The following is a 144179-nucleotide window of genomic DNA, read 5'->3' on the forward strand; positions in this document are numbered from 1 at the left end:
TATTTCCATGTTTAAACAGATAGCGGTGTAGATATTTCCATGTTTATACAGATGGCGGTGTATGTATTTCCATGTTCATACAGATAGCGGTGTAGATATTTCCATGTTCATACAGATAGCGGTGTATGTATTTCCATGTTCATACAGATAGCGGTGTAGATATTTCCATGTTCATACAGATAGCGGTGTAGATATTTCCATGTTCATAGAGATAGTGGTGTAGATATTTCCATGTTCATACAGATAGCGGTGCTGATATTTCCAAGTTTATACAGATAGAGGTGAAGATAACTCCATATTAATACAGATGGCGGTGTAGATATTTATATGTTCATACAGATGGCGGTGCAGTTATTTCCATGTTCGTACAGATGGCGGTGTAGATATTTCCATGTTTATAGAGATAGCGGTGTATTTATTTCCACGTGTATAGAGATAGCTTTGTAGATATTACCATGTATATGCAGATAGCTGTGTAGATATTTCTATTTTCATGCAGATAGCGGTGTAGATATTTCCATGTTCAAACAGATAGCGGTGTAGATATTTCCATGTTCATACAGATAGCGGTGTAGATATTTCCATGTTTATACAGATAGCGGTGAAGATGTATGCATGTTTACACAGATAGCGGTGTAGATATTTCCATGTTCATACAGATCACGGTGTAGATATTTCCATGTTAATCCAGATGGCTGTGTAGACATATCCATGTTCATACAGATGGCGGTGAAGAGATTTCCATGTTCATACAGATATCGGTTTAGATATTTCCATGTTCATACAGATAGCAGTGTAGATATTTCCATGTTCATACAGATGGCTGTGTATATATATCCATGTTCATACAGATGACGTTGAAGATATTTCCATGTTCATAGAGATAGCGGTGTAGATATTTCCATGTTCATACAGATAGCGGTGTAGATATTTCCATGTTCATACTGATAGCGGTGCTGATATTTCCATGTTTATACAGGTAGCGGAGTAGATATTTCCATGTTTATACAGATAGCGGTGTAGCTATTTCCATGTTCATACAGATAGCGGTGTAGATATTTCCATGTACATCCAGATGGCTGTGTAGACATATCCATGTTCATACAGATGGCGGTGAAGATATTTCCATGTTCATACAGATAGCGGTGTAGATATTTCCATGTTCATACAGATAGCGGTGTAGATATTTCCATGTTCATACAGATAGAGGGGCTGATATTTCCATGTTCATACAGATAGCGGTGCTGATATTTCCATGTTTCTACAGGTAGCGGGGTAGATATTTCCATGTTTATACAGATAGCTGTGTAGATATTTCCATGTTTATACAGATAGCGGTGTAGATATTTCCATGTTTATACAGATAACGGTGTAGATATCTCCATCTTAATACAGATGGCCGTGTAGATATTTATATGTTCATACAGATGTCGTTGCAGATATTTCCATGTTCATACAGATGGCGGTGTAGATATTTCCATGTTCATACAGATAGCGGTGTAGATATTTCCATGCTCATCCAGATGGCTGTGTAGATATATGCATGTTCATACAGATGGCGGTGAAGATATTTCCATGTTCATACAGATAGCGGTGTAGTTATTTCCATGTGTAAAGAGATAGCTGTGTAGATATTTCCATGTATATGCAGATAGCTGTGTAGATATTTCCATTTTCATGCAGATAGCGGTTTAGATATTTCCATGTTCAAACAGATAGCGGTGTAGATATTTCCATGTTCATAGAGATAGCGGTGTATATATTTCCATGTTCATTCAGATAGCGGTGTAGATATTTCTATGTGCATACAGATGGCTGTGTAGATATATCCATGTTCATACTGATGGCGGTGAAGATATTTCCATGTTCATACAGATAGCGGTGCAGATATTTCCATGTTCATACTGATAGCGGTGCTGATATTTCCATGTTTATACAGATAGCGGTGTAGATATTTCCATGTTTATACAGATTGCGGTGTAGCTATTTCCATGTTCATACAGATGGCGGTGTATGTATTTCCATGTTCATACAGATAGCGGTGTATGTATTTCCATGTTCATACAGATAGCGGTGTAGATATTTCCATGTTTATACAAAAATCGGTGTAGATATTTCCATGTTTCTACACATGGCGCCATAGATATTTCCATGTTTATAGAGTTGGCGGTTTAGACATTTCCATGTTCATATAGATGGCCGTGTAAATATTTCCATGTTTATACAGATAACGGTGTAGATATTTCCATCTTTATACACATAACGGTGTAGATATTTCCATGTTTGTAGAGATAGCGTTGTAGATATTTCCATGTTTACACAGATAGCGGTGAAGATATTTCCATGTTTATACAGATAGCGGTGTAGATATTTTCATGTTCATACAGATGGCGGTGTAGATAATTCCATGTTTATACAGATAGCGGTGTAATTATTTCCATCTTTATACACATAACGTTGTTGATATTTCCATGTTTATACAGATGGCGGTGCAGATATTTCCATGTTCATACAGATGGCGGTGTAGATATTTCCATGTTTATAGAGATAGCGGTGTAGTTATTTTCGTGTGTAAAGACATAGCATTGTAGATATTTCCATGTATATGCAGATAGCTGTGTAGATATTTCTATTTTCATGCAGATAGCGGTTTAGATATTTCCATGTTCAAACAGATAGCGGTGTAGATATTTCCATGTTCATACAGATCGCGGTGTAGATATTTCCATGTTCATCCAGATGGCTGTGTAGACATATCCATGTTCATACAGATGGCGGTGAAGATATTTCCATGTTCATACAGATGTTCGTGCAGATATTTCCATGTTCATACAGATGGCGGTGTAGATATTTCCATGTTCATACAGATGGCGGTGTAGATATTTCCATGTTTATATAGATGGTGGTGTAGATATTTGCATGTTTATTTATATGGCTGTGTAGATATTTCCATCTCTATACAGACGGCGATGTAGATATTTCCATGTTTATACAGATGGCCTTGTAGATATTTCCATCTTTGTAAAGAAGGTGGTTTAGATATTGCCATGTTCATACAGATGGCGGTTTAGATATTTCCATGTTTATATAGATGGTGGTGTAGATATTTCCACGTTTATGCAGATAGCAGTGTAGATATTTCCATCTTCATACTGATGGGGGTGTAGATATTTCCATGTTTATTTAGATGGCGGTGTAGATATTTCCATGTTTATGAAGATAGCGGTGTAGATATTTACATCTTTATACAGATAGCGGTGTAGGTATTTCCATGTTTATACAGATAGCGGTGTAGATATTTACATGTTGAAACAGATAGCGGTATAGATAATTCCTTGTTTATACAGATAGTGGTGTAGATATTTCCATGTGTATAGAAATGGCAGTATAAATATTTCTGTGTTTATACAGATGGCAGTGTAGATATTTCCATGTTCATACAAATGCGGTGTATGTATTTCCATGTTTATAGAGATGGCGGTTTAGATATTTCCATGTTTATACAGATTGCGGTGTAGATATTTCCATGATTATAGAGATAGTCGTGTAGATATTTCCAAGTTTATAGAGATAGCGGTGTAGATATTTCGCTGTTTCACGGATAGCAGTGTAGATATTTCCATGTTTATACAGATAGCGGTGTAGATATATTCAAGTTTATAGAGATAGCTGTGTGGTTATTTCCATGTTTATACAGATAACGCTGTAGATATTTCCATGTTTATAGAGATGGCGGTGTAGATATTTCCATGTTTATACAGATGGCTTTGTACATATTTCCATGTTCATACAGATGGCGGTGTAGATATTTCCATGTTTATACAGATGGCGGTGTAGATATTTCCATGTTTATACAGATGGTGGTGTAGGTATTACCATGTTTATAGAGATGGCGGTCTACATATTTCCATGTCTATAGAGATAGCATTGTAGTTATTTCCAAGTTTATAGAGAGCATTGTAGATATTTCCATGTTTATAGAGATAGCGGTGTAGATATTGCCAAGTTTATAGAGATAGCAGTGTAGATATTTCCATGTTTATACAGATAGCGGTGTAGATATTTCCATGTTCAAGCAGATAGCATTGTGGATATTTCCATTTTTATAGAGGTGGCGGTGTAGATATTTCCATGTTCATACGTATGGCGGTTTAGATATTTCCATGTTTATAAAGATGGCGTTCTAGATATTTCCATGTTTATACACATTGCGCTGTAGTTATTTCCATGTTTAAAGAGGTTGCTGTGTAGATATTTCCAAGTTTATTCAGATAGCGTTGTAGATATTTCCATGTTTATACAGATAGCGTTGTAGATATTTCCATGTTCATACAGATAGTTTGAGTAGATATTTCCATCTTTATACAGATGGCTGTGTAGATATTTCCATTTTCATACAGATGGCGGAGTAGATATTTCCATGTTTATAGAGATGTCGGTGTAGATGTTTCCATGTTTATACAGACGGCGGTGTAGATAATTCCATCTTTATAGTGATGGCAGTGTATTTATTTCCATGTTCATACAGATGGCGGTGTAGATATTTCCATGTTCCTACAGAGTGCGGTGTAGATATTTCCATGTTCATACAGAGGGCGGTGTACATAGCGGTGTAGATATTTCCATGTTCCTACAGATGTCGGTGTAGATATTTCCATGTTCATACAGATGACGGTGTAGATATTTCCATGTTCATACACATTGCTGTCTAGATATTTCCATGTTTATAGAGGTAGTGTTGTAGATATTTCCATGATTGCAGAGATAGTGGTGTAGATATTTCCGTGTTTATAGAGATAGCGGTGTGGATATTTCCCAGTTTCACGGATAGCAGTGTAGATATTTCCATGTTTATACAGATAACGGTGTAGATATATTCATGTTTATAGAGATAGCGGTGTAGTTATTTCCATGCTTATACAGATAACGCTGCAGATATGTCCATGTTTATAGAGATAGCGGTGTAGATATTTCCAAGTTCATACAGATATCAGTGTAGATATTTCCATGTTCATACAGATGGCGTTGTTCATATTTCCATCTTCATACAGGTGGCAGGGAAGATATTTCAATGTTCATACAGATGGCGGTGTAGATATTTCCATGTTCATACAGATGGCTGTGTAGATATTTCCATGTTCATACAGATGGCGGTGTAGATATTTCCATGTTTATACAGATGGCGGTGTAGATATTTCCATCTTTATGAAGATGGCAGTGTAGATATTTCCACGTTTAAACAGATAGCAGTGTAGATATTTCCATGTGTATACAGATGGCGGTATAAATATTTCTGTGTTTATACAGATGGCGGGTAGATATTTCCATGTTCATACAGATGGCGGTGTAGATATTTCCATGTTTATACAGATAGCGGGGTAGATATTTCAATGTTCATACACATTGCTGTCTAGATATTTCCATGTTTATAGAGGTAGTGTTGTAGATATTTCCATGATTCTAGAGATAGTGGTGTAGATATTTCCGTGTTTATAGAGATAGCGGTGTGGATATTTCCCAGTTTCACGGATAGCGGTGTAGATATTTCCATGTTTATACAGATAACGGTTTAGATGTATTCATGTTTATAGAGATAGCGGTGAAGATATTTCCATGCTTATACAGATAACGCTGTAGATATGTCCATGTTTATAGAGATAGCGGTGTAGATATTTCCAAGTTCATACAGATATCAGTGTAGATATTTCCATGTTCATACAGATGGCGTTGTTGATATTTCCATCTTCATACAGGTGGCAGTGAAGATATTTGCATGTTCATACAGATGGCGGTGTAGATATTTCCATGTTCATACAGATGACTGTGTAGATATTTCCATGTTCATACAGATGGCGGTGTAGATATTTCCATGTTTACACTGATGGCGGTGTAGATATTTCCATCTTTATGAAGATGGCGGTGTAGATATTTCCACGTTTATAGAGATGGCAGTGAAGATATTTCCATGTTTATGGAGATAGCGGTGTAGATATTTCCACCTTTACACAGATAGCGGTGTAGATATTTCCATGTTTATACAGATGGCTGTGTAGATATTTCCATGTTTATAGAGATAGCGGTGTAGATATTTCCATGTTTACACAGATAGCGGTGCAGATATTTCCATGTTTACACAGATAGCGGTGTAGATATTTCCATGTTTATACACATAACGGTGTAGATATTTCCATGTTTATAGAGATATCGGTGTAGATATTTCCATGTTTATATAGTTGGCAGTGTAGATATTTTCATGTTCATACAGATAGCGGTGTAGGTATTTCCATGTTCATACTGATGGGGGTGTAGATATTTCCCTGTTTATTTAGATGGCGTTGTAGATATTTCCATGTTTATGAAGATAGCGGTGTAGATATTTACGTCTTTATACAGATAGCGGTGTAGGTATTTCCATGTTTATACAGATAGCGGTGTAGATATTTACATGTTCAAACAGATAGCGGTGTAGATATATCCATGTTTATACAGATAGTGGTGTAGATATTTCCATGTGTATAGAGATGGCAGTATAAAAATTTCTGTGTTTATACAGATGGCGGTGTAGATATTTCCATGTTCCTACAAATGCGGTGTATGTATTTCCATGTTTATAGAGATGGCGGTGTAGATATTTCCATGTTTATACAGATGGCGGTGTAGATATTTCCATGATTATAGAGATAGTGGTGTAGATATTTCCATGTTTATAGAGATAGCGGTGTAGATATTTCGCAGTTTCATGGATAGCAGTGTAGATATTTCCATGTTTATACAGATAGCGGTGTAGATATATTCACGTTTATAGAGATAGCTGTGTGGTTATTTCCATGTTTATACAGATAACGCTGTAGATATTTCCATGTTTATAGAGATGGCGGTGTAGATATTTCCATGTTCATACAGATGGCTTTGTACATATTTCCATGTTCATACGGATGGCGGTGTAGATATTTCCATGTTTATACAGATGGCGGTGTAGATATTACCATGTTTATAGAGATGGCGGTCTGCATATTTCCATGTGTATAGAGATAGTATTGTACTTATTTCCAAGTTTATAGAGAGCATTGTAGATATTTCCATGTTTATAGAGATAGCGGTGAAGATATTGCCAAGTTTATAGAGATAGCGGTGTAGATATTTCCATGTTTATACAGATAGCGGTGTAGATATTTCCATGTTCAAACAGATAGCAGTGTGGTTATTTGCATGTTTATAGAGGTGGCAGTGTAGATATTTCCATGTTCATACATATGGCGGTTTAGATATTTCCATGTTCATAAAGATGGCGTTCTAGATATTTCCATGTTTACACATTGCGCTGTAGTTATTTCCATGTTTAAAGAGATTGCGGTGTAGATATTTCCAAGTTTATTCAGATAGCGGTGTAGATATTTCCATGTTTATACAGATAGCGTGTAGATATTTCCATGTTCATACAGATAGTTGAGTAGATGTTTACGTCTTTATACAGATGGCTGTGTAGATATTTCCATTTTCATACAGATGGCGGAGTAGATATTTCCATGTTTATAGAGATGGCGGTGTAGATATTTCCATGTTTATACAGACGGCGGTGTAGATAATTCCATCTTTATAGAGATGGCAGTGTAGGTATTTCCATGTTCATACAGATGGCGGTGTAGATATTTCCATGTTCCTACATAGGGCGGTGTAGATAGCGGTGTAGATATTTCCATGTTCCTACAGATGTCGGTGTAAATATTTCCATGTTCATACAGATGACGCTGTAGATATTTCCATGTTCATACAGATGGCGGTGTACGTATTTCCATGTTTATAGAGATAGCGGTGTACATATTTCCATGTTTACACAGATAGCAGTGTAGATATTTCCATGTTTACACAGATAGCGGAGTAGATATTTCCATCTTTATACAGATAGCGGTGTAGATATTTCCATGTGTTTACGGATAACGGTGTAGATATTTACATGTTCCTGCAGAGGGCTGTGTAGATATCTCCATCTTTATACAGATAGCGGTGTAGATATTTCCATGTTTATAGAGATAGCTGTGTAGATATTTCCATGTTCCTATAGTTGGTGGTGTAGCTATTTCAATGTTTACACAGATAGTGGTGTAGATATTTCCAAGTTTATGCAGATAGCGGTGGAGATATTTCCACTTTTATGCAGATAGCGTTGTAGATATTTCCATGTTTATACAGCTGGCGGTTTAGACATTTCCATGTTCATACAGATGGCTGTGTAGATATTTCCATGTTCATAGACATTGCGGTGTAGATATTTCCATATTTAAACAGATAGGGGTGTAGATATTTCCATGTTTTTAGAGATAGCTGTGTAGATATTTCCATGTTTACACAGATAGCGGTGTAGATATTTCCACGTTTAGACAGATAGCAGTGTAGATATTTCGATGGTTACACAGAGAACGGTGTAGATATTTCCATGTTTATAGAGATGGAAGTGTAGATATTTCCATGTTCATACAGATTGCAGTGTAGATATTTCCATGTTTATTAAGATGGCGGTGTAGATATTCCCATGTTTATGAAGATAGCGGTGTAGATATTTACTTCGTTATACAGATAGCAGTGTAGATATTTCCATGTTTATACAGATAGCAGTGTAGATATTTCCGTGTTTATAGAGATAGCGGTGTGGATATTTCCCAGTTTCACGGATAGCAGTGTAGATATTTCAATGTTTATACAGATAACGGTGTAGATATATTCATATTTATAGAGATAGCGGTGTAGTTATTTCCATGCTTATTCAGATAACGCTGTAGATATGTCCATGTTTATAGAGATAGCGGTGTAGATATTTCCAAGTTCATACAGATATCAGTGTAGATATTACCATGTTCATACAGATGGCGTTGTTGATATTTCCATCTTCATACAGGTGGCAGTGAAGATATTTGCATGTTCATACAGATGGCAGTGTAGATATTTCCATGTTCACACAGATGGCTGTGTAGATATTTCCATGTTCATACAGATGGCGGTGTAGATATTTCCATGTTTATGAAGATAGCGGTGTAGATATTTACATCTTTATACAGATAGCGGTGTAGATATTTCCATGTTTATACAGATAGCGGTGTAGATATTTCCATGTTCATACAGATAGCGGTGTAGATATTTCCATGTTTAAACAGATAGCAGTGTAGATACTTCCATGTGTATAGAGATGGCGGTATAAATATTTCTGTGTTTATACAGATGGCGGGTAGATATTTCCATGTTCATACAGATGGCGGTGTAGATATTTCCATGTTTATAGAGATAGAGGTGTAGATATTTCCTTGTTTATACACATTGCTCTCTAGATATTTGCATGTTTATGGAGGTAGTGTTGTAGGTATTTCCATGATTGTAGAGATAGTGGTGTAGATATTTCCGTGTTTATAGAGATAGCGGTGTGGATATTTCCCAGTTTCACAGATAGCGGTGTAGATATTTCCATGTTTATACAGATAACGGTGTAGTTATATTCATGTATATAGAGATAGCGGTGTAGTTATTTCCATGCTTATACAGATAACGCTGTAGATATGTCCATGTTTATAGAGATAGAGGTGTAGATATTTCCAAGTTCATACAGATATCAGTGTAGATATTTCCATGTTCATACAGATGGCGTTGTTGATATTTCCATCTTCATACAGGTGGCAGTGAAGATATTTGCATGTTCATACAGATGGCGGTGTAGATATTTCCATGTTCATACAGATGGCTGTGTAGATATTTCCATGTTCATACAGATGGCAGTGTAGGTATTTCCATGTTTATGAAGATAGCGGTGTAGATATTTACATCTTTATACAGATAGCGGTGTAGATATTTCCATGTTTATACAGATAGCGGTGTAGATATTTCCATGTTCATACAGATAGCGGTGTAGATATTTCCATGTTTACACAGATAGCGGTGTAGATATTTCCATGTGTATAGAGATGGCGGTATAAATATTTCTGTGTTTATACAGATGGCGGGTAGATATTTCCATGTTCATACAGAAGGCGGTGTAGATATTTACATGTTTATAGAGATAGCGGTGTAGATATTTCCATTTCATACACATTGCTCTCTAGATATTTCCATGTTTATAGTGGTAGTGTTGTTGATATTTCCATGATTGTAGAGATAGTGGTGTAGATATTTCCGTGTTTATAGAGATAGCGGTGTGGATATTTCCCAGTTTCACGGATAGCGGTGTAGATATTTCCATGTTTATACAGATAACGGTGTAGATGTATTCATGTTTATAGAGATAGCGGTGAAGTTATTTCCATGCTTATACAGATAATGCTGTAGATATGTCCATGAATATAGAGATAGCGGTGTAGATATTTCCAAGTTCATACAGATATCAGTGTAGATATTTCCATGTTCATACAGACGGCGTTGTTATTTCCATCTTCATACAGGTGGCAGTGAAGATATTTGCATGTTCATACAGATGGCGTTGTAGATATTTCCATGTTCATACAGATGGCTGTGTAGATATTTCCATGTTCATACAGATGGCGGTGTAGATATTTCCATGTTTATACTGATGGCGTTGTAGATATTTCCATCTTTATGCAGATTGCGGTGTAGATATTTCCACGTTTATAGAGATGGCAGTGAAGATATTTCCATGTTTGTGGAGATAGCGGTGTAGATATTTCCATGTTTACACAGATAGCGGTGTAGATATTTCCATGTTTACACAGACAGCGGAGTAGATATTTCCATCTTTATACACATAGCGGTGTAGATATTTCCATGTTTATAGGGATATCGGTGTAGATATTTCCATGTTTATAGAGATAGCAGTGTAGATATTTCCATCTTTATACACATAGCGGTGTAGGTATTTCCATCTTTATAGGGATATCAGTGTAGATATTTCCATGTTTATACAGAGAGTGGTGTAGATATTGCCATGTATATAGAGATAGCGGAGTAGATATTTCCACGTTTTTACACATAGCTGTGTAGATATTTCTAAGTTCATACTGATGGCGGTGTACATATTTAAATCTTTATAGAGATGGCGGTGTACATATTTAAATGTTCATAGAGATGGCGGTTTAGATATTGCCATGTATATAGAGATGGCGGTGTAGATATTGCCATGTTTATAAAGATGGCGGGCTAGATATTTCCATGTTTATACACAGAGCACTGTAGTTATTTCCATGTTTATAGAGATAGCGGTGTAGATAGTTCCATGTTTATACACATAACGTTGCAGATATTTCCATGTTTATACAGATAGCGGTGAAGATATTTCCATGTTTATAGAGATATCGGTGTAGATATTTCCAGGTTTATACAGATCGCAGTGTAGATATTTCCATGTTTATATGGATGGCTGTGTAGATATTTCCATGTTTATAGAGAAAGCGGTGTAGATATTTCGTTGTATACGCGGATAGCGGTGTAGATATTTCCATGTTTACACAGATAGCGGTGTAGATATTTCCATGTTCATACAGATAGCGATGTAGATAATTCCATGTGTATATAGATAACGGTGTAGATATTTACATATTCCTACAGATGGCTGTGTAGATATATCCATCTTCATACAGATAGCAGTGTAGATAATTCCATGTTTACACAGATAGCGGTGTAGATATTTCCATGTTTACACAGATAGCGCAGTAGATATTTCATGTTTATACAGATAGCGGTGTACATATTTCCATGTGTATACAGATCACGGTGTAGATATTTACATGTTCCTACAGATGGCTGTGTAGATATTTCCATGTTTATACGGATAGCGTTGTAGATATTTCCATGTTTATGGAGATAGCGGTGTAGATATTTCCATGTGTGCACATATATCGGTGTAGATATTTCCATGTTCATACAGATAGCATTGTAGATAATTCCATGTGTATACAGATAAAGGTGTAGATATTTACATATTCCTACAGATGGCTGTGTAGATTTTTATATGTTTATACAAATAGCGGTGTAGATATCTCCATGTTTAGAGAGATAGCGGTGTAGATATTTCCATGTTCATACAGATGGCAGTGTAGATATTTCCATGTTCTTACCGATGGAGGTGAGGATATTTCCATGTTTATAGAGATAGCGGTGTAGATATTTCCATGTTCACACAGATAACGGTGTAGATATTTCCATGTTCACACAGATAGTGTTGTAGATATTTTCATGTTTATACAGAAATCGGTGTAGATATTTCCATGTTTACAGAGATATCGGTGTAGATATTTCCATGTTTACACAGATAGCGGTGTAGATATTTCCATGTTTATACAGATGGCTGTGTAGATATTTCCATGTTTATACAGAAAGCGGTGTAGATATTTCCATGTTTTTAGAGATATCGGTGTAGATATTTCAATTTTTATACAGATAGCGGTGTAGATATTTCCATGTTCATACACATGGCGATGTAAATGTTTCCATGTTCATACAAATGGCGGTGAAGATATTTCCATGTTTATAGAGATGGCAGTGTAGATATTTCCTTCTTTATACAGATAGCGGTGTAGATATTTCCATGTTCATAGAGATAGCGGTGCAGATATTTCCATGTTCATACAGTTAGCGGTGTAGATATTTCCAAATTCATGCAGATGGCGGTATAGATATTTCCATGTTCATACAGATGGCGGTGAAGATATTTGCATGTTCATTCAGATGGTGGTGTAGATATTTCCATGTTCCTACAGATGGCGGTGTAGAAATTTCCATGTTTATATAGATGGCAGTGTAGATAATTCCATGTTCATACAGATGGCGGTGAAGATATTTCCATGTTTACACACATAACGGTGCAGATATTTCCAAGTTTTAACAGACAGCGATGTAGATATTTCCATGTTTACACAGATAGCGGTGTAGATACTTCCACGTTTATACAGATAGTGGTGTAGATATTTCCATGTTCATACTGATAGCGGTGTAGATATTTCCATGTTTATACGGTTGGCGGTGTAGATATTTCCATTTTCATACAGATGGCGGTGTAGATATTTCCATGTTTATAGAGATGGCGGTGTAGATATTTCCATGTTTATACAGAGGCTGTGTAGATATTTCCATGTTTATTCAGAAAGCGGTGTAGATATGTCCATGTTCATACAGATAGCGGTGTAGATATTTCCATGTTTATACACATGGCAGTGCAGATATTTCCATGTTTATAGAGATGGCGGTGTAGATATTTCCATGTTTATATAGAAGGCGTTCTAGATATTTCCATGTTTATACACATAGCGGTGTAGGTATTTCCATGTTTATACAGATGGCTGTGTAGATATTTCCATGTTAATAAAGATGGTGGTGAAGATATTTCCATGCTTATTCAGATAGCGGTGTAGGTATTTCTCTGTTTCGCAGATAGCAGTGTAGATATTTCCATGTTTATACAGATAGCGGTGTAGATATATCCATGTTTATAGAGATAGCGTTGTAGTTATTTCCATGTTTATATAGATAACGCTGTAGATATTTCCATGTTTATACGGATAGCGGAGTAAATATTTCCATGTATGTACACATGGCTGTGTAGATATTTCCGTGTTTATACAGATGGAAGTGTAGATATTTCCATGTTTATAGAGATGGCAGTGTAGATATTTCCTTCTTTACACAGTTAGCGGTGTAGACATTTCCATGTTTATAGAGATAGAGTAGTAGATATTTCCATGTTCATACAGATAGCAGTGTGGATATTTCCATGTTCATACAGATGACAGTGTAGATATTTCCATGTTCATACAGATGGCGGTGAAGATATTTGCATGTTCATACAGATGGCGGTGTAGATATTTCCATGTTCATACAGATGGCGGTGAAGATATTTGCATGTTCATACAGATGGCGGTGTAGATATTTCCATGTTTATACAGATAGCGGTGTAGGTATTTCCATGTTTGTACACATTACGTTGTAGATATTTCCATGTTTTAAGAGATAGCGGTGTAGATATTTCCATGTTTACAGAGACAGCGGTGTAGATATTTCCATGTTTATACAGATAGCATTGTAGATATTTCCATGTTTATACTGATAGCGGTGTAGATATTTCCATGTTTACACAGATAGCGGAGTAGATATTTCCATGTTTATACAAATAGCTTTGTATGTATTTCCTTGTTTATACAGATATCGGTGTAGACATTTCCACGTTTATAGAGATTGTGGTGTAGATATTTCCATGTTTATACAGATAGCGGTGTAGGTATTTCCAAGTTTATAGAGATAGCGGTTTAGACATTTCCATGTTCCTACAGATGGTGCTGTAGATATTTCCATGTGCATACAAATTGCGGTGTAGATATTTCTGTGTTTATAAATATAGCGGTGTAGATATTTCCATGTTGATAGAGATAGCGGTGTAGATATTTCCATGTATATACAGATAGCAGTGTAGATATTTCCATGTTTATACAGATAGCGGTGTACATATTTCCATGTATATACAGATGGCGTTGTAGACATTTCCATGTTTATAGTGATAGCATTGTAGATATTTCCATGTTCCTACAGATGGCGGTGTAGATATTTCCATGTTTACAGAGTTGGCGGTGTAGATATTTCCACGTTCATACAGATGGCGGTGTAGATATTTCCATGTTAATACAGATAGCGGGGCAGGTATTTCCATGTTTATACACATTACGCTGTAGATATTTCCATGTTTTTACAGATAGCTGTGTAGATATTTCCATGTTTATACAGATGGCAGTGTAGATATTTCCATGTTCATAGGGATGGCGTTGTAGATATTTCCATCTTTATAGAGATGGCAGTGTAGATATTTCCATCTTAATACAGATAGAGGTGTAGATATTTCCATGTTTAAACAGATGGCGGTGTAGATATTTCCATCTTTATAGAGATTGCGCTGTAGATATTTCCATATTCATACAGATGGTGGTGTAGATATTTCCATGTTTATAAAGATGGCGGTGTAGATATTTCCATCTTAATACAGATAGCGGTGTAGATATTTCTATGTTTATGCAGATGGCGGTGTAGATATTTTCATGTCGATACAGATGGCGGTGTAGGTATTTCCATGTTTATAGAGAGAGCGGTGTAGATATTTCCAAGTTGATAGAGATAGCGGTGTAGATATTTCCATGTATATACAGATAGCGGTGTAGATATTTCCATGTTTATACAGATAGCGGTGTAGATATTTCAATGTTCATACAGATGGCGTTGTAGATATTTCCATGTTCATACAGTTGGCGGTGTAGATATTTCCACGTTTATAGAGATAGCGGTGTAGTTATTTCCATGTTTATAGAGATAGCGTTGTAGATATTTCCATGTTTATACAAATAGCAGTGTAGGTATTTCAATGTTTATAAAGATAGCAGTGTAGATGTTTCAATGTTTATAGAGATAGCGGTGTAGATATTTCCCTGTTTTACAGGTAGCGGTTTAGATATTTCCATGTTTATGCAGATAGCAGTGTAGATATTTCCATGTTTATAGAGATAGAGGTGTAGTTATTTCCATGTTTATATAGATAACGGTGTAGATATTTCCATGTTTATAGAGATAGCGGTGTATATATTTCCATGTATATACAGATAACGGTGTAGTTATTTCCATGTTTATACAGATGGCCCTGTAGGTATATCCATGTTTATAGAGATGGCGGTGTAGTTATTTCCTTGTTTATACAGATAGCGGTGTAGATATTTCCATGTTCATACGGATAGCGCTGTAGATATTTCCATGTTTAGAGATAGCGGTGTAGATATTTCCATGTTTATACAGATAGCGGTGTAGATATTTCCATGTTTATACAGGTAGCGCTGTAGATATTTCCATATTTGTACAGGTAGCAGTGAAGATATTTCCATATTTATACAGCTAGCGGTGCAGATATGTGAATTCATTAAACCTCTTTTTCTTTATAAATGACCCAGTCTTGGGTATGTCTTTATCAGCAGCATGAAAATTGACTAATACACTCACTGCCCATGAATGATACTCTGTTATCCCATTTGCATTGTTATAAAGAAATACCTGAGGTTGGGTAATTAATAAAGAAATGAGGTTTATTTGGCTCCTTGTTCTGAAGGCTGTACGTGAAGCATAGTACTGGCACCTGCTTCCAGGGAGGGCCTCAGGAACCTTCCAATCATGGTGGAAGGTGAAGGGAAACCAGCATATCACATGGTGAGAGAGGAAGCAAGAGAGACAGGGAGGAGGTGTCAGTCTCTTTTAAACAACCAGATATCGCATGAACTCACAGGGTAAGAACTCATTCATTACCAAGAGGACAGCACCAAGCCATTCAGGAGGCATCTATCTCCAACATTGGGGATCACATTTTAACGTGAGATTTGAAGGGGACAAACATCCAAACTATGTCAGATACCAAAGCTGACAATGCTTAGGATCTTTAGCTGTTCCAGGTTCTGGGAAAAGGGAGAGAGTTAGCTTCCCTCGTCTATGCTGTGCTACTCCATATTATATTAGTAATTATTGTTCTCTAAAGGTTCTTAAAAGCAAATAAACAAATGCAAGGCAAAACATATAAAAGGCAAGGCAAAACATACGAAATGCAAGGCAAATGCATTAAAAAACTTTTGAGTGTTAATACATAGATTTTATTTTATCTTTTTAATTTCTTTTGCTTAACCAAATAGATTATGTAGTTTTGATTAACTGGCCATGAAATAGCTCTGCCTACATAGAATTTCCCATGAATAATTGGTTGTGGAGACTTTTGTGTGTGACCCAAATCCTCCCTCAAAACTGAAGTTTGCCCAGCTATTGGGAGTGTTGGCAAATCATGCCTCTCAGCTGATTCTCTCTAGAATTTATTCTCAGGAGATCTAATTAATAACTTGTCAAGCTGATGTCCATCCTTGGGGACAACTCGTATCTGAAGAATGGCCAGTGAAAGGTATTAAAACTCCATACTCCTGCCTCAATTTAGGGCAACTCTGAAGGGTCACCCCTGCTTCTCAGCTCCCCCTTGAGATTAGCTGAGGTATTTGTTGTGACTGCCTCACATCTCAACTCCCTTTGTCCAATTCAGCTTTTTCGCCACAGTTGTTGGCTCCTAGGATTTTACCCAGTTAAATGTTCTCTACACAAATCTCTATCTCAAATCTGCTTTACAGGGAATGTGGCCTCAGACAGGTTTTCATTAGGTTCTGGACATAACTCTCATTAGTCATTGATATGATTCGGCTGTGTCTCCACCCGAATCTCACCTTGATTGTAATTATCCCCGCATGTCAAGGATGGAGTCAGGTGGAGATCATTGAATCATAGGGGCGGGTTCCCCCTACTGTTCTCCTGGTAGCGAATAAGTCTCACGAGATCTTATGCTTTTAAAATGGGAGTTTCCCTACACAAGCTTTCTTCTCTGCTACCATTTAAGATGTGCCTTTGCTTCTTTTTTGCCTTCTGCCGTGACTATGAGGCCTCCCCAGCCATGTGGAATTGTGAGTTCCTTAAACCTCTTTCCTTTCTAAATTACCCGGTCTTGGGTATGACTTTATTAGCAGCATGAGAACAAACTAGTGCATTCTGTTCTATAAGCCCAAGTCGGATCACAGAGTCCCGCTTTCTGTTTTTTTTTTTCTAGCCCATATTTCTACTAAAACTTGACTCATATAGACTTAAAACAAAATAATTAAGCATGGCTAGTATTTATTTAATATTTTATACGTGTCAGGTACTGTATTTTGTAACTTACCTTTTAATAATCTTTCCAAATCTCTAAAAGGAGAATTCTGCTCTTTTATAGAGAAAATAAGGATGGCTCAATCTTTTGATTTTTATTACAAGCTTTATTTTGTATAACATATAATAAACTAAAAATATTGAAAGTTTAGAAACCATCAGCACACAATCGAGGTGATGGAAATATACTTCACCTCCAGTTTCCTGATGCCTCTTTATAATACATTTCTCTGGCCCCTCATTCCTGGCCCTTAAAAACCACCAAACTGCTTTCTGTCACTGGACAGTAATTTATACAGTCAAAAAATGTATATAAATAAAATTTTACACTATGCACTTTTTTGTCTGACATTTTATGTTTTTTTCTCTGCATGTTTTACCTCTAGAGTCTGCCTTGTTTCACTTAGTATAGTTATTTTGAGATTCATTCATGTTATAGTATGTATCCATAATTAATTCGGATAAAGCAAGTTAATTCATTAATGTATTGATTGATATTTAGACTGTTTCTAGTTTGGGCTATTATGAATACATGTGCTATGAACATTTGTGTTGATATCATTATATGAACACCTACTTTTATCTCTCTTGGGTAAATACCCAGGAGTGCAATGGCTGAGTCTTACGGCAGAAGTATGTTTAACTTTTTAAGGGACTCTTAAACTGTTTTTCAAAGGTTACACTTTTTTGTATTCCCATCAGCAGTGTATGAGAGTTTCAGCTTCTCCACATCCAAGCCAGTGCTTGGCTGTTATCAGTCATGCTAATCTTAGCTATTTAAAAATAGATAGTGGCGTCTCATTTTGGTTTTAATTTGCATTGCCCTAAGCATGAATTATGTTGAGCATATGTGCTTATTTACCAAACAAATGTCTACTTTGAAATGTCTGTTCCAGTCTTTCACCCAAGTTTTAAATGGGGTTGTTTGTTTTTCATTATTAAATTTTGAGCTTTTAAAATATATTTTTGATGCAAGCCTTTCATCAGATATATGAATTGCAAATATTTTCTCCCAGCCTGCAGCTTGTCTTTTCAGTCTCTTAATAGATTCTTTTGAAGAGCAGATTCTTTTTTTTAAATTTGATGAGTTCTTCTTATCAATATATTATTATATAAATCATGCTGTGGGGTCATATCAAAGAAAGCTTTGCCTGACTCAAAGTCCCAAATGTTTTCACATCTTCCCTCTCCTCTCCTTTGGGAACTGAGATTACACGTAAATTCAGTTACTTGAAATGTACTGTCTACTATTGCTCTGTTCATGTTTTTTAAAAATTTATTTTCTCTCTCTATTTTATTTTGAGAGGTGTCTATCTTTTCTTCTTTAATGACTAACGTGCTATCAGCCTACCATGTAGCTGGGACTATAGCCGCATGCTACTATGCCCCGCTAATTTTTGTATTTTTAGTAGAGATGGGATTTCACCATATTGGTCAGGCTGGTCCTGAACTCCTGACTTCGTGATCCACCTGCCTCAGCCTCGCAAAATGCTGAGATTACAGGCGTGAGCCACTGCGCCCAGCCTCCTTTAGTGTATCTTGCATGTCTCTATTTTAGAACATATAGAATACTGTTTCAATAAGCATTTGAATGTTCTTAACTTATAACTCTGGCACCTTGATTTACTCTGGATCAGTTCTGACTCAGTGATTTTTCTCCTTATTATGAGCCACGTTCTTCTGTCTTTTGTTGTTACTGTTGTGTCTCTGCTAAACTGTGTCTGGATGTCAGATATGGTGACTTTTATCTTATTGAGTGCTGGAAGTATATATAAATATTCTTGATCTTTGTATTGGTATGTATTTAAGTTTAGTTGGAAAGAGTTTGACTCTTTTTGGTCTTGCTTTAAAAATTCATTAGGTGGGATCAGACCAGTTCTCATTTTAGAGCTAATCACTCCCAACTAGTGAGGCAAGATCCTTCTGGGTATCCCTGGGAATCTTGAGGTGTTTCTGGTTTGGCTGATAAAATAAGCACTATTACTGGACCTTGGTGAGCATGTGTACTGTTACTTTTCATCTTATCTGGGTGTTGTTTCCCCAACCGTAGGTACTTTTCTCTAGGCCTGTCCTAACAATTACTTAGCTATGTACTTTAGGGGGACCCTTTGCAGAGCTCTGGAGTTCTCTTTCTGTGCAGCCCCTTCTTCTCGGAAACCTTGTCCTGAGAGCTCATGTCAACATGGTTTCTGTGGACTCTGAGCTCTGTCCCCTCAGCTCAGGGAGAACAATGGGCTCCTCTTGGGCTTTTCTCCTGCAGTAGTGGGCTGGAAAACTTTCTCCAGGCATAAATTAGGGCAGTTGATAGGCTCACCTTGTTTGAGACTGACTTTACAGGGTCTTGCAAACTTTTGTGGCATACATTTTGGCCATTTTTTTGGTTGTTTCAGGAGGGAGAGAAAGTCTAGTTCTTGTTACTCCATCATGGTCATTGCAGAAGTCAACCTAACTGATATTTATCAATACAGTCTGTTGCTACACATTGAACTTGCTTAAGATAATTTTTAGATGGCACAGAACTTTCTGTCCATTGAATGAGACTCTCTGCTTATTTTGCAAGTGCTCATTTGTATGGAGACATTTGTATGGAGAAACTTCAAAAAGTTTGTGGAAAAATGAAGTTAAAAGATAAACATTGAAAATGTGATCTTCGGTTTTCATCCCTAAAGAACTGATGGTCCTGGGAACTTAACAATGTCAATGCAGTCTCTTATACATTATTAACTTAAGAAAAATGGGTGCCCTTTCCACATTTGTTGAGATTGGGAAACAAAAAGAAGTCAGAAGGAGCCAAATCAGAGCTGTAAGGTGGATGCCTGACAATTTCCCATTGAGACTCTCACAAAATTGCCTTTGCTTGATGACAGGAATGAGCAGAAACATTGTGGTGTTAGAGGACTGTCTGCTAAAGCTTTCCCAGGTATTTTGCCCTAAAACTTTGGCTAACTTATTCAAAACACTCTCATGATATGCAGATATTATTGTTCTTTGACCTTCCACAAAGTCAACAAGCAAAATGCCTGGAATGTCCCCAAAAAACTGTTGCCGTGACCTTTGCTCTTGAGTGATCCCCTTTAGCTTTGACTGGACCACTTCCACCTTTGGTAGCCATTGCTTTGATTGTCTTTTGCCCTCAGGATCATACTGGGAAAGCCATGTTTTATCTTCTGTTACAATTCTTCAAAGAAATCCTTCAGGATCTTGACCCTAGTTCTTTAAAATTTCCATTGAGAGCTCTCCTCTTGTCTGCAGCTGATCTGAGCACAACACTTTTGGCACCCATGCAGTGGAAAGTTGGTTCAACTTTAATTTTTTAGTCAGAACTGTGTAAGCTGAACCAATTAAGATGTCTATGATGTTGGCTATTGTTTGTGCTGTTGATTATCAGTCCTCTTCAATTAGGGCACAAACAAGATTAATTTTTTTCCTTGCAAATTGATATGGATGATCTGTCCCTGTGGACTTCATCTTCCACATCATCTCGTTTCTTCTTTAAAAAAGCTGTCCGCTTGTGAACTACTGATTTCTTTGGTGCATTGTCCCCTCAAGCTTCTTGTAAAGCATCAGTGATTTCACCATTCTTTCACTCAAGCTTCATCATAATCTAATGTTTGTTCTTGCTTCAATTTTAGCAGAATTTACATTGCTCTGCTAGGGGCTCTTTTCAAACTAATGTCTACTCCTTCTTACTGTCTCAAACTAGATCCTGTTCAAACATGCTATAATAAATTAGTATGAGTTTATTTTTCTGCCAAAATTGAAACCTTTGCATAGTTTTTTTTCATAATATACATTTTCCATGAACTTTTTAAGGCCTCTCATGTATCCACAGGTAGAGTGCCTTACCTATTCTGACTTCAGTCAATTATTCAAGACCTTTCCTTGTCAGTGATACATTAGAAAGGTAGAGTATTGAAAAATAAGAGTAGCTTCTGCTGATTAAGAAATACTATATCTTTTTCTACTTCTTTCTTTTTTTTTTTTCTTTTTTTTTTTTTTTGAGACAGCATCTTTCTCTGTCACCCAGGCTGGAGTGCAGTGGTGTGATCTCAGCTCACTGCAACCTCTGCCTCCCAGGGTCAAGTGATTCTCCTGCCTCAGCCTCCCGAGTAGCTGGGACTATAGGTGCCTGCCACCACACCCAGCTAATTTTTGTATTTTTAGTGGAGACAAGGTTTCACCATATTGGCCAGGCTGGTCTTGAACTCTTGACCTTGTGATCTGCCTGACTCGGCCTCCCAAAGCGCTGGGATTACAGTCATGAGCCACCGTACCTAGCTTTCTACTTCTTTCTTATTATTTTCCTCCTCTCTCATTCCTATATTCTCTCCTTTCTCCTACTTTCCTCCCCACTCCCTGTTTCCTTCCTTTCATCTTTCCTATTTTCAAGACTTAATATTTCTTGAACCTCCGATGTTATCATAGTATGTTATTTGTTTAATTTTCACATAACAATAATAGTTTAAATACAAATAATATTTATTTTCATCCCCATGTTATCAGTATAACAGTAAAGATGTGGAGAGGCCAGCTGGGCATGGTGGCTCAAGCCTGTAATCCCAGCACATTGGGAGGCCGAGGTGGGTGGATCACGAGGTCAGGAGATCAAGACCATCCTGGCTAACACGGTGAAACCCCATCTCTACTAAAAAATAGAAAAAATTAGCTGGGCGTGGTGGCGCGTGCCTGTAGTCCCAGCTACTCGGGAGGCTGAGGCAGGAGAATAGTGTGAACCCGGGAGGCAGAACTTGCAGTGAGCCAAGATCACGCCACTGCACTCCAGCCTGGGTGACAGAGCGAGACTCTGTCTCAAAAAATAAATAAATAAATAAATGAAAATAAAATTAGAAAAATGATGTGGAGAGGCCAAACCAATGGCTCTTATATCCACGTTCTTTCTTCTAAATGATTTCACCTTAGTTTTGGTCTGCATCTCTAACCATAGCTAGTTGCAGCAGGACTTCTATCTGGCCTTGCTGCTCTCATTTTTGGACCTCCTCACTGAAATCAAATTGATCTTTCTAAAATGCAAACCTGGTCTTAGTATTTTATTACTTAAAACCCATTGGTGGCTTTCCATGATTTATGGAATAAAGTCAAAATTCCTGTTTTTGCCCATGTTTCTGTGTGCCTCTCATCCCTACATTTACTGATTCCTGTGTGCCATAAATTGCCAGTTGTCCAGAGTTCATTCTCTTTTTGTACTTGGGAGGACTTCTGCATCCTGCAACTTTTCCCCTGAAACGTGCTTGGAAAATACCTACTCATTTTTTTCAGATTCAGGTTAGCTTTTTACTTCAGTTTCTTTTCCTGAAGCTTATACTGACTGCTCCATATGGCTTTGGGGATTAGCTACTCATTCCTTTGTGCCCTTTGTAGATACACATTTATCATGGAGTCTTTTTTTTTTTTTTTGAGACAGAGTCTCACTCTGTCACCAGGCTGGAGTGCAGTGGTGTGATCTCAGCTCACTGCAACCTTTGCCTTCCAGGTTCAACTGATTCTCTTGCCTCAGCCTCCCAAGTAACTACAGGCGTGCACCACCGTGCCCAGCTAATTTTTGTATTTTTAGTAGAGACGGGGTTTCACTATGTTGGCCAGGATGGTCTCGATCTCTTGACCTCGTGATCTGCCCACGATGGCCTCCCAAAGTGCTGGGATTACAGGCATGAACCACCGCTCCCAATCAGTCATGCAGTCTTTATACTTACTTGTTTACTTGCCTGTGAGCTCACTGAATGCAGGGACTATTTCCTTGTTGCTCTAGCACCTACACCAGTACCTGGTATCCAGAAGCTGTATGCTAAATGTTTGTTGAGTGGCTGTTTGACTGAATGATTGTACTCCTAATTAGTAGATAGAAAGCCATGAACTTCCCAGTTCATCATTCTCTGTGCTCAATTCTGGTTTCTTTATTGTGTTCAAAAGAGTTCCTTAGTGACATAAAACTATGGAGCCAGTATGTCAGCTCATTTAAGCAATGATTGGTTTATGTATATAAGAGGCTTCAATAATTATATATTTTTATTTCAGTTTCAATAAATGATCAATTTATTAATTTTCTCTGTTTTGGCTTATTGTTCACATTTAATATCAAATAAAAGTGTTTTACTTAAAATTATTCATGCCAATTATGACAGTTAGGTGAATATTACTTTGACTTACATTCCAGTAGTAGTTTTGGTTGAACCCTGAATATGCTAAGACGTCCCTTTTCTTTTTTCTTATGAACAGGCTACTGTGTTTACATATATTATTAAAATCTTCTTTGAAAATACGAAGAGTGTTACATTTCTTATATTTAGTTCTCTGTGCTTCAGAATTCCTGTGATACTTGCACTTAAGTCCTTCTGAGCAGTTGATGTTGATATTTATGTGGTTAATTTCATGAAACGTGGTGGTTTTCATTTCTATCATTAATTTATACAGGAGATAGACTGTTTTCCAGGTGTAAGCTCAGTCATATAATTAGAAAATTTATAAGCAGAAAGGAGTTATTTGGTCTAACCCATTTATTCTACAGATAGAGAAATTAGAGTCCAGAAACTCTGTCTTCTTTAAAGTCTTACAGGTATTTAAGAAAAAAGAATAGACTTGAGGTTTCTGTGCTCTGAACCCAGTGATCTTGACACTGTAATGATCTTCATCCATATTATTCACAGAAGTAAATATAATCACATATTAAATAAGAAACAAAAATACTAAGGAGATATTATACTGAAAAATGAAATAATATTATCTTAATTATTTTGATCAGATTCAATCTATAGCAGCTTGAAGGCTAATAATTCCAATGATTCTCTGAATAAACCATTTTTCTAATAAGATTACAGGTTTTAGTAATCTAATTATTTTGACTGATGCAAATGTTACCCCGCCAGTCTGAAAAATGTGTTTATTTATATGTCATAAAGAATAATTTATTCCAAAAAGGCTAATTTTCAAAATATATGTATCTTCTGAAACTGTATCTATTTTTTCCCCACGTTTTCTAAATATATTTTAGAGGGCATTTGTAGATTTTCATGGTGCTGAAAAATTAAGGTATAATGGTCTCATGAAGGAGAATAATGTCATTTAGACATTGTAATTTTGGAGGATCACAATACTTTTTGGAATGTGGTTGTTGCAGCACTGGTCACTTATACTAATTATATAATAACATACTATACTAATGCAATAATATACCATATGAAATTATTCAGTGGTAAATTTGTCTTAAATCCTCTAGAATACTGCAAAGAAATAGTTTATATAAGAAAGAGTACCATAGCATATGTGAACACAATATTTCCTATTTTTTTCTTCTTTTTTATTTTTTTGAAGACAAGTTCTCACTCTGTTGCCCAGACTGGAGTTCAGTGCCATGTTCATAGTTCACTGCAACCTCAAACTCCCAAGCTCAAGTGATCCTCTTGATTCAGCCTCTGAAGTAGCTGTGCCTATAGGTGTGCACCACCACACCGGCTAAGTTTTAAAATTTTTTATAGATATGTTGCCCAAGCTGCTCTCAAATTCTTGAGCTCAAGAGATCTTCTCACCTTGGCCTCCCAGAGTGTTGGGATTACAGGCATGAGCCACCATACTCAGCCAATATTTCTTTTGTAAAAGACATTTTCTAACATACTTCTCATTTTAACTAACATAATATTCAAAGTGTAGATCTGAGAAAGAGATAGTGCCTGCAGATCTGGGATCCTACATGCTAATATTATGGGATGCATTCAGATTTGATCAGCAGATATTCCATTTATTCTAGAACACCACCAGCAGAAGAATGTAATTACGTCTATCACTAAAACTTTGTGTCAATACAGACTACTGTATTTGTTATCATAGATGGTCCTTGGATGGCAGCCTTAAGCAATTTTAAACCTAGACAGGTGATGTACTTTTTCTTCTTGGATAATTTTCATGGTTTTATCTAATTTGGTTGTAACTAATGTGTTTAATATGGCTTGCTTGTTTTTTAAAAAGTTGTTCAGTATCCTTAGAACTCAGTGCTGATTTCTTTTTCTAGCAGGCCTTTTATATAGGACATCTCACTTTCTCCTGGCTCTCTACTACTAGCATGAGGTCTCTGAAAAATCAAGACAGCAAAATAATTTGTTATAGAACAGCCTATGTAGAGGGACAGGGGAGGAGTCATATTCCAAGAGGGAAAGACCTTTGAGCCAGGCTCAATTTGTAGAGGCTGTTGAATGAAAATGAGAGAGAGAGAATGCACACTTTACTGCACTATTAAAGCAAAATTCTGACAATAACTTCTAAAAATGATTCAACTCTTATACACTGAGAATATGACAGACCTTCCAAAAGTATAATTTCTTACATGAACGTCCAGGTATATAAGGAAAAATAACTATTTCATACCAATATCTCCAGCCGCCTTTATTGTTGGTTCACCACATAGGTTTTTATCAGAATCGCAGAACATTAATTTTTTAAAGTAGCTACCATTACAACTAGCTTGAGAAGAACTTTCTTTTTAATAATTCCACCCAGATGCATTCTAGATACTCCAGTGTTACGAATCGATGGCTTCATGAGGAGCCGCTGTTGACTCATGCTATCTCTGGACACACTGACAGGAAATGTTTTCTTACACCTGTTTTCCTCCTGCTTTTCCTTGGTAGGACTTAGTTCCTTGGCATAGTTCAGTATCAATGGCAGTCATAGAGAAGTGTTACAGAAACCCAGCTTATTCCAACTTGTGAATTATTTGGCACCCAGGAACCAGGTCTTACAATCTTCAACCCACTTTTTCTTAACATGGCCCCTTTTCTGAAATGTTTATTTATATATGATGTAGGCCTGGGGAAAGGACATGGACTTTCAAAGAAAATATTCTCCAATAGATCTGTCAACTCCAGAGAACCTTCTGACTAAATCTGAAAGAATTCCACTGTGCTCTGATAACATCCTTTAATAATGAAGGAAAAGATATTTTTCCCCCAGGAGGATTTTGTAGTGAAAAGATGGCATAATTTTTTTAAAAATGTTGTTTATAATCTCATTTGTTTTTTCATTTGTGAGGTGTGTCTTAAATCCTAAATGGTACATCCTTTTTAAAATACTTCTAGTAATAAAATGTTTCTGAAGTTATGTTGTAAATATCATTGGACTATGTTTAATAATGTTAAGTTGATCCCACTTCCCCTGAAATTATATACATAAATGCTGAAAGTATAAATTTACATATACAACTTCATGGAACATTTTTCTTCCAAGTGTGCATTTGCTAGAATTTGCATTGAAAGGTTTTGGAAGGAGCCTGTTGGTATGAATCCTGTGTGAGCAACACTCAGATTTGTTGCATACTGAACAGCATGCTAAATCTCACTTCACAATCTTAGATTTCTCATCTACCATCTTGAGCTGAATTTAAAATGTAACTGCAGTTTATTATGTCACCTGTTCGTCAAACACTGATGCAAAGCTTAGTTTTCAGTGTGAAGAACCCATGACTAGAGAAGGGAAGAAGAAAGGGTCAAGCAGACCTCATTAAAGAGTGTATGGGCAAGAAAACACATCAGATGTCTTGATAGGTTTTTTAAAGTCCTGTTAGACTTGTCATGATTTCCAAAACACTAAATGCCATCTAGTATTTTGGACCCTCCAAAATTACAGTAGAATATTATTATGGGTCATCTTAATTGGAAATATACAGGAAAATCCTGATGATTAATGTAGACTAGTGATAGCTCTCACACATTTATATAACCTATGTTGAAAAGAAAGAAGAAAGGCAGGAAGGAAAGAAGGAAAAAGAGCGGAGAGAGAGGAACAAGAAAACACGTGGATTTGTGGAAATGAAAATTTTTAAATTACTAATTTGCAAGAATGGGTAAGAAAAATACCGAGTATGAACATAAATGCTTTCAATTCCGTTTGTCTCTTAATCCTTCTCAGTCCGTGGCCAATTTTGAAACTTGGTGTTACTTCCTTCCTTTATTCCTCCCTCCCTTGCTCCCTCCATCCCTTCTTGCCAGCCTCCTTCCCTTCCTCTCTCCTTGAGTTTCCTTCTTCTTTCTTGTTCCCTCCCTCCCTCCCTCTCTCTTTTTTCCCCTTAGTTTCCCCGGAAGCACATATACCAGCCATTTGAATGCTTTCTGCTCATAGATACTGCCAAGCCCCCTCACCCAGACTGCTGAATAGATTTGGTAGAATGGAATGAGAAACATAGACTTTGTGTCTGTGGCGGCCACCTCTGATGTTGCAGACTTTTGCCGTGATTATGCACTCCAGCCGAGGGACGCTAGAGAGGTTGAAATTTCAACTGTGGGATTTGCCATTTTGGAATTTGCAGAAATGTACTGGATATGCTAACAGCAGCCTGGCTAGCCTCCACTTCACAAGGAAGTATTTAAATATACACGTGTAATATGAAGAAAATTGCATTAGATCATAAGGGATGAATTATTTTGTAAATGACTATACCATCAAATACCATACCTGATATCAATCATCTTCATCAGACAGTATCTGTGTATGTAAGTAGATAAACAAAAAAGCAGGAGTTTATTTCTCTCTAATGTATCCTTGACTCTCTAGCAGTGACCTCTGAAATGTCTCTTCTGATCCAGACTTGTTTGAATCATGTGCAACATTTTAGATTTGTCTTTTCTCTGCAAGTTTTTTTTGTTAAGTACCATAACATATTGAACCAAATAGTTTTGCTTGCTTTCTATTGATGACACATGATTTTGGCTTTTATCTTCAGTGGAAAATCAATGTGTCACATGGAGTTCACTAAGAAAAAGGTATGGGGCCTCTTTGTAATTCTTTGTCAGATGATTGCTTTATCTTGATTTATGCCTTCAAACTTTTTCCCATTCAGCAGAAAATATTGTGTCGCTATCTGTGAGAGCAAAGCGATCTATACCAATTTATGCTCTAAGTGTAGCCTCCTTCCAGAACTGCTTATGGAACATATCAACTCACTATAGATTAGGGACATAATGGATTCTTCTTTCTTAAAAGTGGCAGATTGACAATTTTAGTTCATATACAAGCTTTTATATTAACATTAAAACAATATTTCTATGTAAAGTAAAATATTGTAGTTGATTATTATTCGAGGGCCTCCCAGAATTTCAAGGTCTGAAAATAAATTCAGTGTTCCTGGTGGTAACAAAATTGCCCCTACTTCCTTGTATCAGGACTGCCATTTGGAACTGCTGGGGAAGCTCTTTTCAGAAATTATTTTCAAAACAGCATTGTTGCCTTTTGCCAAACTGAAATCTGGTTGTAAACTTTTGAAAACTAGTTCCTTGGAATGGAATTCAAGTTGTCTTCTAAGCAATTTTGTTTAACTCAAACATACATTCTATCTTGCTTTATTATGTCACTATTTGTGTAGGAAACATATTTCTATTTTTACCATTTTCAATTTATTTACATTTACATTTACATTTGTGTGTATATATATATACACACATACATACACTTTAAGTTCTGGGATACATTTGCAGAACTTGCAGTTTTGTGAAATAGGTATACATGTGCTGTCGTGGTTTGCTGCACCCATCAACTCGTCATCTACATTAAGTATTTCTCCTAATGCTATCCCTCCTCTTTCCTTCCTACCCACTGACAGGCCCCAGTGTGTGATGTTCCCCTCCCTGTGTCTATGTGTTCTCATTGTTCAACTCCCACTTATGAGTGAGAACATGTGGTGTTTGGTTTTCTGTTCTTGTGATAGTTTGCTGAGAATGATGGTTTCCAGCTTCATCCATGTCTCTGCAAAAGACATTAATCCATCCTTTTTTATAGCTGCATGGTATTCCATGGTGTATATGTGCCACATATTCTTTATCCAGTCTATCATTGATGGGCATTTGGGTTGGTTCCTAGTCTTTGCTCTTGTGAATAGTGCTGCAATAAACATATGTGTGAATGTGTCTTTATAGTAGAATGATTTATAATCCTTTGGATGTGTACCTAGTAATGAGACTGTTAGGTCAAATGATATTTCTAGTTCTGGATCCTTGAGGAATTGCTACACTGTCTTCCACAATGGTTGAACTAATTTACACTCCCACCAACAGTGTAAAAGCATTCCTATTTCTCCACATCCTCTCTAGCACCTGTTGTTTCCTGACTTTTTAATGATTGCCATTCTAACTGGCGCGAGATGGTATCTCATTGGACCAGGGGTGATGAGCTTTTTTTTTTTTTCTTCGAGACAGCCTCACTCTGTCACCCAGGGTGGAGTGCAGTGGCACAATTTCGGCTCACTGCAACCTCCACCTAATGGGTTCAAGCAATTCTCCTGCCTTAGCCTCTTGAGTAGCTGGGATTACAGATATATACCACCACGCCTGGCTAAAGTTTTTTTGTGTGTTTTTGGTAGAGACAGAGTTTCACCATAGTGGCCAGGCAAGTCTCAAACTCCTGACCTTGTGATCCACTCGCCTTGGCCTCCCAAAGTGATGGGATTACAGGCGTGAGCCACCACGCCCAGCCTATGATGAGCTTTTTCTCATGTGTTTATTGGCCGCATAAATGTCTTCTTTTGAGAAGTGTCTGTTCATATCCTTTTCCCACTTTTTGATGGGGTTGTTTTTTTCTTGTAAATTTGTTTAAGTTCCTTGTAGATTCTGGATATTAGCCCTTTGTTAGATGGATAGATTGCAAAAATTTTCTCCCACTCTGTAGGTTGTGTGTTCACTCCGATGATAGTGTCTTTTGCTGTGCAGAAGCTATCTTTAGTTTAATTAGATCCCATTTCTCAATTTTGGCTTTTGTTGCCACTGCTTTTGGTGTTTTAGTCGTGAAGTCTTTGCCTATGCCTATGTTCTGAATGGTATTGGCTAGGTTGTCTTCTAGAGTTTTTATGGTTTTAGATCTTATGTTTAAGTCTTTAATCCATCTTGAGTTAATTATTTTATAAGGTGTAAGGAAGGGGTCCACTTTCAGCTTTCTTCATTTGGCTAGCCAGTTTTCCCATCACCATTTATTAAATAGTCAATCTTTCCCCATTGTTTGTTTTCGTCAGGTGTGTCAGAGATATGTTGTATATTTCATGGTACAATGCCTTCTGTCAATGGGGAAAAATAACAAGCATATATGGGATGAATGAAGTCTGCTATGGTTAAGGTTGAGAATATTTACTGATCCTTGAGTTCAGTCTCCAGGAATGTTGGAAATAGAGAATGGAGATAATGGAGATAAAGAAAAGTTCTGAAAATGACACTTCCCATAGTGTCAAAATTGTGATCTATTGCAGAATTCTGTGATACATCAAAATCTCTGTTTATACTGAGGTTTGTTATTGTGTATGAGCATATCTTTATCAGGTGTAGGCTATTTCTATACTTTCATGTCTTTAAATCAATGTTTCTATTCACATATGTATATGTGCAAATAGAAGCATGTTAATATTATATATATATTTTCTGTCATTACCATGATTGCTATGATTATCATTAGCATGTATTATTAGTGTGACCGAAGTATCATCAGTATCAGTTTCTTTCTCACTGCAGTGCTCCTGTAATGCTTCATTTCTACAGAGCCAACCTACACCCACCGTTTCCCTGACTATAACTTTACCTAAAGTATAAGCCCTTATAAAGCCATGAAAGCCTACCAAGAATTGTCAAAGAAGCTAGGCAGCAGCCAGGCTCTGCCTTAGGAAAAGATTTTACTTTTTATTATCATGTGCAGTACTTAACCACTTGTTTTGACCTCTAAGATTTTGCTCTCCTATATTTCTATCCCCTGGCTTTCTGATATTTCATGTGATTATATTTGAAATTTTAACCTTGCTTTTCTTTTTGGAATCTCTGATATCTCTGCTGCCACAGGTAATGACAGGTTCCTCTCTAACTGTTGGTGTTATCCCTGGTCAGATTATTACTGATGACAGAAGTAGATGTTTTACGTGGATTCTCTCGATATCAGAAACAAATACAGATATCACAACTCAAAAATGACAGACTGATAACCATTATGAACTTAGATGCAACATTCTTAATACAATATTAGCAAATTGAGTCTAGGAATATTTAAAAATGATAATGTGTTTTAACCAAGTGGGGTTTATCTCAAGTTGGTTTCAACAACTGAAAATCTACCATGCTGACAGAAAAAAGAAAAATCACGTGACACTCTCAATAGATGCAAAAAAGGAATTTACAAAATGTAACACATTTTTTAAATTAAAAACTCCCAGCAAACTGAGGATAGAAAAGTACATTTTCAAACTGATTATGTGTTTACAAAAAATCTATAGCAAACATCTTACTTAAAATGGTGAAAGCCTTAATACTTTCTACATAAGATTATGAAAAATGCAATGATGTCCTCTCTCCCTAGTTCTTTAAAGTATTGCATTCAATATTAAATAAGTGGAAATATATACCAAGTTCATTGATAAATATTTAATACTTATGAGATGATAATTCTCCTGAAATTGATCTCTAGATTCAGTGGAATTCCCATGAAACCTTATAGGTCCTTTTGGATAAATTACAAAAATGATTCTAAAACAGGGAGAAAGAAAGAAGGGAAGGAAGGAGGAATGGACAGAAAGAAGAAAGAAATAAAGAGAAAAGAAAAGAAAATAAGAAATAAGTGACACCCAAGTTGGGAAGAAAGAAAAATACTATTCTCACGTGATGTAAACATATACATAGAAAATCCTTAGGCATCTGCAGAAGTGTGCTAGAGGTATGAAGTGAATTTAACAAAGTTGTAGGATGAAAGATCAATAAATAAAATCAATTGTGTTTCTATACACAATCAACACCAATTAGAAAATAAAATTATGTAAGCAATTTAACTTATAATAGCCTCAAAAATAATAAAATAATTGAGAATAAATTTAATAAAAGGTATGCTGATCCAAAATTTCTAAATCACTAATACGAGAGATTGAATAGGTAGAAATATGTATCAAGTTCATTGGTAAATATACATGTCATACTTATTAGATGATAATTCTTCTGAAACTGATCTCCAGATTTGGCACAATCCCAGTCAAACCTATAGGCCTTTTTGGAGAAATTACAAAGCTGATTCTAATTTTTTTTTTAAATGCAGAAGTCCTAGAATAGCCAGAGCATGTTTTAGAAAGAAGAATAAAGTTGGAAAACTTTCCAAATTTCAAGACATATTATAAAGCTACACTAAACAGTACAGTAAACTTACTGGCATGAAGAAGACATATATATCAGTGAAACAGAATAAATAATTTAGAAATATATCCTGCCTTACATGGCCAAAGTTGCCAAAATATTTCAATAAGGAAATCAATGTCTTTATAAAGATGGTACTATTAAAATTGGATATTAAATGGAGAATATGAACTTCAGAATTACCTCACACCATATCCTCAAATTAACTCAACATGTATTTTATACATAATGTAAATATAAAATGTATAAAGCTTACTGAATAGGAAAAATTTTTAATAATCTTACTATAGCTAAAAATTTTTTAGATAAGAAAAGGATGGATGAAAATGGAAAAAAATAGTAAGTTGGACTTCATGAAATTAAGACTTTTGCAACTTAAAACATAGCATCAAAAAATGAAAAGGCAAACCACAGATTGGGACAGAATAATTTTAAATATGTCTGATAAAGAACTTTCATCTAGAATGTACACATAACTAAAAAACTAAATAACAAAACACAAATAACTCATTTAACGTAATATTTTGACCTAAATGGGCCAAATATTTGTACAGATATTTTAATTTAAAAAGAGATGATGTCCAATACACAAATGAAAAGATACTTAACGTTACCCGTCATCAGGGAAATGCAAGTTAAAACCACATTGAGGTACCACTGTACACCCACTGGAGTGGCTGACACGAGCAGAACTGACCATACCACATGATGTGAAGAATTGCTATTCACACCTGGCTAGTGGGACTTCAAAATGGTACAGACATTTTGGAAAGCAGTTTGGCAGTTTCTTTTAATGTTAAACTTAGTACTGATCATATAGCCAAATAATTCCACTGCGACTCAAAATAAATAAAAACATATCCGTACCAAGCCTCATCCTTGAAGTTCATAGCAGATGTGTCCATCAACTTGTAAATGGATAAACCAGTTGTAGATGGAGTACCACTCAACAATAAAAAGGAGCAAACTGATACAACAGCAATATAAATGAATATCAAAAGCATTATGCTCAGTGAAAGAAGCTAGACATGAAAGACACCAATGTATCATTCCACTAATAGGATACTCTAGAAAATGCAAACTGTAGAAACAGAAGCAGATTAGTGGTTGCCTGTGTTCAGGAATGGAGAAAAGATCAAATGCAAAACAGCAAAAGAAAACGTTTTGTGATGATGCAGATTTTCTGTATCTTGATCATGATTGTGGTCAAATGATGATATTCATCTGCCATAACCCATTAAATTGCACATTGAAAAGGGTGAATTTTACTGTGTGTACATTATACTTAAATGGAGCTGTAAATATGTTTGGAGCTTATCTGTGAACATTAGTTGCAGAGCAGGAGTTACTTTTATAGAGTGGAAATCTGCTGAGTGCCAACTTGAGAAGGGTTGAAAAAAATTAGAACCTTCTTCCAACACATTTCAGTTAGAACACTCTTAGGATGTCGTCACAGCTGCGCTCTATATTGGAGTCTCTGATGAAGTCACATGTCTGACGATCTCAGCATGCCTTTAATCAACAGAATATACACGTGTTTTCTTTTATTACTATAAAGGATATACCAAACAACTTTTTCAAGACTTTACTTCAAAAAGGCACGTAGTTTTGCAACATTTTTGGTAAGTCTTTAATTATTTCAAAATGAAAAATTGAAAATAAAATGCAATTATTTACTCAGGCCCCCCAAAAAAAGGTCTGTACGGGGAATGCATGTGGTGTGTGTGTGTGTGTGTGTGTAAGTGTGTGATTTGAAGAATTGAAAAAATTTTAGTGGGGTTTTGTAGCATCACTTTGATAGCATCCTGTAATTTTGTATTGTGTTTGAAATAAAAATAAAGTGAATACACTGATAAAAGAATTTGAAAAGAATTTGCATTATTGCCTAAATTATGTGTGGTTTCCACAGTGGCATGAATCGAGCATCTTTAACCTACATAACAATATATCAGAAGTATTAGGTAAAAAATAAGTAAACTAGTATAACAAAGTTAAATATTTCTAAAGTAAAATTATAGCTTTATTTTTTTTTCCTGAAATGTTTTGAGGAGATATTTACACCAAAAGATATTATCACTGATCAATGAAACTTTTTCAGAATTTGCTTGTGTCCCACCAATATTTGATTACATAGTGCTTCTGTGAGTTCCATTTCATTAATTTAGCTTTGACAGGAGAGAAGGCAATGGCTCTGCAGCCTCTCTCGGTGTGGCATGATCCTGGTTCCGCTGGCTGATCTCTATTAGAACCATGGCCTTAATCATGCCTTTCATGCTTCTAACTTGATTTGCATTTGTTGTGTGATCCAAATTTATTCTCTCGTTTAGTCACTTCCACCCATAGAAAAGCAGGTCTTTTTCATTTCTCCTTCACCATTGCCCCCATTTTTTCTTTTTGTCCTCCCATGATGAAAAACAAGACAGAAAACAAACTATAACAACAACAGACACCTTTTGTCTGTGGTCACCAATGCATTGTAGCACTAAACTTTGTTCAAAATCTCTAGATCTGACCTCTATATCTGCTGTTCCCAGAGTTTTTCAATGTGTTCTCTAGACTGCTGTGACCCACTGACAGAAAGTCTAGCTATATTTAATTGAAAGTTATTACTGTCTGATATGGTTTGGCTGTGTCCCCACTGAAATCTCATCTTGCACTGTAGCTCCCATAATTCACATGTTGTGGGAGGGACCCAGTGAGAGGTAAGTGGATCATGGGGGCAGTTTTCCCCACACTGTTCTAGTGGTAGTGAATAAGTCTCATGAGATCTGATGGTTTTATAAGGGGAAACCCCTTTCGCCTTTCACTTGGTTCTCATTTGCTGTTTGCCTGCTGCCATGTAAGATGCGCCTTTCGCCTTCTGCCATAACTGTGAGGCCTCCTCAGCCATGTGGAACTGTGAATTCATTAAACCTCTTTTTCTTTATAAATGACCCAGTCTTGGGTATGTCTTTATCAGCAGCATGAAAATTGACTAATACACTCACTGTCCATGAATGATACTCTGTTAGCCCATTTGCATTGTTATAAAGAAATACCTGAGGCTGGGTAATTTATAAAGAAATGCGGTTTATTTGGCTCCTTGTTGTGAAGACTGTACATGAAGCATAGTACTGGCACCTGCTTCCAGGGAGGGTCTCAGGAACCTTCCAATCATGGTGGAAGGTGAAGGGAAACCAGCATATCACATGGTGAGAGAGGAAGCAAGAGAGACAGGGAGGAGGTGTCAGTCTCTTTTAAACAACCAGATATCGCATGAACTCACAGGGTAAGAACTCATTCATTACCAAGAGGACAGCACCAAGCCATTCAGGAGGCATCTATCTCCAACATTGGGGATCACATTTTAACGTGAGATTTGAAGGGGACAAACATCCAAACTATGTCAGATACCAAAGCTGACAATGCTTAGGATCTTTAGCTGTTCCAGGTTCTGGGAAAAGGGAGAGAGTTAGCTTCCCTCGTCTATGCTGTGCTACTCCATATTATATTAGTAATTATTGTTCTCTAAAGGTTCTTAAAAGCAAATAAACAAATGCAAGGCAAAACATATAAAAGGCAAGGCAAAACATACGAAATGCAAGGCAAATGCATTAAAAAACTTTTGAGTGTTAATACATAGATTTTATTTTATCTTTTTAATTTCTTTTGCTTAACCAAATAGATTATGTAGTTTTGATTAACTGGCCATGAAATAGCTCTGCCTACATAGAATTTCCCATGAATAATTGGTTGTGGAGACTTTTGTGTGTGACCCAAATCCTCCCTCAAAACTGAAGTTTGCCCAGCTATTGGGAGTGTTGGCAAATCATGCCTCTCAGCTGATTCTCTCTAGAATTTATTCTCAGGAGATCTAATTAATAACTTGTCAAGCTGATGTCCATCCTTGGGGACAACTCGTATCTGAAGAATGGCCAGTGAAAGGTATTAAAACTCCATACTCCTGCCTCAATTTAGGGCAACTCTGAAGGGTCGCCCCAGCTTCTCAGCTCCCCCTTGAGATTAGCTGAGGTATTTGTTGTGACTGCCTCACATCTCAACTCCCTTTATCCAATTCAGCTTTTTCGCCACAGTTGTTGGTTCCTAGGATTTTACCCAGTTAAATATTCTCTACACAAATCTCTATCTCAAATCTGCTTTACAGGGAATGTGGCCTCAGACAGGTTTTCATTAGGTTCTGGACGTAACTCTCATTAGTCATTGATATGATTGGGCTGTGTCTCCACCCGAATCTCACCTTGATTGTAATTATCCCCGCATGTCAAGGATGGAGTCAGGTGGAGATCATTGAATCATAGGGGCGGGTTCCCCCTACTGTTCTCCTGGTAGCGAATAAGTCTCACGAGATCTGATGCTTTTAAAATGGGAGCTTCTCTACACAAGCTTTCTTCTCTGCTACCATTTAAGATGTGCCTTTGCTTCTTTTTTGCCTTCTGCCGTGACTGTGAGGCCTCCCCAGCCATGTGGAATTGTGAGTTCCTTAAACCTCTTTCCTTTCTAAATTACCCGGTCTTGGGTATGACTTTATTAGCAGCATGAGAACAAACTAGTGCAGTCTGTTCTATAAGCCCAAGTCGGATCACAGGGTCCCGCTTTCTGTTTTATTTTCTAGCCCATATTTCTACTAAAACTTGACTCATATAGACTTAAAACAAAATAATTAAGCATGGCTAGTATTTATTTAATATTTTATACGTGTCAGGTACTGTATTTTGTAACTTATCTTTTAATAATCTTTCCAAATCTCTAAAAGGAGAACTCTGCTCTTTTATAGAGCAAATAAGGATGGCTCTGAAAATGTTAGCATTAGGGGAAGTAGGGTGAGGGACATAGGGGGCACTTTGTGTTATTTGTGCATTTTGCTATCAATCTAAAATCAGGTCAAAATAAAAATTAAAAAATGGGTAGTAGAAGCAGGTTGTTAAGATTTTCAGTGTGACTCTAGAATTTTTTTGTTTGTTGTTTGTTTTGGAGTGTAGTGGTAAGATCTCTGCTCACTGCAACCTCCACTTCCCAGGCTCAAGCAATTCTCCTGCCTCAGTCTCCCAAGTAGCTGGGATTATAGGTGCCCGCCACCACACCCAGCTAAGTTTTCTATTTTTTTTTTTTTAGTAGAGATGGGGTTTCAGCATGTTGGCCAGTCCAGTCTCCTACTCCTGACTTCAAGTCATCCGCCCGCCTCAGCCTCCCGAAGTGCTGGGATTATAGGCATGAGCTCCCACTCCTGGCCCAAAGTTCATATTTTAACTACTAACCTAAATTATTTTAAAAACAAAAGCCTCCTTGGACTCAAACCAGGTCAGAGTGACATGATCATGTGCCTGTTTTGTGCAGGGTGAAGTGAGATTATTATCTAGGAAATAGCTGAAATGTCTTGTTGTGGGCATACATATTTCATATAAATTCTAAGCTTCATATTAGCACTTAGATTATAATTATCTAAAGAATAGAGAACAATTTCATATAATTTTCAGTGTATCAGGCGAATCAAAAGTATACATACAAGCATGCAGATGAATTTCAGTGAATATAGTGTTGACAATGCTCAACAGAATATGTGTCCCCCACCCAACCCTGCTTCTTGCTCTTTCACTGTCCTAAAGATAGAACAAAATGGTTCAGGCATCCAGCTTGTCCCCTCCACACTTCACACTTTTACTTAATAGCAGCTTATCTTTAACACTTTGTCATCTTTAAGATGTTGCTAATTCTTTCTGGTAGATCCCAGGACTGAGGATGAGGAAGAATGATTTTATTTAAATAAAGTTGCTTAATTAAAAAACCCTTTTTTTAGTTTTAAAATATTTTCATTATTTTATAAAATTTTTGTGGGTACATAGGAGGTTTATATATTTGTGGGGTACATGAGATGTTTTGATACAGGCATGCAGTGTGAAATAATCACGTCATGAGGAATGGGCTTTCCATCCCCTCAAGCATTTATCCTCTGAGTTAAAAACTATTCAATTGGCTGGGCACGGTGGCTCACGCCTGTAGTCCCAGCTCTTTGGGAGGCCGAGGTTGGCGGATCGCCTGAGGTCAGGAGTTTGAGACCAGCCTGGCCAACATGATGAAACCCCATCTCTACTAAAAATACAAAAATTAGCCGGGTGTGGTGGCGAGTGCCTGTCATCCCAGCTACTCGGGAGGCTGAGACAGGAGAATCATTTGAACCTGGGAGGTGGAGGTTACAGTGAGCCGAGATCATGCCATTGTACTCCAGCCTGAGTGACAAGAGTGAAACTCCATGTCAAAAACAAACAAAAATCAATTACATTCTTTAAGTTATTAAAATTAAACATTGTAAATGATTTTTTTTCCCAAAGCTTTTTCAAAGAAAAAAAAGTAGAAACAAAGACACTTTCTACTGATTTCCAATATGGTGACTCTGTATTTCTAGCATGTTAACACATGCTAGGTGAAAAATTGATTTTATGTTTAATACAAAACATAGCATAATGTAATGAAAAGCAAGATTGTAATGATAAAGGAAAATAACACTAGTGCTAATTTTTTTCAATTTGAAGCATTGGATTAAAATGAATTAGGTTATATTCAAACATGTTTATATTGAATTTCTTTTTTCTCCAATTGGTTTCTTTTTATTAATGGGTGAGTGTTGCATTTGTATAAGGTTTCCCTATTATATTCAATTGTTTTGAGATGCTTTTAATTTGAAGTTTTTATGTTTTCTTTTTGATGTATACATGTTATGCTTTTATGCTGAATTTGATAATTGGTGCTGTATATGCAAAGCAAATGTAATTTCCCAGCTTTTATTTTTTAAAGCCCTGGGAAGCAACATAATAAAGTAGAAATAGTATCAAGACAGGAGTTAGAATACCTGGATTCTAAAATTTAAATTAAATTAGGATCTAGTGACATTATAGGTGTTCCTTGATCTTCTGATGACCTGATTACTCAAAAGAAAAATAAAATAATCTATAAATTGTTTCTAATTCTAAAACTCTATAAATCCTATTTTTAAAATTATAATTAGTTGAACTCTATAAGGTCACAAAAATCCCTATTAAGAAACTAAAATAAAATTTTATCATATCTTAAAAATACTCTGATCTTTTTTTATATGCTGACATGAATTCTAATTATTTTTGAGCCCCTAAAAAACATTTAAGATCACAGTTTATGTTTTATTATTGACTTTCAGATAATTAACATTTTACTGATAGATATGAACAAATCTACTCTAACAGAGATAGTCATTAGTTTATTTCTCTCTTTTCAGTATCAATAAAAAGTATCGATTTACCAATAACAATGAATTAATTGCCTGAAATAAATGAAACGTAAGCAGCAAAAGTGAACTTTTTAGTATAACTCTTCTTGTAAACATTGACTTAGTTCAAAGGGAGCTTATCTTTAAAAAAAAAAAAAGCGCTAATTCATGTCTATTGGTATAGATATAATCTTTTTTTCCTTGAAAATAGATCCTACTATACTCCAGACACTATGCCACTAGGTGCAGATATTAACACAAATAGCAGGTGATCATTGTCCTCATGGAGTTTATTTTAAAGAGAACAAAGTGAGACAAAGGCACACAAGCAAAGAACTACAATACAAAGGGGATGGCATCTGACTCAGCATGGAGGTGTCACGGAAGGTGTTGTTTTGCTTAGGTTTTGAAGTGTGGGTAGGAGATGGCCCATGTTGAGAGTGGGAACTGGGAATTAAAAAGATGAGGAGGTCTCTGCAAATCTACATGGATGGGAAGTAGCATGCTGATGTGGGAAACAACTAAAAAGTTCCAGAATGCATGGTTTATAAAGCGTGAGTCAGAGAGGGCTAGACCAGTAGCCAGATCAAGGATATCTCAGATGTTATAGTCATGAATTAGTGCATTGACCTGCAGGCCATGGGAGTCACTGAAGGTTTCAGTCAGGTAAGTGAGCTGATCAGAACAGTCCTTTAGATAGGCCGCTCTTTTGGCTGTAATGGGGACACGTTTGAAGTAGGGCTATAGCTAAAAATATACAGACACTTCCTCTTGTCTACAGCCCTGCTGGCATCTGTTGTATTTTGACTTTTTAATAATAGCCATTCCAACCAGTATGAAATGGTATCTCATTGTGTTTTGATTTGCATTTTTCTGATGATTAGTGATTCTAAGCATTTTTTTTTTCGTGTATTTGTTGGCCATTTGTATGTGTTCTTTTGAGAAGTGTTTGTTCATGTCCTTTGCCCATTTTTTAATTGGGTTATTTTTTTTTCTAATTGATTTAAGTTCCCTGTAGATTCTGGATACTAAAAAACAAACAAAAACCAGAAGTAAATAAATTCTCAGGACACACACACCCACACCCACACCCACAGAGAGAGAGAGAGAGAGAGAGAGAGAGAGAGAGCCTAGGTAAGAGGCCACCAACCACCAGGGTCTAAACTGGGAACACTTTCTAGTACAGAATGAATGGAAAGGATTCATGAAATATCTAGAAAGTAACGTTAATGAGATTTACATGTATGGAGTGAATGAGGAGAAACAGGGATCATTCAGGATTCTGGTGGGAATAACAGGGGGAGCCATTAGTTGAAATTTTGAAGTGGGAGAAGGAGAGGGAGTTTTAGGGAGAAAGATGAGTTGTTTTTTTAGGTATTTCAAACCCTTGAAGCTTCTATGGGACATCAAAGTGGAGATAACAGTCTGTGGGTTGGGACAATAAAGAAAGAAATTGGTTGAAGACTAGGGGAAGAGTATAGAGCAAAGAAATATTTCAGATAATAAACATATAGAGATAGCTGAAAATGTGGGACTGGATTACAAAGGAAGAATGATTTAGTTATGAAGCCCAAGGGCTGACAGGAATGGGTGACTAGTCGAGGAGTTCATATGCATCTGTTATTGTATGAATAAAAAAAATTATCTGTTCCTTCCTAAAGATATCTTCAACCTGTTTTTGGATACATATGGGCACTGCTTTTCACTCTCTTAGCCCCATTTCTTGTTTTAGCCTCTGCTGTAGCGATCAGTTCTGCACAGGCTTTGACCCAGGCTTTGACTAGTTGGTGCAGGTGTGATATGATACTTACCTGGAATGGCCCACAGTTTGTGGCTGCTCTTACTTAAGCAGGTGGGATGCTCATGTAGGTGTCCCTTTCCTCCTCCCAGATTGAGGAGTCTTGCATTATGTAATAAAACTCCTTAGAAGGCCTATTAGGTTCCAATACAGCATTAGGCAACTTGATAAGGTATCCCATCATCAGCCTTCCTTTCTTCCCTCATTCCTCTGCCTCTCACTCTTTCTTCCTAAGTTAACTTCTTAGATAAAATGCCAACTTTCTATATTTTGTCTCACATCAGGGAAAATAATTGTATACCCCATTTCAAAAGCACATAAAAAGGTTACTGTACAGAAAATTTGTCTTTAAGAGATTAAGCTGTAATTTTCCAAATACTTTAAAATTTTATTTCAGATACGTTTTTCATTTTTATAAGCTTCATCTAAAAGCAGAGTTCACCTAAGAATATACCTAAGAGCATATTACATAGAATATATTTTATATTTCAGTAGTTTAGCTAGGATTCTTTCAAAATTGAGAGGGTCTACAAATATTTCTAACACATTAGTTTTCAGTCTTAAGGCTGAGTCAAGAACAAAGCTCCTAAACTTTGCATTGGTGATTGAGAACATTTTAAAATTGTTATTTAATTCATTAATTTATTTTTAAAAAATTTTCACATTGTAATTATATAGATTTATAGGATACAATTTGATGTTTCAATGAATATGTATGTTGTCTAATGATCCAATAAGGATAGTTAGTGTATTAATTACCTCATGCATTCATCATTTCTTTTTAATAAGAAATTTCAAAATCCTTTCTTCTAGATACTTTGTAATATACAATACTTTACTTTTAACTATAGTCACCCTGCTTTGCAAAGAACACTACAACTTATTCTTCCTATATAATTGTGATTTCATAACTGTTAACCAATCTATCTCCATTTTGCCCTCCCCGCTTCTTCCTCACTGTTTGGTAACCACTATTCTACTCTACTTCTCTATTAACATTTTTTTTTTTAAGATTCCACATATGAGCAAGATCATGCGGTATTTGCTTTCTGTGTCTGGCTTATTTCACTTAACATTGTATCCTACAGGGTCATCCATGTTGTTGCAACTGGCAGAATTTCATTCTTTTTTTATGGCTGAATAGTATTTCATTGTGTGTCCATATATATATATATATATATACATATATAATTTTATGTATAATTATAATTACACATAAAATTATATATAATTATAATTAATTTTATGCATAATTATAATTACACATAAAATTATATATAATTATAATTATAATTATATATAATTATATATAATAATAATATATATTATATGTGATATATAATATACATAACATACATAATGTATATTATATATAATATACATCACGTATATTATATACATTATACATTATATATATTATAATATACATAATATATATTATGTATATAATATACATAATATGTATTATATATAAAATATACATAATATATAATGTATATTATACATATAATATATGTTATATATTAATAATATATTAATATTAGTATTAATTATTATTAATTATTATTAATTATTAATAATTATTAAATAATACTTATTATTTATTATTAATATTATTAATATTAATATATAATACATTAATATTAATAATATATTAATATATAATATATTATATATTATACATAATATATTATATATAATATACATAATATGTATTATATATAATATACATAATATATATTATATATATATAATTCACTTGTTTGTTTTTATACACATAGGTTGATTCCATATCTGATTATTAGAAATAGTGCTACAGTAAACATAAGAGTGCAGATATTTTTCAAACACAATGATTTCATTTCCTATGGATATATACCCAGTAGTGGGATTGCTGGGTTATGTGATCGAATGATTGTTTTTTTTTTTATTTTTTATTTTTTAGCGAACTTCCATAAAGTTTTGCTTAATGGTTGTACTAGTTTACAACCCCATCAACAGTGCGTAAGTGTTCCGTTTTCTCCACTTCCTTGCCAACTCTTGTTATCTTTTACCTTTTTGCTAATAGCCATTCTAATGGGTGAACTGGTATCTCATTGCGGTTTTGATTTGCATTTCCCTGATGGTTAGTGATGTTGAACATGATTTTATTATATATTCGTCTTGACCCTTTCTATATTTTCTCTTGTGGCATTTCTTTTAGTTTATTTTGTCCTTTTTTTTTTTTTTTTGCGAAGGAGTCTTGGTCTGTTGCCCAAGCTGGAGTGCAGTGGTGCAATCGGGGCTCACGGCAACCTCCATCTCCCTGGTTCAAGCAATTCCCCTGCCTCAGCCTGCTGAGTAGCTGGGGTTACAGGCACACGCCATCATGTTTGGCTAAATTTTTGTATTTTTAGTAGAGAAATGATTTCACCATATTGGTCAGGCTGGTCTCAAACTCCTGACCTCAGGCAATCCGCCTGCCTCAGCCTCCCAGTTTTGCCCATTTTTAAATAAGTTATTTATGTTTTTGCTGTTGAGTTGTTTAAGTTTGTTATATAATCTGGGCATTAACTCCTTAGCAGATGTATAGTTTGCAAATATTGTATCCCATTCTGTAAGTTGTTTTTTCACTCTGTTAAGTTTCCTTTGCTGTGCAAAAGCATTTTAGTTTGATGAAACCCCATTTATCTATTTTTGCTTTTGTTGCCTGTGCTTTTGACGTCTCATTTAAAAAATCCTTGTAGAACCCAAAGTTATAGAGAATTTCCCACATGTTATCTTCTAGTAGTTTTTCATAGTTTTCAATCTTACCTTTAGGTCTTTAATCGCATTTGAGTTGATTTTTGTATAAGGTAAAAGATAGGGGTCTAATTTCATTATCCCACATGTAGATATCCAATCTTCTCAGTACCATTTAATGAAGAGACTGTCTTTACCCCTGTGTGTGCTCTTGACTCCTTTTTTGAAAATCAGTTGACTTTAGGTATGAGAATTTATTTCTGAGCTGTATATTCTCTTCCATTGGTCTATGTGTTTGCTTTATGGCAGTGCCATGCTGTTTTGCTTACTATGGCTTTGTAGTATATTTTGAAGTCAGGTAGTGTGGTGCCTCCAGCTTTGTTATTTTTGCACAGGATTGCTTTGGTTATTTGGGGTCTTTTCTGGTTTCATACAAATTTTAGGGTATTTTTTTCTATTTCTGTGAAGAATTTCATTGGTATTTTGATAGGGATTGCATTGAATCTGTAGGGCATTTTGTTAGTATGGTCATTTCAATAGTATCAATTCTTCCATTCCATGAGTATATAGTGTCCATTTTTTGTGTATCGTAAATTTTTCCATCAGTGTGTTATAGTTTTCATTGAAGAGATCTTTCACGACCTTGATTAAATTTATCTGCAGATTTATTGGTAGCTATTGTAAATGGAATTCCTTTCTTGATGACTTTTTCAGATAGTTCACTATTAGTGTATAGAAACACCACTGAATTTTCTGTGTTGATTTTGTATACTACAACTTTACTGAATTTATTTATGATTTCTAGTAGTTTTTGGTCAAGTCTTTAGGGTTCTCACTCTATATAAGTATATATAGAAAGAACCCTAAAGAGAGAGAGATCATATATATCTATATGATCATATATATAGATGTATACATATGTATGTGAGATCACATTTTCTACAAACAGAAACAATCTGACTTCCTTCTTTCCAGTTTGGATCCCTCTTATTTATTTCTTTTGTCTAATTGCTCTGGCTCTGACCTCCAGTACTATGCTAAATAGAAGTGGTAGAAGTTGACATCCTTGTCTTCCTCCATATCAAAGAGGAAAAGCATTTAACTATTCACCATAAATAAGATGTTAGCTGTGGGTTTGTCACCTATGGCCTTTACTGCATTGAGGTACACTCCTATACCTACTTTCTTGACAGTTTTTATCATAAAGGAATGTTGACTTTTGTCAAGTGTTCTTTTTGCATCTGTTGAAATGATCACATGGTTTTTGTTCTTCTTTCTATTGTGGTGGTGTATCATATTTACTGATTTGTGCATGTTAAGCCATCCTTTCATCCCTGGGATGAACCCCACTTGATTATAGTGAATACTCTTTTTAGTGTGCTGTCGAAGTCAGTTCACTTGTATCTTGTTGAGAACTTTTGTATCTATGTTCTTCAGGAATATTGGCCTGTTATTTTCATTTTGTGCGTGTCTTTGTCTGGTTTTAGAATCAGGATGTTGCGAGCCTCATAAGATGAGTATGGAAGTATTCCTTCCTCATTACTTTTGTGGAAAAGTTTGTGGAGAATTGGTAGTTATTCTTTAACTGTTTGGTAGAATTCAGCAGTGAAGACATCAGGTCCTGGGTGTTGGTTGTTGTTGTTGTTGTTTTGATGGAAGATGTTTTATTATTGATTCAATTTCCAAACTCATTCTTGATGTGTTCAGATGTTATATTTCCTCACAATTTAATCTGGGTAGTTGTATGTGTGCAGAAATTTATTCATTTTATTCTACACTATCAAATTTGTTGGCATATAGTTATGAGTAATGTCTTACAATCCCTTCTATTTCTGTGGTGTATCAGTTGTAATGTCTCCTTTTTCATCTTTTATTTATTTGAATTTTCTCTCCTTTTGTCTTAGTTTAGCTAAAGGTTTGTCAGTTTTACCTTTACACTTTGTCTTATTTATCTTTTGAAATATTTTTTAGTGTCTGTTTCATTTATATCTGCTGTGAGCTTTATTATTTCCTTCCTTCTACCAATTTTGGGTTTAGTTTGTTTTTGATGTTCTAGTTACTTGAAGTGTATAATTTTGCTTTGTGATTTGAAAATCTTTCTTCTTTTTTGGTGTAGGCTTTTATTGCTATAAATTTCCCTCTTAGAACTGCTTTTGCTACGTTCCATAGGTTTGGGTATGTTGGATTTTCATTCTTACTTGTCTCAGTGACTTTTGAAATTTTCCTATTAATGTCTTAATGAGACCTATTGATTTCTTGGGTGCGTGCTATTTAATTTCCATGTTTTTATAAAATTTCCAAGGGCTTTCCTGTTGTTGATTTCTGGCTTTATATCCCTGGAATCAGAAAAGATACTTCATATGATATCTGTCTTCTTAAGTTTGTTAAGACTTATTATGTGTCATAATGTATGATTGGTCCTAGAGAATGTTTGGTGTACAGTTGAGAATAATTTGTATTCTGCAGCTGTTGGATGATGTATTAGTCTGTTTTCATACTGCTGATAAAGACATACCCGAGACTGGGTAATTTACAGAGAAAAAGAGGTTTAGTGGACTCATAGTTCCACGTGGCTGGGGAGGTCTCCCAATCATGATGGAAGGCGAAAGACACATCTTACATGGTAGCAAACAAAATAGAATTGAGAACCAAGTGAAAGGGTTCCCCCTTATAAAACCATCAGATCTTGTTAGACGTATTCACTACCACAAGAACAGTATGGGGGAACCGCCCCCATGATTCAATTATCTCCCACTGGTTCCCTCCCACAACATGTATGAATTATGGGAGCTATAATCAAGATGAGATTTCGGTGGGGATATACAGCCAAACCATATCAGGTGAGATCTTCTTTACCTGCTAGGTCCATTTGGTCTATGGTATAGTTTGAGTCTGTCATTTTTTGGTTGATTTTCTCTTCATAGAATCTGTCCATTTTTAAAGTGGAGTGTTGAAATTTCCTACTAATATTGTATTGCAGTCTATCTCTACCTTTAAATCTAATATTTGCTTTATATATCTGGTTGTTCTGGTGTTGGGTACATATATAGTTACACCTAAGTAATATATATGTTATGTCCTCTTATTGAATTGGGCCTTTTATCATTTCATTATACAGTGACATTCTTTTTTTATATAGTTTTTTTATTTAAAGCCTTTTAAAATATGACATGACTGTGGCTACTCCTGCTTGCTTTTCATTTGTTTGCATAAAATATATTTTTCCATCTCTTCACTTTCAGTCTATTTGTCTTTAATAGTGAGGTAAGTATCATGTAGGCAGCATATAGGTGGGTTTTGCTATCTGAATCCATTCATCCACTTTATATCTTTTAAGTAGAGTTTAATCCACTTCTATTCAAGTTTATTATTGATAAATTAGGACTTCCTTCTATCATTTCATTAGTTGTTTTTTAGATTACTTGTTCACTTCTTCCTTTCTTATTGTTTATCCCTCTAGTTTGGTGGTTTTCTGTGGTGCTAAGCTTTGTTTCTTTTCCCTTTTTTGGTGTGTGTGTGTGTATCTGCTGTAATTTCTTTCTTTCTGGTTAGTGAAACTAACATACAGAGTCCTGTATTTGTAACAGACTATTTTACACTGATAACAACTTAACTTCTGTCACATAAAAATACTCTTGACTTCTCCCCCCCACACACACAATTTATATTTTTGTTACCTTACATTGCATCTTTATGAATGGTAGACTCCATGGAACATAGGATCTATGTCACAACTAAATCAATTATTTAATGGCAGCATTAAAGCAGCCCAAAGAATGTGAAAAACTGGTGTGGGTGTATTTAACTTTTTAAAAACTATGTTTCATAATGGTTTCATTAAAAAGTCTTTATCAGTTTGCTAATGCCTAGTTTTTACAACCAGCCACCATAGATTTTACAGGATAAATATATTATTTCAGTGGTAATTGAAGCAGAATTTTTGTTGCTCTTCTTACCCTTAGAGATTGTGTATTATCCTCAGACGTAATTCTTTGATTTTTTTTTCTTTTCATGTTGTTACACATAGTTACCAACAATCAACGTGAGAATAACCTTTGAATATTTTCAAGCATTAAGATTTGTTTATACAGCTGCAGAATTAGACAACCAACACTCTTGGGTCCTTACCTCTCAGCATACACCTGATTATTAACTTAAAGGTATGATGGGAAAAGTATCAATTTTTGTTGGTCACCTAGATTTGGAAATATGTAATAACTATAAGCTTGGGTCTGCTTCTTCAGAAGCCTAGGAATTGGAGTGATGGTTCTCTGAAGAGGCTGGAAACAAAGTATGTGTTTCCAGAAGGCTTAATAGAATATGTTGAGACATAGGCCATTAACACAAAAGTGAAAGAAATGCAAAAAATGTATGAAAGTAAGGATTTGAGAAGGGAAATTTTATTTTTAAGTCTAAGATTCCTATGAATTATATGAAAGTAAATGTCCTATCCTTAAAATTAGCCAAAGGAAGCACTTTACTTATCAATATGATATGACTTTTCATACTCTTATCTAAAGATATCCTAAACTAAGATCCAGTTTTCTAAGTAAAGACCTTTTACTCATGCTTTAAAGCATGTTAGATGATTCCTACCACATCACATCATGTTGTTTACATGTATGATTTAAACTGCATTTATTCTTCAACTCACTGGTTCCTTAGGCTTCTTATCTTTCCTTGCACGCTTAGATAATTTTATGTTAAATTGATTTTTAGAAGTTTAGTTGCTGGGCGTAGTGGCTGTCGCCTGTAAACCCAGTACTTTGGGAATTCAAGGCAGGTGTATTGCTTGAGTCTTGGAGTTTGAGGCCTGCCTGGGAAAGATGACAAACCCCATTTGTACAAAAATAAAAATATTAGCTGGGTATGGTGGCACATGCCTGTGGTCCCAGCTACTCCAAGGCTGAGGTGGGAGGATGGCTTGAGTCCGAGAGGCAGAGGTGTGAGCCAAGATCATGCCCTGCTCTTCAGCCTGGGCAACCAAGCCAGACCCTGTTTCAAAAAAAAAATATAGTGAGATTTGATTTCTATTTCTATGTGATTCAAAAGTAGGAGAGCTTCAAGGCTAATGACTATTAAAAAATGGCCATTGCTACTTGCATTTTCTATGAAGCCAGCATACACAGCAACGTGCAACCTAAAAACCAAGCTATATAATATGTAGCTTAGATTTCAGGTTTGATTGTCTTTGAGGTTTGATTATTGCAGAGATCAATTGCCAGACCAAATAAAGTCTATTTCTGTATTTGGTCTTTTTATCATATGAAACATCCCAGCCTTGGGTATAAATTAAGAGCAAATACAGACATTTATACCGATAGCGGTGTAGATATTTCCATGTTTATACAGTTACCGGTGTAGATACTTCCATGTCTATACAGATAGCGGTGTGGATATTTCCATGTTCATACAGATAGTGGTGTAGATATTTCCATGTTAATAGAGATAGCGGTGTAGATATATCCATGTTTATAGAGATAGCGGTGTAGATATTTCCATGTTTATACAGATAGTGGTGTAGATATTTCCATGTTTATACAGATAGCATTGTAGATATTTCCATGTTTATAGAGACAGAGGTGTATATATTTCAATATTTATAGAGATAGCGGCGCACATATTTCCATGTTTATAGAGACAGCGATGAAGATATTTCCATGTTTATACAGATAGCGGTGTAGATTTTCCATGTTAATACAGGTAGCGGTGTACATATTGCCATGTTCATACAGATAGCGGTGTAGATATTTCCACATTTATACAGATGGCGGTGTACATATTTCCATGTTCATACAGATGGCGGTGTAGATATTTCTATGTTTATAGAGATGGCGGTGTAGATATTTAAATGTTTATACAGATAGCTGTGAAGATATTTCCATGTTTATAGAGATGGCGGTGTAGATATTTCCATGTTTCTACAGATGGCGGTGTAGATATTTCCATGTTTATACAGATGGAGGTGTAGATATTTCCATGTTTTTACAGATAGCGTTGTAGACATATCCATGTTCACACAGATAGCGGTGTAGATATTTCCACCTTTATACAGATGGTGGTGTAGATTTTTCCATTTCCATACAGACGGCAGTTTAGATATTTCCATTGTTATAGAGATGGCGGTGCAGATATTTCCATAGTGATACAGATGGCGGTGTAGGTATTTTCATGTTGATACAGATGGTGGTGTACATAGTTCCCTGTTCATACAGATGGCGGTGTAGATATTTTCATTTTCCTACCGATGGCGGTGTAGATATTTCCATGTTTATACAGATAGCGGTGTAGATGTATCCATGTTCATACAGATGGCAGTGTAGATAATTCCATGTTCATACAGATGGAGTTGAAGATATTTCCATGTTTATACATATGGCGCTGTAGATATTTCCATGTTTACACAGAAGGCGGTGTAGGTATTTCCATGTTTACACAGATAGCGGTGTAGATATTTCCATGTTTATACAGATAGCGGTGTAGATATTTCAATGTTTATAGAGTTGGCGGTGTAGATACTTTCATGTTCCTACAGTTGGTGGTGCAGATATTTCCATGTGTACACAGATAGCGGTGTAGGTATTTCCAAGTTTATGCAGATAGCGGTGTAGATATTTCCACTTTTAGGCAGATAGCAGTGTAGATATTTCAATGTTTAAACAGATAGCGTTGTAGATATTTCCATGTTCCTACAGAGGGCGGTGTAGATATTTACATGTTTATAGAGATGGCGGTTTAGACATTTCCACGTTCATACAGATGGCGGAGTAGATATTTCCATGTTTATACAGATAGTGGTGTAGATATTTCCGTCTTTATACACATAATGGTGTAGATCTTTCCATGTTTTTAGAGATAGCGGTGTAGATATTTCCATGTTTACACAGATAGCGGTGTAGATATTTCCATGTTTATACAGATGACTCTGTAGATATTTCCATGTTTACAGAGATAGCGGTGTAGATATTTCCATGTTTACAGAGATATCGGTGTAGATATTACCATGTTTACACAGATAGCGGTGTAGATATTTGCATGTATATAGAGATAGCGGTGTAGATATTTCCATGTTTACGCAGATAGCATTGTAGATATTTCCAAGCTTATACAGATAGCGGTGTAGATAATTCCATGTGTACACAGATAACGGTGTAGATATTTCCATGTTTATACAGATGGCGGTGTAGATATTTCCATACCCATACAGATGGCGGTGTAGATATTTCCATGTTTATAGATATAGAGGTGTAGGTATTTCCATGTTTACACAGAAAGCGGTGTAGATATTTCCATGTTTATACAGAGCGTAGTGTAGATATTTCCATGTTTATATGGATGGCTGTGTGGATATTTCCATGTTTATAGAGATAGCGTTGTAGATATCTCCATGTTTACACAGATAGCGGTGTAGATATTTCCATGTTTACACAGATAGCGGTGTAGATATTTCCATGTTCATACAGATAGCGGTGTAGATAATTCCATGTGTATAGAGATAACGGTGTAGATATTTACATATTCCTACAGATGGCTGTGTAGATATTTCCATGTTTGTACAGATAGCGGTGTAGATATTTCCATGTTTACACAGATAGTGGTGTAGATATTTCCATGTTTACACAGATAGCGGTGTAGATATTTCCATGTTTATACAGATAGCGGTGTAGATATTTCCATGTTTATAGAGATAGCGGTGTAGAAATTTCCATGTTTATACAGTTAGCGGTGTAGATATTTCCATGTTTATACAGATAGCGTTGTTGATATTTCCATGTTTATAGAGACAGCTGTGTAGATATTTCCATGTTTATACAGATGGCGATGTAGATATTTCCATGTTCATACAGATGGCGGTGAAGATATTTCCATGTTTATAGAGATAGCGGTGTAGATACTTCCATGTTTACACAGATAGCGGTGTAGATATTTCCATGTTTACACAGATAGCGGTGTAGATATTTCCATGTTTATACAGATAGCGGTGTAGATATTTCAATGTTTATAGAGTTGGTGGTGTAGATATTTTCATGCTCAGATGGCGGTGTAGATATTTCCATGTTTATATCGATGGTAGTGTAGATATTTCCAAGTTCATACAGATGACGGTGAAGATATTTCCATGTTTATACACATAACGGTGAAGATATTTCCAAGTTTTAAGAGATGGCGGTGTAGATATTTCCATGTTTACACAGATAGCGGTGTAGATATTTCCATGTTTACACAGATAGCGGTGTAGATATTTCCATGTTTATACAGATAGCGGTGTAGATATTTCCATGTTTATACAGATAGCAGTGTAGATATTTCCATGTTTATAGAGATAGTGGTGTAGATATTTACATGTTCCTACAGATGGCTGTGTAGATATTTCCATGTTTATACAGATAGCGGTGTAGATATGTCAATGTTTGTGGAGATAGTGGTGTAGATATTTCCATGTTCCTACAGTTGGTGGCTTAGATATTTCCATGTTTACACAGATAGCGGTGTAGGTATTTCCAAGTTTATGCAGATAGCGGTGTAGATATTTCCACTTTTAGGCACATAGCGGTGTAGATATTTCAATGTTTAAACAGATAGCGTTGTAGATATTTCCATGTTCCTACAGAGGGCGGTGTAGATATTTACATGTTTATAGAGATGGCGGTTTAGACATTTCCACGTTCATACAGATGGCGGTGTAGATATTTCCATGCTTATACAGATAGCGGTGTAGATATTTCCATGTGTATACAGATAACTGTGTAGATATTTACATGTTCCTACAGATGGCTGTGTAGATATTTCCAAGTTTATACAGATAGCAGTGTAGATATTTCCATGTTTATATAGATAGCGGTGTAGATATTTCCATGTTCCCACAGTAGTTTTTTTTAGATATTTCCATGTTTACAAGATAGTGGTGTAGATATTTCCAAGTTTATGCAGATAGCGGTGAAGATATTTCCACTTTTATGCAGATAGCGGTGTAGATATTTCCATGTTTATACAGAAAGCGGTGTAGATATTTCTATGCTCCAACACATAGCGCTGTAGATATTTCCATGTTTATAGAGTTGGCGGTTTAGACATTTCCATGTTCATACAGATGGCGGTGTAGATATTTCCATGTTTTTACAGATAGCTGTGTAGGTATTTCCATCTTTATACACATAACGGTGTAGATATTTCCATGTTTATACAGATGGCGGTGTAGATATTTCCATACCCATACAGATGGCGGTGTAGATATTTCCATGTTTATAGATACAGCGGTGTAGGTATTTCCATGTTTACACAGACAGCGGTGTAGATATTTCCATGTTTACACAGATAGCGGTGTAGATATTTCCATGTTTATAGAGACAGCGGAGTAGTTATTTCCATGTTTATAGAGATAACAGTGTAGATATTTCCAGGTTTATACAGAGCGTAGTGTAGATATTTCCATGTTTATATAGATGGCTGTGTGGATATTTCCATGTTTATAGAGATAGCGATGTAGATATCTCCATGTTTACACAGATAGAAGTGTAGATATTTCCATGTTTACACAGATAGAGGTGTAGACATTTCCATGTTCATAAAGATAGCGGTGTAGATAATTCCATGTGTATACTGATAACGGTGTAGATATTTACATATTCCTACAGAGGGCTGTGTAGATATTTCCATGTTTGTACAGATAGCGGTGTAGATATTTCCATGTTTACACAGATAGCGGTGTAGATATTTCCATGTTTACACAGATAGCGGTGTAGATATTTCCATGTTTATGCAGATAGCGGTGTAGATATTTCCATGTCTATACAGATAGCAGTGTGGATATTTCCATGTTCATACAGATAGCGGTGTAGATATTTCCATGTTCATACAGATAGTGGTGTAGATATTTCTATGTTCATTCAGATAGAGGGGCTGATATTTCCATGTTTATACAGAAAGCGGTGCTGATATGTCCATGTTTATACAGGTAGCGGTGTAGATATTTCCATGTTTATACAGATAGCGGTGTAGATATTTCCATGTTTATACAGATAGCGGTGTAGATATCTCCATCTTAATACAGATGGCAGTGTAGATATTTATGTGTTCATACAGATGGCCGTGCAGATATTTCCATGTTCATACAGATGGCGGTGTAGATATTTCCATGTTCATACAGATAGCGGTGTAGTTATTTCCATGTGCAAAGAGATAGCTGTGTAGATATTTACATGTATATGCAGATAGCTGTGTAGATATTTCCATTTTCATGCAGATAGCGGTTTAGATATTTCCATGTTCAAACAGATAGCGGTGTAGATATTTCCATGTTCATACAGATAGCGGTGTAGATATTTCCATGTTTATACAGATAGCGGTGAAGATGTATGCATGTTTACACAGATAGCGGTGTAGATATTTCCATGTTCATACAGATAGTGGTGTAGATATTTCCATGTTCATCCAGATGGCTGTGTAGATATATCCATGTTCATACAGATAGCGGTGTAGATATTTCCATGTTCATACAGATAGTGGTGTAGATATTTCCATGTTCATACAGATAGCGGTGTAGCTATTTCCATGTTCATACAGAAAGCGGTGTAGATATATCCATGTTCGTACAGATAGCGGTGTAGGTATTTCCATGTTCATACAGATAGCGGTGCTGATATTTCCATGTTTATACAGGTAGCTGTGTGGATATTTCCATGTTTATACAGATAGCGGTGTGGATATTTCCATGTTTATACAGAGAGCGCTGTAGATATTTCCAGGTGTATACAGATAGCGGTGTAGATATCTCCATCTTAATACGGATGGCGGTGTAGATATTTATATGTTCATACAGATGGCGGTGCAGATATTTCCATGTTCATACAGATGGCGGTGTAGCTATTTCCATGTTCATACAGATAGCGTAGCTATTTCCATGTTCATGCAGATAGCGGTGTAGATATTTCCATGTTCATCCATATGGCTGTGTAGATATATCCTTGTTCATACAGATGGCGGTGAAGGTATTTCCATGTTCATGCAGATAGCGGTGTAGATATTTTCATGTTCCTACAGTTGGTGGTGTAGATATTTCCATGTGTACACAGATAGCGGTGTAGGTATTTCCAAGTTTGTGCAGATAGCGTTGTAGATATTTCCACTTTTAGGCATATAGCCGTGTAGATATTTCAATGTTTAAACAGATAGCGTTGTAGATATTTCCATGTTCCTACAGAGGGCGGTGTAGATATTTACATGTTTATAGAGATGGCGGTTTAGACATTTCCACGTTCATATAGATGGCGGTGTAGATATTTCCATGTTTATACAGATACCGGTGTAGATATTTCCGTCTTTATACACATAATGGTGTAGATCTTTCCATGTTTTTAGAGATAACGGTGTAGATATTTCCATGTTTACACAGATAGCGGTGTAGATATTTCCATGTTTATACAGATGACTCTGTAGATATTTCCATGTTTACAGAGATAGCGGTGTAGATATTTCCATGTTTACAGAGATATCGGTGTAGATATTGCCATGTTTACACAGATAGCGGTGTAGATATTTGCATGTATATAGAGATAGCGGTGTAGATTTTCCATGTTTACGCAGATAGCATTGTAGATATTTCCAAGTTTATACAGATAGCGGTGTAGATAATTCCATGTGTACACAGATAACGGTGTAGATATTTCCAGGTTTATACAGATGGCGGTGTAGATATTTCCAAGTTTATACAGATGGCGATGTAGATATTTCCATGTTTATGCAGATAGCGGTGTAGATATCTCCTTCTTAATACAGATGGCGATGTACATATTTATATGTTCATACAGATGGCTGTTAAGATATTTCCATGTTCATACAGATGGCGGTGTAGATATTTCCATGTTTATAGAGATAGCGGTGTAGTTATTTCCATGTGTAAAGATATAGCTGTGTAGATATTTACATGTATATGCAGATAGCTGTGTAGATATTTCCATTTTCATGCAGACAGCGGTGTAGATATTTCCACGTGCAAACAGATAGCGGTGTAGATATTTCCATGTTCATACAGATAGCGGTGTATATATATCCAGGTTCATACAGATAGCGGTGTAGATATTTCCATGTTAATACAGATTGCGGTGTAGATATTTCCATGTTCATACAGATAGCGGTGATGATATTTCCATGTTTATACAGGTAGCGGTGTAGATATTTCCATGTTTATACAGATAGCGGTGTAGTTATTTCCATGTTTATACAGATAGCGGTGTAGATATTTCCATGTTTATACTGATAGCTGTGTAGATATCTCCATCTTAATACAGATGGCCGTGTAGATATTTATATGTTCATACAGATGGCGGTGCAGATATTTCCATGTTCATACAGATGGCGGTGTAGATATTTCCATGTTCATACAGATAGCGGTGTAGTTATTTCCATGTGTAAAGAGATAGCTGTGTAGATATTTCCATGCATATGCAGATAGCTCTGTAGATATTTCCATTTTCATGCAGATAGCGGTGTAGATATTTCCATGTTCAAACAGATAGCGGTGTAGACATTTCCAAGTTCATTCAGATAGCGGTGAATATATTTCCATGTTTATACAGATTGCGGTGAAGATGTATGCATATTTACACAGATAGCGGTGTAGATATTTCCATGTTCCTACAGATAGCGGTGTAGATATTTCCATGGTCATCCAGATGGCTGTGTAGAAATATCCATGTTCATACAGATAGCGGTGTAGATATTTCCATGTTCATACAGGTAGTGGTGTAGATATTTCCATGTTCATACAGATAGCGGTGTAGCTATTTCCATGTTCATACAGATAGCGGTGTAGATATTTCCATGTTCATAGAGATAGCGGTGTAGATATTTCCGTGTTCATACAGATAGCGGTGCTGATATTTCCATGTTTATACAGGTAGCGGTGTAGATATTTCCATGTTTATACAGATAGCGGTGTAGATATTTCCATGTTTATACAGATAGCGGTGTAGATATTTCTATGTTTATACATATAGCGGTGTAGGTATCTCCATCTTAATATAGATTGGGGTGTAGATATTTATGTCTTCATACAGATGTCGGTGCAGATATTTCCATGTTCATACAGATGGCAGTGTAGATATTTGCATGTATATAGAGATAGCGCTGTAGTTATTTCCATGTGTAAAGAGATAGCTTTGTAGATATTTCCATGTATATGCAGATCGCTGTGTAGATATTTCCATTTTCATGCAGATAGCGGTGTAGATATTTCCATGTTCAGATAGCGGTGTAGATATTTCCATGTTCATGCAGATAGCAGTGTAGATATTTCCATGTTTATACAGATAGCGGTGAAGATGTATGCATGTTTATACAGATAGCGGTGTAGATATTTCCATGTTCATCCAGATGGCTGTGTTGATATATCCATGTTCATACAGATGGCGGTGAAGATATTTCCATGTTCATACAGATAGCGGTGTAGTTATTTCCGTGTGTAAAGAGATAGCTGTGTAGATATTTCCATGTATATGCAGATAGCTGTGTAGATATTTCCATTTTCATGCAGATAGCGTTTTAGATATTTCCATGTTCAAACAGATAGCGGTGTAGATATTTCCATGTTCATACAGGTATCGGTGTAGATATTTCCATGTTCATACAGATAGCGGTGCTGATATTTCCATGTTTATACAGGCAGCGGTGTAGATATTTCCATGATTATACAGATAGCGGTGTAGATATCTCCTTCTTAATACAGATGGCGGTGTAGATATTTATATGTTCATACAGATGGCGGTGCAGATATTTCCATGTTCATAGAGATGGTGGTGTAGATATTTCCATGTTTATAAATATAGCGGTGTAGTTATTTCCGTGTGTAAAGAGATAGCTGTGTATATATTTCCATGTATATGCAGATAGCTTTGTAGATATTTCCATTTTCATGCAGTGAGCGGTGTAGATATTTACATGTTCAAACAGATAGCGGTGTAGGTATTTCCATGTTCATTCAGATAGCGGTGTTGATATTTCCAAGTTTATACAGATAGCGGGGAAGATATCTCCATCTTAATACAGATGGCGGTGTAGATATTTATATGTTCATACAGATGGCAGTGCAGATATTTCCATGTTCATACAGATGGCGGTGTAGATATTTCCATGTTCATCCAGATGGCTGTGTAGACATATCCATGTTCATACAGATGGCGGTGAAGATATTTCCATGTTCATACAGATAGCGGTGTAAATATTTCCATGTTCATACAGATAGCGGTGTAGATATCTCCATGTTCATAGAGATAGCGGTGTAGATATTTCCGTGTTCATACAGATAGCGGTGCTGATATTTCCATGTTTATACAGGTAGCGGTGTAGATATTTCCATGTTTATACAGATAGCGGTGTAGATATTTCCATGTTTATACAGATAGCGGTGTAGATATTTCTATGTTTATACATATAGCGGTGTAGGTATCTCCATCTTAATATAGATTGGGGTGTAGATATTTATGTCTTCATACAGATGTCGGTGCAGATATTTCCATGTTCATACAGATGGCAGTGTAGATATTTGCATGTATATAGAGATAGCGCTGTAGTTATTTCCATGTGTAAAGAGATAGCTTTGTAGATATTTCCATGTATATGCAGATCGCTGTGTAGATATTTCCATTTTCATGCAGATAGCGGTGTAGATATTTCCATGTTCAGATAGCGGTGTAGATATTTCCATGTTCATGCAGATAGCAGTGTAGATATTTCCATGTTTATACAGATAGCGGTGAAGATGTATGCATGTTTATACAGATAGCGGTGTAGATATTTCCATGTTCATCCAGATGGCTGTGTTGATATATCCATGTTCATACAGATGGCGGTGAAGATATTTCCATGTTCATACAGATAGCGGTGTAGTTATTTCCGTGTGTAAAGAGATAGCTGTGTAGATATTTACATGTATATGCAGATAGCTGTGTAGATATTTCCATTTTCATGCAGATAGCGGTTTAGATATTTCCATGTTCAAACAGATAGCGGTGTAGATATTTCCATGTTCATACAGATAGCGGTGTAGATATTTCCATGTTCATACAGATAGCGGTGTAGATATTTCCATGTTTATACAGATAGTGGTGAAGATGTATGCATGTTTACACAGATAGCGGTGTAGATATTTCCATGTTCATACAGATAGCGGTGTAGATATTTCCATGTTCATCCAGATGGCTGTGTAGACATATCCATGTTCATACAGATGGCGGTGAAGATATTTCCATGTTCATACAGATAGCGGTGTAGATATTTCCATGTTCATCCAGATGGCTGTGTAGTTATATCCATGTTCATACAGATAGCGGTGTAGATATTTCCATGTTCATACAGATAGCGGTTTAGATATTTCCATGTTCATACAGATAGCGGTGTAGATATTTCCATGTTCATACAGATAGCGGTGTAGATATTTCCATGTTTATACAGATAGCGGTGAAGATGTATGCATGTTTACACAGATAGCGGTGTAGATATTTCCATGTTCATACAGATAGTGGTGTAGATATTTCCATGTTCATCCAGATGGCTGTGTAGATATATCCATGTTCATACAGATAGCGGTGTAGATATTTCCATGTTCATACAGATAGTGGTGTAGATATTTCCATGTTCATACAGATAGCGGTGTAGCTATTTCCATGTTCATACAGAAAGCGGTGTAGATATATCCATGTTCGTACAGATAGCGGTGTAGGTATTTCCATGTTCATACAGATAGCGGTGCTGATATTTCCATGTTTATACAGGTAGCGGTGTGGATATTTCCATGTTTATACAGATAGCGGTGTGGATATTTCCATGTTTATACAGAGAGCGCTGTAGATATTTCCAGGTGTATACAGATAGCGGTGTAGATATCTCCATCTTAATACGGATGGCGGTGTAGATATTTATATGTTCATACAGATGGCGGTGCAGATATTTCCATGTTCATACAGATGGCGGTGTAGCTATTTCCATGTTCATACAGATAGCGTAGCTATTTCCATGTTCATGCAGATAGCGGTGTAGATATTTCCATGTTCATCCATATGGCTGTGTAGATATATCCTTGTTCATACAGATGGCGGTGAAGGTATTTCCATGTTCATACAGATAGCGGTGTAGATATTTTCATGTTCCTACAGTTGGTGGTGTAGATATTTCCATGTGTACACAGATAGCGGTGTAGGTATTTCCAAGTTTGTGCAGATAGCGTTGTAGATATTTCCACTTTTAGGCATATAGCCGTGTAGATATTTCAATGTTTAAACAGATAGCGTTGTAGATATTTCCATGTTCCTACAGAGGGCGGTGTAGATATTTACATGTTTATAGAGATGGCGGTTTAGACATTTCCACGTTCATATAGATGGCGGTGTAGATATTTCCATGTTTATACAGATACCGGTGTAGATATTTCCGTCTTTATACACATAATGGTGTAGATCTTTCCATGTTTTTAGAGATAACGGTGTAGATATTTCCATGTTTACACAGATAGCGGTGTAGATATTTCCATGTTTATACAGATGACTCTGTAGATATTTCCATGTTTACAGAGATAGCGGTGTAGATATTTCCATGTTTACAGAGATATCGGTGTAGATATTGCCATGTTTACACAGATAGCGGTGTAGATATTTGCATGTATATAGAGATAGCGGTGTAGATTTTCCATGTTTACGCAGATAGCATTGTAGATATTTCCAAGTTTATACAGATAGCGGTGTAGATAATTCCATGTGTACACAGATAACGGTGTAGATATTTCCAGGTTTATACAGATGGCGGTGTAGATATTTCCAAGTTTATACAGATGGCGATGTAGATATTTCCATGTTTATGCAGATAGCGGTGTAGATATCTCCTTCTTAATACAGATGGCGATGTACATATTTATATGTTCATACAGATGGCTGTTAAGATATTTCCATGTTCATACAGATGGCGGTGTAGATATTTCCATGTTTATAGAGATAGCGGTGTAGTTATTTCCATGTGTAAAGATATAGCTGTGTAGATATTTACATGTATATGCAGATAGCTGTGTAGATATTTCCATTTTCATGCAGACAGCGGTGTAGATATTTCCACGTGCAAACAGATAGCGGTGTAGATATTTCCATGTTCATACAGATAGCGGTGTATATATATCCAGGTTCATACAGATAGCGGTGTAGATATTTCCATGTTAATACAGATTGCGGTGTAGATATTTCCATGTTCATACAGATAGCGGTGATGATATTTCCATGTTTATACAGGTAGCGGTGTAGATATTTCCATGTTTATACAGATAGCGGTGTAGTTATTTCCATGTTTATACAGATAGCGGTGTAGATATTTCCATGTTTATACTGATAGCTGTGTAGATATCTCCATCTTAATACAGATGGCCGTGTAGATATTTATATGTTCATACAGATGGCGGTGCAGATATTTCCATGTTCATACAGATGGCGGTGTAGATATTTCCATGTTCATACAGATAGCGGTGTAGTTATTTCCATGTGTAAAGAGATAGCTGTGTAGATATTTCCATGCATATGCAGATAGCTCTGTAGATATTTCCATTTTCATGCAGATAGCGGTGTAGATATTTCCATGTTCAAACAGATAGCGGTGTAGACATTTCCAAGTTCATTCAGATAGCGGTGAATATATTTCCATGTTTATACAGATTGCGGTGAAGATGTATGCATATTTACACAGATAGCGGTGTAGATATTTCCATGTTCCTACAGATAGCGGTGTAGATATTTCCATGGTCATCCAGATGGCTGTGTAGAAATATCCATGTTCATACAGATAGCGGTGTAGATATTTCCATGTTCATACAGGTAGTGGTGTAGATATTTCCATGTTCATACAGATAGCGGTGTAGCTATTTCCATGTTCATACAGATAGCGGTGTAGATATTTCCATGTTCATAGAGATAGCGGTGTAGATATTTCCGTGTTCATACAGATAGCGGTGCTGATATTTCCATGTTTATACAGGTAGCGGTGTAGATATTTCCATGTTTATACAGATAGCGGTGTAGATATTTCCATGTTTATACAGATAGCGGTGTAGATATTTCTATGTTTATACATATAGCGGTGTAGGTATCTCCATCTTAATATAGATTGGGGTGTAGATATTTATGTCTTCATACAGATGTCGGTGCAGATATTTCCATGTTCATACAGATGGCAGTGTAGATATTTGCATGTATATAGAGATAGCGCTGTAGTTATTTCCATGTGTAAAGAGATAGCTTTGTAGATATTTCCATGTATATGCAGATCGCTGTGTAGATATTTCCATTTTCATGCAGATAGCGGTGTAGATATTTCCATGTTCAGATAGCGGTGTAGATATTTCCATGTTCATGCAGATAGCAGTGTAGATATTTCCATGTTTATACAGATAGCGGTGAAGATGTATGCATGTTTATACAGATAGCGGTGTAGATATTTCCATGTTCATCCAGATGGCTGTGTTGATATATCCATGTTCATACAGATGGCGGTGAAGATATTTCCATGTTCATACAGATAGCGGTGTAGTTATTTCCGTGTGTAAAGAGATAGCTGTGTAGATATTTCCAAGTATATGCAGATAGCTGTGTAGATATTTCCATTTTCATGCAGATAGCGTTTTAGATATTTCCATGTTCAAACAGATAGCGGTGTAGATATTTCCATGTTCATACAGGTATCGGTGTAGATATTTCCATGTTCATACAGATAGCGGTGCTGATATTTCCATGTTTATACAGGCAGCGGTGTAGATATTTCCATGATTATACAGATAGCGGTGTAGATATCTCCTTCTTAATACAGATGGCGGTGTAGATATTTATATGTTCATACAGATGGCGGTGCAGATATTTCCATGTTCATAGAGATGGTGGTGTAGATATTTCCATGTTTATAAATATAGCGGTGTAGTTATTTCCGTGTGTAAAGAGATAGCTGTGTATATATTTCCATGTATATGCAGATAGCTTTGTAGATATTTCCATTTTCATGCAGTGAGCGGTGTAGATATTTACATGTTCAAACAGATAGCGGTGTAGGTATTTCCATGTTCATTCAGATAGCGGTGTTGATATTTCCAAGTTTATACAGATAGCGGGGAAGATATCTCCATCTTAATACAGATGGCGGTGTAGATATTTATATGTTCATACAGATGGCAGTGCAGATATTTCCATGTTCATACAGATGGCGGTGTAGATATTTCCATGTTCATCCAGATGGCTGTGTAGACATATCCATGTTCATACAGATGGCGGTGAAGATATTTCCATGTTCATACAGATAGCGGTGTAGATATTTCCATGTTCATACAGATAGCGGTGTAGATATTTCCATGTTCATAGAGATAGCGGTGTAGATATTTCCGTGTTCATACAGATAGCGGTGCTGATATTTCCATGTTTATACAGGTAGCGGTGTAGATATTTCCATGTTTATACAGATAGCGGTGTAGATATTTCCATGTTTATACAGATAGCGGTGTAGATATTTCTATGTTTATACATATAGCGGTGTAGGTATCTCCATCTTAATATAGATTGGGGTGTAGATATTTATGTCTTCATACAGATGTCGGTGCAGATATTTCCATGTTCATACAGATGGCAGTGTAGATATTTGCATGTATATAGAGATAGCGCTGTAGTTATTTCCATGTGTAAAGAGATAGCTTTGTAGATATTTCCATGTATATGCAGATCGCTGTGTAGATATTTCCATTTTCATGCAGATAGCGGTGTAGATATTTCCATGTTCAGATAGCGGTGTAGATATTTCCATGTTCATGCAGATAGCAGTGTAGATATTTCCATGTTTATACAGATAGCGGTGAAGATGTATGCATGTTTATACAGATAGCGGTGTAGATATTTCCATGTTCATCCAGATGGCTGTGTTGATATATCCATGTTCATACAGATGGCGGTGAAGATATTTCCATGTTCATACAGATAGCGGTGTAGTTATTTCCGTGTGTAAAGAGATAGCTGTGTAGATATTTCCATGTATATGCAGATAGCTGTGTAGATATTTCCATTTTCATGCAGATAGCGTTTTAGATATTTCCATGTTCAAACAGATAGCGGTGTAGATATTTCCATGTTCATAGAGAGAGCGGTGTAGATATTTCCATGTTCATACAGATAGCGGTGTAGATATTTCCATGTTTATACAGATAGTGGTGAAGATGTATGCATGTTTACACAGATAGCGGTGTAGATATTTCCATGTTCATACAGATAGCGGTGTAGATATTTCCATGTTCATCCAGATGGCTGTGTAGACATATCCATGTTCATACAGATGGCGGTGAAGATATTTCCATGTTCATACAGATAGCGGTGTAGATATTTCCATGTTCATCCAGATGGCTGTGTAGTTATATCCATGTTCATACAGATAGCGGTGTAGATATTTCCATGTTCATACAGATAGCGGTATAGATATTTCCATGTTCATACAGATAGCGGTGTAGATATTTCCATGTTCATACAGATAGCGGTGTAGATATTTCCATGTTCATACAAGCAGCGGTGTAGATATTTCCATGTTCATACAGATAGCGGTGCTGATATTTCCATGTTTATACAGGCAGCGGTGTAGATATTTCCATGTTTATACAGATAGCGGTTTAGATATCTCCTTCTTAATACAGATGGCGGTGTAGATATTTATATGTTCATACAGATGGCGGTGCAGATATTTCCATGTTCATACAGATGGTGGTGTAGATATTTCCATGTTTATAGATATAGCGGTGTAGTTATTTCCGTGTGTAAAGAGATAGCTGTGTATATATTTCCATGTATATGCAGATAGATTTGTAGATATTTCCATTTTCATGCAGTTAGCGGTGTAGATATTTACATGTTCAAACAGATAGCGGTGTAGGTATTTCCATGTTCATTCAGATAGCTTTGTAGATATTTCCATGTTCATACAGATAGCGGTGTAGATATTTCCATGTTCATACAGATAGCGGTGTAGATATTTCCATGTTCATACAGATAGCGGTGCTGATATTTCCATGTTTATACAGGTAGCGGTGTAGATATTTCCATGTTTATACAGATAGCGGTGTAGTTATTTCCATGTGTAAAGAGATAGCTGTGTAGATATTTCCATGTATATGCAGATAGCTGTGTAGATATTTCCATTTTCAAGCAGATAGTGGTGTATATATTTCCATCTTCAAACAGATAGCGGTGTAGATATTTCCATGTTCATACAGATAGCGGTGTAGATATTTCCAAGTTTATACAGACAGCGGTGAAGATGTATGCATGTTTACACAGATAGCGGTGTGGAGATTTCCATGTTCATACAGTGGGCTGTGTAGATATATCCATGTTCATACAGATAGCGGTGTAGATATTTCCATGTTCATACAGATAGCGGTGTAGATATTTCCATGTTCATCCAGATGGCTGCGTAGATATATCCATGTTCATACCGATGGCGGTGAAGATATTTCCATGTCCATACAGATAGCGGTGTAGATATTTCCATGTTCATACGGATGGCGGTGCAGATATTTCCATGTTCATACAGATGGCGGTGTAGATATTTCCATGTTCATACAGATAGCGGTGTAGATATTTCCATGTTCATACAGATGGCGGTGTAGATATTTCCATGTTCAGATAGCGGTGTAGATATTTCCATGTTCATACAGATAGCGGTTTAGATATTTCCATGTTCATACAGATAGCGGTGTAGATAATTCCATGTTCATACAGGTAGCGGTGTAGATTTTTCTATGTTCATACAGATAGCGGTGTAGATATTTCCATGTTCATACAGATAGCGGTGTAGTTATTTCCATGTGTAAAGAGATAGCTTTGTAGATATTTCCATGTATATGCAGATAGCTGTGTGGATATTTCCATTTTCATGCAGATAGCGGTTTAGATATTTCCATGTTCAAACAGATAGCGGTGTAGATATTTCCATGTTCATAGAGATAGCGGTGCAGATATTTCCATGTTTATACAGATAGCGGTGAAGATGTATGCATGTTTACACAGATAGCGGAGTAGATATTTCCATGTTCATACAGATCGCGGTGTAGATATTTCCATGTTCATCCAGATGGCTGTGTAGACATATCCATGTTCATACAGATGGCGGTGAAGATATTTCCATGTTCATACAGACAGCGGTGTAGATATTTCCATGTTCATACAGATAGCGGTGTAGATATTTCCATGTTCATACAGATGGCTGTGTAGATATATCCATGTTCATACAGATGACGGTGAATAGATTTCCATGTTCATACAGATAGCGCTGTAGATATTTCCATGTTCATACAGATAGCGGTGTAGATATTTCCATGTTCATACCGATAGCGGTGCTGATATTTCCATGTTTATACAGGTAGCGGTGTAGATATTTCCATGTTTATACAGATAGCGGTGTAGATATTTCCATGTTTATACAGATAGCGGTGTAGATATTTCCATGTTTATACAGAGAGCGGTGTAGATATCTCCTTCTTAATACAGCTGGCTGTGTAGATGTTTATATGTTCATACAGATGGCGGTGCAGATATTTCCAAGTGCATACAGACGGCAGTGTAGATATTTCCAAGTTTATAGAGATTGCGGTGTAGTTATTTGCATGTGTAAAGAGGTAGCTGTGTAGATATTTCCATGTATATGCAGATAGCTGTGTAGATATTTCCATTTTCACGCAGATAGCGTTTTAGATATTTCCATGTTCAAACAGATAGCGGTGTAGATATTTCCATGTTCATAGAGAGAGCGGTGTAGATATTTCCATGTTCATACAGATAGCGGTGTTGATATTTCCAAGTTTATACAGATAGCGGGGAAGATATCTCCATCTTAATACAGATGGCGGTGTAGATATTTATATGTTCATACAGATGGCGGTGCAGATATTTCCATGTTCATACAGATGGCGGTGTAGATATTTCCATGTTCATCCAGATGGCTGTGTAGACATATCCATGTTCATACAGATGGCGGTGAAGATATTTCCATGTTCATACAGATAGCGGTGTAGATATTTCCATGTTCATACAGATAGCGGTGTAGATATTTCCATGTTCATAGAGATAGCGGTGTAGATATTTCCGTGTTCATACAGATAGCGGTGCTGATATTTCCATGTTTATACAGGTAGCGGTGTAGATATTTCCATGTTTATACAGATAGCGGTGTAGATATTTCCATGTTTATACAGATAGCGGTGTAGATATTTCTATGTTTATACATATAGCGGTGTAGGTATCTCCATCTTAATATAGATTGGGGTGTAGATATTTATGTCTTCATACAGATGTCGGTGCAGATATTTCCATGTTCATACAGATGGCAGTGTAGATATTTGCATGTATATAGAGATAGCGCTGTAGTTATTTCCATGTGTAAAGAGATAGCTTTGTAGATATTTCCATGTATATGCAGATCGCTGTGTAGATATTTCCATTTTCATGCAGATAGCGGTGTAGATATTTCCATGTTCAGATAGCGGTGTAGATATTTCCATGTTCATGCAGATAGCAGTGTAGATATTTCCATGTTTATACAGATAGCGGTGAAGATGTATGCATGTTTATACAGATAGCAGTGTAGATATTTCCATGTTCATCCAGATGGCTGTGTTGATATATCCATGTTCATACAGATGGCGGTGAAGATATTTCCATGTTCATACAGATAGCGGTGTAGTTATTTCCGTGTGTAAAGAGATAGCTGTGTACATATTTCCATATATATGCAGATAGCTGTGTAGATATTTCCATTTTCATGCAGATAGCGTTTTAGATATTTCCATGTTCAAACAGATAGCGGTGTAGATATTTCCATGTTCATACAGGTATCGGTGTAGATATTTCCATGTTCATACAGATAGCGGTGCTGATATTTCCATGTTTATACAGGCAGCGGTGTAGATATTTCCATGATTATACAGATAGCGGTGTAGATATCTCCTTCTTAATACAGATGGCGGTGTAGATATTTATATGTTCATACAGATGGCGGTGCAGATATTTCCATGTTCATAGAGATGGTGGTGTAGATATTTCCATGTTTATAAATATAGCGGTGTAGTTATTTCCGTGTGTAAAGAGATAGCTGTGTATATATTTCCATGTATATGCAGATAGCTTTGTAGATATTTCCATTTTCATGCAGTGAGCGGTGTAGATATTTACATGTTCAAACAGATAGCGGTGTAGGTATTTCCATGTTCATTCAGATAGCTTTGTAGATATTTCCATGTTCATACAGATAGCGGTGTAGATATTTCCATGTTCATACAGATAGCGGTGTAGATATTTCCATGTTCATACAGATAGCGGTGTAGATATTTCCATGTTCATACAGATAGCGGTGCTGATATTTCCATGTTTATACTGGTAGCGGTGTAAATATTTCCATGTTTATACAGATAGCGGTGTAGATATTTCCATGTTTATACAGATAGCGGTGTAGATATTTCCATGTTTATTCAGATAGCGGTATAGATATCTCCATCTTAATACAGATGTTGGTGTAGATATTTATATGTTCATACAGATGGCGGTGCAGATATTTCCATGTTCATACAGATGGCGGTGTAGATATTTCCATGTTCAGATAGCGGGGTAGATATTTCCATGTTCATACAGATAGCGGTGTAGATATTTCTATGTTCATACAGATAGCGGTGTAGATATTTCCATGTTCATACAGGTAGCGGTGTAGATTTTTCTATGTTCATACAGATAGCGGTGTAGATATTTCCATGTTCATACAGATAGCGGTGTAGTTATTTCCATGTGTAAAGAGATAGCTGTGTAGATATTTCCATGTATATGCAGATAGCTGTGTGGATATTTCCATTTTCATGCAGATAGCGGTTTAGATATTTCCATGTTCAAACAGATAGCGGTGTAGATATTTCCATGTTCATAGAGATAGCGGTGTAGATATTTCCATGTTCATACAGATAGAGGGGCTGATATTTCCATGTTCATAATGATAGCGGTGCTATTTCCATGTTTATACAGGTAGCGGTTTAGCTATTTCCATGTTTATACAGGTAGCAGTGTTGATATTTCCATGTTTATACAGAGAGCGGTGTAGATATATCCATGTTTATACAGATAGCGGTGTAGATATCTCCTTCTTAATACAGATGGCGGTGTAGATATTTATATGTTCATACAGATGGCGGTGCAGATATTTCCATGTACAGATGGCTGTGTAGATATTTCCATGTTCATACAGATAGCGGTGTAGTTATTTCCATGTGTAAAGAGATAGCTGTGTAGATATTTCCATGTATATGCAGATAGCGGTGTAGATATTTCCATTTTTATGCTGATAGCGGTTTAGATATTTCCATGATCAAACAGATAGCGGTGTAGATATTTCCATGTTCATTCAGATAGCGGTGTAGCTATTTCCATGCTTTTGCAGATTGCGGTGAAGATGTATGCATGTTTACACAAATAGCGGTGTAGATATTTCCATGTTCATGCAGATAGCGGTGTAGATATTTCCATGTTCATCCAGATGGCTGTGTAGATATATCCATGTTCATACAGATAGCGGTGTAGATATTTCCATGTTCATTGAGATTGCGGTGTAGATATTTCCATTTTCATACAGATAGCAGTGCTGATATTTCCATGTTTATACAGGTAGCGGTGTAGGTATTTCCATGTTTATACAGATAGCGGTGTTGATATTTCCAAGTTTATACAGATAGCGGGGAAGATATCTCCATCTTAATACAGATGGCGGTGTAGATATTTATATGTTCATACAGATGGCAGTGCAGATATTTCCATGTTCATACAGATGGCGGTGTAGATATTTCCATGTTCATCCAGATGGCTGTGTAGACATATCCATGTTCATACAGATGGCGGTGAAGATATTTCCATGTTCATACAGATAGCGGTGTAGATATTTCCATGTTCATAGAGATAGCGGTGTAGATATTTCCGTGTTCATACCGATAGCGGTGCTGATATTTCCATGTTTATACAGGTAGCGGTGTAGATATTTCCATGTTTATACAGATAGCGGTGTAGATATTTCCATGTTTATACAGATAGCGGTGTAGATATTTCTATGTTTATACATATAGCGGTGTAGGTATCTCCATCTTAATATAGATTGGGGTGTAGATATTTATGTCTTCATACAGATGTCGGTGCAGATATTTCCATGTTCATACAGATGGCAGTGTAGATATTTGCATGTATATAGAGATAGCGCTGTAGTTATTTCCATGTGTAAGGAGATAGCTTTGTAGATATTTCCATGTATATGCAGATCGCTGTGTAGATATTTCCATTTTCATGCAGATAGCGGTGTAGATATTTCCATGTTCAGATAGCGGTGTAGATATTTCCATGTTCATGCAGATAGCAGTGTAGATATTTCCATGTTTATACAGATAGCGGTGAAGATGTATGCATGTTTATACAGATAGCGGTGTAGATATTTCCATGTTCATCCAGATGGCTGTGTTGATATATCCATGTTCATACAGATGGCGGTGAAGATATTTCCATGTTCATACAGATAGCGGTGTAGATATTTCCAAGTTTATACAGACAGCGGTGAAGATGTATGCATGTTTACACAGATAGCGGTGTGGAGATTTCCATGTTCATACAGTGGGCTGTGTAGATATATCCATGTTCATACAGATAGCGGTGTAGATATTTCCATGTTCATACAGATGGCGGTGTAGATATTTCCATGTTCATCCAGATGGCTGCGTAGATATATCCATGTTCATACCGATGGCGGTGAAGATATTTCCATGTCCATACAGATAGCGGTGTAGATATTTCCATGTTCATACGGATGGCGGTGCAGATATTTCCATGTTCATACAGATGGCGGTGTAGATATTTCCATGTTCATACAGATAGCGGTGTAGATATTTCCATGTTCATACAGATGGCGGTGTAGATATTTCCATGTTCAGATAGCGGTGTAGATATTTCCATGTTCATACAGATAGCGGTTTAGATATTTCCATGTTCATACAGATAGCGGTGTAGATTATTCCATGTTCATACAGGTAGCGGTGTAGATTTTTCTATGTTCATACAGATAGCGGTGTAGATATTTCCATGTTCATACAGATAGCGGTGTAGTTATTTCCATGTGTAAAGAGATAGCTTTGTAGATATTTCCATGTATATGCAGATAGCTGTGTGGATATTTCCATTTTCATGCAGATAGCGGTTTAGATATTTCCATGTTCAAACAGATAGCGGTGTAGATATTTCCATGTTCATAGAGATAGCGGTGCAGACATTTCCATGTTTATACAGATAGCGGTGAAGATGTATGCATGTTTACACAGATAGCGGAGTAGATATTTCCATGTTCATACAGATCGCGGTGTAGATATTTCCATGTTCATCCAGATGGCTGCGTAGACATATCCATGTTCATACAGATGGCGGTGAAGATATTTCCATGTTCATACAGACAGCGGTGAAGATATTTCCATGTTCATACAGATAGCGGTGTAGATATTTCCATGTTCATACAGATGGCTGTGTAGATAAATCCATGTTCATACAGATGACGGTGAATAGATTTCCATGTTCATACAGATAGCGGTGTAGATATTTCCATGTTCATACAGATAGCGGTGTAGATATTTCCATGTTCATACCGATAGCGGTGCTGATATTTCCATGTTTATACAGGTAGCGGTGTAGATATTTCCATGTTTATACAGATAGCGGTGTAGATATTTCCATGTTTATACAGATAGCGGTGTAGATATTTCCATGTTTATACAGATAGCGGTGTAGATATCTCCTTCTTAATACAGATGGCTGTGTAGATGTTTATATGTTCATACAGATGGCGGTGCAGATATTTCCATGTGCATACAGACGGCAGTGTAGATATTTCCAAGTTTATAGAGATTGCGGTGTAGTTATTTGCATGTGTAAAGAGGTAGCTGTGTAGATATTTCCATGTATATGCAGATAGCTGTGTAGATATTTCCATTTTCACGCAGATAGCGTTTTAGATATTTCCATGTTCAAACAGATAGCGGTGTAGATATTTCCATGTTCATAGAGAGAGCGGTGTAGATATTTCCATGTTCATACAGATAGCGGTGTAGATATTTCCATGTTTATACAGATAGTGGTGAAGATGTATGCATGTTTACACAGATAGCGGTGTAGATATTTCCATGTTCATACAGATAGCGGTATAGATATTTCCATGTTCATACAGATAGCGGTGTAGATATTTCCATGTTCATCCAGATGGCTGTGTTGATATATCCATGTTCATACAGATGGCGGTGAAGATATTTCCATGTTCATACAGATAGCGGTGTAGTTATTTCCGTGTGTAAAGAGATAGCTGTGTAGATATTTCCATGTATATGCAGATAGCTGTGTAGATATTTCCATTTTCATGCAGATAGCGTTTTAGATATTTCCATGTTCAAACAGATAGCGGTGTAGATATTTCCATGTTCATAGAGAGAGCGGTGTAGATATTTCCATGTTCATAGAGATAGCGGTGTAGATATTTCCATGTTTATACAGATAGTGGTGAAGATGTATGCATGTTTACACAGATAGAGGTGTAGATATTTCCATGTTCATACAGATAGCGGTGTAGATATTTCCATGTTCATCCAGATGGCTGTGTAGACATATCCATGTTCATACAGATGGCGGTGAAGATATTTCCATGTTCATACAGATAGCGGTGTAGATATTTCCATGTTCATCCAGATGGCTGTGTAGTTATATCCATGTTCATACAGATAGCGGTGTAGATATTTCCAATGTCATACAGATAGCGGTGTAGATATTTCCATGTTCATATAGATAGCGGTGTAGATATTTCCATGTTCATACAGATAGCGGTGTAGATATTTCCATGTTCATACAGGTAGCGGTGTAGATATTTCCATGTTCATACAGATAGCGGTGCTGATATTTCCATGTTTATACAGGCAGCGGTGTAGATATTTCCATGTTTATACAGATAGCGGTTTAGATATCTCCTTCTTAATACAGATGTTGGTGTAGATATTTATATGTTAATACAGATGGCGGTGCAGATATTTCCATGTTCATACAGATGGTGGTGTAGATATTTCCATGTTTATAGATATAGCGGTGTAGTTATTTCCATGTGTAAAGAGATAGCTGTGTATATATTTCCATGTATATGCAGATAGCTTTGTAGATATTTCCATTTTCATGCAGTTAGCGGTGTAGATATTTACATGTTCAAACAGATAGCGGTGTAGGTATTTCCATGTTCATTCAGATAGCTTTGTAGATATTTCCATGTTCATACAGATAGCGTTGTAGATATTTCCATGTTCATACAGATAGCGGTGTAGATTTTTCCATGTTCATACAGATAGCGGTGCTGATATTTCCATGTTTATACAGGTAGAGGTGTAGATATTTCCATGTTTATACAGATAGCGGTGTAGTTATTTCCATGTGTAAAGAGATAGCTGTGTAGATATTTCCATGTATATGCAGATAGGTGTGTAGATATTTCCATTTTCAAGCAGATAGTGGTGTATATATTTCCATCTTCAAACAGATAGCTGTGTAGATATTTCCATGTTCATACAGATAGCGGTGTAGATATTTCCAAGTTTATACAGACAGCGGTGAAGATGTATGCATGTTTACACAGATAGCGGTGTGGAGATTTCCATGTTCATACAGTGGGCTGTGTAGATATATCCATGTTCATACAGATAGCGGTGTAGATATTTCCATGTTCATACAGATAGCGGTGTAGATATTTCCATGTTCATCCAGATGGCTGCGTAGATATATCCATGTTCATACCGATGGCGGTGAAGATATTTCCATGTCCATACAGATAGCGGTGTAGATATTTCCATGTTCATACGGATGGCGGTGCAGATATTTCCATGTTCATACAGATGGCGGTGTAGATATTTCCATGTTCATACAGATAGCGGTGTAGATATTTCCATGTTCATACAGATGGCGGTGTAGATATTTCCATGTTCAGATAGCGGTGTAGATATTTCCATGTTCATACAGATAGCGGTTTAGATATTTCCATGTTCATACAGATAGCGGTGTAGATTATTCCATGTTCATACAGGTAGCGGTGTAGATTTTTCTATGTTCATACAGATAGCGGTGTAGATATTTCCATGTTCATACAGATAGCGGTGTAGTTATTTCCATGTGTAAAGAGATAGCTTTGTAGATATTTCCATGTATATGCAGATAGCTGTGTGGATATTTCCATTTTCATGCAGATAGAGGTTTAGATATTTCCATGTTCAAACAGATAGCGGTGTAGATATTTCCATGTTCATAGAGATAGCGGTGCAGACATTTCCATGTTTATACAGATAGCGGTGAAGATGTATGCATGTTTACACAGATAGCGGAGCAGATATTTCCATGTTCATACAGATCGCGGTGTAGATATTTCCATGTTCATCCAGATGGCTGTGTAGACATATCCATGTTCATACGGATGGCGGTGAAGATATTTCCATGTTCATACAGACAGCGGTGTAGATATTTCCATGTTCATACAGATAGCGGTGTAGATATTTCCATGTTCATACAGATGGCTGTGTAGATATATCCATGTTCATACAGATGACGGTGAATAGATTTCCATGTTCATACAGATAGCGGTGTAGATATTTCCATGTTCATACAGATAGCGGTGTAGATATTTCCATGTTCATACCGATAGCGGTGCTGATATTTCCATGTTTATACAGGTAGCGGTGTAGATATTTCCATGTTTATACAGATAGCGGTGTAGATATTTCCATGTTTATACAGATAGCGGTGTAGATATTTCCATGTTTATACAAATAGCGGTGTAGATATCTCCTTCTTAATACAGATGGCTGTGTAGATGTTTATATGTTCATACAGATGGCGGTGCAGATATTTCCATGTGCATACAGACGGCAGTGTAGATATTTCCAAGTTTATAGAGATTGCGGTGTAGTTATTTGCATGTGTAAAGAGGTAGCTGTGTAGATATTTCCATGTATATGCAGATAGCTGTGTAGATATTTCCATTTTCACGCAGATAGCGTTTTAGATATTTCCATGTTCAAACAGATAGCGGTGTAGATATTTCCATGTTCATAGAGAGAGCGGTGTAGATATTTCCATGTTCATACAGATAGCGGTGTAGATATTTCCATGTTTATACAGATAGTGGTGAAGATGTATGCATGTTTACACAGATAGCGGTGTAGATATTTCCATGTTCATACAGATAGCGGTGTAGATATTTCCATGTTCATCCAGATGGCTGTGTAGACATATCCATGTTCATACAGATGGCGGTGAAGATATTTCCATCTTCATTCAGATAGCGGTGTAGATATTTCCATGTTCATCCAGATGGCTGTGTAGTTATATCCATGTTCATACAGATAGCGGTGTAGATATTTCCATGTTCATACAGATAGCGGTGTAGATATTTCCATGTTCATACAGATAGCGGTATAGATATTTCCATGTTCATACAGATAGCGGTGTAGATATTTCCATGTTCATACAGGTAGCGGTGTAGATATTTCCATGTTCATACAGATAGCGGTGCTGATATTTCCATTTTTTTACAGGCAGCGGTGTAGATATTTCCATGTTTATACAGATAGCAGTGTAGATATCTCCTTCTTAATACAGATGGCGGTGTAGATATTTATATGTTCATACAGATGGCGGTGCAGATATTTCCATGTTCATACAGATGGTGGTGTAGATATTTCCATGTTTATAGATATAGCGGTGTAGTTATTTCCATGTGTAAAGAGATAGCTGTGTATATATTTCCATGTATATGCAGATAGCTTTGTAGATATTTCCATTTTCATGCAGTTAGCGGTGTAGATATTTACATGTTCAAACAGATAGCGGTGTAGGTATTTCCATGTTCATTCAGATAGCTTTGTATATATTTCCATGTTCATACAGATAGCGTTGTAGATATTTCCATGTTCATACAGATAGCGGTGTAGATATTTCCATGTTCATACAGATAGCTGTGCTGATATTTCCATGTTTATACAGGTAGCGGTGTAGATATTTCCATGTTTATACAGATAGCGGTGTAGATATTTCCATGTTTATTGAGATAGCGGTATAGATATCTCCATCTTAATACAGATGTTGGTGTAGATATTTATATGTTCATACAGATGGCGGTGCAGATATTTCCATGTTCATACAGATGGCGGTGTAGATATTTCCATGTTCAGATAGCGGTGTAGATATTTCCATGTTCATACAGATAGCGGTGTATATATTTCCATGTTCATACAGATAGCGGTGTAGATAATTCCATGTTCATACAGGTAGCGGTGTAGATTTTTCTATGTTCATACAGATAGCGGTGTAGATATTTCCATGTTCATACAGATAGCGGTGTAGTTATTTCCATGTGTAAAGAGATAGCTGTGTAGATATTTCCATGTATATGCAGATAGCTGTGTGGATATTTCCATTTTCATGCAGATAGCGGTTTAGATATTTCCATGTTCAAACAGATAGCGGTGTAGATATTTCCATGTTCATACAGATAGCCGTTTAGATATTTACATGTTTATACAGATAGCGGTGAAGATGTATGCATGTTTACACAGATAGCGGTGTAGATATTTCCATGTTCATACAGATAGCGGTGCTGATATTTCCATGTTTATACCGGTAGCGGTGTAGATATTTCCATGTTTATACAGTTAGCGGTGTAGATATTTCCATGTTTATACAGATAGCGGTGTAGATATTTCCATGTTTATTCAGATAGCGGTATAGATATCTCCATCTTAATACAGATGTTGGTGTAGATATTTATATGTTCATACAGATGGCGGTGCAGATATTTCCATGTTCATACAGATGGCAGGGTAGATATTTCCATGTTCAGATAGCGGTGTAGATATTTCCATGTTCATACAGATAGCGGTGTAGATATTTCCATTTTCATACAGATAGCGGTGTAGATAATTCCATGTTCATACAGGTAGCGGTGTATATTTTTCTATGTTCATACAGATAGCGGTGTAGTTATTTCCATGTGTAAAGAGATAGCTGTGTAGATATTTCCATGTATATGCAGATAGCTGTGCGGATATTTCCATTTTCATGCAGATAGCGGTTTAGGTATTTCCATGTTCAAACAGATAGCGGTGTAGTTATTTCCATGTTCATAGAGATAGCGGTGTAGATATTTCCATGTTCATACAGATAGAGGGGATGATATTTCCATGTTCATACAGATAGCGGTGCTATTTCCATGTTTATACAGGTAGCGGTTTAGATATTTCCATGTTTATACAGGTAGCAGTGTAGATATTTCCATGTTTATACAGAGAGCGGTGTAGATATATCCATGTTTATACAGATAGCGGTGTAGATATCTCCTTCTTAATACAGATGGCGGTGTAGATATTTATATGTTCATACAGATGGCGGTGCAGATATTTCCATGTTCATACAGATGGCTGTGTAGATATTTCCATGTTCATACAGATAGCGGTGTAGTTATTTCCATGTGTAAAGAGATAGCTGTGTAGATATTTCCATGTATATGCAGATAGCGGTGTAGATATTTCCATTTTCATTCTGATAGCGGTTTAGATATTTCCATGATCAAACAGATAGCGGTGTAGATATTTCCATGTTCATTCAGATAGCGGTGTAGCTATTTCCATGCTTTTGCAGATTGCGTTGAAGATGTATGCATGTTTACACAAATAGCGGTGTAGATATTTCCATGTTCATGCAGATAGCGGTGTAGATATTTCCATGTTCATCCAGATGGCTGTGTAGATATATCCATGTTCATACAGATAGCGGTGTAGATATTTCCATGTTCATTGAGATTGCGGTGTAGATATTTCCATGTTCATACAGATAGCAGTGCTGATATTTCCATGTTTATAAAGGTAGCGGTGTAGGTATTTCCATGTTTATACAGATAGCGGTGTAGATATTTCCAAGTTTATACAGATAGCGGGGAAGGTATCTCCATCTTAATACAGATGGCGGTGTAGATATTTATATGTTCATACAGATGGCAGTGCAGATATTTCCATGTTCATACAGATGGCGGTGTAGATATTTCCATGTTCATCCAGAAGGCTGTGTAGACATATCCATGTTCATACAGATGGCGGTGAAGATATTTCCATGTTCATACAGATAGCGGTGTAGATATTTCCATGTTCATACATATAGCGGTGTAGATATTTCCATGATCATACAGATGGCTGTGTAGATATATCCATGTTCATACAGATGGCGGTGAAGTTATTTCCATGTTCATACAGATAGCGGTGTAGATATTTCCATGTTCATACAGATAGCGGTGTAGATATTTCCATGTTCATACTGATAGCGGTGATGATATTTCCATGTTTATACAGGTAGCGGTGTAGATATTTCCATGTTTATACAGATAGCGGTGTAGATATTTCCATGTTTATACAGATAGCAGTGTAGATATTTCCATGTTTATACAGATAGCGGTGTAGATATCTCCTTCTTAATACAGATGGCGGTGCAGATATTTATATGTTCATACACATGGCGGTGCAGATATTTCCATGTTCATACAGATGGCGGTGTAGATATTTCCATGTTCATACAGATAGCGGTGTAGATATTTCCAAGTTTATAGGGAAAGCGGTGTAGTTATTTCCATGTGTAAAGAGGTAGCTGTGTAGATATTTCCATGTATATGCTGATAGCTGTGTAGATATTTCCATTTCCATGCAGACAGCGGTGTAGATATTTCCATGTTCAAACAGATAGCGGTGTAGATATTTCCATGTTCATACAGATAGCGGTGTAGATATTTCCATGTTCATACAGATAGCGGTGTAGATATTTCCATGTTCATACACATAGCGGTGTAGATATTTCCATGTTCATACATATAGCGGTGCTGATATTTCCTTGTTTATACAGGTAGCGGTGTAGATATTTCCATGTTTATACAGATAGCGGTGTAGATATATCCATGTTTATACAGATAGCGGTGTAGATATCTCCATCTTAATACAGATGGCGGTGTAGTTATTTATATGTTCATACAGTTGGCAGTGCATATATTTCCATGTTCATACAGATGGCGGTGTAGATATTTCCATGTTCATACAGATAGCGGTGTAGTTATTTCCATGTGTAAAGAGATAGCTGTGTAGATATTTCCATGTATATGTAGATAGCAGTGTAGATATTTCCATTTTCATGCAGATAGCGGTGTAGATATTTCCATGTTCAAACAGATAGCGGTGTAGATATTTCCACGTTCATACAGATAGCGGTGTAGATATTTCCATGTTCATACAGATAGCAGTGTAGATATTTCCATGTTTATACAGATAGCGGTGAAGATGTATGCATGTTTACAGAGATAGCGGTGTAGATATTTCCATGTTCAAACAGATAGCGGTGTAGATATTTCCATGTTCATACAGATAGAGGTGTAGATATTTCCATGTTTATACAGATTGCGGTGAAGATGTATGCATATTTACACTGATAGCGGTGTAGATATTTCCATGTTCATACAGATAGCGGTGTAGATATTTCCATGTTCATCCAGATGGCTGTGTAGTTATATCCATGATCATACAGATAGCGGTGTACATATTTCCATTTTCATACAGGTAGTGGTGTAGATATTTCCATGTTCATACAGATAGCGGTGTAGCTATTTCCATATTCATACAGATAGCGGTGTAGATATTTCCATGTTCATAGAGATAGCGGTGTAGATATTCCCATGTTCAAACAGATAGCGGTGCTGATATTTCCATGTTTATACAGGTAGCGGTGTAGATATTTCCATGTTCATACAAATGGCGGTGTAGATATTTGCATGTTTATAGAGATAGCGCTATAGTTATTTCCATGTGCAAAGAGATAGCTTTGTAGATATTTCCATGTATATGCAGATCGCTGTGTAGAAATTTCCATTTTCTTGCAGATATCGGTGTAGATATTTCCATGTTCATCCAGATGGCTGTGTAGATATATCCTTGTTCTTACAGATAACGGTGTAGATATTTCCATGTTCATACAGATGGCGGTGTAGATATTTCCATGTTCATCCAGATGGCTGTGTAGATATATCCATGTTCATACAGATAGCGGTGTAGATATTTCCATGTTCATACAGATAGCCGTGTATATATTTCCATGTTCATACAGATAGCGGTGTAGATATTTCCATGTTTATACAGATAGCGGTGTAGATATCTCCTTCTTAATACAGATGGCTGTGTAGATGTTTATATTTTCATACAGATGGCGGTGCAGATATTTCCATGGGCATACAGATGGCAGTGTAGATATTTCCAAGTTTATAGAGATTGCGGTGTAGTTATTTGCATGTGTAAAGAGGTAGCTGTGTAGATATTTCCATGTATATGCAGATAGGTGTGTAGATATTTCCATTTTCATGCAGACAGCGCTGTAGATATTTCCATGTTCAAACAGATAGCGGTGTAGATATTTCCACGTTCATACAGATAGCGGTGTAGATATTTCCATGTTCATACAGATAGCGGTGTAGATATTTCCATGTTCATACAGATAGCGGTGTAGATATTTCCATATTCATACAGATAGCGGTGCTGATATTTCCATGGTTATACAGGTAGCGGTGTAGATATTTCCATGTTTATACAGATAGCGGTGTAGATATTTCCATGTTTATACAGATAACGGTGTAGATATTTAAATGTTTATACAGATAGTGGTGTAGATACCTCCATGTTAATAAAGATGGCGTTGTAGTTATTTATATGTTCATAAAGTTGGCGGTGCAGATATTTCCATGTTCATACAGATGGCGGTGTAGATATTTCCATGTTCATACAGATAGCGGTGTAGTTATTTCCATGTGCAAAGAGATAGCTGAGTAGATATTTCCATGTATATGCAGATAGCAGTATAGATATTTCCATTTTCATGCAGATAGCGGAGTAGATATTTCCTTGTTCAAACAGATAGCAGTGTAGATATTTCCATGTTCATACAGATAGCGGTGTAGATATTTCCATGTTCAGATAGCGGTGTAGATATTTCCATGTTTATACAGATAGCGGTGAAGATGTTTGCATGTTTACACAGATAGCGGTGTAGATATTTCCATGTTCATCCAGATGGCTGTGTAGATATATCCATGTTCTTACAGATAACGGTGTAGATATTTCCATGTTCATACAGATAGCGGTGTAGATATTTCCATGTTCATCCAGATGGCTCTGTAGATATACCCATGTTCATAAAGATAGCGGTGTAGATATTTCCATGTTCATACAGATAGCCGTGTACATATTTCCATGTTCATACAGATAGCGCTGTAGATATTTCCATTTTCATTCAGATAGCAGTGTAGATATTTCCATGTTTATACAGATAGCGGTGAAGATGTATGCATGTTTACACAGATAGCGGTGTAGATATTTCCATGTTCAAACAGATAGCGGTGTAGATATTTCCATGTTCATACAGGTAGCGGTGTAGATATTTCCATGTTTATACAGATTGCAGTGAAGATGTATGCATATTTACACAGATAGCGGTGTAGATATTTCCATGTTCATACAGATAGCGGTGTAGATATTTCTATGTTCATACAGATAGCGGTGTAGATATTTCCATGTTCATACAGATTGCGGTGCTGATATTTCCATGTTTATACAGGAAGCGGTGTAGATATTTCCATGTTTATACAGATAGCGGTGTAGATATTTCCATGTTTATACAGATAGTGGTGTAGATATTTCCATGTCTATACAGATAGCGGTGTAGATATCTCCATCTTAATAAAGATGGCGGTGTAGATAGTTATATGTTCATACAGTTGGCGGTGCAGATATTTCCATGTTCATACAGATGGCGGTGTACATATTTCCATGTTCATACAGATAGCGGTGTTGTTATTTCCAAGTGCAAAGAGATAGCTGAGTAGATATTTCCATGTATATGCAGATAGCAGTATAGATATTTCCATTTTCATGCAGATAGCGGTGTAGATATTTCCATGTTCAAACAGATAGCAGTGTAGATATTTCCATGTTCATACAGATAGCGGTGTAGATATTTCCATGTTCAGATAGCGGTGTAGATATTTCCATGTTTATACAGATAGCGGTGAAGATGTATGCATGTTTACACAGAGAGCCGTGTAGATATTTCCATGTTCATCCAGATGGCTGTGTAGATATATCCATGTTCTTACAGATAACGGTGTAGATATTTCCATGTTCATACAGATAGCGGTGTAGATATTTCCATGTTCATCCAGATGGCTGTGTAGATATATCCATGTTCATACAGATAGCGGTGTAGATATTTCCATGTTCATACAGATAGCCGTGTACATATTTCCATGTTCATACAGATAGCGGTGTAGATATTTCCATTTTCATACAGATAGCAGTGTAGATATTTCCATGTTTATACAGATAGCGGTGAAGATGTATGCATGTTTACACAGATAGCGGTGTAGATATTTCCATGTTCAAACAGATAGCGGTGTAGATATTTCCATGTTCATACAGGTAGCGGTGTAGATATTTCCATGTTTATACAAATTGCGGTGAAGATGTATGCATATTTACACAGATAGCAGTGTAGATATTTCCATGTTCATTCAGATAGCGGTGTAGATATTTCCATGTTCATACAGATAGCGGTGTAGATATTTCCATGTTCCTACAGATTGCGGTGCTAATATTTCCATGTTTATACAGGTAGCGGTGTAGATATTTCCATGTTTATACAGATAGCGGTGTAGATATTTCCAAGTTTATACAGATAGCGGGGAAGGTATCTCCATCTTAATACAGATGGCGGTGTAGATATTTATATGTTCATACAGATGGCAGTGCAGATATTTCCATGTTCATACAGATGGCGGTGTAGATATTTCCATGTTCATCCAGAAGGCTGTGTAGACATATCCATGTTCATACAGATGGCGGTGAAGATATTTCCATGTTCATACAGATAGCGGTGTAGATATTTCCATGTTCATACATATAGCGGTGTAGATATTTCCATGATCATACAGATGGCTGTGTAGATATATCCATGTTCATACAGATGGCGGTGAAGTTATTTCCATGTTCATACAGATAGCGGTGTAGATATTTCCATGTTCATACAGATAGCGGTGTAGATATTTCCATGTTCATACTGATAGCGGTGATGATATTTCCATGTTTATACAGGTAGCGGTGTAGATATTTCCATGTTTATACAGATAGCGGTGTAGATATTTCCATGTTTATACAGATAGCAGTGTAGATATTTCCATGTTTATACAGATAGCGGTGTAGATATCTCCTTCTTAATACAGATGGCGGTGCAGATATTTATATGTTCATACACATGGCGGTGCAGATATTTCCATGTTCATACAGATGGCGGTGTAGATATTTCCATGTTCATACAGATAGCGGTGTAGATATTTCCAAGTTTATAGGGAAAGCGGTGTAGTTATTTCCATGTGTAAAGAGGTAGCTGTGTAGATATTTCCATGTATATGCTGATAGCTGTGTAGATATTTCCATTTCCATGCAGACAGCGGTGTAGATATTTCCATGTTCAAACAGATAGCGGTGTAGATATTTCCATGTTCATACAGATAGCGGTGTAGATATTTCCATGTTCATACAGATAGCGGTGTAGATATTTCCATGTTCATACACATAGCGGTGTAGATATTTCCATGTTCATACATATAGCGGTGCTGATATTTCCTTGTTTATACAGGTAGCGGTGTAGATATTTCCATGTTTATACAGATAGCGGTGTAGATATATCCATGTTTATACAGATAGCGGTGTAGATATCTCCATCTTAATACAGATGGCGGTGTAGTTATTTATATGTTCATACAGTTGGCAGTGCATATATTTCCATGTTCATACAGATGGCGGTGTAGATATTTCCATGTTCATACAGATAGCGGTGTAGTTATTTCCATGTGTAAAGAGATAGCTGTGTAGATATTTCCATGTATATGTAGATAGCAGTGTAGATATTTCCATTTTCATGCAGATAGCGGTGTAGATATTTCCATGTTCAAACAGATAGCGGTGTAGATATTTCCACGTTCATACAGATAGCGGTGTAGATATTTCCATGTTCATACAGATAGCAGTGTAGATATTTCCATGTTTATACAGATAGCGGTGAAGATGTATGCATGTTTACAGAGATAGCGGTGTAGATATTTCCATGTTCAAACAGATAGCGGTGTAGATATTTCCATGTTCATACAGATAGAGGTGTAGATATTTCCATGTTTATACAGATTGCGGTGAAGATGTATGCATATTTACACTGATAGCGGTGTAGATATTTCCATGTTCATACAGATAGCGGTGTAGATATTTCCATGTTCATCCAGATGGCTGTGTAGTTATATCCATGATCATACAGATAGCGGTGTACATATTTCCATTTTCATACAGGTAGTGGTGTAGATATTTCCATGTTCATACAGATAGCGGTGTAGCTATTTCCATATTCATACAGATAGCGGTGTAGATATTTCCATGTTCATAGAGATAGCGGTGTAGATATTCCCATGTTCAAACAGATAGCGGTGCTGATATTTCCATGTTTATACAGGTAGCGGTGTAGATATTTCCATGTTCATACAAATGGCGGTGTAGATATTTGCATGTTTATAGAGATAGCGCTATAGTTATTTCCATGTGCAAAGAGATAGCTTTGTAGATATTTCCATGTATATGCAGATCGCTGTGTAGAAATTTCCATTTTCTTGCAGATATCGGTGTAGATATTTCCATGTTCATCCAGATGGCTGTGTAGATATATCCTTGTTCTTACAGATAACGGTGTAGATATTTCCATGTTCATACAGATGGCGGTGTAGATATTTCCATGTTCATCCAGATGGCTGTGTAGATATATCCATGTTCATACAGATAGCGGTGTAGATATTTCCATGTTCATACAGATAGCCGTGTATATATTTCCATGTTCATACAGATAGCGGTGTAGATATTTCCATGTTTATACAGATAGCGGTGTAGATATCTCCTTCTTAATACAGATGGCTGTGTAGATGTTTATATTTTCATACAGATGGCGGTGCAGATATTTCCATGGGCATACAGATGGCAGTGTAGATATTTCCAAGTTTATAGAGATTGCGGTGTAGTTATTTGCATGTGTAAAGAGGTAGCTGTGTAGATATTTCCATGTATATGCAGATAGGTGTGTAGATATTTCCATTTTCATGCAGACAGCGCTGTAGATATTTCCATGTTCAAACAGATAGCGGTGTAGATATTTCCACGTTCATACAGATAGCGGTGTAGATATTTCCATGTTCATACAGATAGCGGTGTAGATATTTCCATGTTCATACAGATAGCGGTGTAGATATTTCCATATTCATACAGATAGCGGTGCTGATATTTCCATGGTTATACAGGTAGCGGTGTAGATATTTCCATGTTTATACAGATAGCGGTGTAGATATTTCCATGTTTATACAGATAACGGTGTAGATATTTAAATGTTTATACAGATAGCGGTGTAGATACCTCCATGTTAATAAAGATGGCGGTGTAGTTATTTATATGTTCATAAAGTTGGCGGTGCAGATATTTCCATGTTCATACAGATGGCGGTGTAGATATTTCCATGTTCATACAGATAGCGGTGTAGTTATTTCCATGTGCAAAGAGATAGCTGAGTAGATATTTCCATGTATATGCAGATAGCAGTATAGATATTTCCATTTTCATGCAGATAGCGGAGTAGATATTTCCTTGTTCAAACAGATAGCAGTGTAGATATTTCCATGTTCATACAGATAGCGGTGTAGATATTTCCATGTTCAGATAGCGGTGTAGATATTTCCATGTTTATACAGATAGCGGTGAAGATGTTTGCATGTTTACACAGATAGCGGTGTAGATATTTCCATGTTCATCCAGATGGCTGTGTAGATATATCCATGTTCTTACAGATAACGGTGTAGATATTTCCATGTTCATACAGATAGCGGTGTAGATATTTCCATGTTCATCCAGATGGCTGTGTAGATATATCCATGTTCATAAAGATAGCGGTGTAGATATTTCCATGTTCATACAGATAGCCGTGTACATATTTCCATGTTCATACAGATAGCGCTGTAGATATTTCCATTTTCATTCAGATAGCAGTGTAGATATTTCCATGTTTATACAGATAGCGGTGAAGATGTATGCATGTTTACACAGATAGCGGTGTAGATATTTCCATGTTCAAACAGATAGCGGTGTAGATATTTCCATGTTCATACAGGTAGCGGTGTAGATATTTCCATGTTTATACAGATTGCAGTGAAGATGTATGCATATTTACACAGATAGCGGTGTAGATATTTCCATGTTCATACAGATAGCGGTGTAGATATTTCTATGTTCATACAGATAGCGGTGTAGATATTTCCATGTTCATACAGATTGCGGTGCTGATATTTCCATGTTTATACAGGAAGCGGTGTAGATATTTCCATGTTTATACAGATAGCGGTGTAGATATTTCCATGTTTATACAGATAGTGGTGTAGATATTTCCATGTCTATACAGATAGCGGTGTAGATATCTCCATCTTAATAAAGATGGCGGTGTAGATAGTTATATGTTCATACAGTTGGCGGTGCAGATATTTCCATGTTCATACAGATGGCGGTGTACATATTTCCATGTTCATACAGATAGCGGTGTTGTTATTTCCAAGTGCAAAGAGATAGCTGAGTAGATATTTCCATGTATATGCAGATAGCAGTATAGATATTTCCATTTTCATGCAGATAGCGGTGTAGATATTTCCATGTTCATCCAGATGGCTGTGTAGATATATCCATGTTCTTACAGATGACGGTGTAGATATTTCCATGTTCATACAGATAGCGGTGTAGATATTTCCATGTTCATCCAGATGGCTGTGTAGATATATCCATGTTCATACAGATAGCGGTGTAGATATTTCCATGTTCATACAGATAGCCGTGTACATATTTCCATGTTCATACAGATAGCGGTGTAGATATTTCCATTTTCATACAGATAGCAGTGTAGATATTTCCATGTTTATACAGATAGCGGTGAAGATGTATGCATGTTTACACAGATAGCGGTGTAGATATTTCCATGTTCAAACAGATAGCGGTGTAGATATTTCCATGTTCATACAGGTAGCAGTGTAGATATTTCCATGTTTATACAAATTGCGGTGAAGATGTATGCATATTTACACAGATAGCAGTGTAGATATTTCCATGTTCATTCAGATAGCGGTGTAGATATTTCCATGTTCATACAGATAGCGGTGTAGATATTTCCATGTTCCTACAGATTGCGGTGCTAATATTTCCATGTTTATACAGGTAGCGGTGTAGATATTTCCATGTTTATACAGATAGCGGTGTAGATATTTCCATGTTTATACAGATAGCGGTGTAGATATTTCCATGTTTATACAGATAGCGGTTTAGATATCTCCATCTTAATAAAGATGGCGGTGTAGATAGTTATATGTTCATACAGTTGGCGGTGCAGATATTTCCATGTTCGTACAGATGGCGGTGTAGATATTTCCATGTTCATACAGATAGCGGTGTAGTTATTTCCATGTGTAAAGAGATAGCTGAGTAGTTATTTCCATGTATATGCAGATAGCAGTGTAGATATTTCCATTTTCATGCAGATAGCGTTGTAGATATTTCCGTGTTCAAACAGATAGCAGTGTAGATATTTCCATGTTCATACAGATAGCGGTGTAGATATTTCCATGTTTATACAGATAGCGGTGTAGATATTTCCATGTTTATACAGATAGCGGTGAAGATGTATGCATGTTTACACAGATAGCGGTGTAGATATTTCCATGTTCATCCAGATGGCTGTGTAGATATATCCATGTTCATACAGATAACGGTGTAGATATTTCCATGTTCAAACAGATAGCGGTGTAGATATTTCCATGTTCAAACAGATAGCAGTGTAGATATTTCCATGTTTGTACAGATAGCGGTGAAGATGAATGCATGTTTACACAGATAGCGGTGTAGATATTTCCATGTTCATACAGATAGCGGTGTAGATATTTCCATGTTCATCCAGATGGCTGTGTAGATATATCCATGTTCATACAGATTGCGGTGAAGATATTTCCATGTTCATACAGATAGCAGTGTAGTTATTTCCATGTGTAAAGAGATAGCTGTGTAGATATTTCCATGTATATGCAGATAGCTGTGTAGATATTTCCAGTTTCATGCAGATAGCGGTTTAGATATTTCCATGTTCAAACAGATAGCGGTGTAGATATTTCCATGTTCATAGAGATAGCGGTGTAGATATTTCCATGTTCATACAGATAGAGGGGCTGATATTTCCATGTTCATACAGATAGCGGTGCTGATATTTCCATGTTTATACAGGTAGCGGTGTAGATATTTCCATGTTTATACAGATAGCAGTGTAGATATGTCCATGTTTATGGAGATATTGGTGTAGATATTTCCATGTTCCTACAGTTGGTGGTTTAGATATTTCCATGTTTACACAGATAGCGGTGTAGATATTTCCAAGTTTATGCAGATAGCGGTGTAGGTATTTCCACTTTTAGGCAGATAGCGGTGTAGATATTTCAATGTTCAAACAGATAGCGTTGTAGATATTTCCATGTTCCTACAGAAGGCGGTGTAGATATTTACATGTTTATAGAGATGGCGGTTTAGACATTTCCACGTTCATGCAGATGGCGGTGTAGATATTTCCATGTTTATACAGATAGCTGTGTAGTTATTTCCATCTTTATACACATAATGGTGTGGATCTTTCCATGTTTTTAGAGATAGCAGTGTAGATATTTCCATGTTTACACAGATAGCGGTGTAGATATTTCCAAGTTTACACAGATAGCGGTGTAGATATTTCCATGTTTATACAGATAGCGGTGTAGATATTTCCATGTGTATACATATAACTGTGTAGATATTTACATGTTCCTAGAGATGGCTGTGTAGATATTTCCATGTTTATACAGATAGCGGTGTAGATATTTCCATGTTTATAGAGATTGCGGTTTAGATGTTTCCATGTTCCTACAGTTGTTTTTTTAGATATTTCCATGTTTACAAGAGAGTGGTGTAGATATTTCCAAGTTTATGCAGATAGTGGTGAAGAGATTTCCACTTTTATGCAGATAGCGGTGTAGATATTTCCAAGTTTATACAGAAAGCGGTGTAGATATATCTATGTTCCAACACATGGCGCTGTAGATATTTCCATGTTTATAGAGTTGGCGGTTTAGACATTTCCATGTTCATACATATGGCGGTGTAGATATTTCCATGTTTTTACAGATAGCAGTGTAGATATTTCCATCTTTATACACATAACGGTGTAGATATTTCCATGTTTATACAGATGGCGGTGTAGATATTTCCATACCCATACAGATGGCGTTGTAGATATTTCCATGTTTATAGACATAGCGGTGTAGTTATTTCCATGTTTATAGAGATATCAGTGTAGATATTTCCAGGTTTATACAGAGCGTAGTGTAGATATTTCCATGTTTATATAGATGGCTTTGTGGATATTTCCATGTTTATAGAGATAGCGGTATTGATATCTCCATGTTTACACAGATAGCAGTGTAGATATTTCCATGTTTACACAGATAGCGGTGTAGACATTTTCATGTTCATACAGATAGCGGTGTAGATAATTCCATGTGTATACAGATAACGGTGTAGATATTTACATATTCCTACAGATGGCTGTGTAGATATTTCCATGTTTGTACAGATAGCGGTGTAGATATTTCCATGTTTACACAGATAGTGGTGTAGATATTTCCATGTTTACACAGATAGCGGGGTAGATATTTCCATGTTTATACAGATAGCGGTGTAGATATTTCCATGTCTATACAGATAGCAGTGTGGATATTTCCATGTTTATACAGATAGCATTGTAGTTATTTCCATGTTTATAGAGACAGCAGTGTAGATATTTCTTTGTTTATACAGATCGCGATGTAGTTATTTCCGTGTTCATACAGATGGCGGTGAAGATATTTCCATGTTTATAGAGATAGCCCTGTAGATACTTCCATGTTTACACAGATAGCGGTGTAGATATTTCCATGTTTACACAGATAGTGGTGTAGATATTTCCATGCTTATACAGATAGCGGTGTAGATATTTCAATGTTTATAGAGTTGGCGGTGTAGATATTTTCATGTTCAAACAGGTGGCGGTGTAGATATTTCCATGTTTATATAGATGGCAGAGTAGATATTTCCATGTTCATACAGACGACGGTGAAGATATTTCCATGTTTATACACATAACGGTGAAGATATTTCCAAGTTTTAAGAGATGGCGGTGTAGATATTTCCATGTTTACACAGATAGCAGTGTAGATATTTCCATGTTTATACAGATAGCGGTGTAGATATTTCCATGTGTATACAGATAACTGTGTAGATATTTACATGTTCCTACAGATGGCTGCGTAGATATTTCCATGTTTTTACAGATAGCGGTGTAGATATTTACGTCTTTAAACACATAATGTTGTAGATCTTTCCATGTTTTCAGAGATAGCGGTGTAGATCTTTCCATGTTTACACAGATAGCGGTGTAGATATTTCCATGTTTATACAGATAGCAGTGTAGATATTTCCATGTTTATAGAGATAATGGTGTAGATATTTACATCTTCCTACAGATGGCTGTGTAGATATTTCCATGTTTATACAGATAGCGGTGTAGATATTTCCATGTTTATGGAGATAGTCGTGTAGATATTTCCATGTTCCTACAGTTTGTGGTTTAGATATTTCCATGTTTACACAGACAGCGGTGTAGATATTTCCAAGTTTATGCAGATAGCGGTGTAGATATTTCCACTTTTAGGCAGATAGCGGTGTAGATATTTCAATGTTTAAACAGATAGCATTGTAGATATTTCCATGTTCCTTCAGACGGAGGTGTAGATATTTACATGTTTAAAGAGATGGCGGTTTAGACATTTCCACGTTCATACTGATGGCGGTGTAGATATTTCCAAGTTTATACAGATAGCGGTGTAGATATTTCCGTCTTTATACACATAATGGTGTAGGTCTTTCCATGTTTTTAGAGATAGCAGTGTAGATATTTCCATGTTTACACAGATAACGGTGTAGATATTTCCATGTTTATACAGATGTATACAGATGACTCTGTAGATATTTCCATGTTTACAGAAATTGTGGTGTAGATATTTCCATGTTTACACAGATATCGATGTAGATATTTCCATGTTTACACAGATAGCGGTGTACATATTTGCATGTATATATAGATAGCGGTGTAGATATTTCCATGTTTATATAGTTGGCAGTGGAAATATTACCATGTTCATGCAGAAGGTGGTAAAGATATGTCCATCTTTATACACATAACGGTGTAGATATTTCCAAGTTTTAAGTGATAGCGGTGTAGATATTTCCATGTTTACACAGATAGCATTGTAGATATTTCCATGTTTATACAGATAGCAGTGTAGATAATTCCATGTGTACACAGATAACGGTGTAGATATTTACATATTCCTACATGTGGCTGTGTAGATATTTCCATGTTTATACAGATAGCAGTGTAGATATTTCCATGTTTACCGAGATAGCGGTGTAGATATTTCCATGTTCCTACAATTGGTGGTGTAGATATTTCCATGTTTACACAGATAGCGGTGTAGACATTTCCATGTTTACACAGATAGCGGTGTAGATATTTCCATGTTTACACAGATAGCGGTGTAGATGTTTCCATGTTTATACAGATAGTGGTGTAGATATTTCCATGTTTATAGAGTTGGGGGTGTAGATATTTCCATGTTTATATAGTTGGCAGCGGAGATATTTCCATGTTCATACAGATGGCGGTGAAGATATTTCCATGTTTATTCACATAACGGTGTAGATACTTCCAAGTTTTAAGAGATAGCGGTGTAGATATTTCCATGTGTATACAGATAGCGGTGTAGATATTTACATGTGTATACAGATAATGGTGTAGATATTTACATGTTCCTACAGATGGCTGTGTAGGTATTTCCATGTTTATACAGATAGCGGTGTAGATATTCCGATGATTATGGAGATAGCGGTGTAGGTATTTCCATGTTCCTACAGTTGGTGTGGTAGATATTTCCATGATTACACAGATAGCGGTGTAGATATTTCCAAGTTTATCCTGATAGCGGTGTAGATATTTCCACTTTTATGCAGATAGCGGTGTAGATATTTCCATGTTTAAACAGAAAGCGGTGTAGATATTTCCATGTTCCTACAAAAGGCTCTGCAGATATTTCCATGTTTTTAGAGTTGGCGGTTTGGGCATTTCCATGTTCATACAGATGGCGGTGTAGATATTTCCATGTTTATACAGATGGCGGTGTAGATATTTCCATGTTTATACAGATAGCGTTGTAGATATTTCCATGTTTATAGAGACAGCAGTGTAGATATTTCCATGTTTATACACATGGCGATGTAGATATTTCCATGTTCATACAGATGGCGGTGAAGATATTTCCATGTTTATAGAGATAGCCGTGTAGATACTTCCATGTTTACACAGATAGCGGTGTAGATATTTCCATGTTTACACAGATAGCAGTGTACATATTTCCATGTTTATACAGATAGTGGTGAAGATAATTCAATGTTTATAGAGTTGGCGGTGTAGATATTTTCATGTTCAAACAGATGGCGGTGTAGATATTTCCATGTTTATATATATGGCAGTGTAGATAATTCCATGTTCATACAGATGACGGTGAAGATATTTCCATGTTTATTCACATAACGGTGAAGATATTTCCAAGTTTTAACAGATGGCGGTGTAGATATTTCCATGTTTACACAGATAGCGGTGTAGCTATTTCCATGTTCTTACAGTTAGAGGGGCTGATATTTCCATGTTCATACAGATAGCGGTGCTGATATTTCCACGTTTATACAGGTAGTGGTGTAGATATTTCCAAGTTTATACAGATAGCAGTGTAGACATTTCCATGTTTATACAGATAGCGGTGTAGATATTTCCATGTTTATACAGATACCGGTGTAGATACCTCCATCTTAATACACATGGCGGTGTAGATATTTATATGTTCATACAGATGGCCGTGCAGATATTTCCATGTTCATACAGATGGCGGTGTAGATATTTCCATGTTCATACAGATAGCGGTGTAGTTATTTCCATGTGTAAAGAGATAGCTGTGTAGATATTTCCATTTTCATGCAGATAGCGGTTTAGATATTTCCATGCTGAAACAGATAGCGGTGTAGATATTTCCATGTTCATACAGATAGCGGTGTAGGTATATCCATGTTTATACAGATAGCGGTGAAGATGTATGCATGTTTACACAGATAGCGGTGTAGATATTTTCATGTTCATACAGATAGCGGTGTAGATATTTCCATGTTCATCCAGATGGCTGTGTAGATATATCCATGTTCATACAGATAGCGGTGTAGATATTTCCAAGTTCATACAGGTAGTGCTGTAGATATTTCCATGTTCATACAGATAGCGGTGCAGCTATTTCCATGTTCATACAGATAGCGGTGTAGATATTTCCATGTTCGTACAGATAGCGGTGTAGATATTTCCATGTTCATACAGATAGCGGTGCTTATATTTCCATGTTTATACAGGTAGCAGTGTAGATATTTCCATGTTCATACAGATAGCAGTGTAGATATTTCCATGTTCATCCAGATGGCTGTGTAGATATATCCATGTTCATACAGATGGCGGTGAAGATATTTCCATGTTCATACAGATAGCGGTGTAGATATTTCCATGTTCATAGAGATATTGGTGTAGATATTCCCATGTCCATACAGATAGCGGTGTAGCTATTTCCATGTTCATGGAGATAGCGGTGTAGATATTTCCATGTTCATCCAGATGGCTGTGCAGATATATCCATGTTCCTACAGATGGCGGTGAAGATATTTCCATGTTCATACAGATAGCGGTGTAGATATTTCCATGTTTATACAGATAGCGGTGTAGATATTTCCATGTTCATTCAGATAGCGGTGTAGCTATTTCCATGTTCATTCAGATAGCGGTCTAGATATTTCCATGTTCATCCAGATGGCTGTGTAGACATATCCATGTTCATACAGATGGCGGTGAAGATAATTCCATGTTCATACAGATAGCGGTGTAGATATTTCCATGTTCATACAGATAGTGGTGTAGATATTTCAATGTTCATACAGATAGAGGGGCTGATATTTCAATGTTCATACAGATAGCGGTGCTGATATTTCCATGTTTATACAGGTAGCGGTGTAGATATTTCCATGTTCATACAGATAGCGATGTAGATATTTCCATGTTTATAGAGATAGCGGTGTAGATATCTCCATCTTAATACAGATGGCGTTGTAGATATTTATATGTTCATACAGATGGCCGTGCAGATATTTCCATGTACATACAAAGGGCGGTGGAGATATTTCCATGGTCATACAGATAGCGGTGTAGTTATTTCCATGTGTAAAGAGATAGCGGTGTAGATATTTCCATGTATATGCAGATAGCTGTGTAGATATCTCCATTTTCATGCAGACAGCGGTTTAGATATTTCCATGTTCATACAGATGGCGTTGAAGATATTTCCATGTTCATACAGATGGCGGTGTAGATATTTCCATGTTTACACAGATAGCGGTGTAGATATTTCCATGTCCATGGAGATAGCTGTGTAGATATCTCCATTTTCATGCAGATAGCGGTTTAGATATTTCCATGTTCAAACAGATAGCGGTTTAGATATTTCCATGTTCATACAGATAGCGGTGTAGATATTTCCATGTTTATACAGATAGCGGTGAAGATATATGCAAGTTTACACAGATAGCGGTGAAGATATTTCCATGTTCATACAGATAGCGGTGTAGATATTTAAATGTTCATCCAGATGGCTGTGTAGATATATCCATGTTCATACAGATAGCGGTGTAGATATTTCCATGTTCATACAGATAGTGGTGTAGATATTTCCATGTTCATACAGATAGCGGTGTAGCTATTTCCGTGTTCACACAGATAGCGTTGTAGATATTTCCATGTTCATACAGATAGCGGTGCTCATATTTCCATGTTTATATAGGTAGCGGAATGGATATTTCCATGTTTATACAGATAGCAGTGTGGATATTTCCATGTTTATACAGATAGCGGTGTAGATATTTCCAGGTTTCTACAGATAGCGGTGTAGATATCTCGATCTTAATACAGATGGCGGTGTAGATATTTATATGTTCATACAGACGGCGGTGCAGATATTTCCATGTTCATACAGATGGCGGTGTAGCTATTTCCATGTTCGTACAGATAGCGGTGTAGCTATTTCCATGTTCATGCAGATAGCGGTGTAGATATTTCCATGTTCATCCATAGGGCTGTGTAGATATATCCATGTTCATACAGATGGCGGTGAATATATTTCCATGTTCATACAGAAAGCGGTGTAGATTTTTCCATGTTCATACAGATAGTGCTGTAGATATTTCCATGTTCATACAGATGGCGGTGTAGCTATTTCCATGTTCATACAGATAGCGGTGTAGATATTTCCATGTTCTTCCAGATGGCTGTGTAGATATATCCATGTTCATACAGATGGCGGTGAAGATATTTCCATTTTCATACAGATAGCGGTGTAGTTATTTCCATGTTCATACTGATAGTGGTGTAGATATTTCCATGTTCATACAGACAGAGGGGCTGATATTTCCATGTTCATACAGAGAGCGGTGCTGATATTTCCACGTTTATACAGGTAGCGGTGTAGATATTTCCATGTTTATACAGATAGCGGTGTAGATATTTCCATGTTCATACAGATAGCGGTGTAGATTTTTCCATGTTTATACTGATAGCGGTGTAGATATCTCCATCTTAATACTCATGGCGGTGTAGATATTTATATGTTCATACTGATGGCCGTGCAGATACTTCCATGTTCATACAGATGGCGGTGTAGATATTTCCATGTTCATACTGATAGCGGTGTAGTTATTTCCATGTGTAAAGAGATAGATGTGTAGATATTTCCATGTACTTGCAGATAGCTGTGTAGATATTTCCATCTTCTTGCAGATAGCTGTTTAGATATTTCCATGTTCAAACAGATAGCGGTGTAGATATTTCCATGTTCATACAGATAGCGGTGTAGATATTTCCATGTTTATACAGATAGCGGTGAAGATGTATGCAAGTTTACACAGATAGCGGTGAAGATATTTCCATGTTCATACAGATAGCGGTGTAGATATTTAAATGTTCATCCAGATGGCTGTGTAGATATATCCATGTTCATACAGATAGCGGTGTAGATATTTCCATGTTCATACAGATAGCGGTGTAGCTATTTCCATGTTCATACAGATAGCGGTGTAGCTATTTCCATGTTCATACAGATAGCGGTGTAGATATTTCCATGTTCGTACAGATAGCGGTGTAGATATTTCCATGTTCATACAGATAGCGGTGCTGATATTTCCATGTTTATACAGGTAGCGGTGTGGATATTTCCATTTTTATACAGATAGCGGTGTGGATATTTCCATGTTTATTCAGATAGCGGTGTAGATATTTCCAGGTTTATACACATAGCGGTGTAGATTTCTCCATCTTAATACAGATGGCGGTGTAGATATTTATATGTTCATACAGATGGCGGTGCAGATATTTCCATGTTCATACAGATGGCGGTGTAGCTATTTCCATGTTCATGCAGATAGCGGTGTAGATATTTCCATGTTCATCCATATGGCTGTGTATATATATCCATTTTCATACAGATGGCGTTGAAGATATTTCCATGTTCATACAGATAGCGGTGTAGATATTTCCATGTTCATACAGATAGGGGTGTAGATATTTCCATGTTCATACAGATAGCGGTGTAGCTATTTCCATGTTCATGGATAGCCGTGTAGATATTTCCATGTTCATCCAGATAACTGTGTAGATATATGCAGGTTCATACAGATGGCGGTGAAGATATTTCCATGCTCATACGGATAGCGGTGTAGATATTTCCATGTTCATACATATAGTGGTGTAGATATTTCCATGTTCATACAGATATAGGGGCTGATATTTCCATGTTCATACAGATAGCGGTGCTGATATTTACATGTTTATACAGGTAGCGGTGTAGATATTTCCATGTTTCTACAGATAGCGGTGTAGATATTTCCATGTTTATACAGATAGCGGTGTAGATTTCTCCATCTTAATACAGATTTCGGTGCAGATATTTATATGTTCATACAGATGGCCGTGCAGATATTTCCATGTTCATACAGATGGCGGTGTAGATATTTCCATGTTCATACAGATAGCTGTGCTGATATTTCCATGTTTATATAGGTAGCGGTGTGGATATTTCCATGTTTATACAGATAGCAGTATGGATATTTTCATGTTTATACAGATAGCGGTGTAGATATTTCCAGGTTTATACAAACAGCGGTGTAGATATCTCGATCTTAATACAGATGGCGGTGTAGATATTTATATGTTCATACAGATGGCGGTGCAGATATTTCCATGTTCATACAGATGGCGGTGTAGCTATTTCCATGTTCATACAGATAGCGGTGTAGCTATTTCCATGTTCATGCAGATAGCGGTGTAGATGTTTCCATGTTCATCCATATGGCTGTGTAGATATATCCATGTTCATACAGATGGCAGTGAAGATATTTCCATGTTCATACAGAAAGTGGTGTAGATATTTCCATGTTCATACAGATAGAGGGGCTGATATTTCCATGTTCATACAGATAGCGGTGCTGATATTTCCACGTTTATACAGGTAGCGGTGTAGATATTTCCATGTTTATACAGATAGCGGTGTAGATATTTCCATGTTTATACAGACAGCAGTGTAGATATTTCCATGTTTATACTGATAGCGGTGTAGATATCTCCATCTTAATACACATGGCGGTGTAGATATTTATATGTTCATACTGATGGCGGTGCAGATATTTCCATGTACATACAGACGGCGGTGTAGATATTTCCATGTTCAAACAGATAGCGGTGTAGTTATTTCCATGTGTAAAGAGATAGCTGTGTAGATATTTCCATGTATATGCAGATAGCTGAGTAGATATTTCCATTTTCTGGCAGATAGCGGTTTAGATATTTCCATGTTCAAACAGATAGCAGTGTAGATATTTCCCTGTTCATACAGATAGCAGTGTAGATATTTCCATGTTTATACAGATAGCGGTGAAGATGTATGCAAGTTTAAACAGATAGCGGTGAAGATATTTCCATGTTCATACAGATAGCGGTGTAGATATTTGAATGTTCATCCAGATGGCTGTGTGGATATATCCATGTTCATACAGATTGCGGTGTAGATATTTCCATGTTCATACAGATAGCGGTGTAGCTATTTCCATGTTCATACAGATAGCGGTGTAGCTATTTCCATGTTCATTCAGATAGCGGTGTAGTTATTTCCATGTGTAAAGAGATAGCTGTGTAGATATCTCCATGTATATGCAGATAGCTGAGTAGATATTTCCATTTTCTGGCAGATAGCGGTTTAGATATTTCCATGTTCAAACAGATAGCGGTGTAGATATTTCCATGTTCAAACATATAGCGGTGTAGATATTTCCACGTTCATACAGATAGCGTTGTAGATATTTCCATGTTCATACAGATAGCGGTGTAGCTATTTCCATGTTCATACAGATAGCGGTGTAGATATTTCCATGTTCGTACAGATAGCGGTGTAGATATTTCCAAGTTCATACAGATAGCGGTGCTGATATTTCCATGTTTATACAGGTAGCGGTGTGGATATTTCCATGTTTATACAGATAGCGGTGTGGATATTTCCATGTTTATACAGATAGCGGTGTAGATATTTCCAGGTTTATACAGATAGCGGTGTAGATATCTCCATCTTAATACAGATGGCGGTGTAGATATTTGTATGTTCATACAGATGGCGGTGCAGATATTTCCATGTTCATACAGATGGCGGTGTAGCTATTTCCATGTTCACGCAGATAGCGGTGGAGATATTTCCATGTTCATCCATATGGCTGTGTATACATATCCATTTTCATACAGATGGTGGTGAAGATATTTCCATGTTCTTACAGATAGCGGTGTAGATATTTCCATGTTCATACAGATAGTGCTGTAGATATTTCCATGTTCATACAGATAGCGGTGTAGCTATTTCCATGTTCATACAGATAGCCGTGTAGATATTTCCATGTTCATCCAGATGGCTGTGTAGATATATCCATGTTCATACAGATGGCGGTGAAGATATTTCCATGCTCATATGGATAGCGGTGTAGATATTTCCATGTTCATACATATAGTGGTGTAGATATTTCCATGTTCATACAGATAGAGGGGCTGTTATTTCCATGTTCATACAGATAGCGGTGCTGATATTTACATGTTTATATAGGTAGCGGTGTAGATATTTCCATGTTTATACAGATAGCGGTGTAGATATTTCCATGTTTATACAGATAGCGGTGAAGATGTATGCAAGTTTACACAGATAGCGGTGAAGATATTTCCATGTTCATACAGATAGCGGTGTAGATATTTAAATGTTCATCCAGATGGCTGTGTAGATATATCCATGTTCATACAGATAGCGGTGTAGATATTTCCATGTTCATACAGATAGCGGTGTAGCTATTTCCATGTTCATACAGATAGCGGTGTAGCTATTTCCATGTTCATACAGATAGCGGTGTAGATATTTCCATGTTCGTACAGATAGCGGTGTAGATATTTCCATGTTCATACAGATAGCGGTGCTGATATTTCCATGTTTATACAGGTAGCGGTGTGGATATTTCCATTTTTATACAGATAGCGGTGTGGATATTTCCATGTTTATTCAGATAGCGGTGTAGATATTTCCAGGTTTATACACATAGCGGTGTAGATTTCTCCATCTTAATACAGATGGCGGTGTAGATATTTATATGTTCATACAGATGGCGGTGCAGATATTTCCATGTTCATACAGATGGCGGTGTAGCTATTTCCATGTTCATGCAGATAGCGGTGTAGATATTTCCATGTTCATCCATATGGCTGTGTATATATATCCATTTTCATACAGATGGCGTTGAAGATATTTCCATGTTCATACAGATAGAGGTGTAGATATTTCCATGTTCATACAGATAGGGGTGTAGATATTTCCATGTTCATACAGATAGCGGTGTAGCTATTTCCATGTTCATGGATAGCCGTGTAGATATTTCCATGTTCATCCAGATAACTGTGTAGATATATGCAGGTTCATACAGATGGCGGTGAAGATATTTCCATGCTCATACGGATAGCGGTGTAGATATTTCCATGTTCATACATATAGTGGTGTAGATATTTCCATGTTCATACAGATATAGGGGCTGATATTTCCATGTTCATACAGATAGCGGTGCTGATATTTACATGTTTATACAGGTAGCGGTGTAGATATTTCCATGTTTCTACAGATAGCGGTGTAGATATTTCCATGTTTATACAGATAGCGGTGTAGATTTCTCCATCTTAATACAGATTTCGGTGCAGATATTTATATGTTCATACAGATGGCCGTGCAGATATTTCCATGTTCATACAGATGGCGGTGTAGATATTTCCATGTTCATACAGATAGCTGTGCTGATATTTCCATGTTTATATAGGTAGCGGTGTGGATATTTCCATGTTTATACAGATAGCAGTATGGATATTTTCATGTTTATACAGATAGCGGTGTAGATATTTCCAGGTTTATACAAACAGCGGTGTAGATATCTCGATCTTAATACAGATGGCGGTGTAGATATTTATATGTTCATACAGATGGCGGTGCAGATATTTCCATGTTCATACAGATGGCGGTGTAGCTATTTCCATGTTCATACAGATAGCGGTGTAGCTATTTCCATGTTCATGCAGATAGCGGTGTAGATGTTTCCATGTTCATCCATATGGCTGTGTAGATATATCCATGTTCATACAGATGGCAGTGAAGATATTTCCATGTTCATACAGAAAGTGGTGTAGATATTTCCATGTTCATACAGATAGAGGGGCTGATATTTCCATGTTCATACAGATAGCGGTGCTGATATTTCCACGTTTATACAGGTAGCGGTGTAGATATTTCCATGTTTATACAGATAGCGGTGTAGATATTTCCATGTTTATACAGACAGCAGTGTAGATATTTCCATGTTTATACTGATAGCGGTGTCGATATCTCCATCTTAATACACATGGCGGTGTAGATATTTATATGTTCATACTGATGGCGGTGCAGATATTTCCATGTACATACAGACGGCGGTGTAGATATTTCCATGTTCATACAGATAGCGGTGTAGTTATTTCCATGTGTAAAGAGATAGCTGTGTAGATATTTCCATGTATATGCAGATAGCTGAGTAGATATTTCCATTTTCTGGCAGATAGCGGTTTAGATATTTCCATGTTCAAACAGATAGCGGTGTAGATATTTCCCTGTTCATACAGATAGCAGTGTAGATATTTCCATGTTTATACAGATAGCGGTGAAGATGTATGCAAGTTTAAACAGATAGCGGTGAAGATATTTCCATGTTCATACAGATAGCGGTGTAGATATTTGAATGTTCATCCAGATGGCTGTGTAGATATATCCATGTTCATACAGATAGCGGTGTAGATATTTCCATGTTCATACAGATAGCGGTGTAGCTATTTCCATGTTCATACAGATAGCGGTGTAGCTATTTCCATGTTCATTCAGATAGCGGTGTAGTTATTTCCATGTGTAAAGAGATAGCTGTGTAGATATCTCCATGTATATGCAGATAGCTGAGTAGATATTTCCATTTTCTGGCAGATAGCGGTTTAGATATTTCCATGTTCAAACAGATAGCGGTGTAGATATTTCCATGTTCAAACATATAGCGGTGTAGATATTTCCATGTTCATACAGATAGCGTTGTAGATATTTCCATGTTCATACAGATAGCGGTGTAGCTATTTCCATGTTCATACAGATAGCGGTGTAGATATTTCCATGTTCGTACAGATAGCGGTGTAGATATTTCCAAGTTCATACAGATAGCGGTGCTGATATTTCCATGTTTATACAGGTAGCGGTGTGGATATTTCCATGTTTATACAGATAGCGGTGTGGATATTTCCATGTTTATACAGATAGCGGTGTAGATATTTCCAGGTTTATACAGATAGCGGTGTAGATATCTCCATCTTAATACAGATGGCGGTGTAGATATTTGTATGTTCATACAGATGGCGGTGCAGATATTTCCATGTTCATACAGATGGCGGTGTAGCTATTTCCATGTTCACGCAGATAGCGGTGGAGATATTTCCATGTTCATCCATATGGCTGTGTATACATATCCATTTTCATACAGATGGTGGTGAAGATATTTCCATGTTCTTACAGATAGCGGTGTAGATATTTCCATGTTCATACAGATAGTGCTGTAGATATTTCCATGTTCATACAGATAGCGTTGTAGCTATTTCCATGTTCATACAGATAGCCGTGTAGATATTTCCATGTTCATCCAGATGGCTGTGTAGATATATCCATGTTCATACAGATGGCGGTGAAGATATTTCCATGCTCATATGGATAGCGGTGTAGATATTTCCATGTTAATACATATAGTGGTGTAGATATTTCCATGTTCATACAGATAGAGGGGCTGATATTTCCATGTTCATACAGATAGCGGTGCTGATATTTACATGTTTATATAGGTAGCGGTGTAGATATTTCCATGTTTATACAGATAGCGGTGTAGATATTTCCATGTTCATACAGATAGCGGTGCAGATATTTCCATGTTTCTATAGGTAGCGGTGTGGATATTTCCATGTTTATACAGATAGCAGTGTGGATATTTCCATGTTTATACAGATAGCGGTGTAGATATTTCCAGGTTTATACAGAAAGCGGTGTAGATATCTCGATCTTAATACTGATGGCGGTGTAGATATTTATATGTTCATACAGATGGCGGTGCAGATATTTCCATGTTCATACAGATGGCGGTGTAGCTATTTCCATGTTCATACAGATAGCGGTGTAGCTATTTCCATGTTCATGCAGATAGCGGTGTAGATATTTCCATGTTCATCCATATGGCTGTGTTGATATATCCATGTTCATACAGATGGCGGTGAAGATATTTCCATGTTCATACAGAAAGCGGTGTAGATATTTCCATGTTCATACAGATAGTGGTGTAGATATTTCCATGTCCATACAGATAGAGGGGCTGATATTTCCATGTTCATACAGAGAGCGGTGCTGATATTTCCACGTTTACACAGGTAGCGGAGTAGATATTTCCATGTTTATACAGATAGCGGTGTAGATATTTCCATGTTTATACAGATAGCGGTGTAGATATTTCCATGTTTATACAGATAGCGGTGTAGATATATTCATCTTAATACAGATGGCGGTGTAGATATTTATATGTCCATTCAGATGGCCGTGCAGATATTTCCATGTTCATACAGATGGCGGTGTAGATATTTCCATGTTCATACAGATAGCGGTGTAGTTATTTCCATGTGTAAAGAGATAGCTGTGTAGATATTTCCATGTATATGCAGATAGCTGTGTAGATATTTCCATTTTCTTGCAGATAGCGGTTTAGATATTTCCATGTTCAAACAGATTGCGGTGTAGATGTTTCCATGTTCATACAGATAGCGGTGTAGATATTTCCATGTTTATTCAGATAGCTTTGAAGATGTATGCAAGTTTACACAGATAGCGGTGAAGATATTTCCATGTTCATACAGATAGCGGTGTAGATATTTAAATGTTCATCCAGATGGCTGTGTAGATATATCCATGTTCATACAGATAGCGGTGTAGATATTTCCATGTTCATACAGATAGCGGTGTAGATATTTCCATGTTCATACAGATAGCGGTGTAGCTATTTCCATGTTCATACAGATAGCGGTGTAGATATTTCCATGTTCGTACAGATAGCGGTGAAGGTATTTCCATGTTCATACAGATAGCGGTGCTGATATTTCCATGTTTATACAGGTAGCGGTGTGGATATTTCCATGTTTATACAGATAGCGGTGCGGATATTTCCATGTTTATACAGATAGCGGTGTAGATATTTCCAGGTTTATACAGATAGCGGTGTAGATATCTCCATCTTAATACAGATGGCGGTGTAGATATTTATATGTCCATACAGATGGCCGTGCAGATATTTCCTTGTTCATACAGATGGCGGTGTAGATGTTTCCATGTTCATACAGATAGCGGTGTAGTTATTTCCATGTGCAAAGAGATAGCTGAGTAGATATTTCCATGTATATGCAGATAGCAGTATAGATATTTCCATTTTCATGCAGATAGCGGTGTAGATATTTCCATGTTCAAACAGATAGCAGTGTAGATATTTCCAAGTTCATACAGATAGCGGTGTAGATATTTCCATGTTCAGATAGCGGTGTAGATATTTCCATGTTTATACAGATAGCGGTGAAGATGTTTGCATGTTTACACAGATAGCGGTGTAGATATTTCCATGTTCATCCAGATGGCTGTGTAGATATATCCATGTTCTTACAGATAACGGTGTAGATATTTCCATGTTCATACAGATAGCGGTGTAGATATTTCCATGTTCATCCAGATGGCTGTGTAGATATATCCATGTTCATACAGATAGCGGTGTAGATATTTCCATGTTCATACAGATAGCCGTGTACATATTTCCATGTTCATACAGATAGCGCTGTAGATATTTCCATTTTCATTCAGATAGCAGTGTAGATATTTCCATGTTTATACAGATAGCGGTGAAGATGTATGCATGTTTACACAGATAGCGGTGTAGATATTTCCATGTTCAAACAGATAGCGGTGTAGATATTTCCATGTTCATACAGGTAGCGGTGTAGATATTTCCATGTTTATACAGATTGCAGTGAAGATGTATGCATATTTACACAGATAGCGGTGTAGATATTTCCATGTTCATACAGATAGCGGTGTAGATATTTCTATGTTCATACAGATAGCGGTGTAGATATTTCCATGTTCATACAGATTGCGGTGCTGATATTTCCATGTTTATACAGGAAGCGTTGTAGATATTTCCATGTTTATACAGATAGCGGTGTAGATATTTCCATGTTTATACAGATAGCGGTGTAGATATTTCCATGTCTATACAGATAGCGGTGTAGATATCTCCATCTTAATAAAGATGGCGGTGTAGATAGTTATATGTTCATACAGTTGGCGGTGCAGATATTTCCATGTTCATACAGATGGCGGTGTACATATTTCCATGTTCATACAGATAGCGGTGTTGTTATTTCCAAGTGCAAAGAGATAGCTGAGTAGATATTTCCATGTATTTGCAGATAGCAGTATAGATATTTCCATTTTCATGCAGATAGCGGTGTAGATATTTCCATGTTCAAACAGATAGCAGTGTAGATATTTCCATGTTCATACAGATAGCGGTGAAGATGTATGCATGTTTACACAGATAGCGGTGTAGATATTTCCATGTTCAAACAGATAGCGGTGTAGATATTTCCATGTTCATACAGGTAGCGGTGTAGATATTTCCATGTTTATACAAATTGCGGTGAAGATGTATGCATATTTACACAGATAGCAGTGTAGATATTTCCATGTTCATTCAGATAGCGGTGTAGATATTTCCATTTTCATACAGATAGCGGTGTAGATATTTCCATGTTCCTACAGATTGCGGTGCTTATATTTCCATGTTTATACAGGTAGCGGTGTAGATATTTCCATGTTTATACAGATAGCGGTGTAGATATTTCCATGTTTATACAGATAGCGGTGTAGATATTTCCATGTTTATACAGATAGCGGTGTAGATATCTCCATCTTAATAAAGATGGCGGTGTAGATAGTTATATGTTCATACAGTTGGCGGTGCAGATATTTCCATGTTCGTACAGATGGCGGTGTAGATATTTCCATGTTCATACAGATAGCGGTGTAGTTATTTCCATGTGTAAAGAGATAGCTGAGTAGTTATTTCCATGTATATGCAGATAGCAGTGTAGATATTTCCATTTTCATGCAGATAGCGGTGTAGATATTTCCATGTTCAAACAGATAGCAGTGTAGATATTTCCATGTTCATACAGATAGCGGTGTAGATATTTCCATGTTCATACAGATAGCGGTGTAGATATTTCCACGTTTATACAGATAGCGGTGAAGATGTATGCATGTTTACACAGATAGCGGTGTAGATGTTTCCATGTTCATCCAGATGGCTGTGTAGATATATCCATGTTCATACAGATAACGGTGTAGATATTTCCATGTTCAAACAGATAGCGGTGTAGATATTTCCATGTTCAAACAGATAGCAGTGTAGATATTTCCATGTTTGTACAGATAGCGGTGAAGATGAATGCATGTTTACACAGATAGCGGTGTAGATATTTCCATGTTCATTCAGATAGCGGTGTAGATATTTCCATGTTCATCCAGATGGCTGTGTAGATATATCCATGTTCATACAGATGGCGGTGAAGATATTTCCATGTTCATACAGATAGCGGTGTAGTTATTTCCATGTGTAAAGAGATAGCTGTGTAGATATTTCCATGTATATGCAGATAGCTGTGTAGATATTTCCAGTTTCATGCAGATAGCGGTTTAGATATTTCCATGTTCAAACAGATAGCGGTGTAGATATTTCCATGTTCATAGAGATAGCGGTGTAGATATTTCCATGTTCATACAGATAGAGGGGCTGATATTTCCATGTTCATACAGATAGCGGTGCTGATATTTCCATGTTTATACAGGTAGCGGTGTAGATATTTCCATGTTTATACAGATAGCAGTGTAGATATGTCCATGTTTATGGAGATATTGGTGTAGATATTTCCATGTTCCTACAGTTGGTGGTTTAGATATTTCCATGTTTACACAGATAGCGGTGTAGATATTTCCAAGTTTATGCAGATAGCGGTGTAGGTATTTCCACTTTTAGGCAGATAGCGGTGTAGATATTTCAATGTTCAAACAGATAGCGTTGTAGATATTTCCATGTTCCTACAGAAGGCGGTGTAGATATTTACATGTTTATAGAGATGGCGGTTTAGACATTTCCACGTTCATGCAGATGGCGGTGTAGATATTTCCATGTTTATACAGATAGCTGTGTAGTTATTTCCATCTTTATACACATAATGGTGTGGATCTTTCCATGTTTTTAGAGATAGCAGTGTAGATATTTCCATGTTTACACAGATAGCGGTGTAGATATTTCCAAGTTTACACAGATAGCGGTGTAGATATTTCCATGTTTATACAGATAGCGGTGTAGATATTTCCATGTGTATACATATAACTGTGTAGATATTTACATGTTCCTAGAGATGGCTGTGTAGATATTTCCATGTTTATACAGATAGCGGTGTAGATATTTCCATGTTTATAGAGATAGCGGTGTAGATGTTTCCATGTTCCTACAGTTGTTTTTTTAGATATTTCCATGTTTACAAGAGAGTGGTGTAGATATTTCCAAGTTTATGCAGATAGTGGTGAAGAGATTTCCACTTTTATGCAGATAGCGGTGTAGATATTTCCAAGTTTATACAGAAAGCGGTGTAGATATATCTATGTTCCAACACATGGCGCTGTAGATATTTCCATGTTTATAGAGTTGGCGGTTTAGACATTTCCATGTTCATACATATGGCGGTGTAGATATTTCCATGTTTTTACAGATAGCAGTGTAGATATTTCCATCTTTATACACATAACGGTGTAGATATTTCCATGTTTATACAGATGGCGGTGTAGATATTTCCATACCCATACAGATGGCGTTGTAGATATTTCCATGTTTATAGACATAGCGGTGTAGTTATTTCCATGTTTATAGAGATATCAGTGTAGATATTTCCAGGTTTATACAGAGCGTAGTGTAGATATTTCCATGTTTATATAGATGGCTTTGTGGATATTTCCATGTTTATAGAGATAGCGGTATTGATATCTCCATGTTTACACAGATAGCAGTGTAGATATTTCCATGTTTACACAGATAGCGGTGTAGACATTTTCATGTTCATACAGATAGCGGTGTAGATAATTCCATGTGTATACAGATAACGGTGTAGATATTTACATATTCCTACAGATGGCTGTGTAGATATTTCCATGTTTGTACAGATAGCGGTGTAGATATTTCCATGTTTACACAGATAGTGGTGTAGATATTTCCATGTTTACACAGATAGCGGGGTAGATATTTCCATGTTTATACAGATAGCGGTGTAGATATTTCCATGTCTATACAGATAGCAGTGTGGATATTTCCATGTTTATACAGATAGCATTGTAGTTATTTCCATGTTTATAGAGACAGCAGTGTAGATATTTCTTTGTTTATACAGATCGCGATGTAGTTATTTCCGTGTTCATACAGATGGCGGTGAAGATATTTCCATGTTTATAGAGATAGCCCTGTAGATACTTCCATGTTTACACAGATAGCGGTGTAGATATTTCCATGTTTACACAGATAGTGGTGTAGATATTTCCATGCTTATACAGATAGCGGTGTAGATATTTCAATGTTTATAGAGTTGGCGGTGTAGATATTTTCATGTTCAAACAGGTGGCGGTGTAGATATTTCCATGTTTATATAGATGGCAGAGTAGATATTTCCATGTTCATACAGACGACGGTGAAGATATTTCCATGTTTATACACATAACGGTGAAGATATTTCCAAGTTTTAAGAGATGGCGGTGTAGATATTTCCATGTTTACACAGATAGCAGTGTAGATATTTCCATGTTTATACAGATAGCGGTGTAGATATTTCCATGTGTATACAGATAACTGTGTAGATATTTACATGTTCCTACAGATGGCTGCGTAGATATTTCCATGTTTTTACAGATAGCGGTGTAGATATTTACGTCTTTAAACACATAATGTTGTAGATCTTTCCATGTTTTCAGAGATAGCGGTGTAGATCTTTCCATGTTTACACAGATAGCGGTGTAGATATTTCCATGTTTATACAGATAGCAGTGTAGATATTTCCATGTTTATAGAGATAATGGTGTAGATATTTACATCTTCCTACAGATGGCTGTGTAGATATTTCCATGTTTATACAGATAGCGGTGTAGATATTTCCATGTTTATGGAGATAGTCGTGTAGATATTTCCATGTTCCTACAGTTTGTGGTTTAGATATTTCCATGTTTACACAGACAGCGGTGTAGATATTTCCAAGTTTATGCAGATAGCGGTGTAGATATTTCCACTTTTAGGCAGATAGCGGTGTAGATATTTCAATGTTTAAACAGATAGCATTGTAGATATTTCCATGTTCCTTCAGACGGAGGTGTAGATATTTACATGTTTAAAGAGATGGCGGTTTAGACATTTCCACGTTCATACTGATGGCGGTGTAGATATTTCCAAGTTTATACAGATAGCGGTGTAGATATTTCCGTCTTTATACACATAATGGTGTAGGTCTTTCCATGTTTTTAGAGATAGCAGTGTAGATATTTCCATGTTTACACAGATAACGGTGTAGATATTTCCATGTTTATACAGATGTATACAGATGACTCTGTAGATATTTCCATGTTTACAGAAATTGTGGTGTAGATATTTCCATGTTTACACAGATATCGATGTAGATATTTCCATGTTTACACAGATAGCGGTGTACATATTTGCATGTATATATAGATAGCGGTGTAGATATTTCCATGTTTATATAGTTGGCAGTGGAAATATTACCATGTTCATGCAGAAGGTGGTAAAGATATGTCCATCTTTATACACATAACGGTGTAGATATTTCCAAGTTTTAAGTGATAGCGGTGTAGATATTTCCATGTTTACACAGATAGCATTGTAGATATTTCCATGTTTATACAGATAGCAGTGTAGATAATTCCATGTGTACACAGATAACGGTGTAGATATTTACATATTCCTACATGTGGCTGTGTAGATATTTCCATGTTTATACAGATAGCAGTGTAGATATTTCCATGTTTACCGAGATAGCGGTGTAGATATTTCCATGTTCCTACAATTGGTGGTGTAGATATTTCCATGTTTACACAGATAGCGGTGTAGACATTTCCATGTTTACACAGATAGCGGTGTAGATATTTCCATGTTTACACAGATAGCGGTGTAGATGTTTCCATGTTTATACAGATAGTGGTGTAGATATTTCCATGTTTATAGAGTTGGGGGTGTAGATATTTCCATGTTTATATAGTTGGCAGCGGAGATATTTCCATGTTCATACAGATGGCGGTGAAGATATTTCCATGTTTATTCACATAACGGTGTAGATACTTCCAAGTTTTAAGAGATAGCGGTGTAGATATTTCCATGTGTATACAGATAGCGGTGTAGATATTTACATGTGTATACAGATAATGGTGTAGATATTTACATGTTCCTACAGATGGCTGTGTAGGTATTTCCATGTTTATACAGATAGCGGTGTAGATATTCCGATGATTATGGAGATAGCGGTGTAGGTATTTCCATGTTCCTACAGTTGGTGTGGTAGATATTTCCATGATTACACAGATAGCGGTGTAGATATTTCCAAGTTTATCCTGATAGCGGTGTAGATATTTCCACTTTTATGCAGATAGCGGTGTAGATATTTCCATGTTTAAACAGAAAGCGGTGTAGATATTTCCATGTTCCTACAAAAGGCTCTGCAGATATTTCCATGTTTTTAGAGTTGGCGGTTTGGGCATTTCCATGTTCATACAGATGGCGGTGTAGATATTTCCATGTTTATACAGATGGCGGTGTAGATATTTCCATGTTTATACAGATAGCGTTGTAGATATTTCCATGTTTATAGAGACAGCAGTGTAGATATTTCCATGTTTATACACATGGCGATGTAGATATTTCCATGTTCATACAGATGGCGGTGAAGATATTTCCATGTTTATAGAGATAGCCGTGTAGATACTTCCATGTTTACACAGATAGCGGTGTAGATATTTCCATGTTTACACAGATAGCAGTGTACATATTTCCATGTTTATACAGATAGTGGTGAAGATAATTCAATGTTTATAGAGTTGGCGGTGTAGATATTTTCATGTTCAAACAGATGGCGGTGTAGATATTTCCATGTTTATATATATGGCAGTGTAGATAATTCCATGTTCATACAGATGACGGTGAAGATATTTCCATGTTTATTCACATAACGGTGCAAGATATTTCCAAGTTTTAACAGATGGCGGTGTAGATATTTCCATGTTTACACAGATAGCGGTGTAGCTATTTCCATGTTCTTACAGTTAGAGGGGCTGATATTTCCATGTTCATACAGATAGCGGTGCTGATATTTCCACGTTTATACAGGTAGTGGTGTAGATATTTCCAAGTTTATACAGATAGCAGTGTAGACATTTCCATGTTTATACAGATAGCGGTGTAGATATTTCCATGTTTATACAGATACCTGTGTAGATATCTCCATCTTAATACACATGGCGGTGTAGATATTTATATGTTCATACAGATGGCCGTGCAGATATTTCCATGTTCATACAGATGGCGGTGTAGATATTTCCATGTTCATACAGATAGCGGTGTAGTTATTTCCATGTGTAAAGAGATAGCTGTGTAGATATTTCCATTTTCATGCAGATAGCGGTTTACATATTTCCATGCTGAAACAGATAGCGGTGTAGATATTTCCATGTTCATACAGATAGCGGTGTAGGTATATCCATGTTTATACAGATAGCGGTGAAGATGTATGCATGTTTACACAGATAGCGGTGTAGATATATCCATGTTCATACAGATAGCGGTGTAGATATTTCCATGTTCATACAGGTAGTGCTGTAGATATTTCCATGTTCATACAGATAGCGGTGCAGCTATTTCCATGTTCATACAGATAGCGGTGTAGATATTTCCATGTTCGTACAGATAGCGGTGTAGATATTTCCATGTTCATACAGATAGCGGTGCTTATATTTCCATGTTTATACAGGTAGCAGTGTAGATATTTCCATGTTCATACAGATAGCAGTGTAGATATTTCCATGTTCATCCAGATGGCTGTGTAGATATATCCATGTTCATACAGATGGCGGTGAAGATATTTCCATGTTCATACAGATAGCGGTGTAGATATTTCCATGTTCATAGAGATATTGGTGTAGATATTCCCATGTCCATACAGATAGCGGTGTAGCTATTTCCATGTTCATGGAGATAGCGGTGTAGATATTTCCATGTTCATCCAGATGGCTGTGCAGATATATCCATGTTCCTACAGATGGCGGTGAAGATATTTCCATGTTCATACAGATAGCGGTGTAGATATTTCCATGTTTATACAGATAGCGGTGTAGATATTTCCATGTTCATTCAGATAGCGGTGTAGCTATTTCCATGTTCATTCAGATAGCGGTCTAGGTATTTCCATGTTCATCCAGATGGCTGTGTAGACATATCCATGTTCATACAGATGGCGGTGAAGATAATTCCATGTTCATACAGATAGCGGTGTAGATATTTCCATCTTCATACAGATAGTGGTGTAGATATTTCAATGTTCATACAGATAGAGGGGCTGATATTTCAATGTTCATACAGATATCGTTGCTGATATTTCCATGTTTATACAGGTAGCGGTGTAGATATTTCCATGTTCATACAGATAGCGATGTAGATATTTCCATGTTTATAGAGATAGCGGTGTAGATATCTCCATCTTAATACAGATGGCGGTGTAGATATTTATATGTTCATACAGATGGCCGTGCAGATATTTCCATGTACATACAAAGGGCGGTGGAGATATTTCCATGGTCATACAGATAGCGGTGTAGTTATTTCCATGTGTAAAGAGATAGCGGTGTAGATATTTCCATGTATATGCAGATAGCTGTGTAGATATCTCCATTTTCATGCAGACAGCGGTTTAGATATTTCCATGTTCATACAGATGGCGTTGAAGATATTTCCATGTTCATACAGATGGCGGTGTAGATATTTCCATGTTTACACAGATAGCGGTGTAGATATTTCCATGTCCATGGAGATAGCTGTGTAGATATCTCCATTTTCATGCAGATAGCGGTTTAGATATTTCCATGTTCAAACAGATAGCGGTTTAGATATTTCCATGTTCATACAGATAGCGGTGTAGATATTTCCATGTTTATACAGATAGCGGTGAAGATATATGCAAGTTTACACAGATAGCGGTGAAGATATTTCCATGTTCATACAGATAGCGGTGTAGATATTTAAATGTTCATCCAGATGGCTGTGTAGATATATCCATGTTCATACAGATAGCGGTGTAGATATATCCATGTTCATACAGATAGTGGTGTAGATATTTCCATGTTCATACAGATAGCGGTGTAGCTATTTCCGTGTTCACACAGATAGCGGTGTAGATATTTCCATGTTCATACAGATAGGGGTGCTCATATTTCCATGTTTATATAGGTAGCGGAATGGATATTTCCATGTTTATACAGATAGCAGTGTGGATATTTCCATGTTTATACAGATAGCGGTGTAGATATTTCCAGGTTTATACAGATAGCGGTGTAGATATCTCGATCTTAATACAGATGGCGGTGTAGATATTTATATGTTCATACAGACGGCGGTGCAGATATTTCCATGTTCATACAGATGGCGGTGTAGCTATTTCCATGTTCGTACAGATAGCGGTGTAGCTATTTCCATGTTCATGCAGATAGCGGTGTAGATATTTCCATGTTCATCCATAGGGCTGTGTAGATATATCCATGTTCATACAGATGGCGGTGAATATATTTCCATGTTCATACAGAAAGCGGTGTAGATTTTTCCATGTTCATACAGATAGTGCTGTAGATATTTCCATGTTCATACAGATGGCGGTGTAGCTATTTCCATGTTCATACAGATAGCGGTGTAGATATTTCCATGTTCTTCCAGATGGCTGTGTAGATATATCCATGTTCATACAGATGGCGGTGAAGATATTTCCATTTTCATACAAATAGCGGTGTAGTTATTTCCATGTTCATACTGATAGTGGTGTAGATATTTCCATGTTCATACAGACAGAGGGGCTGATATTTCCATGTTCATACAGAGAGCGTTGCTGATATTTCCACATTTATACAGGTAGCGGTGTAGATATTTCCATGTTTATACAGATAGCGGTGTAGATATTTCCATGTTCATACAGATAGCGGTGTAGATTTTTCCATGTTTATACTGATAGCGGTGTAGATATCTCCATCTTAATACTCATGGCGGTGTAGATATTTATATGTTCATACTGATGGCCGTGCAGATACTTCCATGTTCATACAGATGGCGGTGTAGATATTTCCATGTTCATACTGATAGCGGTGTAGTTATTTCCATGTGTAAAGAGATAGATGTGTAGATATTTCCATGTACTTGCAGATAGCTGTGTAGATATTTCCATCTTCTTGCAGATAGCTGTTTAGATATTTCCATGTTCAAAAAGATAGCGGTGTAGATATTTCCATGTTCATACAGATAGCGGTGTAGATATTTCCATGTTTATACAGATAGCGGTGAAGATGTATGCAAGTTTACACAGATAGCGGTGAAGATATTTCCATGTTCATACAGATAGCGGTGTAGATATTTAAATGTTCATCCAGATGGCTGTGTAGATATATCCATGTTCATACAGATAGCGGTGTAGATATTTCCATGTTCATACAGATAGCGGTGTAGCTATTTCCATGTTCATACAGATAGCGGTGTAGCTATTTCCATGTTCATACAGATAGCGGTGTAGATATTTCCATGTTCGTACAGATAGCGGTGTAGATATTTCCATGTTCATATAGATAGCGGTGCTGATATTTCCATGTTTATACAGGTAGCGGTGTGGATATTTCCATTTTTATACAGATAGCGGTGTGGATATTTCCATGTTTATTCAGATAGCGGTGTAGATATTTCCAGGTTTATACAGATAGCGGTGTAGATTTCTCCATCTTAATACAGATGGCGGTGTAGATATTTATATGTTCATACAGATGGCGGTGCAGATATTTCCATGTTCATACAGATGGCGGTGTACCTATTTCCATCTTCATGCAGATAGCGGTGTAGGTATTTCCATGTTCATCCATATGGCTGTGTATATATATCCATTTTCATACAGATGGCGTTGAAGATATTTCCATCTTCCTACAGATAGCGGTGTAGATATTTCCATGTTCATACAGATAGGGGTGTAGATATTTCCATGTTCATACAGATAGCGGTGTAGCTATTTCCATGTTCATGGATAGCCGTGTAGATATTTCCATGTTCATCCAGATAGCTGTGTAGATATATGCAGGTTCATACAGATGGCGGTGAAGATATTTCCATGCTCATACGGATAGCGGTGTAGATATTTCCATGTTCATACATATAGTGGTGTAGATATTTCCATGTTCATACAGATATAGGGGCTGATATTTCCATGTTCATACAGATAGCGGTGCTGATATTTACATGTTTATACAGGTAGTGGTGTAGATATTTCCATGTTTCTACAGATAGCGGTGTAGATATTTCCATGTTTATACAGATAGCGGTGTAGATTTCTCCATCTTAATACAGATTTCGGTGCAGATATTTATATGTTCATACAGATGGCCGTGCAGATATTTCCATGTTCATACAGATAGCGGTGTAGATATTTCCATGTTTATACAGATAGCGGTGAAGATGTATGCAAGTTTACACAGATAGCGGTGAAGATATTTCCATGTTCATACAGATAGCGGTGTAGATATTTAAATGTTCATCCAGATGGCTGTGTAGATATATCCATGTTCATACAGATAGCGGTGTAGATATTTCCATGTTCATACAGATAGCGGTGTAGCTATTTCCATGTTCATACAGATAGCGGTGTAGCTATTTCCATGTTCATACAGATAGCGGTGTAGATATTTCCATGTTCGTACAGATAGCGGTGTAGATATTTCCATGTTCATACAGATAGCGGTGCTGATATTTCCATGTTTATACAGGTAGCGGTGTGGATATTTCCATTTTTATACAGATAGCGGTGTGGATATTTCCATGTTTATTCAGATAGCGGTGTAGATATTTCCAGGTTTATACAGATAGCGGTGTAGATTTCTCCATCTTAATACAGATGGCGGTGTAGATATTTATATGTTCATACAGATGGCGGTGCAGATATTTCCATGTTCATACAGATGGCGGTGTACCTATTTCCATCTTCATGCAGATAGCGGTGTAGGTATTTCCATGTTCATCCATATGGCTGTGTATATATATCCATTTTCATACAGATGGCGTTGAAGATATTTCCATCTTCCTACAGATAGCGGTGTAGATATTTCCATGTTCATACAGATAGGGGTGTAGATATTTCCATGTTCATACAGATAGCGGTGTAGCTATTTCCATGTTCATGGATAGCCGTGTAGATATTTCCATGTTCATCCAGATAGCTGTGTAGATATATGCAGGTTCATACAGATGGCGGTGAAGATATTTCCATGCTCATACGGATAGCGGTGTAGATATTTCCATGTTCATACATATAGTGGTGTAGATATTTCCATGTTCATACAGATATAGGGGCTGATATTTCCATGTTCATACAGATAGCGGTGCTGATATTTACATGTTTATACAGGTAGTGGTGTAGATATTTCCATGTTTCTACAGATAGCGGTGTAGATATTTCCATGTTTATACAGATGGCGGTGCTGATATTTCCATGTTCATCCAGATGGCTGTGTAGATATATCCATGTTCATACAGATGGCGGTGAAGATATTTCCATGTTCATACAGATGGCGCTGTACATATTTCCATGTTCATACATATAGCTGTGTAGGTGTTTCCATGTTCATACAGATAGCGGAGCTGATATTTCCATGTTCATACAGGTAGAGGCATAGATATTTCCATGTTTATACAGATAGCGGTGTAGATATTTCCATGTTTATACAGATAGCGGTGTAGATATTTCCATGTTTATACAGATAGCGGTGTCGATATTTCCAAGTTTATGCAGATAGCGGTGAAGATGTATGCATGTTTACACAGATTGCGGTGTAGATATTTCCATGTTCATACAGATCGCGGTGTAGATGTTTCCATGTTCATATAGATACAGGTCTAGATATTTCCATGTTCATACAGATGGCTGTGTAGATATATCCATGTTCATACAGATGGCGGTGAAGATATTTCCATGTTCACACATAGCGGTGTAGATATTTCCATGTTCATAGAGATAGCGGTGCTGATATTTCCATGTTCATACCGAGAGCGGTGCTGATATTTCCATGTTTATACAGGTAGCGGTGTAGATATTTCCATGTTTATACAGATAGCGGTGTTGATATTTATATGTTTATACAGATAGCGGTGTAGATATCTCCTTCTTAATACAGATGGCGGTGTAGATATTTATATGTTCATACAGATGGCGGTGCAGATATTTCCATGTTCATACAGATGGCGGTGTAGATACTTCCATGTTAATAGAGATAGCGGTGTAGTTATTTCCATGTGTAAAGAGATAGCTGTGTAGATATTTCCATGTATATGCAGATATCTGTGTAGATATTTCCATTTTCATGCATACAGCGGTGTAGATATTTCCATGTTCAAACAGATAGCGGTGTAGATATTTACATGTTCATACAGATAGCGGTGTAGATATTTCCATGTTCATGCAGATAGCGGTGTAGGTATTTCCATGTACATACAGATAGCGGTGTAGATATTTCCATCTTCATACAGATAGCGGTGCTGATATTTCCATGTTTATACAGGTAGCGGTGTAGATATTTCCATGTTTATACAGATAGCAGTGTAGATATTTCCATGTTTATAAAGATAGCGGTGTAGATATTTCCATGTTTATACAGATAGCGGTGTAGATATCTCCATCTTAATACAGATGGCCGTGTAGATATTTATATGTTCATACAGATGGCGGTGCAGATATTTCCATGTTCATACAGATGGCAGTGTAGATATTTCCATGTTCATACAGATAGCGGTGTAGTAATTTCCATGTGTAAAGGGATAGCTGTGTAGATATTTCCATGTATATGCAGATAGCAGTGTAGATATTTCCATTTTCATGCAGATAGCGGTGAAGATATTTCCATGTTCAAACAGATAGCGGTGTAGATATTTCCACGTTCATACAGAAAGCGGTGTTGATATTTCCATGCTTATACAGATTGCGGTGAAGATGTAGGCTTCTTTACACAGATAGCGGTGTAGATATTTCCATGTTCATGCAGATAGCGGTGTAGATATTTCCATGTTCATCCAGATGGCTGTGTAGATATATCCATGTTCATACAGATAGCGGTGTAGATATTTCCATGTTTATACAGATAGCAGTGTAGGTATTTCCAGGTTTATACAGATAGCGGTGTAGATATCTCCATCTTAATACAGATGGCGGTGTAGATATTTATATGTTCATACAGGTGGCGGTGCAGATATTTCCATGTTCATACAGATGGCGGTGTAGCTATTTCCATGTTCATACAGATAGCGGTGTAGCTATTTCCATGTTCATACAGATAGCGGTGGAGATATTTCCATGTTCATCCATATGGCTGTGTAGATATATCCATTTTCATACAGATGGCGGTGAAGATATTTCCATGTTCATACAGATAGCGGTGTAGATATTTCCATGTTCATACAGATAGTGGTGTAGATATTTCCATGTTCATACAGATAGCGGTGTAGCTATTTCCATGTTCATACAGATAGCCTTGTAGATATTTCCATGTTCATCCAGATGGCTGTGTAGATATATCCATGTTCATACAGATGGCAGTGAAGATATTTCCATGCTCATATGGATAGTGGTGTAGATATTTCCATGTTCATACATATAGTGGTGTAGATATTTCCATGTTCATACAGATAGAGGGGCTGATATTTCCATGTTCATACAGATAGCGGTGCTGATATTTCCATGTTTATACAGGTAGCGGTGTAGATATTTCCATGTTTATACAGATAGCGGTGTAGATATTTCCATGATTATACAGTTAGCGGTGTAGATATTTCCATGTTTATACAGATATCGGTGTAGATATCTCCATCTTAATATAGATGGCCGTGTAGATATGTATACGTTCATACAGATGTCGGTGCAGATATTTCCATGTTCATACAGATGGCGGTGTAGATATTTCCGTGTTCATACAGATAGCGGTGTAGATATTTCCATGTTTATACAGATTGCGGTGAAGATGTATGCATATTTACACAGATAGCGGTGTAGATATTTCCATGTTCATACAGATAGCGGTGCAGATATTTCCGTGTTCATCCAGATGGCTGTGTAGATATATCCATGTTCATACAGATAGCGGTGTAGATATTTCCATGTTCATACAGATAGCGGTGTAGATATTTCCATGTTTATACAGATAGCGGTGTAGATATTTCCAAGTTTATACAGATAGCGGTGTAAATATCTCCATCTTAATACAGATGGCGGTGTAGATGTTTGTATGTTCATACAGATGGTGGTGCAGATATTTCCATGTTCATACAGATGGCGGTGTAGATATTTCCATGTTTATAGAGATAGCAGTGTATTTATTTCCATGTGTAAAGAGATAGCTTTGTAGATATTTCCATGTATATGCAGATAGCTGTGTAGATATTTCCATTTTCATGCAGATAGCGGTGAAGATGTATGCATGTTTACACAGATAGCACTGTAGATATTTCCATGTTCATACAGATAGCGGTGTAGATATTTCCATGTTCATCCAGATGGGTGTGTGGATATATCCATGTTCAAACAGATGGCGGTGAAGATATTTCCATGTTCATACAGATAGCGGTGTAGATACTTCCATGTTCATACAGATAGCGTTGTAGATATTTCCATGTTCATACAGATAGCGGTGTAGATATTTCCATGTTTATACAGATTGCGGTGAAGATGTATGCATATTTACACAGATAGCGGTGTAGATATTTCCATGTTCACACAGATAGCAGTGTAGATATTTCCGTGTTCATCCAGATGGCTGTGTAGATATATCCATGTTCATACAGATAGCGGTGTAGATATTTCCATGTTCATACAGGTAGTGGTGTAGATATTTCCATGTTCATACAGATAGCGGTGGAGCTATTTCCATGTTCATACAGATAGCGGTGTAGAAATTTCCATGTTCATAGAGATAGCGGTGTAGATATTTCCATGTTCATACAGATAGCGGTGCTGATATTTCCATGTTTATACAGGTAGCGGTGTAGATATTTCCATGTTCATACAGATGGCGGTGAAGATATTTCCATGTTCATACAGATAGCGGTGTAGATATTTCCATGTTCATACAGATAGTGGTGTAGATATTTCCATGTTCATACAGATAGCGGTGTAGCTATTTCCATGTTCATACAGATAGTGGTGTAGATATTTCCATGTTCATCCAGATGGGTGTGTAGACATATCTATGTTCATACAGATGGCGGTGAAGATAATTCCATGTTCATACAGATAGCGGTGTAGATATTTCAATGTTCGTACAGATAGTGGTGTAGATATTTCCATGTTCATACAGATAGAGGGGCTGATATTTCCATCTTCATACAGATAGCGGTGCTGATATTTCCATGTTTATACAGATAGCGGTGTGGATATTTCCATGTTTATACAGATAGCGGTGTAGATATTTCCATGTTTATACAGATATCGGTGTAGATATTTCCATATTTATACAGATATCGGTGTAGATATCTCCATCTTAAAACAGTTCGCGGTGTAGATATTTATATGTTCATACAGATGGTTGTGCATATATTTCCATGTTCTTACAGATGTTGGTGTAGATATTTCCATGTTCATACAGATAGCGGTGTAGTTATTTCCATGAGTAAAGAGATAGCTGTGTAGATATTTCCATGTATATGCAGATAGCTGTGTAGATATTTCCATTTTCATGCTGATAGCGGTTTAGATATTTCCAAGTTCAAACAGATAGCGGTGTAGATATTTCCACGTTCATACAGAAAGCGGTGTTGATATTTCCATGCTTATACAGATTGCGGTGAAGATGTATGCTTCTTTACACAGATAGCGGTGTAGATATTTCCATGTTCATGCAGATAGCGGTGTAGATATTTCCATGTTCATCCAGATAGCTGTGTAGATATATCCATGTTCATACAGATACCGGTGTAGATATTTCCATGTTTATACAGATAGTGGTGTAGATATTTCCATGTTCATACAGATAGCGGTGTAGCTATTTATATGTTCATACAGATAGCGGTGTAGGTATTTCCACGTTCATAGAGATAGCGGTGTAGATATTTCCATGTTCATACAGATAGCGGTGCTGATATTTCCATGTTTATACAGGTAGCGGTGTAGATATTTCCATGTTTATACAGATAGCGGTGTAGATATCTCCATCTTAATACAGATGGCGGTGCTGATATTTCCATGTTCATCCAGATGGCGGTGAAGATATTTCCATGTTCATACAGATGGCGCTGTACATATTTCCATGTTCATACATATAGCTGTGTAGGTGTTTCCATGTTCATACAGATAGCGGTGCTGATATTTCCATGTTCATACAGGTAGAGGCATAGATATTTCCATGTTTATACAGATAGCGGTGTAGATATTTCCATGTTTATACAGATAGCGGTGTCGATATTTCCAAGTTTATGCAGATAGCGGTGAAGATGTATGCATGTTTACACAGATTGCAGTGTAGATATTTCCATGTTCATACAGATCGCGGTGTAGATGTTTCCATGTTCATATAGATACAGGTGTAGATATTTCCATGTTCATACAGATGGCTGTGTAGATATATCCATGTTCATACAGATGGCGGTGAAGATATTTCCATGTTCACACATAGCGGTGAAGATATTTCCATGTTCATAGAGATAGCGGTGCTGATATTTCCTTGTTCATACCGAGAGCGGTGCTGATATTTCCATGTTTATACAGGTAGCGGTTTAGATATTTCCATGTTTATACAGATAGCGGTGTTGATATTTATATGTTTATACAGATAGCGGTGTAGATATCTCCTTCTTAATACAGATGGCGGTGTAGATATTTATATGTTCATACAGATGGCGGTGCAGATATTTCCATGTTCATACAGATGGCGGTGTAGATACTTCCATGTTAATAGAGATAGCGGTGTAGTTATTTCCATGTGTAAAGAGATAGCTGTGTAGATATTTCCATGTGTATGCAGATAGCTGTGTAGATATTTCCATTTTCATGCATACAGCGGTGTAGATATTTCCATGTTCAAACAGATAGCGGTGTAGATATTTACATGTTCATACAGATAGCGGTGTACATATTTCCATGTTCATGCAGATAGCGGTGTAGTTATTTCCATGTACATACAGATAGCGGTGTAGATATTTCCATCTTCATATAGATAGCGGTGCTGATATTTCCATGTTTATACAGGTAGTGGTGTAGATATTTCCATGTTTATACAGATAGCAGTGTAGATATTTCCATGTTTATAAAGATAGCGGTGTAGATATTTCCATGTTTATACAGATAGCGGTGTAGATATCTCCATCTTAATACAGATGGCCGTGTAGATATTTATATGTTCATACAGATGGCGGTGCAGATATTTCCATGTTCATACAGATGGCGGTGTAGATATTTCCATGTTCATACAGATAGCGGTGTAGTAATTTCCATGTGTAAAGGGATAGCTGTGTAGATATTTCCATGTATATGCAGATAGTAGTGTGGATATTTCCATTTTCATGCAGATAGCGGTGAAGATATTTCCATGTTCAAACAGATAGCGGTGTAGATATTTCCACGTTCATACAGAAAGCGGTGTTGATATTTCCATGCTTATACAGATTGCGGTGAAGATGTAGGCTTCTTTACACAGATAGCGGTGTAGATATTTCCATGTTCATGCAGATAGCGGTGTAGATATTTCCATGTTCATCCAGATGGCTTTGTAGATATATCCATGTTCATACAGATAGCGGTGTAGATATTTCCATGTTTATACAGATAGTGGTGTAGATATTTACATGTTCATACAGATAGCGGTGTAGCTATTTATATGTTCATACAGATAGCGGTGTAGGTATTTCCACGTTCATAGAGATAGCGGTGTAGATATTTCCATGTTCATACAGATAGCGGTGCTGATATTTCTATGTTTATACAGGTAGCGGTGTAGATATTTCCATGTTTATACAGATAGCGGTGTAGATATCTCCATCTTAGTACAGATGGTGGTGTAGATATTTATATGTTCATACAGATGGCGGTGCAGATATTTCCATGTTCATACAGCTGGCGGTGTAGATATTTCCATGTTCCTACAGATAGTGGTGTAGATATTTCCATGTTCATACAGATAGCGGTGTAGCTATTTATATGTTCATACAGATAGCGGTGTAGGTATTTCCACGTTCATAGAGATAGCGGTTTAGCTATTTCCATGTTCATACAGATAGCGGTGCTTATATTACCATGTTCATCCAGATGGCTGTGTAGATATATCCATGTTCATACAGATGGCGGTGAAGATATTTCCATGTTTTACAGATGGCGGTGTACATATTTCCATGTTCATACATATAGCTGTGTAGGTGTTTCCATGTTCATACAGATAGCGGTGCTGATATTTCCATGTTCATACAGTAGCGGCGTAAATATTTCCGTGTTTATACAGATAGCGGTGTAGATATTTCCATGTTTATACAGATAGCGGTGTAGATATTTCCATGTTTATACAGATAGCGGTGAAGATGTATGCATGTTTACACAGATTGCGGTGTAGATATTTCCATGTTCATACAGATCGCGGTGTAGATATTTCCATGTTCATTCAGATGGCTGTGTAGACATATCCATGTTCATACAGATGGCGGTGAAGATATTTCCACGTTCATACAGATAGCGGTGTAGATATTCCCATGTTCATACAGATATCGGTGTAGATATTTCCATGTTCATACAGATGGCTGTGTAGATATATCCATGTTCATACAGATGGCGGTGAAGATATTTCCATGTTCATACAGATAGCGGTGTACATATTTCCGTGTTCATAGAGATAGGGGTGCTGATATTTCCATGTTAATACCGAGAGCGGTGCTGATATTTCCATGTTTATACGGGTAGCGGTGTTGATATTTCCATGTTTATACAGATAGCGGTGAAGATATTTCCATGTTTATACAGATAGCGGTGTTGATATTCATATGTTCATACAGATGGCGGTGCAGATATTTCCATGTTCATACAGATGGCGGTGTAGATACTTCCATGTTAATAGAGATAACGTTGTAGTTATTTCCATGTGTAAAGAGATAGCTGTGTAGATATTTCCATGTATATGCAGATAGCTGTGTAGATATTTCCATTTTCATGCATACAGCGGTGTAGATATTTCCATGTTCAAACAGATAGTGGTGTAGATATTTACATGTTCATACAGATAGCGGTGTAGATATTTCCATGTTCATGCAGATAGCGGTGTAGATATTTCCATGTTCATACAGATAGCGGTGTAGATATTTCCATCTTCATACAGATAGCGGTACCGATATTTCCATGTTTATACAGGTAGCGGTGTAGATATTTCCATGTTTATACAGATAGCGGTGTAGATATCTCCATCTTAATACAGATGGCCGTGTAGATATTTATATGTTCATACAGATGGCGGTGCAGATATTTCCATGTTCATACAGATGGCGGTGTAGATATTTCCATGTTCATACAGATAGCGGTGTAGTTATTTCCATGTGTAAAGAGATAGCTGTGTAGATATTTCCATGTATATGCAGATAGCTCTGTAGATATTTCCATTTTCATGCAGATAGCGGTGTAGATATTTCCATGTTCAAACAGATAGCGGTGTAGACATTTCCATGTTCATTCAGATAGCGGTGAAGATATTTCCATGTTTATACATATTGCGGTGAAAATGTATGCATATTTACACAGATAGCTGTGTAGATATTTCCATGTTCATACAGATAGCGGTGTAGATATTTCCATGTTCATCCAGATGGCTGTGTAGACATATCCATGTTCATACAGATAGCGGTGTAGATATTTCCATGTTCATACAGATAGAGGTGTAGATATTTCCATGTTCGTACAGATAGCGGTGTAGCTATTTCCATGTTCACGCAGATAGCGGTGTAGATATTTCCATGTTCATAGAGATAGCGGTGTAGATATTTCCATGTTCATACAGATAGCGGTGCTGATACTTCCATGTTTATACAGGTAGCGGTGTAGATATTTCCATGTTTATTCAGATAGCGGTGTAGATATTTACAGGTTTATAAAGATAGCGGTGTAGATATTTCCAAGTTTATACAGATAGCTGTGAAGATATCTCCATCTTAATACAGATGGCGGTGTAGATATTTATATGTTCATACAGATGGCAGTGCAGATATTTCCATGTTCATACAGATGGCGGTGTAGATATTTCCATGTTTATAGAGAAAGCGGTGTAGTTATTTCCATGTGTAAAGGGATAGTTTTGTAGATATTTCCATGTATATGCAGATAGCTGTGTAGATATTTCTATTTTCATGCAGATAGCGGTTTAGATATTTCCATGTTCAAACAGATAGCGGTGTAGATATTTCCATGTTCATACAGATAGCGGTGTAGATATTTCCATGTTTATACAGATAGCGGTGAAACGTATGCATGTTTACACAGATAGCGGTGTAGATATTTCCATGTTCATCCAGATGGCTGTGTAGACATATCCATGTTCATACAGATGGCGGTGAAGGTACTTCCATGTTCATACAGATAGCGGTGTAGATATTTCCATGTTCATACAGATAGCGGTGTAGATATTTCCATGTTCATCCAGATGGCTGTGTAGATATATCCATATATCCATGTTCATACAGATGGCGGTGAAGAAATTTCCATGTCCATACAGATAGCGGTGTAGCTATTTCCATGTTCATACAGATAGCGGTGTATGTATTTCCAAGTTCATACAGATAGCGGTGTAGATATTTCCATGTTCATCCAGATGGCTGTGTAGATATATCCATGTTCATACAGATGGCGGTGTAGATATTTCCATGTTCATAGAGATAGCGGTGTAGATATTTCCATGTTCATACAGATAGAGGGGCTGATATTTCCATGTTCATACAGATAGCGGTGCTGATATTTCCATGTTTATACAGGTAGTGGTGTAGATATTTCCATGTTTATACAGGTAGCAGTGTAGATATTTCCATGTTTATACAGATAGCGGTGTGGATATTTCCATGTTTATACAGATAGTGGTGTAGATATCTCCATCTTAATACAGATGGCGGTGTAGATATTTATATGTTCATTCAGATGGCGGTGCAGATATTTCCATGTTCATACAGATGGCGGTGTAGATATTTCCATGTTCATACAGAGAGCGGTGTAGATATTTCCATGTTCATACAGATAGAAGTGTAGATATTTCCATGTTCGTACAGATAGCGGTGTAGCTATTTCCATGTTCATGCAGGTAGCGGTGTAGATACTTCCATGTTCATAGAGATAGCGGTGTAGATATTTCCATGTTCATACAGATAGCGGTGCTGATATTTCCATGTTTATACAGGTAGCGGTGTAGATATTTCCATATTCAGATAGCGGTGTAGATATTTCCATGTTCATGCAGATAGCAGTGTAGATATTTCCATGTTTATACAGATAGCGGTGAAGATGTATGCATGTTTATACAGATAGCGGTGTAGATATTTCCATGTTCATCCAGATGGCTGTGTTGATATATCCGTGTTCATACAGATGGCGGTGAAGATATTTCCATGTTCATACAGATAGCGGTGTAGTTATTTCCGTGTGTAAAGAGATAGCTGTGTAGATATTTCCATGTATATGCAGATAGCTGTGTAGATATTTCCATTTTCATGCAGATAGCGTTTTAGATATTTCCATGTTCAAACAAATAGCGGTGTAGATATTTCCATGTTCATAGAGAGAGCGGTGTAGATATTTCCATGTTCCTACAGATAGCGGTGTAGATATTTCCATGTTTATACAGATAGTGGTGAAGATGTATGCATGTTTACTCAGATAGCGGTGTAGATATTTCCATGTTCATACAGATAGCGGTGTAGATATTTCCATGTTCATCCAGATGGCTGTGTAGATAATTCCATGTTCATACAGGTAGCGGTGTAGATATTTCTATGTTCATACAGATAGCGGTGTAGATATTTCCATGTTCATACAGATAGCGGTGTAGTTATTTCCATGTGTAAAGAGATAGCTGTGTAGATATTTCCATGTATATGCAGATAGCTGTGTGGATATTTCCATTTTCATGCAGATAGCGGTTTAGATATTTCCATGTTCAAACAGATAGCGGTGTAGATATTTCCATGTTCATAGAGATAGCGGTGCAGATATTTCCATGTTTATACAGATAGCGGTGAAGATGTATGCATGTTTACACAGATAGCGGAGTAGATATTTCCATGTTCATACAGATCGCGGTGTAGGTATTTCCATGTTCATCCAGATGGCTGTGTAGACATATCCATGTTCATACAGATGGCGGTGTAGATATTTCCATGTTCATACAGACAGCGGTGTAGATATTTCCATGTTCATACAGATAGCGGTGTAGATATTTCCATGTTCATACAGATGGCTTTGTAGATATATCCATGTTCATACAGATGACGGTGAATATATTTCCATGTTCATACAGATAGCGGTGTAGATATTTCCATGTTCATACAGATAGCGGTGTAGATATTTCCATGTTCATACCGATAGCGGTGCTGATATTTCCATGTTTATACAGGTAGCGGTGTAGATATTTCCATGTTTATACAGATAGCGGTGTAGATATTTCCATGTTTATACAGATAGCGGTGTAGATAGTTCCATGTTTATACAGATAGCGGTGTAGATATCTCCTTCTTAATACAGATGGCTGTGTAGATGTTTATATGTTCATACAGATGGCGGTGCAGATATTTCCATGTGCATACAGACGGCAGTGTAGATATTTCCAAGTTTATAGAGATTGCGGTGTAGTTATTTGCATGTGTAAAGAGGTAGCTGTGTAGATATTTCCATGTATATGCAGATAGCTGTGTAGATATTTCCATTTTCACGCAGATAGCGTTTTAGATATTTCCATGTTCAAACAGATAGCGGTGTAGATATTTCCATGTTCATAGAGAGAGCGGTGTACATATTTCCATGTTCATACAGATAGCGGTGTAGATATTTCCATGTTTCTACAGATAGTGGTGAAGATGTATGCATGTTTACACAGATAGCGGTGTAGATATTTCCATGTTCATACAGATAGCGGTGTAGATATTTCCATGTTCATCCAGATGGCTGTGTAGACATATCCATGTTCATACAGATGGCGGTGAAGATATTTCCATGTTCATACAGATAGCGGTGTAGATATTTCCATGTTCATCCAGATGGCTGTGTACTTATATCCATGTTCATACAGATAGCGGTGTAGATATTTCCATGTTCATACAGATAGCGGTGTAGATATTTCCATGTTAATACAGATAGCGGTGTAGATATTTCCATGTTCATACAGATAGCGGTGTAGATATTTCCATGTTCATACAGGTAGCGGTGTAGATATTTCCATGTTCATACAGATAGCGGTGCTGACATTTCCATGTTTATGCAGGCAGCGGTGTAGATATTTCCATGTTTATACAGATAGCGGTGTAGATATCTCCTTCTTAATACAGATGGCGGTGTAGATATTTATATGTTCATACAGATGGCGGTGCAGATATTTCCATGTTCATACAGATGGTGGTGTAGATATTTCCATGTTTATAGATATAGCGGTGAAGTTATTTCCATGTGTAAAGAGATAGCTGTGTATATATTTCCATGTATATGCAGATAGCTTTGTAGATATTTCCATTTTCATGCAGTTAGCGGTGTAGATATTTACATGTTCAAACAGATAGCGGTGTAGGTATTTCCATGTTCATTCAGATAGCTTTGTATATATTTCCATGTTCATACAGATAGCGTTGTAGATATTTCCATGTTCATACAGATAGCGGTGTAGATATTTCCATGTTCATACAGATAGCGGTGCTGATATTTCCATGTTTATACAGGTAGCGGTGTAGATATTTCCATGTTTATTGAGATAGCGGTATAGATATCTCCATCTTAATACAGATGTTGGTGTAGATATTTATATGTTCATACAGATGGCGGTGCAGATATTTCCATGTTCATACAGATGGCGGTGTAGATATTTCCATGTTCAGATAGCGGTGTAGATATTTCCATGTTCATACAGATAGCGGTGAAGATATTTCCATGTTCATACAGATAGCGGTGTAGATAATTCCATGTTCATACAGGTAGCGGTGTAGATTTTTCTATGTTCATACAGATAGCAGTGTAGATATTTCCATGTTCATACAGATAGCGGTGTAGTTATTTCCATGTGTAAAGAGATAGCTGTGTAGATATTTCCATGTATATGCAGATAGCTGTGTGGATATTTCCATTTTCATGCAGTTAGCGGTGTAGATATTTACATGTTCAAACAGATAGCGGTGTAGGTATTTCCATGTTCATTCAGATAGCTTTGTATATATTTCCATGTTCATACAGATAGCGGTTTAGATATTTCCATGTTCAAACAGATAGCGGTGTAGATATTTCCATGTTCATAGAGATAGCGGTGCAGATATTTCCATGTTTATACAGATAGCGGTGAAGATGTATGCATGTTTACACAGATAGCGGAGTAGATATTTCCATGTTCATACAGATCGCGGTGTAGATATTTCCATGTTCATCCAGATGGCTGTGTAGACATATCCATGTTCATTCAGATGGCGGTGAAGATATTTCCATCTTCATACAGACAGCGGTGTAGATATTTCCTTGTTCATACAGATAGCGGTGTAGATATTTCCATGTTCATACAGATGGCTGTGTAGATATATCCATGTTCATACAGATGACGGTGAATATATTTCCATGTTCATACAGATAGCGGTGTAGATATTTCCATGTTCATACAGATAGCGGTGTAGATATTTCCATGTTCATACCGATAGCGGTGCTGATATTTCCATGTTTATACAGGTAGCGGTGTAGATATTTCCATGTTTATACAGATAGCGGTGTAGATATTTCCATGTTTATACAGATAGCGGTGTAGATATTTCCATGTTTATACAGATAGCGGTGTAGATATCTCCTTCTTAATACAGATGGCTGTGTAGATGTTTATATGTTCATACAGATGGCGGTGCAGATATTTCCATGTGCATACAGATGGCAGTGTAGATATTTCCAAGTTTATAGAGATTGCGGTGTAGTTATTTGCATGTGTAAAGAGGTATCTGTGTAGATATTTCCATGTATATGCAGATAGGTGTGTAGATATTTCCATTTTCATGCAGACAGCGGTGTAGATATTTCCATGTTCAAACAGATAGCGGTGTAGATATTTCCACGTTCATACAGATAGCGGTGTAGATATTTCCATGTTCATACAGATAGCGGTGTAGATATTTCCATGTTCATACAGATAGCGGTGTAGATATTTCCATGTTCATACAGATAGCGGTGCTGATATTTCCATGTTTATACAGGTAGCGGTGTAGATATTTCCATGTTTATACAGATAGCGGTGTAGATATTTCCATGTTTATACAGATAGCGGTGTGGATATTTAAATGTTTATACAGATAGCGGTGTAGATATCTCCATGTAAATAAAGATGGCGGTGTAGTTATTTATATGTTCATAAAGTTGGCGGTGCAGATATTTCCATGTTCATACAGATGGCGGTGTAGATATTTCCATGTTCATACAGATAGCGGTGTAGTTATTTCCATGTGCAAAGAGATAGCTGAGTAGATATTTCCATGTATATGCAGATAGCAGTATAGATATTTCCATTTTCATGCAGATAGCGGTGTATATATTTCCATGTTTATACAGATAGCGGTGTAGATATTTCCATGTTCATCCAGATGGCTGTGTAGATATATCCATGTTCTTACAGATAACGGTGTAGATATTTCCATGTTCATACAGATAGCGGTGTAGATATTTCCATGTTCATCCAGATGGCTGTGTAGATATATCCATGTTCATACAGATAGCGGTGTAGATATTTCCATGTTCATACAGATAACCGTGTACATATTTCCATGTTCATACAGATAGCGGTGTAGGTATTTCCATGTTCATTCAGATAGCGGTGTAGCTATTTCCATGCTTTTGCAGATTGCGTTGAAGATGTACGCATGTTTACACAAATAGCGGTGTAGATATTTCCATGTTCATGCAGATAGCGGTGTAGATATTTCCATGTTCATCCAGATGGCTGCGTAGATATATCCATGTTCATACAGATAGCGGTGTAGATATTTCCATGTTCATTGAGATTGCGGTGTAGATATTTCCATGTTCATACAGATAGCAGTGCTGATATTTCCATGTTTATAAAGGTAGCGGTGTAGGTATTTCCATGTTTATACAGATAGTGGTGTAGATATTTCCAAGTTTATACAGATAGCGGGGAAGGTATCTCCATCTTAATACAGATGGCTGTGTAGATATTTATATGTTCATACAGATGGCAGTGCAGATATTTCCATGTTCATACAGATGGTGGTGTAGATATTTCCATGTTCATCCAGAAGGCTGTGTAGACATATCCATGTTCATACAGATGGCGGTGAAGATATTTCCCTGTTCATACAGATAGCGGTGTAAATATTTCCATGTTCATACATATAGCGGTGTAGATATTTCCATGATCATACAGATGGCTGTGTAGATATATCCATGTTCATACAGATGGCGGTGAAGTTATTTCCATGTTCATACAGATAGCGGTGTAGATATTTCCATGTTCATACAGATAGCGGTGTAGATATTTCCATGTTCATACGGATAGCGGTGCTGATATTTCCATGTTTATACAGGTAGCGGTGTAGATATTTCCATGTTTATACAGATAGCGGTGTAGATATTTCCATGTTTATACAGATAGCAGTGTAGATATTTCCATGTTTATACAGATAGCGGTGTAGATATCTCCTTCTTAATACAGATGGCGGTGCAGATATTTATATGTTCATACACATGGCGGTGCAGATATTTCCATGTTCATACAGATGGCGGTGTAGATATTTCCATGTTCATACAGATAGCGGTGTAGATATTTCCAAGTTTATAGGGATAGCGGTGTAGTTATTTCCATGTGTAAAGAGGTAGCTGTGTAGATATTTCCATGTATATGCAGATAGCTGTGTAGATATTTCCATTTCCATGCAGACAGCGGTGTAGATATTTCCATGTTCCAACAGGTAGCGGTGTAGATATTTCCATGTTCATACAGATAGCGGTGTAGATATTTCCATGTTCATACAGATAGCGGTGTAGATATTTCCATGTTCATACAGATAGCGGTGTAGATATTTCCATGTTCATACATATAGCGGTGCTGATATTTCCTTGTTTATACAGGTAGCGGTGTAGATATTTCCATGTTTATACAGATAGCGGTGTAGATATTTCCATGTTTATACAGATAGCGGTGTATATATCTCCATCTTAATACAGATGGCGGTTTAGTTATTTATATGTTCATACAGTTGGCGGTGCATATATTTCCATGTTCATACAGATGGCGGTGTAGATATTTCCATGTTCATACAGATAGCGGTGTAGTTATTTCCATGTGTAAAGAGATAGCTGTGTAGATATTTCCATCTATATGCAGATAGTAGTGTAGATATTTCCATTTTCATGCAGAGAGCGGTGTAGATATTTCCATGTTCAAACAGATTGCGGTGTAGATATTTCCACGTTCATACAGATAGCGGTGTAGATATCTCCATGTTCATACAGATAGCAGTGTAGATATTTCCATGTTTATACAGATAGCGGTGAAGATGTATGCATGTTTACACAGATAGCGGTGTAGATATTTCCATGTTTATACAGATAGCGGTGAAGATGTTTGCATGTTTACACAGATAGCGGTGTAGATATTTCCATGTTCATCCAGATGGCTGTGTAGATATATCCATGTTCTTACAGATAACGGTGTAGATATTTCCATGTTCATACAGATAGCGGTGTAGATATTTCCATGATCATCCAGATGGCTGTGTAGATATATCCATGTTCATGCAGATAGCGGTTTAGATATTTCCATGTTCATACAGATAACCGTGTACATATTTCCATGTTCATACAGATAGCGGTGTAGATATTTCCATATTCATTCAGATAGCGGTGTAGCTATTTCCATGCTTTTGCAGATTGCGTTGAAGATGTATGCATGTTTACACAAATAGCGGTGTAGATATTTCCATGTTCATGCAGATAGCGGTGTAAATATTTCCATGTTCATCCAGATGGCTGTGTAGATATATCCATGTTCATACAGATAGCGGTGTAGATATTTCCATGTTCATTGAGATTGCGGTGTAGATATTTCCATGTTCATACAGATAGCAGTGCTGATATTTCCATGTTTATAAAGGTAGCGGTGTAGGTATTTCCATGTTTATACAGATAGTGGTGTAGATATTTCCAAGTTTATACAGATAGCGGGGAAGGTATCTCCATCTTAATACAGATGGCTGTGTAGATATTTATATGTTCATACAGATGGCAGTGCAGATATTTCCATGTTCATACAGATGGTGGTGTAGATATTTCCATGTTCATCCAGAAGGCTGTGTAGACATATCCATGTTCATACAGATGGCGGTGAAGATATTTCCCTGTTCATACAGATAGCGGTGTAAATATTTCCATGTTCATACATATAGCGGTGTAGATATTTCCATGATCATACAGATGGCTGTGTAGATATATCCATGTTCATACAGATGGCGGTGAAGTTATTTCCATGTTCATACAGATAGCGGTGTAGATATTTCCATGTTCATACAGATAGCGGTGTAGATATTTCCATGTTCATACGGATAGCAGTGCTGATATTTCCATGTTTATACAGGGAGCGGTGTAGATATTTCCATGTTTATACAGATAGCGGTGTAGATATTTCCATGTTTATACAGATAGCAGTGTAGATATTTCCATGTTTATACAGATAGCGGTGTAGATATCTCCTTCTTAATACAGATGGCGGTGCAGATATTTATATGTTCATACACATGGCGGTGCAGATATTTCCATGTTCATACAGATGGCGGTGTAGATATTTCCATGTTCATACAGATAGCGGTGTAGATATTTCCAAGTTTATAGGGATAGCGGTGTAGTTATTTCCATGTGTAAAGAGGTAGCTGTGTAGATATTTCCATGTATATGCAGATAGCTGTGTAGATATTTCCATTTCCATGCAGACAGCGGTGTAGATATTTCCATGTTCAAACAGGTAGCGGTGTAGATATTTCCATGTTCATACAGATAGCGGTGTAGATATTTCCATGTTCATACAGATAGCGGTGTAGATATTTCCATGTTCATACAGATAGCGGTGTAGATATTTCCATGTTCATACATATAGCGGTGCTGATATTTCCTTGTTTATACAGGTAGCGGTGTAGATATTTCCATGTTTGTACAGATAGCGGTGTAGATATTTCCATGTTTATACAGATAGCGGTGTAGATATCTCCATCTTAATACAGATGGCGGTTTAGTTATTTATATGTTCATACAGTTGGCGGTGCATATATTTCCATGTTCATACAGATGGCGGTGTAGATATTTCCATGTTCATACAGATAGCGGTGTAGTTATTTCTATGTGTAAAGAGATAGCTGTGTAGATATTTCCATCTATATGCAGATAGTAGTGTAGATATTTCCATTTTCATGCAGATAGCGGTGTAGATATTTCCATGTTCAAACAGATTGCGGTGTAGATATTTCCACGTTCATACAGATAGCGGTGTAGATATCTCCATGTTCATACAGATAGCAGTGTAGATATTTCCATGTTTATACAGATAGCGGTGAAGATGTATGCATGTTTACACAGATAGCGGTGTAGATATTTCCATGTTCAAACAGATAGCGGTGTAGATATTTCCATGTTCATACAGATAAAGGTGTAGATATTTCCATGTTTATACAGATTGCGGTGAAGATGTATGCATATTTACACAGATAGCTGTGTAGATATTTCCATGTTCATACAGATAGCGGTGTAGATATTTCCATGTTCATCCAGATGTCTGTGTAGATATATCCATGATCATACAGATAGCGGTGTACATATTTCCATTTTCATACAGGTAGTGGTGTAGATATTTCCATGTTCATACAGATAGCGGTGTAGCTATTTCCATGTTCATACAGATAGCGGTGTTGATATTTCCATGTTCATAGAGATAGCGGTGTAGATATTCCCATGTTCAAACAGATAGCGGTGCTGATATTTCCATGTTTATACAGGTAGCGGTGTAGATATTTCCATGTTTATACAGATAGCGGTGTAGATATTTCCATGTTTATACATATAGCGGTTTAGATATTTCCAAGTTATACAGATAGCGGTGTAGATATCTCCATCTTAATATAGATGGGGGTGTAGATATTTATATCTTCATACAGATGGTGGTGCAGATATTTCCATGTTCATACAGATGGCGGTGTAGATATTTCCATGTTTATAGAGATAGCGCTATAGTTATTTCCATGTGCAAAGAGATAGCTTTGTAGATATTTCCATTTATATGCAGATCGCTGTGTAGATATTTCCATTTTCATGCAGATATCGGTGTAGATATTTCCATGTTCATCCAGATGGCTGTGTAGATATATCCATGTTCTTACCGATAACGGTGTAGATATTTCCATGTTCATACAGATGGCGGTGTAGATATTTCCATGTTCATCCCGATGGCTGTGTAGATATATCCATGTTCATACAGATAGCGGTGTAGATATTTCCATGTTCATACAGATAGCCGTGTACATATTTCCATGTTCATACAGATAGCGGTGTAGATATTTCCATTTTCATACAGATAGCAGTGTAGATATTTCCATGTTTATACAGATAGCGGTGAAGATGTATGCATGTTTACACAGATAGCGGTTTAGATATTTCCATGTTCAAACAGATAGCGGTGTAGATATTTCCATGTTCATACAGGTAGCGGTGTAGATATTTCCATGTTTATACAGATAGCGGTGTAGATATTTCCACGTTCATACAGATAGCGGTGTAGATATTTCCATGTTCATACAGATAGCGGTGTAGATATTTCCATGTTCATACAGATAGCGGTGTAGATATTTCCATGTTCATACAGATAGCGGTGCTGATATTTCCATGTTTATACAGGTAGCGGTGTAGATATTTCCATGTTTATACAGATAGCGGTGTAGATATTTCCATGTTTATACAGATAGCGGTGTGGATATTTAAATGTTTATACAGATAGCGGTGTAGATATCTCCATGTAAATAAAGATGGCGGTGTAGTTATTTATATGTTCATAAAGTTGGCGGTGCAGATATTTCCATGTTCATACAGATGGCGGTGTAGATATTTCCATGTTCATACAGATAGCGGTGTAGTTATTTCCATGTGCAAAGAGATAGCTGAGTAGATATTTCCATGTATATGCAGATAGCAGTATAGATATTTCCATTTTCATGCAGATAGCGGTGTAGATATTTCCATGTTCAAACAGATAGCAGTGTAGATATTTCCATGTTCATACAGATAGCGGTGTAGATATTTCCATGTTCAGATAGCAGTGTAGATATTTCCATGTTTATACAGATAGCGGTGAAGATGTTTGCATGTTTACACAGATAGCGGTGTAGATATTTCCATGTTCATCCAGATGGCTGTGTAGATATATCCATGTTCTTACAGATAACGGTGTAGATATTTCCATGTTCATACAGATAGCGGTGTAGATATTTCCATGTTCATCCAGATGGCTGTGTAGATATATCCATGTTCATACAGATAGCGGTGTAGATATTTCCATGTTCATACAGATAGCCGTGTACATATTTCCATGTTCATACAGATAGCGGTGTAGATATTTCCATGTTCATTCAGATAGCGGTGTAGCTATTTCCATGCTTTTGCAGATTGCGTTGAAGATGTACGCATGTTTACACAAATAGCGGTGTAGATATTTCCATGTTCATGCAGATAGCGGTGTAGATATTTCCATGTTCATCCAGATGGCTGCGTAGATATATCCATGTTCATACAGATAGCGGTGTAGATATTTCCATGTTCATTGAGATTGCGGTGTAGATATTTCCATGTTCATACAGATAGCAGTGCTGATATTTCCATGTTTATAAAGGTAGCGGTGTAGGTATTTCCATGTTTATACAGATAGTGGTGTAGATATTTCCAAGTTTATACAGATAGCGGGGAAGGTATCTCCATCTTAATACAGATGGCTGTGTAGATATTTATATGTTCATACAGATGGCAGTGCAGATATTTCCATGTTCATACAGATGGTGGTGTAGATATTTCCATGTTCATCCAGAAGGCTGTATAGACATATCCATGTTCATACAGATGGCGGTGAAGATATTTCCCTGTTCATACAGATAGCGGTGTAAATATTTCCATGTTCATACATATAGCGGTGTAGATATTTCCATGATCATACAGATGGCTGTGTAGATATATCCATGTTCATACAGATGGCGGTGAAGTTATTTCCATGTTCATACAGATAGCGGTGTAGATATTTCCATGTTCATACAGATAGCAGTGTAGATATTTCCATGTTCATACGGATAGCGGTGCTGATATTTCCATGTTTATACAGGTAGCGGTGTAGATATTTCCATGTTTATACAGATAGCGGTGTAGATATTTCCATGTTTATACAGATAGCAGTGTAGATATTTCCATGTTTATACAGATAGCGGTGTAGATATCTCCTTCTTAATACAGATGGCGGTGCAGATATTTATATGTTCATACACATGGCGGTGCAGATATTTCCATGTTCATACAGATGGCGGTGTAGATATTTCCATGTTCATACAGATAGCGGTGTAGATATTTCCAAGTTTATAGGGATAGCAGTGTAGTTATTTCCATGTGTAAAGAGGTAGCTGTGTAGATATTTCCATGTATATGCAGATAGCTGTGTAGATATTTCCATTTCCATGCAGACATTGGTGTAGATATTTCCATGTTCCAACAGGTAGCGGTGTAGATATTTCCATGTTCATACAGATAGCGGTGTAGATATTTCCATGTTCATACAGATAGCGGTGTAGATATTTCCATGTTCATACAGATAGCGGTGTAGATATTTCCATGTTCATACATATAGCGGTGCTGATATTTCCTTGTTTATACAGGTAGCGGTGTAGATATTTCCATGTTTATACAGATAGCGGTGTAGATATTTCCATGTTTATACAGATAGCGGTGTATATATCTCCATCTTAATACAGATGGCGGTTTAGTTATTTATATGTTCATACAGTTGGCGGTGCATATATTTCCATGTTCATACAGATGGCGGTGTAGATATTTCCATGTTCATACAGATAGCGGTGTAGTTATTTCCATGTGTAAAGAGATAGCTGTGTAGATATTTCCATCTATATGCAGATAGTAGTGTAGATATTTCCATTTTCATGCAGAGAGCGGTGTAGATATTTCCATGTTCAAACAGATTGCGGTGTAGATATTTCCACGTTCATACAGATAGCGGTGTAGATATCTCCATGTTCATACAGATAGCAGTGTAGATATTTCCATGTTTATACAGATAGCGGTGAAGATGTATGCATGTTTACACAGATAGCGGTGTAGATATTTCCATGTTTATACAGATAGCGGTGAAGATGTTTGCATGTTTACACAGATAGCGGTGTAGATATTTCCATGTTCATCCAGATGGCTGTGTAGATATATCCATGTTCTTACAGATAACGGTGTAGATATTTCCATGTTCATACAGATAGCGGTGTAGATATTTCCATGATCATCCAGATGGCTGTGTAGATATATCCATGTTCATACAGATAGCGGTTTAGATATTTCCATGTTCATACAGATAACCGTGTACATATTTCCATGTTCATACAGATAGCGGTGTAGATATTTCCATATTCATTCAGATAGCGGTGTAGCTATTTCCATGCTTTTGCAGATTGCGTTGAAGATGTATGCATGTTTACACAAATAGCGGTGTAGATATTTCCATGTTCATGCAGATAGCGGTGTAAATATTTCCATGTTCATCCAGATGGCTGTGTAGATATATCCATGTTCATACAGATAGCGGTGTAGATATTTCCATGTTCATTGAGATTGCGGTGTAGATATTTCCATGTTCATACAGATAGCAGTGCTGATATTTCCATGTTTATAAAGGTAGCGGTGTAGGTATTTCCATGTTTATACAGATAGTGGTGTAGATATTTCCAAGTTTATACAGATAGCGGGGAAGGTATCTCCATCTTAATACAGATGGCTGTGTAGATATTTATATGTTCATACAGATGGCAGTGCAGATATTTCCATGTTCATACAGATGGTGGTGTAGATATTTCCATGTTCATCCAGAAGGCTGTGTAGACATATCCATGTTCATACAGATGGCGGTGAAGATATTTCCCTGTTCATACAGATAGCGGTGTAAATATTTCCATGTTCATACATATAGCGGTGTAGATATTTCCATGATCATACAGATGGCTGTGTAGATATATCCATGTTCATACAGATGGCGGTGAAGTTATTTCCATGTTCATACAGATAGCGGTGTAGATATTTCCATGTTCATACAGATAGCGGTGTAGATATTTCCATGTTCATACGGATAGCAGTGCTGATATTTCCATGTTTATACAGGGAGCGGTGTAGATATTTCCATGTTTATACAGATAGCGGTGTAGATATTTCCATGTTTATACAGATAGCAGTGTAGATATTTCCATGTTTATACAGATAGCGGTGTAGATATCTCCTTCTTAATACAGATGGCGGTGCAGATATTTATATGTTCATACACATGGCGGTGCAGATATTTCCATGTTCATACAGATGGCGGTGTAGATATTTCCATGTTCATACAGATAGCGGTGTAGATATTTCCAAGTTTATAGGGATAGCGGTGTAGTTATTTCCATGTGTAAAGAGGTAGCTGTGTAGATATTTCCATGTATATGCAGATAGCTGTGTAGATATTTCCATTTCCATGCAGACAGCGGTGTAGATATTTCCATGTTCAAACAGGTAGCGGTGTAGATATTTCCATGTTCATACAGATAGCGGTGTAGATATTTCCATGTTCATACAGATAGCGGTGTAGATATTTCCATGTTCATACAGATAGCGGTGTAGATATTTCCATGTTCATACATATAGCGGTGCTGATATTTCCTTGTTTATACAGGTAGCGGTGTAGATATTTCCATGTTTGTACAGATAGCGGTGTAGATATTTCCATGTTTATACAGATAGCGGTGTAGATATCTCCATCTTAATACAGATGGCGGTTTAGTTATTTATATGTTCATACAGTTGGCGGTGCATATATTTCCATGTTCATACAGATGGCGGTGTAGATATTTCCATGTTCATACAGATAGCGGTGTAGTTATTTCTATGTGTAAAGAGATAGCTGTGTAGATATTTCCATCTATATGCAGATAGTAGTGTAGATATTTCCATTTTCATGCAGATAGCGGTGTAGATATTTCCATGTTCAAACAGATTGCGGTGTAGATATTTCCACGTTCATACAGATAGCGGTGTAGATATCTCCATGTTCATACAGATAGCAGTGTAGATATTTCCATGTTTATACAGATAGCGGTGAAGATGTATGCATGTTTACACAGATAGCGGTGTAGATATTTCGATGTTCAAACAGATAGCGGTGTAGATATTTCCATGTTCATACAGATAAAGGTGTAGATATTTCCATGTTTATACAGATTGCGGTGAAGATGTATGCATATTTACACAGATAGCTGTGTAGATATTTCCATGTTCATACAGATAGCGGTGTAGATATTTCCATGTTCATCCAGATGGCTGTGTAGATATATCCATGATCATACAGATAGCGGTGTACATATTTCCATTTTCATACAGGTAGTGGTGTAGATATTTCCATGTTCATACAGATAGCGGTGTAGCTATTTCCATGTTCATACAGATAGCGGTGTTGATATTTCCATGTTCATAGAGATAGCGGTGTAGATATTCCCATGTTCAAACAGATAGCGGTGCTGATATTTCCATGTTTATACAGGTAGCGGTGTAGATATTTCCATGTTTATACAGATAGCGGTGTAGATATTTCCATGTTTATACATATAGCGGTTTAGATATTTCCAAGTTATACAGATAGCGGTGTAGATATCTCCATCTTAATATAGATGGGGGTGTAGATATTTATATCTTCATACAGATGGTGGTGCAGATATTTCCATGTTCATACAGATGGCGGTGTAGATATTTCCATGTTTATAGAGATAGCGCTATAGTTATTTCCATGTGCAAAGAGATAGCTTTGTAGATATTTCCATTTATATGCAGATCGCTGTGTAGATATTTCCATTTTCATGCAGATATCGGTGTAGATATTTCCATGTTCATCCAGATGGCTGTGTAGATATATCCATGTTCTTACCGATAACGGTGTAGATATTTCCATGTTCATACAGATGGCGGTGTAGATATTTCCATGTTCATCCCGATGGCTGTGTAGATATATCCATGTTCATACAGATAGCGGTGTAGATATTTCCATGTTCATACAGATAGCCGTGTACATATTTCCATGTTCATACAGATAGCGGTGTAGATATTTCCATTTTCATACAGATAGCAGTGTAGATATTTCCATGTTTATACAGATAGCGGTGAAGATGTATGCATGTTTACACAGATAGCGGTTTAGATATTTCCATGTTCAAACAGATAGCGGTGTAGATATTTCCATGTTCATACAGGTAGCGGTGTAGATATTTCCATGTTTATACAGATTGCCGTGAAGATGTATGCATATTTACACAGATAGCGGTGTAGATATTTCCATGTTCATACAGATAGCGGTGTAGATATTTCCATGTTCATACAGATAGCGGTGTAGATATTTCCATGTTCATACAGATTGCGGTGCTGATATTTCCATGTTTATACAGGTAGCGGTGTAGATATTTCCATGTTTATACAGATAGCGGTGTAGATATTTCAATGTTTATACAGATAGCGGTGTAGATATCTCCATGTTTATCCAGATTGCGGTGAAGATGTATGCATATTTACTCAGATAGCGGTGTAGATATTTCCATGTTCATACAGATAGCGGTGTAGATATTTCCATGTTCATCCAGATGGCTGTGTAGATATATCCATGATCATACAGATAGCGGTGTACATATTTCCATTTTCATACAGGTAGTGGTGTAGATATTTCCATGTTCATACAGATAGCGGTGTAGCTATTTCCATGTTCATACAGATAGCGGTGTAGATATTTCCATGTTCATAGAGATAGCGGTGTAGATATTCCCATGTTCAAACAGATAGCGGTGCTGATATTTCCATGTTTATACAGGTAGCGGTGTAGATATTTCCATTTTCATGCAGATAGCGGTGTAGATATTTCCATGTTCATACAGATAGCCGTGTACATATTTCCATGTTCATACAGATAGCGGTGTAGATATTTCCATTTTCATACAGATAGCAGTGTAGATATTTCCATGTTTATACAGATAGCGGTGAAGATGTATGCATGTTTACACAGATAGCGGTGTAGATATTTCCATGTTTATACAGATAGCGGTGTAGATATTTCCATGTTCATACAGGTAGCGGTGTAGATATTTCCATGTTTATACAGATTGCGGTGAAGATGTATGCATATTTACACAGATAGCGGTGTAGATATTTCCATGTTCATACAGATAGCGGTGCTGATATTTCCATGTTTATACAGGTAGCGGTGTAGATATTTCTATGTTTATACAGATAGCGGTGTAGATATTTCCATGTTTATAAAGATAGCGGTGTAGATATTTAAATGTTTATACAGATAGCGGTGCAGATATTTCCATGTTTATACAGATAGCGGTGAAGATGTATGCATGTTTACACAGATAGCGGTGTAGATATTTCCATGTTCATCCAGATGGCTGTGTAGATATATCCATGTTCATACAGATAACGGTGTAGATATTTCCATGTTCATACAGATAGCGGTGTAGATATTTTCATGTTCATCCAGATGGCTGTGTAGATATATCCATGTTCAT

This window comes from Gorilla gorilla, chromosome 21 (assembly GCF_029281585.2).
Source record: "Gorilla gorilla gorilla isolate KB3781 chromosome 21, NHGRI_mGorGor1-v2.1_pri, whole genome shotgun sequence".
Classification (NCBI taxonomy): domain Eukaryota; kingdom Metazoa; phylum Chordata; class Mammalia; order Primates; family Hominidae; genus Gorilla; species Gorilla gorilla.